Here is a 144,179-nt window from a genome sequence, read left to right as displayed (position 1 = left end):
TCAGAGTAAATAATTCCATACACTGTATCCCTCCCAGCTAGTACCTTGTCAATCAGAGTAAATAATTCCATACACTGTATCCCTCCCAGCTAGTACCTTGTCAATCAGAGTAAATAATTCCATACACTGTGTCCCTCCCAGCTAGTACCTTGTCAATCAGAGTAAATAATTCCATACACTGTATCCCTCCCAGCTAGTACCTTGTCAATCAGAGTAAATAATTCCATACACTGTATCCCTCCCAGCTAGTACCTTGTCAATCAGAGTAAATAATTCCATACACTGTATCCCTCCCAGCTAGTACCTTGTCAATCAGAGTAAATAATTCCATACACTGTATCCCTCCCAGCTAGTACCTTGTCAATCAGAGTAAATAATTCCATACACTGTATCCCTCCCAGCTAGTACCTTGTCAATCAGAGTAAATAATTCCATACACTGTATCCCTCCCAGCTAGTACCTTGTCAATCAGAGTAAATAATTCCATACACTGTATCCCTCCCAGCTAGTACCTTGTCAATCAGAGTAAATAATTCCATACACTGTATCCCTCCCAGCTAGTACCTTGTCAATCAGAGTAAATAATTCCATACACTGTATCCCTCCCAGCTAGTACCTTGTCAATCAGAGTAAATAATTCCATACACTGTATCCCTCCCAGCTAGTACCTTGTCAATCAGAAGTAAATAATTCCATACACTGTATCCCTCCCAGCTAGTACCTTGTCAATCAGAGTAAATAATTCCATACACTGTATCCCTCCCAGCTAGTACCTTGTCAATCAGAGTAAATAATTCCATACACTGTATCCCTCCCAGCTAGTACCTTGTCAATCAGAGTAAATAATTCCATACACTGTATCCCTCCCAGCTAGTACCTTGTCAATCAGAGTAAATAATTCCATACACTGTATCCCTCCCAGCTAGTACCTTGTCAATCAGAGTAAATAATTCCATACACTGTATCCCTCCCAGCTAGTACCTTGTCAATCAGAGTAAATAATTCCATACACTGTATCCCTCCCAGCTAGTACCTTGTCAATCAGAGTAAATAATTCCATACACTGTATCCCTCCCAGCTAGTACCTTGTCAATCAGAAGTAAATAATTCCATACACTGTATCCCTCCCAGCTAGTACCTTGTCAATCAGAAGAAATAAATTCCATACACTGTATCCCTCCCAGCTAGTACCTTGTCAATCAGAGTAAATAATTCCATACACTGTATCCCTCCCAGCTAGTACCTTGTCAATCAGAGTAAATAATTCCATACACTGTATCCCTCCCAGCTAGTACCTTGTCAATCAGAGTAAATAATTCCATACACTGTATCCCTCCCAGCTAGTACCTTGTCAATCAGAGTAAATAATTCCATACACTGTATCCCTCCCAGCTAGTACCTTGTCAATCAGAAGTAAATAATTCCATACACTGTATCCCTCCCAGCTAGTACCTTGTCAATCAGAGTAAATAATTCCATACACTGTATCCCTCCCAGCTAGTACCTTGTCAATCAGAGTAAATAATTCCATACACTGTATCCCTCCCAGCTAGTACCTTGTCAATCAGAGTAAATAATTCCATACACTGTATCCCTCCCAGCTAGTACCTTGTCAATCAGAGTAAATAATTCCATACACTGTATCCCTCCCAGCTAGTACCTTGTCAATCAGAGTAAATAATTCCATACACTGTATCCCTCCCAGCTAGTACCTTGTCAATCAGAGTAAATAATTCCATACACTGTATCCCTCCCAGCTAGTACCTTGTCAATCAGAGTAAATAATTCCATACACTGTATCCCTCCCAGCTAGTACCTTGTCAATCAGAGTAAATAATTCCATACACTGTATCCCTCCCAGCTAGTACCTTGTCAATCAGAGTAAATAATTCCATACACTGTATCCCTCCCAGCTAGTACCTTGTCAATCAGAGTAAATAATTCCATACACTGTATCCCTCCCAGCTAGTACCTTGTCAATCAGAGTAAATAATTCCATACACTGTATCCCTCCCAGCTAGTAACCTTGTCAATCAGAGTAAATAATTCCATACACTGTATCCCTCCCAGCTAGTACCTTGTCAATCAGAGTAAATAATTCCATACACTGTATCCCTCCCAGCTAGTACCTTGTCAATCAGAGTAAATAATTCCATACACTGTATCCCTCCCAGCTAGTACCTTGTCAATCAGAGTAAATAATTCCATACACTGTATCCCTCCCAGCTAGTACCTTGTCAATCAGAGTAAATAATTCCATACACTGTATCCCTCCCAGCTAGTACCTTGTCAATCAGAGTAAATAATTCCATACACTGTATCCCTCCCAGCTAGTACCTTGTCAATCAGAGTAAATAATTCCATACACTGTATCCCTCCCAGCTAGTACCTTGTCAATCAGAGTAAATAATTCCATACACTGTATCCCTCCCAGCTAGTACCTTGTCAATCAGAAGTAAATAATTCCATACACTGTATCCCTCCCAGCTAGTACCTTGTCAATCAGAGTAAATAATTCCATACACTGTATCCCTCCCAGCTAGTACCTTGTCAATCAGAAGTAAATAATTCCATACACTGTATCCCTCCCAGCTAGTACCTTGTCAATCAGAAGTAAATAATTCCATACACTGTATCCCTCCCAGCTAGTACCTTGTCAATCAGAGTAAATAATTCCATACACTGTATCCCTCCCAGCTAGTACCTTGTCAATCAGAGTAAATAATTCCATACACTGTATCCCTCCCAGCTAGTACCTTGTCAATCAGAAGTAAATAATTCCATACACTGTATCCCTCCCAGCTAGTACCTTGTCAATCAGAGTAAATAATTCCATACACTGTATCCCTCCCAGCTAGTACCTTGTCAATCAGAGTAAATAATTCCATACACTGTATCCCTCCCAGCTAGTACCTTGTCAATCAGAGTAAATAATTCCATACACTGTATCCCTCCCAGCTAGTACCTTGTCAATCAGAGTAAATAATTCCATACACTGTATCCCTCCCAGCTAGTACCTTGTGTCAATCAGAGTAAATAATTCCATACACTGTATCCCTCCCAGCTAGTACCTTGTCAATCAGAGTAAATAATTCCATACACTGTATCCCTCCCAGCTAGTACCTTGTCAATCAGAAGTAAATAATTCCATACACTGTATCCCTCCCAGCTAGTACCTTGTCAATCAGAGTAAATAATTCCATACACTGTATCCCTCCCAGCTAGTACCTTGTCAATCAGAGTAAATAATTCCCATACACTGTATCCCTCCCAGCTAGTACCTTGTCAATCAGAAGTAAATAATTCCATACACTGTATCCCTCCCAGCTAGTACCTTGTCAATCAGAAGTAAATAATTCCATACACTGTATCCCTCCCAGCTAGTACCTTGTCAATCAGAGTAAATAATTCCATACACTGTATCCCTCCCAGCTAGTACCTTGTCAATCAGAGTAAATAATTCCATACACTGTATCCCTCCCAGCTAGTACCTTGTCAATCAGAGTAAATAATTCCATACACTGTATCCCTCCCAGCTAGTACCTTGTCAATCAGAGTAAATAATTCCATACACTGTATCCCTCCCAGCTAGTACCTTGTCAATCAGAGTAAATAATTCCATACACTGTATCCCTCCCAGCTAGTACCTTGTCAATCAGAGTAAATAATTCCATACACTGTATCCCCCCAGCTAGTACCTTGTCAATCAGAGTAAATAATTCCATACACTGTATCCCTCCCAGCTAGTACCTTGTCAATCAGAGTAAATAATTCCATACACTGTATCCCTCCCAGCTAGTACCTTGTCAATCAGAGTAAATAATTCCATACACTGTATCCCTCCCAGCTAGTACCTTGTCAATCAGAGTAAATAATTCCATACACTGTATCCCTCCCAGCTAGTACCTTGTCAATCAGAAGTAAATAATTCCATACACTGTATCCCTCCCCTCCCAGCTAGTACCTTGTCAATCAGAGTAAATAATTCCATACACTGTATCCCTCCCAGCTAGTACCTTGTCAATCAGAGTAAATAATTCCATACACTGTATCCCTCCCAGCTAGTACCTTGTCAATCAGAGTAAATAATTCCATACACTGTATCCCTCCCAGCTAGTACCTTGTCAATCAGAGTAAATAATTCCATACACTGTATCCCTCCCAGCTAGTACCTTGTCAATCAGAGTAAATAATTCCATACACTGTATCCCTCCCAGCTAGTACCTTGTCAATCAGAGTAAATAATTCCATACACTGTATCCCTCCCAGCTAGTACCTTGTCAATCAGAGTAAATAATTCCATACACTGTATCCCTCCCAGCTAGTACCTTGTCAATCAGAGTAAATAATTCCATACACTGTATCCCTCCCAGCTAGTACCTTGTCAATCAGAGTAAATAATTCCATACACTGTATCCCTCCCAGCTAGTACCTTGTCAATCAGAGTAAATAATTCCATACACTGTATCCCTCCCAGCTAGTACCTTGTCAATCAGAGTAAATAATTCCATACACTGTATCCCTCCCAGCTAGTACCTTGTCAATCAGAGTAAATAATTCCATACACTGTATCCCTCCCAGCTAGTACCTTGTCAATCAGAGTAAATAATTCCATACACTGTATCCCTCCCAGCTAGTACCTTGTCAATCAGAGTAAATAATTCCATACACTGTATCCCTCCCAGCTAGTACCTTGTCAATCAGAAGTAAATAATTCCATACACTGTATCCCTCCCAGCTAGTACCTTGTCAATCAGAGTAAATAATTCCATACACTGTATCCCTCCCAGCTAGTACCTTGTCAATCAGAGTAAATAATTCCATACACTGTATCCCTCCCAGCTAGTACCTTGTCAATCAGAGTAAATAATTCCATACACTGTATCCCTCCCAGCTAGTACCTTGTCAATCAGAGTAAATAATTCCATACACTGTATCCCTCCCAGCTAGTACCTTGTCAATCAGAGTAAATAATTCCATACACTGTATCCCTCCCAGCTAGTACCTTGTCAATCAGAGTAAATAATTCCATACACTGTATCCCTCCCAGCTAGTACCTTGTCAATCAGAGTAAATAATTCCATACACTGTATCCCTCCCAGCTAGTACCTTGTCAATCAGAGTAAATAATTCCATACACTGTATCCCTCCCAGCTAGTACCTTGTCAATCAGAAGTAAATAATTCCATACACTGTATCCCCCAGCTAGTACCTTGTCAATCAGAAGTAAATAATTCCATACACTGTATCCCTCCCAGCTAGTACCTTGTCAATCAGAGTAAATAATTCCATACACTGTATCCCTCCCAGCTAGTACCTTGTCAATCAGAGTAAATAATTCCATACACTGTATCCCTCCCAGCTAGTACCTTGTCAATCAGAGTAAATAATTCCATACACTGTATCCCTCCCAGCTAGTACCTTGTCAATCAGAGTAAATAATTCCATACACTGTATCCCTCCCAGCTAGTACCTTGTCAATCAGAAGTAAATAATTCCATACACTGTATCCCTCCCAGCTAGTACCTTGTCAATCAGAAGTAAATAATTCCATACACTGTATCCCTCCCAGCTAGTACCTTGTCAATCAGAGTAAATAATTCCATACACTGTATCCCTCCCCTCCCAGCTAGTACCTTGTCAATCAGAGTAAATAATTCCATACACTGTATCCCTCCCAGCTAGTACCTTGTCAATCAGAGTAAATAATTCCATACACTGTATCCCTCCCAGCTAGTACCTTGTCAATCAGAGTAAATAATTCCATACACTGTATCCCTCCCAGCTAGTACCTTGTCAATCAGTAAGTAAATAATTCCATACACTGTATCCCTCCCAGCTAGTACCTTGTCAATCAGAGTAAATAATTCCATACACTGTATCCCTCCCAGCTAGTACCTTGTCAATCAGAGTAAATAATTCCATACACTGTATCCCTCCCAGCTAGTACCTTGTCAATCAGAGTAAATAATTCCATACACTGTATCCCTCCCAGCTAGTACCTTGTCAATCAGAGTAAATAATTCCATACACTGTATCCCTCCCAGCTAGTACCTTGTCAATCAGAGTAAATAATTCCATACACTGTATCCCTCCCAGCTAGTACCTTGTCAATCAGAGTAAATAATTCCATACACTGTATCCCTCCCAGCTAGTACCTTGTCAATCAGAGTAAATAATTCCATACACTGTATCCCTCCCAGCTAGTACCTTGTCAATCAGAGTAAATAATTCCATACACTGTATCCCTCCCAGCTAGTACCTTGTCAATCAGAGTAAATAATTCCATACACTGTATCCCTCCCAGCTAGTACCTTGTCAATCAGAGTAAATAATTCCATACACTGTATCCCTCCCAGCTAGTACCTTGTCAATCAGAGTAAATAATTCCATACACTGTATCCCTCCCAGCTAGTACCTTGTCAATCAGAGTAAATAATTCCATACACTGTATCCCTCCCAGCTAGTACCTTGTCAATCAGAGTAAATAATTCCATACACTGTATCCCTCCCAGCTAGTACCTTGTCAATCAGAGTAAATAATTCCATACACTGTATCCCTCCCAGCTAGTACCTTGTCAATCAGAGTAAATAATTCCATACACTGTATCCCTCCCAGCTAGTACCTTGTCAATCAGAGTAAATAATTCCATACACTGTATCCCTCCCAGCTAGTACCTTGTCAATCAGAGTAAATAATTCCATACACTGTATCCCTCCCAGCTAGTACCTTGTCAATCAGAGTAAATAATTCCATACACTGTATCCCTCCCAGCTAGTACCTTGTCAATCAGAGTAAATAATTCCATACACTGTATCCCTCCCAGCTAGTACCTTGTCAATCAGAAGTAAATAATTCCATACACTGTATCCCTCCCAGCTAGTACCTTGCCAATCAGAAGAAAATAATTCCATACACTGTATCCCTCCCAGCTAGTACCTTGTCAATCAGAGTAAATAATTCCATACACTGTATCCCTCCCAGCTAGTACCTTGTCAATCAGAGTAAATAATTCCATACACTGTATCCCTCCCAGCTAGTACCTTGTCAATCAGAGTAAATAATTCCATACACTGTATCCCTCCCAGCTAGTACCTTGTCAATCAGAGTAAATAATTCCATACACTGTATCCCTCCCAGCTAGTACCTTGTCAATCAGAGTAAATAATTCCATACACTGTATCCCTCCCAGCTAGTACCTTGTCAATCAGAGTAAATAATTCCATACACTGTATCCCTCCCAGCTAGTACCCTTGTCAATCAGAGTAAATAATTCCATACACTGTATCCCTCCCAGCTAGTACCTTGTCAATCAGAGTAAATAATTCCATATACACTGTATCCCTCCCAGCTAGTACCTTGTCAATCAGAGTAAATAATTCCATACACTGTATCCCTCCCAGCTAGTACCTTGTCAATCAGAGTAAATAATTCCATACACTGTATCCCTCCCAGCTAGTACCTTGTCAATCAGAGTAAATAATTCCATACACTGTATCCCTCCCAGCTAGTACCTTGTCAATCAGAGTAAATAATTCCATACACTGTATCCCTCCCAGCTAGTACCTTGTCAATCAGAGTAAATAATTCCATACACTGTATCCCTCCCAGCTAGTACCTTGTCAATCAGAGTAAATAATTCCATACACTGTATCCCTCCCAGCTAGTACCTTGTCAATCAGAAGTAAATAATTCCATACACTGTATCCCTCCCAGCTAGTACCTTGTCAATCAGAGTAAATAATTCCATACACTGTATCCCTCCCAGCTAGTACCTTGTCAATCAGAAGTAAATAATTCCATACACTGTATCCCTCCCAGCTAGTACCTTGTCAATCAGAGTAAATAATTCCATACACTGTATCCCTCCCAGCTAGTACCTTGTCAATCAGAGTAAATAATTCCATACACTGTATCCCTCCCAGCTAGTACCTTGTCAATCAGAGTAAATAATTCCATACACTGTATCCCTCCCAGCTAGTACCTTGTCAATCAGAGTAAATAATTCCATACACTGTATCCCTCCCAGCTAGTACCTTGTCAATCAGAGTAAATAATTCCATACACTGTATCCCTCCCAGCTAGTACCTTGTCAATCAGAGTAAATAATTCCATACACTGTATCCCTCCCAGCTAGTACCTTGTCAATCAGAAGTAAATAATTCCATACACTGTATCCCTCCCAGCTAGTACCTTGTCAATCAGAAGTAAATAATTCCATACACTGTATCCCTCCCAGCTAGTACCTTGTCAATCAGAAGTAAATAATTCCATACACTGTATCCCTCCCAGCTAGTACCTTGTCAATCAGAGTAAATAATTCCATACACTGTATCCCTCCCAGCTAGTACCTTGTCAATCAGAGTAATTAATTCCATACACTGTATCCCTCCCAGCTAGTACCTTGTCAATCAGAGTAAATAATTCCATACACTGTATCCCTCCCAGCTAGTACCTTGTCAATCAGAGTAAATAATTCCATACACTGTATCCCTCCCAGCTAGTACCTTGTCAATCAGAGTAAATAATTCCATACACTGTATCCCATCCCCTCCTAGTACCTTGTCAATCAGAGTAAATAATTCCATACACTGTATCCCTCCCAGCTAGTACCTTGTCAATCAGAGTAAATAATTCCATACACTGTATCCCTCCCAGCTAGTACCTTGTCAATCAGAGTAAATAATTCCATACACTGTATCCCTCCCAGCTAGTACCTTGTCAATCAGAGTAAATAATTCCATACACTGTATCCCTCCCAGCTAGTACCTTGTCAATCAGAGTAAATAATTCCATACACTGTATCCCTCCCAGCTAGTACCTTGTCAATCAGAGTAAATAATTCCATACACTGTATCCCTCCCAGCTAGTACCTTGTCAATCAGAGTAAATAATTCCATACACTGTATCCCTCCCAGCTAGTACCTTGTCAATCAGAGTAAATAATTCCATACACTGTATCCCTCCCAGCTAGTACCTTGTCAATCAGAGTAAATAATTCCATACACTGTATCCCTCCCAGCTAGTACCTTGTCAATCAGAGTAAATAATTCCATACACTGTATCCCTCCCAGCTAGTACCTTGTCAATCAGAGTAAATAATTCCATACACTGTATCCCTCCCAGCTAGTACCTTGTCAATCAGAGTAAATAATTCCATACACTGTATCCCTCCCAGCTAGTACCTTGTCAATCAGAGTAAATAATTCCATACACTGTATCCCTCCCCAGCTAGTACCTTGTCAATCAGAGTAAATAATTCCATACACTGTATCCCTCCCAGCTAGTACCTTGTCAATCAGAGTAAATAATTCCATACACTGTATCCCTCCCAGCTAGTACCTTGTCAATCAGAGTAAATAATTCCATACACTGTATCCCTCCCAGCTAGTACCTTGTCAATCAGAGTAAATAATTCCATACACTGTATCCCTCCCAGCTAGTACCTTGTTTTAATCAGAGTAAATAATTCCATACACTGTATCCCTCCCAGCTAGTACCTTGTCAATCAGAGTAAATAATTCCATACACTGTATCCCTCCCAGCTAGTACCTTGTCAATCAGAGTAAATAATTCCATACACTGTATCCCTCCCAGCTAGTACCTTGTCAATCAGAGTAAATAATTCCAGTAAAGCTAGTACCTTGTCAATCAGAGTTAATTTCCATACACTGTATCCCTCCCAGCTAGTACCTTGTCAATCAGAGTAAATAATTCCATACACTGTATCCCTCCCAGCTATTAGTCAATGTTGCTCTGTCATCAAAAACGTAAAAAAAAACCTTTCCATACACTGTATACTCCCTCCATCATGACAGTTTCCCATTAACATAACAGTAAAAATGTTATCATCTGGTTAATCATGCTAACTAATATGTACCATTTTACCATCAAAGCATTACCATTTTATACTAAACTATATTATTACTAACTAATATTGTACCATTTTACCATCAGTCATCCCATCTTACTAAAAATATTATTACTAACTAATATGTACCATTTTACCATCAGGCACATCCATCTTTACTAAAAATATTATTACTAACTAATATGTACCATTTTACCATCAGGCATCCCATCTTTACTAAAAATATTATTACTAACTAATATGTACCATTTTACCATCAGGCATCCCATCTTTACTAAAAATATTATTACTAACTAATATGTACCATTTTACCATCAGGCATCCCATCTTTACTAAAAATATTATTACTAACTAATATGTACCATTTTACCATCAGGCATCCCATCTTTACTAAAAATATTATTACTAACTAATATGTACCATTTTACCATCAGACATCCCATCTTTACTAAAAATATTATTACTAACTAATATGTACCATTTTACCATCAGGCATTCAATCCCATCTTTACTAAAAATATATTACTAACTAATATGTACCATTTTACCATCAGAGCATCCCATCATTACTAAAAATATTATTACGAAACTAATATATGTAACATTTTACCATTTTTACTAAATCCCACCCAGCCTGGGAGGCGATAAAATCATAGTTAAAAAATGTCCATACACTGTGTCAAGTCCCAGCTAGTACCTGTTGTTCAATAAGATTAAAAAATTCCTATGTAGCCCAGAGTATTAAAACTCCCCGGCTATTGACCTATTATGCTATTGTATCTATCAGAAGTATGCAATTCCATAACCCTGTATCCCTCCCAACTAGTACCGTCCCGGTTGTCAAATACAGAGTAAATAATTCCAAACACTTGTATCACCTCCCAGCAAGTAACCTTGGTAACAGAAGGTTGTCATGATCCGGGAAAATGGGTCTATTTACGTGGTGTTATGAAGGCAATCCTGTACCATTCCACAGGGATTCTAGGGCTAGTTCCGCGGCGCACAGAGTAAATAATTCCATACACTGACTCCCTCCCAGCAATGTCCCAAACAAATCCCCTAGCAGATAAACAATAGAAAAAATTACACTGTAAGGACTGATATGGTTATGCCCTCTTTTATTGTCCAAATCAAAGAGTAAATAATTCAAGTACACTCTAACCTATGCAACTGCATAACCAATTGCCAATAAGAGTAAATAATTCAATAACACTGTTCCCTCCCCAGCAAGCTACCGCAATGTCGCATCAGATTCTACAAATTCCAGACACATGCGTATGCATGTCCCAGCTATACCATTGTCAATCAGAAGAAAATATAATTGGATAAACCATTGTTGGTCTAATCACTTCCGCTAACGACCGAGCAAGTAACCATTTGTCAATTAATAGGAAATAAATCCCCATACATCAGTATTTAACCCAGCTATTAACCGAAACTGGTTCAAGTCAGGATTAAATAATTCCAAACCCAGATTTCTATTCTTTTTGTACCTTGTTTTTCAGAGAAAAAAATTCCATACATTGTATCCCCTCACAGCCAAGAACCTAATGTCAATATCAGAAGTAAAGTCAAAGTGCATCTATCTGTGTATCCTCTCCCCTCAAGCTTATTGTTTTTACATGTAGTGTCAACAATACCATACACTGTATCCCCTACCCGAGGGAATCCTCTTCGGCTGTCGGGGTAAAATAAATTCCAAACACGAATCCTCCCTAGCAAAGAACCAACCTAGTCAATCAGAAGAACATCTATTTCCCTACTACAGGAACAACTCAAAGCAAGACCGCATGACCCACATAAGTAAACATTCCATACACAGTATCCCAACACAAATAGTACCATTACCAATCAGAGTTACATAACTCAAATACACTTGTAATTTCACCCATCTAGGTACCTTGCCCAATCACTAATTACTCCATACCAAGTAAAGCAAACCAAATATATCGATACCCAAGTAAAACAAACACAAAAATTACCATACCAAATAAAACAACACAAAATTATACCATACCAAGTAAAACAACACAAAATATTACCATACAAGTAAAGCAACACACAAAATATACCTTGTCAATCAAAGTAAATAAAAATATACCATACCCAAGTACCTTGTCAATCAGAGTACATAATATCCAATACCCAAGCTAAAGCTACAACCTTGTCAATCCAAGTAAAAATTCCATACAAAATATACCAAGTAGTACCTTGTCAATCAAGTAAATATACCATACACTGTACAAAATATAGCTATACCAAGTAAAGTCAAACAAATAATATAATTCCATACCAACTGTATACCTCCCAATATACCATCAATCAAGTAAATAACAACAACAAAATATACCATACAAGTAAAATCCAACACAAATATACCATACCAAGTCAAAACAACAAATAATTACCATACCAAGTAAAACAACACAAAATATATACCATACCAAGTAAAACAATTCCAAAATGTATCCCTCCCAAGTAGTACCTTGTCAAACAAAAATATACCATACAAGTAAAACAACACAATAATATACCATACCAAGTAAACATCCCACAAAATATACTAGTACCAAGTAAATACAATCAAAATACCATAAATAATTCCAAACATACACTGTATCCCTACCAAGTAAAGCAGTACAAATTATACCATACCAGTAAAAATAAAACCAAAATGTAATACCAAGTACAACACAAAATAGTACCTTGTCCAAATATTAGTAAATAAATTACCATACAAGTAAAACAACCAGCTATACCATACCAATAAAACAAGTAAAATATACCATACCAAGTAAAACAACACAGCTAGTACCATACCAAGTAATCAACAGTAAATAATTCCATACACTGTATCCCCCCCATACCAAGTCAAAACAAAAGTAAATAAATACCATACCAACTGTATCAACACAAAATATACCATACCAAGTAAAACAACACAAATATACAATACCAGTACACTGTATCCCTCCCAAGTACAATCATATACCATACCAAGTAAAACAACACAAAATATACCATACCAAGTATACCATACCCAAGTACAAAATATACCATACCCAAGTAAAACAAACAAAATATACCATCCCCAAGTAAAACATGTACAATCAAGTAAATAATTCCATACCTGTAAATCCCAACACAAAATATACCATACCAAGTAAAACAGAGTAAACAAAATTCCATACCAAGTATCCCACCAGCTAACCATACCCAAGTTTGTCAAAACAAAATAATTACCATACCAAGTAAAACTCCCACAAAAAGTATCCAATCATAACCAAGTTCCATACACAAAATATCCCTCCCAGCTAGTACCTTGTCAACATACAAAATAATCCATACACTGTATCCCTAAAGCTAGTACAACACAAAATATTACCATACCAAGTAAAACAAACAAAATATACCATACCAAGTAAAACAATACAAAATATACCATACCCAAGTAAAACAATACAAAATATACCTTGTCAATACCAAGTAAAGTAGTAAATACAAAATATACCATACCAGCAAGTAAAACAATACAAAATATACCATACCAAGTAAAACAACACAAAATATACCTGTACCAAGTAAAACAATACACAAACTAGATTTACCTTCAAAAATCAGAGTAAAATAATTGTTAGCATACATTGTGAACAACAGCTAGATCTACTCTTGTCAATCAGAGTAAATCAATTCCATACACTTTCCCTCCCTTACTAGTAGTAGTCTGGTCAAGTAAAAAAATACAGATTGTATGGAATCCCAAGATGCTCATAGAGAGGTGAATATAAGATTTTGTCAATCAGAGTAAAATAATTCCATACACTGTATCCCTCCCAGCTATGTACCTTTCAATCAGGTTTAATACCTTTCCGGAAAATACATGTAGATGTAAATTTTGTAAAGAATTTTGATAACTTCATTTACCCTCCCAATAGTAGTGTCAAACGTTAACACGGTCCTCTATATATTTTTGGTTCTGTGATCTCAAAACGTAAAACATTTTCTCAGAGTAAAAATTGCAACACTGTTTAACATCCCAGTCACAGTGACCTTGTCAATCACAGTAAAAGGTTTTTAAATTCAGTCAGTTATTGGGTTGTGCAATTACTTATATACCTTGTTTGTTCAAATGTACGTCCTATTCCATAGCTAGGGTCACGTAGGACGGCCTCCCATAGTATGCCTTGTATACACATGTACGTGTATTTACGCAAACCCTCGTTATACATTGTTCATATATACGTGTACATGTAACTTAAAACATCCCGTTTTCTGAAAGTATTCGACAGTAGTAAAAATTATTCCCTTGAAATACCTTGTAACGATAACATAAAATTCCCTCCCAATTACCTTGCAATCATGAGTTCAAAATTCCATAAAATTTTTCTGACAGGTAATGTACCTTGATACAAGAACATAAATTAGAAATAATTGAATTTAGGTAAATATACCTTTTCAATAATCAGGTAAAACAATTCAGAATTTCAAATTTTTAACCTGTCACGCAAAAATTCTCCATTTACCTTGTAAAGATCTTGGACCACTGCGGAATAACTTTCGTACGGAGTTTAGTATTAGTAGGAATAACTCCCTTAGTTACCAAGTATAACACACACAAAATACACACCTTAACAAGTAAAACAACAACATAAATATAATACCATACCAAGTAAAACAACACAAAATATATACCATACCAAGTACCAATGTAAAGCACACAAAATACACCATACCAAGTAAAAACAACACCAAAATACACACAAATTACCATACCAAGTAAAACAACACAATATTATATACCATAAAAGCAATACAAAATACACCATTACCAAGTAAAAACAACAAACCATAATATAGTAATTTACCATACCAAGTAAAGCAAACAAAATTATACTATACCCAAGTAAAGCAAACAAAAATTATACCATACCCCAAGTAAAACAATACAAAATATACCATACCAAGTAAAACAACACAAAAAATACCATACCAAGTAAAATCAATTTCAAAATATACCATACCAAGTAAAACAATACAAAACTTAGATTTGATGGCGATCAAAACACCGGGATTTCCACCTATGTAATGATATTATGTAGATGTTAAGCGAACAGAACAGCGATTGCTCTGAACGTAACGAACGATATTCAATCCAATGAGAGATAATCAGGAAAGGTTCTCTTACGGAAAGTAGTAGTCGGGGGTCAACCGATAATAAATAAGATTTTAGCGGATATCAAGATTTTAATTAGAGTATCGTGAATTTATGCGGAAAGCTGATATTTTTGATATGTATTCTGGCGTACATCAAGTTCTTGGTTAATTCGTGTGGGGTCGGGCAATCACATGTATGATGTATAAATTGTTATAGCATTTTGAGTATACTTCATTTCTAAAACACTGAATAGTAGCAAAAACGGTTTAACACGCGTCCTGCTATGGGAATTTATCCTGGGTTCCGGTGATGCTCAAAACGCGGACTGGTATTTATCCAAAATAGCAACGGTGTGTGTTTGAACATCACCGGTGGTCACAGGTGACAAGCTCATCTGCAGAAACAATAAACAGGTTTTTAAACCTCTCAAGTTTATTGGGTTTGTGCATTGAATCTTTTGTTGTTTTGTTTCAAGATGTACGTCCTATTAACAGCTAGGGTCACGTAAGGACGGCCACCTTCCATGTATGCGGAATTTGTAGCTACACATGTACGTGTATTTACGCAAACACGTGTACATTGTTCATAATATTACGGTGTACATGTAGAACTTAAAACATCCCGAAAAGTATTCAAAATACTAAATGAAAAAAGACCTTCGAAACGGCCCGTGTGTAATCGAAGTTAGATTGAGCCCAGAGACAGAAATTTTAACCCGGCCGCTGATTGCGCTGGCTATTTCATGTATGAATTTCAAAAATTAAAAATGTTTTCTGAGACAGGTAATTATTCCATGATAACCGTGATTATAAATTTGGAAATTCAGATATTGAGATTTAGGGTTCAAAATATCAGATTTTGATAATGAATAGGTAAACACATTAGAATTTTACAGGTTTTTTTAAAGTGCAAAAATTCTCCATTTCTTATAAAGATCTTGGACCAATGCGGAATAACTCGTACGAGTTTTAGTATTAGAGGATTATCTCCCTTTGGTGACATCATGTAATCTCAACTACTTGTACAAAATCGCTCTGAAAGGGACAATTGATGTTCTATATCCTCCGCCATTGTTGAATCATATGACATTGAAATTGGTCAATATATGTGTCTGAGAGCGTGCCCTTTCACATTTCGATTCAAAACCTTTCTCTTGAAATTTCTTAAATTACGGTAAAATTTACGGTATAAAAAAGTGAACGAAAACGCCATATTCATAGGGCTTATATTTCGGCCATTTTCTAATAATTCGTGATTTTGAAAAATTATAACCCCTGAACAGGCAATATGCCAATGTCTACATTCACTATAAAATCAACACCCTAAATTAAATGATAAAGGCTCTACGATTCCACAAATTACGGAAAAAAATAAGGAAATGGAACAAAATTGACATATTTTGAAGAGTGTATATTTTCCGGCCATTTTTTCTATAAAACCCCTTTAAAATCCATAACTTTTGAAGACAAAAGTTTATTACAACATAGGTATGAAAAATCTCAACATTGTACATGTAGCGGGTGCGAATTTGTTCAATAAATGACAAACCCGCTGGGTTCAGATTCCTTTATGATGTATCGTTTATTCCATTTTAAAAAACATTCTCTGTAAATAATATAATAAAACACAATTAGAATATTCAACTCTCAAATCATATATCATTCATTCTATCAACACCGAATCACGCGAATAACTTTCAAAGACAAAACTTTAAACATTTCAACACAATATCCGAAAACGCATTATTGAAAAATAGATATGATATATTCCAGAAAGTAAACAAACACCACTTACAACACGTATGGTGTATCAATGTAATTGATGTATTCACTACAAAGTATACTAGCTCCGTACGTCATGAGTACGGACCATGCAATCACAACAGATTGAACTACAATATAAAAGAACACACAATTCTTACTTCATTTCAGAAATATATAACTTAGACATTTTACACACTTTACAATTACAATAATCGGATCACATGTATACAATACATGTTTATCCGTATATATTTCATATTTTAAAAAAATTATCTAAATTATAATAATCACATTCAAACCCATTTTCATACTGGGAGAATAGAATAATGTATTAACCAAGAAGATAAAGAACAAAATACTAGAAACAACCGAAAAGCAATGACTTACCAAAATTAATGAATTTCTCGAACCCGGGCAAACGACGAAACGTCCAACCAAGCACAGGGACGAAAAATTCAAATATCCCGAAATACAAAAAGATATATATCAAATACGTTCAAACTGACCACACTGACCAATCAAACAACTTCGTCAATGTCCGTAACAGTCACATGTCCTGTCCGTCATAAAAGTCCAGTCAGTGAACACTACTAACGGTACACAAACGTATACGTACATACACATATAGGACAAACGCAGCGCTCGCGAATATATACGATATATTACTACGCACGCGAGTAAACACGGCAACGGCATAGATACATATACCTATATTATTATTCACTGCAAATTACATATATTTGCAAAAATTGAAACATCTTTCAAATACACTTTTATACCACTTTTATTTACTTACATAAAGTTCACATACAAAATATGACCCTACTACATACATACAGGTTTAAAGGCGCTGAAACGTCTCGCGCAGGGACAAATATAAACTAAAATTTCGAGATTTTGATGTTCCTATATCTCCGCCATTTTGAATCTTATGACCTTGAAATTGGTCTATTTTATGTGTCTGTAGAGCATGAGCCCTTTCACATCTAATTCAAAACAACTTTCTTTGAAAATTTCAAATAAATAACGGTAAAAGAATTTACTTAAAAAATAAAATGAAAAATTATATTCGAGGGCTAACGCCTATTTTCAATTTGTGTGCTTTTGTCTTTGAATTTAAAAACCCGATACAAGAGGAATGTGTTAAAGTACGACATTGTACAAACAATCAATCCCTTATCATTAAATTATGGAGGCGCTACGAGCAACACAAAGTTACGGGACAACAAATAGGGAAATGGACTAACTTGCATATTTTGGAGTGCTATATAGTTCGCCTTTTTTCTATAAACCCCTTTAAAAACTTTTGAAGACAAAAGTTCATACAACAGCGGTATGAAAAATCAAACACCGTACATAACAGGTATTAAGGCGCTGAAAACGTCTCGGGCAGGGGCAAATATAAACTAAAATTTCGATTTTTGATGTCCTATAAATCTCCGCCATTTTGGTATCATATGACCTTGAATTTGGGTCATTTTATGTGCCTGAGAACATGCTCTTTTCATATGCGCCCTTCGAAACATTTCTATGGTAAAGTTCATTTTTGACCTTTGTTTGACCTCATTTGGAACCCCCTAGTGAACTCGTGGTGACCTTGACATACTTTCTGATAACATGTAATGAGAAAAAAACGTGAATTATCGTGATCTACATGGAGAATGAAACGTACATGTTGTGTAGCGTACGGTTATTGAAATTATGAGCGTTTAAAGTTTGTATCGAAAAAAAGCAGTTTTTTACGTCTGTGACCAATGACCTTGAACGTTATCCTCCAAAATCGAGAGTACATTTTCGCAGAACTCATGTTACGTACCATAACGTCTCCAAATTTTCAGCGCTCTACACTCTTATTTATTACGAAGATGTCGTTTGAAAAGATATTAAAGCTTTTTGAATCCTGTGACCTTGAACTGAATGTCAAGGTCAATAAAACAGCATAAGTTCTGTAGACATTACGTCCATGCTATGTCTATACAAAAAAAAAAGTCAAGCATGTGTGTTAAGTATTAAAGGCGCCTGAAACCTTAAAACATTTTTGGCGGGGGAGGCGGGAATACGCCAAAATAGCCTTTTTTCAAAGGCCTATATCTCAGCCATTTTTGGGGATTTCAATGACCTTAAAAATTTGTCATTATATATTTCTGAGGGCATGCCCTTTCATATTCCAACTTTCAAAATCTTTTCTACTGTTGGTGAATTTCGTTTTTGACCTTTGTTTGACCCCGTAGCGAAACTCTTGACCTTGACATAATCTCTGATAACATGGCATGGGGAAAAGCACGCGCAATGTCACGATCTATCTGAAATAACAAAACGTGAACGATGTACACCGTACGGTAATGAAGTTATGAGCGCTTAAACTTCGTTCCAAATAATTGTTTTTTTTACGTCTATGACCTTGACCTTGAACATTTTTGTAAAAAAATCGAACGTACATTTCAGAAGATCTTATGTACATTCATAACGTGTCCGAAGTTGAGCGTCGTAACCTTATTTCGTTCCTGAGAGATATCCTTCGCCTAACAAGATTTTGTGGAAATAAGAATAAAAAAGAAAAATTAAAGTAAATAAATAAAAATAAGATTAAACTAGATTTGATCGCGATCAAAACACGGGATTTCCACCTATGTAATGATATAAGTCAAGTTAGCGAACAGAAACGATTGCTTTAACAAACGGAACAATCTCACTCAATATTAATCAGAAAGCGTTTCCCTTACGAAAAGTTAAGTCTGGTCCAACCGAAAAAACAGATTTATAGGGGGGAATCCCCCTTTTTGGGCACAAGATTTCATAGAGAGGTGAATATATAGGAGCGCCTGCTGAATTGGATATATGTGTGGGTCGGAACAATACATGTAGATGTAAATTTTGTAAAGAATTTTGATAACTTCAATTAACCTGAATAGTAGCAAACGTTAACACGGTCCTCTATGGGAATTTATTTGGTTCTGTGATCTCAAATTAACGGCTCGGATAGTTTCTCAAAATAGCACCGGTTGTGTTTGAACATCGGTGTCACAGGTGACGGCTCTGCCACACACATAAAAGGCTTTTAAACCTGTCAGTTATTGTGTTTTGTGCATTACTTTTTATTGTTTGTTTGTTTCAAATGTACGTCCTATTAACAGCTAGGGTCACGTAAGGACGGCCTCCCATGTATGGCGGTGTAGTTATCACATGTACGTGTATTTTACGCAAAACACAGTGTACATTGTTCATATATATACGTGTATATGTAGTGTGATTGGTGAGAACGGGTTTCTATCATTGTTGCATTTATTTCTACAGTAGTATGTATATTTGTTATTGCACACTTTCTAAGTCTTCCACTTCAGTGATCTGTTTATGTATCTTGGACCCAAATTCAGGGGAACACCGTGAGAACAGGTCTTATCTAGGGTGTGTTTGCTGTTTAGCAGTCACATTCATCAACCTAGTTGTCCTCATGATCACCCCGATGATGGACCGCTGGCCGGAAGTAACACGTGTGGTACACGTGGAGAGGTTTTTTTATCAGTCAGTTGAGAGCCTTGTCTGTTTTAAGCGGAAGATTATATTTAGTGTGTAGGTGGGTTGTTGTAGCAACGGTTTCACCTAAATATGGTGCTCTGTCCGGACATTGACCAATCAGTGGTCACTTTGGGGTACTGGGTTGATGAGTTGTTTTAAAAGGGGGCTGATGGGTCTTTACTTAGAGTGTATCTATAGCTAACGTAGGGTTTGTGTTATAATTAGGGGTTGTCAGGGGGGCTTAGGGCTTAGGCATCCTAAGGTATCCTAGTTTACACCGTTGGTTTTATATACCTCTAGAGTTAAGAACACTTGTAGGTGGTTAGTTGGCTCCGTAGGGTGTTAGGGCTTTGTTTAGGGAACGTGGTAATCACACAGGACTTAGCTAATTAGGCCTAAAGTTTGGGCTATAGTTAATCTTGGATACATTGTAAAACTGCTTCGGCACTTATATATCTCTTATTGTTATCTGTCTTAACGGGCACTATTGTGAATCTTCTATGTAATAATTAATCTACTTGTCTTTTTATATAATAAATAGTTATTTGTACCTGTATTTACCTAGTTGAGTTATTGGATTAGTGTCAGTGCTTCCGCTACATCCTAGAGATCGATAACCTGTTGAGATACAGGCCTGTAACCTGTGGAGGAAACGGGATCCGGAGAGGATTTTGTGTGACGACTGTGGACTCTGTTGTATATACTAAAAAATACTATACGATCACGATTTGGGACTTATACATATAACGGGAGCTACAGTCGGATCGCCCCTCCGGGTCTCTTGTGGAAAACCCTCCCTAATTACAGTAGCACTTAAAACATCCCCCGAAAAGTATTGAAAAACTAAATGTAAAAATACCTTCGAAACGGCCCGTGTGTAACGAAGATTGAGCCCAGGACAGAATTTTAACCCGGCCGCTGATTGGCTGGCTTATTATGAATTTCAAAATTAAAAATGTTTTCTGACAGGTAATTATTCCTTGATAACCGTGATATGAATTTGGAAATTCCGATTGAGATTTAGGTTCAAAATATCAATTTTGATAATGAATAGGTAAACACATTAGAATTTCAGGTTTTTTTAAAAGTGCAAAAATTCTCCATTTCTTATAAAGATCTTGGACCAATGCGGAATAACACGTACGATTAGAGTTTTAGTATTAGATACCGATTATCTCCCTTTGGCCACATGCCACATCATGTAATCACACCTCAAAATCGCTGAAAGTTCTATACCTCCGCCATTTTGAATCATATGACATTGAAATTGGTCATTTTATGTGTCTGAAAGCATGATCTTTCACATCCAATTCAAAACATTTCACCTTTGAATTTTCATGAATTACGCTAAAATTTTACGTTAAAAAATGAACGAAACGCCATATTCGGAGGTCTATATTTCCGCCATTTTCAAATTCATGTCTTTGAAATTAAAAACCTGTACAGACAATAGGCTAAAGCTAACATTTACAAAAATTCAACACTCTACATGAGATGATAAAGGCCCTACGAGCTCACAAATAACGGAAAAAAATAAGAAAATGAAACAAATTGCCATATTTGGAGAGCTATCTTTTCGCCATTTTTCTATATAACCCCTTAAAAATAAATAACTTTTGAAGACAAAAGTTCATACACAACATAGGTATGAAAAATCAACAAATGTAACATACAGGTTTAAAGGCGCTGAAACGTCTCGGGCAAGGACAAATATAAACTAAAATTTCGATTTTCGATGTCCTATATCTCCGCCATTTTGAATCTTATGACCTTGAACTTGGTCATTTTATGTGTCTGAAAGTATGATCTTTCACATCCAATTCAAAACATTTCACCTTTGAATTTTTCATGAATTACGCTAAAATTTACGTTAAAAAATGAACGAAACGCCATATTCGGAGGTCTATATTTCCGCCATTTTCAAATTCATGTCTTTGAAATTAAAAACCTTGTACAGACAATAGGCTAAAGCTTACATTTACAAAAAATTCAACACCCTACATGAGATGATAAAGGCCCTACGAGCTCACAAATAACGGACAAAAATAAGAAAAAATGAAAACAAATTGCCATATTTGGAGAGCTATATTTCCGCCATTTTTCTATATAATCCCTTTAAAAAAAATAACTTTTTGAAGACAAAAAGTTCATACAACAGCGGTATGAAAAAATCAACACCGTACATACAGGTACTAAAGGCGCTGAAACGTCTCGGGCAGTTCTCGGGCAAATAAATAAAACTAAAAATTTCGATTTTGAATGATGTCCTATATCTCCGCCATTTTGGATCATATGACCTTGAATTTGGTCATTTTATGTGCCTGAGAACATGCTCTGCTTTCATATGCGCCCTTCGAAACATTTCTATGGTAAAGTTCATTTTTGACCTTTGTTTGACCTCATTTGACCCCCTAGTGAACTCGTGACCTTGACATAATTTCTGATAACATGTAATGAGAAAAAAACGTGAACTTATCGTGAGTTCTACATGGAGAATGAAACGTACATGTTTGTGTAGCGTACGGTATGAAATTATGAGCGTTTAAAAGTTTCGTTCGAAAAAAGCAGTTTTTTTACGTCTGTGACCTTGACCTTGAACTTATCCTCCAAAATCGAGAGTACATTTTTAAGAACTCATGTACGTACATAACGTCTCCAAATTTCAGCGCTCTACACCTCTTATTTATTACGAAGATGTCGTTTAAAGATTTAAAGCTTTTTGAACCCTGTGACCTTGAATGAATGTCAAGGTCAATAAAACAGCATAAGTTCTGTAGACATTCGTCCATGCTATGTCTGTACAAAAAATCAAGCATGTGTGTTAAGTATTAAAGGCGCTGAAACCTTTAATATTTTTTGGCGGGAAAACGCCAAAATAGCCTTTTTTCAAAGGCCTATATCTCCGCCATTTTGGATTTCATGACCTTAAAACTTGTCATTATATATTTCTGAGGGCATGCCCTTTCATATCCAACTTTCAAAACTTTTCTGTGTTGAATTTCGTTTTTGACCTTTGTTTGACCCCGTAGCGAACTCTTGACCTTGACATAATCTCTGATAACATGGCATGGGAAAAGCACGCGCAATGTCAAGATCTATCTGAATAACAAAACGTGAACGATGTACACCGTACGGTAATGAAGTTATGAGCGCTTAAACTTCGTTCCAGAAAATTGTTTTTTACGTCTATGACCTTGACCTTGAACATTTTTGTAAAAAATCGAACGTACATTTCAAGATCTTATGTACATTCATAACGTGTCCAAAGTTGAGCGTCGTACCTTATTTCGTTCCTGAGATATCCTGCGAACAAGATTTGTGGAAATAAGAATAAAAAAGAAAAATAATAATAATAAGAAGAAGAAAAAACAGAACAATAACAATAGGGATTTCCATCCTAAATGGAAATCCCTAATAAGAAGAAAAAACAGAACAATAACAATAGGGATTTCCATCCTCAATGGAAATCCCTAACTAGATTTACCATACCAAGTAAAACAACACAAAATATACCATACCAAGTAAAGCAACACAAAATATACCATACCAAGTAAAACAACACAAAATATACCATACCAAGTAAAACAACACAAAATATACCATACCAAGTAAAACAACACAAAATATACCATACCAAGTAAAGCAACACAAAATACACCATACCAAGTAAAACAACACAAAATATATACCATACCAAGTAAAACAACACAAAATATACCATACCAAGTAAAACAACACAAAATATACCATACCAAGTAAAGCAACACAAAATATACCATACCAAGTAAAACAACACAAAATATACCATACCAAGTAAAACAACACAAAATATACCATACCAAGTAAAACAACACAAAATATACCATACCAAGTAAAACAACACAAAATATACCATACCAAGTAAAACAACACAAAATATACCATACCAAGTAAAGCAACACAAAATATACTATACCCAAGTAAAGCAACACAAAATATACCATACCCAAGTAAAGCAAACAAAATATACCATACCAAGTAAAACAATACAAAATATACCATACCAAGTAAAACAACACAAAATATACCATACCAAGTAAAACAACACAAAATATACCATACCAAGTAAAACAACACAAAATATACCATACCAAGTAAAACAACAAAAAATATATACCATACCAAGTAAAGCAACAACACAAAATATACCATACCAAGTAAAACAACACAAAATATACCATACCAAGTAAAGCAACACAAAAATATACCATACCAAGTAAAACAACACAAAATATACCATACCAAGTAAAGCAACACAAAATATACCATACCAAGTAAAACAACACAAAATATACCATACCAAGTAAAACAACACAAAATATACCATACCAAGTAAAACAACACAAAATATACCATACCAAGTAAAACAACACAAAATATACCATACCAAGTAAAACAACACAAAATATACCATACCAAGTAAAACAACACAAAATATACCATACCAAGTAAAGCAACACAAAATATACCATACCAAGTAAAACAACACAAAATATACCATACCAAGTTAAAACAATACAAAATATACCATACCAAGTAAAACAACACAAAATATACCATACCAAGCAAAGCACACAAAAAAATACCATACCAAGTAAAGCAACACAAAATATACTATACCAAAGTAAAGCAACACAAAATATACCATACCAGAACAAGTAAAACAACAACAAAAATATACCATACCAAGTAAAGCAACACAAAATATACTATACCCAAGTAAAGCAACACAAAATATACCATACCCAAGTAAAACAACACAAAATATACCATACCAAGTAAAACAATACAAAAATATACCATACCAAGTAAAACAACACAAAATATACCATACCAAGTAAAGCAACACAAAATATACCATACCAAGTAAAAACAACACAAAATATACCATACCAAGTAAAACAACACAAAATATACCATACCAAGTAAAACAACCCAAAATATACCATACCAAGTAAAGCTTCCTCGACAGAAATACTGTGTATTTTAGTGGTTGTAAATTGTCAAGATTTCCGTATTGAAATTATACTAGGCCAGGAATAAGATTCAGCTACAGTTTCTCAGCCAGAAGTTATGTAGTTCTGCTAATTGATCATAATCTTAGAAATCTGATGACGTGTTTGTTGTAAAGTTAAAGTGTTAATTTTTCACTTCATTCTGATGACGTGTTTGTTGTAAAGTTAAAGTGGTTTTTTCTCACTACATTCTGTCCTACCAGATGTACTCACCAGCAGCATGGAGCCCACACATAGTACTAGCTGGCTACCGTCCTTAGACCAGGCTCCACACCGAATCTTACCGCTACAGAAAAACAGCAAACTCATTATTGGAAACAATACAAGAATATACAAGCTACAACACAGAATGAAGAAAAACACCCCCAGGGTCTTCCGAGAGGGGGGGAGGATGAAAGACCCAGCAACGTGGATACAACGGCAACGACTCGGCTTGTACAACGGACATTGACAGGAACAACGGCAGAAACAAAGTGTCATTGTGGGAAAGTGTGTAAGAACCTGAAGGGGTTAAAGATTCACCAAGCAAAAACCAAATGTAGACCTGTGAAGCGGAAAGAGGAACGCACAGTTAACACTGATGAGACGGAGGAGGACTTCAGCCAGGAAGAACACCACAGTGCTGAGGACCTCCTACCCACTGAAGTGGATCAGGAATATGTTGAGGCGGAGACTGGTAGTCAGAACCCAATTCATGCTAACCAGGAAGAAGATGGAAACACCAGGAAGGAGGCAGTACAGTGGCCATCTTCAGAAGATAAACGGTGGGAAGCATTTGATAATGACCTTGATAAGATCTTACAGATGACATTGGTAGGCGACGTACACAGGAAGATAACATCCCTGTCAACATTAGTGTACGCAGTGGGACTTGAGCGCTTTGGAACAAAGCAAGGTGGTAGCAGGAAGGATGAACATGTAACACCCAACAGGCGCCAAAAGGAGATACTAAGCCTTCGAACGGAAATCAGGACTATCACCAAAAAATTTAAGACAGCAAACGAGGAGGAGAAGATTGGGATGAGTGAGTTAAGGGCTATTCTGAGAGAGAAGAGAAACAACCTCCAAAGAGCGGAGAGAATACGGAAAGCCAGGAAGGAGAGGGGAAAAAGAGGGCTAAGTTCATAGCAAACCCGTACAGACTAACCAAATCAACACTGGAAGGGTCTAAGTCAGGGTCGCTGAGGAGTTCTAGAGAGGAGGTAGAGAGACATCTATCAGAGACACATGGAGATGAACAGCAGGGGAGACAACTAGGCCCATGTGAAAGGATAGAGGCAGTACCAGAACCAGGGATACCATTGGACGGCAAGGAACCATCATGGAAGGAGGTCAAAGAAATTGTCAAGAAAGCCAGATCTGGATCAGCACCCGGGCCCAATGGAATCCCGTACAAGGTCTACAAGAACTGTCAGAAGATTTTGAGGCATCTATGGAAGTTACTCAAAGTCATTTGGAGGAAGGGAAAAATACCTTCTTGCTGGCAAAAGGCTGAAGGCTGCTTCGTACCAAAGGAAGACAACTCAGAGGGCATCAATCAGTTCTGTACCATCTCATTACTAAATGTAGAAGGGAAGATATTCTTCTCGGTTCTAGCAAGGAGGCTGACGACATACATGACAGAGAACCAGTATATTGATGCATCGGTACAGAAGGGAGGAATTCCCGGATTCTCAGGGTGCGTAGAACATACCAGCATTATAACGCAACTAATCCGGGAAGCCAAGGTCAACAAGAAAGACCTCACTGTGATATGGTTGGAGCTAGCAAACGCATATGGTACCATCCCTTATATGCTTATACAGGAGGCCTTGGAACACTACCATATCCCAGAGCACTTCAGAAGACTGATTAAAAGCTACTTCTAGATCTGCGCTTTACAACCAAGACATTTACAACATCTTGGCAGGAACTGCAGAAGGGCATTGTAACAGGGTGTACCATCTCGGTTATCCTCTTTGTAATGGGTATGAACATGATCATCCGAGCAGGAGAAAGGGAGACAAGAGGCCCAAAAACATCCAGTAACATCAGGCAGCCGCCAAACAGAGGCTTTATGGATGATCTGACCATCACTACAGATATCCATGTTCAGGCAAGATGGATACTGACAGCCCTAGAGGAAACAGCAACTTGGGCAAGAATGCCCTTCAAGCCAAGGAAGTCAAGATCACTTATTATAAAGAAGGGAAGAGTAACCAGGCAATTCCAACTAAAGATCCAAGGGGAGGAGATACCAACAATAATCGGAAACCCCATCAAATGCCTGGGAAATTGGTTTGATGAATCACTAGCGGACAAAGGCAACATCAGGAGAATAGAACAACAGGTCCAAGAAGGGATGAGACGTATACACAAAACAGGTCTCCCAGGGAAGTTCAAAGCCTGGATGTACCAGCACGGTCTCTTGCCACGCCTAGCCTGGCCCCTTATGCTATATGAGATATCAACTTCAACGGTGGAGAAGATGGAGTGAATCATCAATCGGCACCTAAGGAGGTGGTTGGGAGTCCCTCCAAGCTTTACTGCAGTAGGCTTATACAGCAGAACGGCAAAACTCCAACTTCCTCTCTCTTCATTAGTTGAAGAATTCAAGACAGGCAAGGCAAGACTCATCATGACCTTAAAAGAGTGGAAGGATGACAAGGTGCGGCTACCAGGTGTAGAAGTACGCACTGGCAGAAAATGGTCAGCATCCAAGGCAGTCGATGAAGCGGAGAGCCGGTTGCGGCACAAAGATATTGTGGGAACAACCGCAGTAGGAAGGCAGGGCCTAGGGACATCAAAACACACTTTCTGAAAGAAAGCTGATGTCACAGAGAGGCAATCATTGGTACAGAAGGAGATAAGAAGTCGGGAAGAAGAAAGAAGACAGACCAAAGCAGTGGAACTAGGTGTTCAGGGGGCCTGGACAAGGTGGGACACAGAACCACGGGTTCTATCATGGACAGAAATCTGGAAGTACCCGCAGTTCCAACTGTATTTTCTTCTCCGATCTGTGTATGATGTGCTACCAACACCAGCAAATCTCCATAGATGGGACCTTGTGGAAACACCAGACTGCCCTCTGTGTGGACAGAGAGGAACTCTCCAGCACATACTCACCTCCTGTCATGGGGCCTTATCACATGGGAGATATACGTGGCGCCACAACCAAGTCCTTAGGGAGCTGGCTGATGTTTTGGAGAAAGAACGGAAGAGTGTCAGGTCAAGTCAACCAAGGTCCAAGCATACGCAGATTAGGTTTGTGAGGGAAGGTGAAACAAGGACATCCAGATCTGAGAGGTCATCCGGTATTATCGGCCATGCATACATGGAACTACCCTGTTGAGGTTGGATGTAGAGGCTTCCCCGCACAGTCTGTGTGGAGAATGCTATCTGCATTAGGGTTGTCGGGCAGGACCAGAAGGACAGCAGTGCAGAGGATGGCTAAGGCAGCAGAACGATCTTCATGCTGGGTGTGGATGAAGAAGGACACCAATAGCTGGACTCCCACCACCGACGCGCAGTGACTGATCACCACTGTGGACCCCCCATCCTGAGAGTGTACCGAGTAAGGAGTCGAAACACGCAATGAGGGATGGCCTCGGCTGAGGACGTCGGCGGTGCTGCAGTATACCATCACAGCTGTATTTAGGTAATATAGCACCATCAATTATTAACCAAACTGCTGTTACTTATATTGCCAGATTGAATATAAAGGAAACAAAATCCACAACTTTATGTTTTTGTCCGTACTTTTAAAATCCAAAGGTAGAAAGAAGACAGAGGGTTAGGGTTTTTCTCCATTGTTGTTGAAATTGCATCTGCTGCTAATTTCTCCTGCTTGAAATTCAACTGCGTGTAGTGTAAAGCATACATTAAACAAGTGGTTAGAGAAATAGGAACCTTTTCAACTCATCTGGCCCAAACAACTAATACCTGTCAGTTGCTTATTTATATAATTAATATGTATGAATAACCTACCTCTCTATGGGAGGGAAAGCGTAAGTACCCCTGTTCTGTGTGTGTCTGAAGAAGAAACTGCATTGATGTTTACTGAGAATACAGAGGATATCTCGCCCGGGGTTCCAAAGACAACCTGAAAAAAAAAATCTGATCATTAGACCGACTAATAAATCATCAATATAGCATAGTTATCACATGCATCATAGGCTTTTTACATAAGGACTCTCTTGGCATCAAACTTCCAGAACTCCTAATATAGCTGAGAAATCCTCACTGGTCTGTACTGCTGTGGCTGTCAAATTTTAGTCTGTCACTTAACCCTTCCTATTCCTAATGTTATGGATGAAACCGTGCTTTTTTCTATTTCATAATGTGGAAGTCACACGTGGTGGCAAATTAACAAGACAGCAAAACCCTAAAAAACAAACTTCCGTGGTGATGTTATTTCAAGTTTTTGTGTCTAAAGAGTTTTTCAATTGAATTTGATTTCACATTTAAACTCAATTTGTTCTACTCTACTTCAGTTTGAGATGTTTTCACTGAGATTAGTTCTACTCTACTTCAGTTTGAGATGTTTTCACTGAGATTAGTTCTACTCTACTTCAGTTTGAGATGTTTTCACTGAGATTAGTTCTACTCTACTTCAGTTTGAGATGTTTTCGCTGAGATTTGTTCTACTCTACTTCAGTTTGAGATGTTTTCACTGAGATTAGTTCTACTCTACTTCAGTTTGAGATGTTTTCACTGAGATTAGTTCTACTCTACTTCAGTTTGAGATGTTTTCACTGAGATAAGTTCTACTCTACTTCAGTTTGAGATGTTTCGCTGAGATTTGTTCTACTCTACTTCAGTTTGAAATGTTTTCACTGAGATTAGTTCTACTCAACTTCAGTTTGAAATGTTTTCGCTGAGATTAATTCTACTCTACTTCAGTTTGAGATGTTTTCACTGATATTAGTTCTACTCTACTTCAGTTTGAGATGTTTTCATTGAGATTATTTCTACTCTACTTCAGTTTGAGATGTTTTCATTGAGATTAGTTCTACTCTACATCAGTTTGAGGTGTTTTCACCGAGATTTGTTCTACTCTACTCCAGTTTGAGATGTTTTCACTGAGATAAGTTCTACTCTACTTCAGTTTGAGATGTTTTCACTGAGATTAGTTCTACTCTACTTCAGTTTGAGATGTTTTCACTGAGATAAGTTCTACTCTACTTCAGTTTGAGATGTTTTCACTGAGATTAGTTCTACTCTACTTCAGTTTGAGATGTTTTCACTGAGATTAGTTCTACTCTACTTCAGTTTGAGATGTTTTCACTGAGATTAGTTCTACTCTACTTCAGTTTGAGATGTTTTCACTGAGATTAGTTCTACTCTACTTCAGTTTGAGATGTTTTCACTGAGATTAGTTCTACTCTACTTCAGTTTGAGATGTTTTCACTGAGATTAGTTCTACTCTACTTCAGTTTGAGATGTTTTCACTGAGATAAGTTCTACTCTACTTCAGTTTGAGATGTTTTCACTGAGATTATTTCTACTCTACTTCAGTTTGAGATGTTTTCACTGAGATTAGTTCTACTCTACTTCAGTTTGAGATGTTTTCACTGAGATTAGTTCTACTCTACTTCAGTTTGAGATGTTTTCACTGAGATTAGTTCTACTCTACTTCAGTTTGAGATGTTTTCACTGAGATTAGTTCTACTCTACTTCAGTTTGAGATGTTTTCACTGAGATAAGTTCTACTCTACTTCAGTTTGAGATGTTTTCGCTGAGATTAGTTCTACTCTACTTCAGTTTGAGATGTTTTCGCTGAGATTAGTTCTACTCTACTTCAGTTTGAGATGTTTTCAATGAGATTAGTTCTACTCTACTTCAGTTTGAGATTAGTTCACTGAGATTAGTTCTACTCTACTTCAGTTTGAGATGTTTTCACTGAGATTAGTTCTACTCTACTTCAGTTTGAGATGTTTTCACTGAGATTAGTTCTACTCTACTTCAGTTTGAGATGTTTTCACTGAGATTAGTTCTACTCTACTTCAGTTTGAGATGTTTTCGCTGAGATTAGTTCTACTCTACTTCAATTTGAGATGTTTTCACTGAGATTAGTTCTACTCTACTTCAGTTTGAGATGTTTTCACTGAGATTAGTTCTACTCTACTTCAGTTTGAGATGTTTTCACTGAGATTAGTTCTACTCTACTTCAGTTTGAGATGTTTTCACTGAGATTAGTTCTACTCTACTTCAGTTTGAGATGTTTTCACTGAGATTAGTTCTACTCTACTTCAGTTTGAGATGTTTTCACTGAGATTAGTTCTACTCTACTTCAGTTTGAGATGTTTTCACTGAGATTAGTTCTACTCTACTTTAGTTTGAGATGTTTTCGCTGAGATTAGTTCTACTCTACTTCAGTTTGAGATGTTTTCGCTGAGATTGGTTTTCACGTCTAACTAATAATACCAGAAATGAGTTGGTTTAACAGTATATCTATTGCATGATGACATTTTTGTATCCTGAACTGAAATTGTGTTAGAATATTTTTGTTTTGTAGAAAGAGGAAAAATATCATGAATGTGTTAATGTACCATAATTAGGTTTCTTCTATATAATGCTGATCATCTACAAAGAGATGTCCCGACAGACAGATTGACAGTATCCATTATTCACACTGACATGAGGGCCTTGATAATCTCCCTTATTACACAATAACTTATCACAACTACACAAACCTTTGTCCACTCTGTACCAGATCAATGTTACATGACCTCTGTATCTACCACTCGGTCTATATTACCTTACATATACCATATCTAGTCTAAAATGTGACCAGGGTGTTTGAAAAGTTTAGAAAATAGGAAAAGTGCTTAATTCAGACAAATTTGACAGGACTCATGGTTGTACTTTTAAAGTCGTTAATCAGCATTATGAATTTCACACCACAAAAAAAGCATTGAAAGATAACTGGTGCTTATTGTCATGGGAAATAATTTCATGATTTATATGTGTTGACTCAGTGTCAAATTATAAACTGCAAATACAGTATGCTTCTCAATATATATAATGTATGTATTATTCTAGTGTAATAACAGCTGTCATTCAGCTAGTTGTGATTATACTTCTTTGAAAGCGACATCATATATTTCTTGATAAATGTAAGTTTTGGTCAGATTTCCTGGTTAATTTATACAGACGGTATTTAAGATTTCCTGGTTAATTTATACAGACGGTATTTTAGATTTCCTGGTTAATTTGTACAGACGGTATGGTAGATTTTCTGGTTAATTTATACAGACGGTATTTTAGATTTCCTGGTTAATTTATACAGACGGTATTTTAGATTTCCTGGTTAATTTATACAGACGGTATTTTAGATTTCCTGGTTAATTTGTACAGACGGTATTTTAGATTTTCTGGTTAATTTATACAGATGGTATTTTAGATTTCCTGGTTAATTTATACAGACGGTATTTTAGATTTCCTGGTTAATTCATACAGACGGTATTTTCTAAGTGATTTTAGCATTAAAATGCAGCCTATAAGAATTCCTGAATTTGTTTACATTTATCAAGACTACATAACCTTATACCCTTACACCTGACCAAAACAAGTGTTGTAAGTAGGAATACAGAGAATCCGACAGACCGGCTAGGTTAGGTGAAGGACAAATCCTACTTGATGGGTTTGTAAGCCTCTTTTCTCTGTCCAGTGATTAGGACACAAGTATCCGACAGGGATAACTGCCCCAAAGTGACCACTGACCAGAAATGACTGCCATACACACTGCTAGAGGTGTGATCATAACCGATACACCTGAACTCATCATAATAACACCTGAACAAAATAAATGGCAGTACATATCTCTCTACCTTATAAATGAATCCTTATTATCAGTGGCAAATGGATGGAACGTTCAGACTCCATTCCTGTTTTTAATTTGTAATCTGTTAACTCATCAAATATTTCTACATTCATTCTTATTTCCAGTTGTCATCTGGCAATTGGCAAAACAATAATTCCACATTTGTTTTTTTGTTTGCTGTACTCTGCATACTGAGCCAATATTTGTTTTTATTTCATGTTGTTTTATGGTATTGTCACACACAATATTGTTACAGTCATCTACACTTGCAGGTGGCTTATACATATACTCAGTCAAATATAGGACAGGAAATATCAAGCATGCCTATGTGGTCTATTCCACTTAAGGCCAAAATGAGATCACAAAATCTGTCTAATATCAGCTGATCGATAGAAGAGTTCAGACCAGTTCCTGTACAGTAGGGGCACTAGGCTAACTCACTTTCTCCATACTAAACACTATCAGATTCAGCAATAAAATCTAATTTAGGTATGACACACTACACAGATTGTATATAAGCTTACACAAAATTCAAACAGCTTGTGAAATATTATACCTTCCATTCTAGCTACAGGTGTTCATTCTACTCAGTACATGCTAAAGTGTACCAACTATTGTATGTATGTAATGCTGACAGACTGCAGTACTCAACATTCAATACCTTCTGATGATATTGCTGACAGACTGCTGTACTCAACATTCAATACCTTCTGATGATATTTCTGACAGACTGCTGTACTCAACATTAAATACCTTCTGATGATATTGCTGACAGACTGCTGTACTCAACATTCAATACCTTCTGATGATATTTCTGACAGACTGCTGTACTCAACATTAAATACCTTCTGATGATATTTCTGACAGACTGCTGTACTCAACATTAAATACCTTCTGATGATATTTCTGACAGACTGCTGTACTCAACATTAAATACTTTCTGATGATATTTCTGACGAGACTGCTGTATCAACATTAAACACCTTCTGATGATATTTCTGACAGACTGCTGTACTCAACATTAAATACTTCTGATGATATTTCTGACAGACTGCTGTACTCAACATTAAATACCTTCTGATGATATTTCTGACAGACTGCTGTACTCAACATTAAATACCTTCTGATGATATTTCTGACAGACTGCTGTACTCAACATTAAATACCTTCTGATGATATTTCTGACAGACTGCTGTACTCAACATTAAATACCTTCTGATGATATTGCTGACAGACTGCTGTACTCAACATTAAATACCTTCTGATGATATTTCTGACAGACTGCTGTACTCAACATTAAATACCTTCTGATGATATTTCTGACAGACTGCTGTACTCAACATTAAATACCTTCTGATGATATTTCTGACAGACTGCTGTACTCAACATTATATACCTTCTGATGATATTTCTGACAGACTGCTGTACTCAACATTATATACCTTCTGATGATATTTCTGACAGACTGCTGTACTCAACATTCAATACCTTCTGATGATATTGCTGACAGACTGCTGTACTCAACATTCAATACCTTCTGATGATATTTCTGACAGACTGCTGTACTCAACATTCAATACCTTCTGATGATATTTCTGACAGACTGCTGTACTCAACATTAAATACCTTCTGATGATATTTCTGATAGACTGCTGTACTCAACATTAAATACCTTCTGATGATATTTCTGACAGACTGCTGTACTCAACATTAAATACCTTCTGATGATATTTCTGACAGACTGCTGTACTCAACATTAAATACCTTCTGATGATATTTCTGACAGACTGCTGTACTCAACATTAAATACCTTCTGATGATATTTCTGACAGACTGCTGTACTCAACATTAAATACCTTCTGATGATATTTCTGACAGACTGCTGTACTCAACATTTAAATACCTTCTGATGATATTTCTGACAGACTGCTGTACTCAACATTAAATACCTTCTGATGATATTTCTGACAGACTGCTGTACTCAACATTAAATACCTTCTGATGATATTTCTGACAGACTGCTGTACTCAACATTATATACCTTCTGATGATATTTCTGACAGACTGCTGTACTCAACATTAAATACCTTCTGATGATATTTCTGACAGACTGCTGTACTCAACATTTAAATACCTTCTGATGATATTTCTGACAGACTAATCTGTACTCAACATTAAATACCTTCTGATGATATTTCTGACAGACTGCTGTACTCAACATTAAATACCTTCTGATGATATTTCTGACAGACTGCTGTACTCAACATTAAATACCTTCTGATGATATTTCTGACAGACTGCTGTACTCAACATTAAATACCTTCTGATGATATTGCTGACAGACTGCTGTACTCAACATTAAAATACCTTCTGATGATATTTCTGACAGACTGCTGTACTCAACATTAAATACCTTCTGATGATATTTCTGACAGACTGCTGTACTCAACATTAAATACCTTCTGATGATATTTCTGACAGACTGCTGTACTCAACATTAAATACATTCTGATGATATTTCTGACAGACTGCTGTACTCAACATTAAATACCTTCTGATGATATTTCTGACAGACTGCTGTACTCAACATTAAATACCTTCTGATGATATTTCTGACAGACTGCTGTACTCAACATTAAATACCTTCTGATGATATTTCTGACAGACTGCTGTACTCAACATTAAATACCTTCTGATGATATTTCTGACAGACTGCTGTACTCAACATTAAATACCTTCTGATGATATTTCTGACAGACTGCTGTACTCAACATTAAATACCTTCTGATGATATTTGACAGACTATCTGTACTCAACATTTAAATACCTTCTGATGATATTTCTGACAGACTGCTGTACTCAACATTAAATACCTTCTGATGATATTGCTGACAGACTGCTGTACTCAACATTAATACCTTCTGATGATATTTCTGACAGACTGCTGTACTCAACATTTAAATACCTTCTGATGATATTTCTGACAGACTGCTGTACTCAACATTAAATACCTTCTGATGATATTTCTGACAGACTGCTGTACTCAACATTAAATACCTTCTGATGATATTTCTGACAGACTGCTGTACTCAACATTAAATACATTCTGATGATATTTCTGACAGACTGCTGTACTCAACATTAAATACCTTCTGATGATATTTCTGACAGACTGCTGTACTCAACATTAAATACCTTCTGATGATATTTCTGACAGACTGCTGTACTCAACATTAAATACTTCTGATGATATTCTGACAGACTGCTGTACTCAACATTAAAATACCTTCTGATGATATTTCTGACAGACTGCTGTACTCAACATTTAAATACCTTCTGATGATATTTCTGACAGACTGCTGTACTCAACATTAAATACCTTCTGATGATATTTCTGACAGACTGCTGTACTCAACATTAAATACCTTCTGATGATATTTCTGACAGACTGCTGTACTCAACATTAAATACCTTCTGATGATATTTCTGACAGACTAATCTGTACTCAACATTTAAATACCTTCTGATGATATTTCTGACAGACTGCTGTACTCAACATTAAATACCTTCTGATGATATTTCTGACAGACTGCTGTACTCAACATTAAATACCTTCTGATGATATTTCTGACAGACTGCTGTACTCAACATTAAATACCTTCTGATGATATTTCTGACAGACTGCTGTACTCAACATTAAATACCTTCTGATGATATTTCTGACAGACTGCTGTACTCAACATTAAATACTTTCTGATGATATTGCTGACAGACTGCTGTACTCAACATTCAATACCTTCTGATGATATTTCTGACAGACTGCTGTACTCAACATTAAATACCTTCTGATGATATTTCTGACAGACTGCTGTACTCAACATTAAATACCTTCTGATGATATTTCTGACAGACTGCTGTACTCAACATTAAATACCTTCTGATGATATTTCTGACAGACTGCTGTACTCAACATTAAATACCTTCTGATGATATTTCTGACAGACTGCTGTACTCAACATTAAATACCTTCTGATGATATTTCTGACAGACTGCTGTACTCAACATTAAATACCTTCTGATGATATTTCTGACAGACTGCTGTACTCAACATTAAATACCTTCTGATGATATTTCTGACAGACTTCTGTACTCAACATTAAATACCTTCTGATGATATTTCTGACAGACTGCTGTACTCAACATTAAATACTTTCTGATGATATTGCTGACAGACTGCTGTACTCAACATTCAATACCTTCTGATGATATTTCTGACAGACTGCTGTACTCAACATTAAATACCTTCTGATGATATTTCTGACAGACTGCTGTACTCAACATTTAATTACCTTCTGATGATATTTCTGACAGACTGCTGTACTCAACATTAAATACCTTCTGATGATATTTCTGACAGACTGCTGTACTCAACATTAAATACCTTCTGATGATATTTCTGACAGACTGCTGTACTCAACATTAAATACCTTCTGATGATATTTCTGACAGACTGCTGTACTCAACATTAAATACCTTCTGATGATATTTCTGACAGACTGCTGTACTCAACATTAAATACCTTCTGATGATATTTCTGACAGACTGCTGTACTCAACATTAAATACCTTCTGATGATATTTCTGACAGACTGCTGTACTCAACATTAAATACCTTCTGATGATATTTCTGACAGACTGCTGTACTCAACATTAAATACTTTCTGATGATATTTCTGACAGACTGCTGTACTCAACATTAAATACTTTCTGATGATATTTCTGACAGACTGCTGTACTCAACATTAAATACCTTCTGATGATATTTCTGACAGACTGCTGTACTCAACATTAAATACCTTCTGATGATATTTCTGACAGACTGCTGTACTCAACATTAATACCTTCTGATGATATTGCTGACAGACTGCTGTACTCAACATTAAATACCTTCTGATGATATTTCTGACAGACTGCTGTACTCAACATTAAATACCTTCTGATGATATTTCTGACAGGACTGCTGTACTCAACATTAAATACCTTCTGATGATATTTCTGACAGACTGCTGTACTCAACATTAAATACCTTCTGATGATATTTCTGACAGACTGCTGTACTCAACATTAAATACCTTCTGATGATATTTCTGACAGACTAATCTGTACTCAACATTAAATACCTTCTGATGATATTTCTGACAGACTGCTGTACTCAACATTTAAACACCTTCTGATGATATTTCTGACAGACTGCTGTACTCAACATTTAAATACCTTCTGATGATATTTCTAAGATGACTGTGTACTCAACATTAAATACCTTCTGATGATATTTCTGACAGACTGCTGTACTCAACATTAAATACCTTCTGATGATATTGCTGACAGACTGCTGTACTCAACATTAAATACCTTCTGATGATATTTCTGACAGACTGCTGTACTCAACATTAAATACCTTCTGATGATATTTCTGACAGACTGCTGTACTCAACATTAAATACCTTCTGATGATATTTCTGACAGACTGCTGTACTCAACATTAAATACCTTCTGATGATATTTCTGACAGACTGCTGTACTCAACATTAAATACCTTCTGATGAATATTTCTGACAGACTGCTGTACTCAACATTAAATACCTTCTGATGATATTTCTGACAGACTGCTGTACTCAACATTAAATACCTTCTGATGATATTTCTGACAGACTGCTGTACTCAACATTAAATACCTTCTGATGATATTTCTGACAGACTGCTGTACTCAACATTAAATACCTTCTGATGATATTTCTGACAGACTGCTGTACTCAACATTAAATACCTTCTGATGATATTTCTGACAGACTGCTGTACTCAACATTAAATACCTTCTGATGATATTTCTGACAGACTGCTGTACTCAACATTAAAAACCTTCTGATGATATTTCTGACAGACTGCTGTACTCAACATTAAACCTTCTGATGATATTTCTGACAGACTGCTGTACTCAACATTAAATACCTTCTGATGATATTTCTGACAGACTGCTGTACTCAACATTAAATACATTCTGATGATATTTCTGACAGACTGCTGTACTCAACATTAAATACATTCTGATGATATTTCTGACAGACTGCTGTACTCAACATTAAATACCTTCTGATGATATTTCTGACAGACTGCTGTACTCAACATTAAATACCTTCTGATGATATTTCTGACAGACTGCTGTACTCAACATTAAACACCTTCTGATGATATTTCTGACAGACTGCTGTACTCAACATTAAATACCTTCTGATGATATTTCTGACAGACTGCTGTACTCAACATTAAATACCTTCTGATGATATTTCTGACAGACTGCTGTACTCAACATTAAATACCTTCTGATGATATTGCTGACAGACTGCTGTACTCAACATTAAATACCTTCTGATGATATTTCTGACAGACTGCTGTACTCAACATTAAATACCTTCTGATGATATTTCTGACAGACTGCTGTACTCAACATTAAATACCTTCTGATGATATTTCTGACAGACTGCTGTACTCAACATTCAATACCTTCTGATGATATTTCTGACAGACTGCTGTACTCAACATTTAAATACCTTCTGATGATATTGCTGACAGACTGCTGTACTCAACATTAAATACCTTCTGATGATATTTCTGACAGACTGCTGTACTCAACATTAAATACCTTCTGATGATATTTCTGACAGACTGCTGTACTCAATATTAAATACCTTCTGATGATATTTCTGACAGACTGCTGTACTCAACATTAAATACCTTCTGATGATATTTCTGACAGACTGCTGTACTCAACATTTAAACACCTTCTGATGATATTTCTGACAGACTGCTGTACTCAACATTTAAACACACCTTCTGATGATATTTCTGACAGACTGCTGTACTCAACATTAAATACCTTCTGATGATATTTCTGACAGACTGCTGTACTCAACATTTAAACACCTTCTGATGATATTTCTGATAGACTGCTGTACTCAACATTATATACCTTCTGATGATATTTCTGACAGACTGCTGTACTCAACATTTAAATACCTTCTGATGATATTTCTGACAGACTGCTGTACTCAACATTAAATACCTTCTGATGATATTTCTGACAGACTGCTGTACTCAACATTCAATACCTTCTGATGATATTTCTGACAGACTGCTGTACTCAACATTTAAATACCTTCTGATGATATTTCTGATAGACTGCTGTACACATCAACATTATATATTCGCTTCTGATGATATTTCTGATAGACTGCTGTACTCAACATTATATACCTTCTGATGATATTATCTGACAGACTGCTGTACTCAACATTATATACCTTCTGATGATATTTCTGACAGACTGCTGTACTCAACATTAAATACCTTCTGATGATATTTCTGATAGACTGCTGTACTCAACATTATATACCTTCTGATGATATTTCTGACAGACTGCTGTACTCAACATTAAATACATTCTGATGATATTTCTGACAGACTGCTGTACTCAACATTAAATACCTTCTGATGATATTTCTGACAGACTGCTGTACTCAACATTTAAATACCTTCTGATGATATTTCTGATAGACTGCTGTACTCAACATTATATACACTTCTGATGATATTTCTGACAGACTGCTGTACTCAACATTAAATACATTCTGATGATATTGCTGACAGACTGCTGTACTCAACATTAAATACCTTCTGATGATATTTCTGACAGACTGCTGTACTCAACATTAAATACCTTCTGATGATATTTCTGACAGACTGCTGTACTCAACATTCAATACCTTCTGATGATATTTCTGACAGACTGCTGTACTCAACATTAAATACCTTCTGATGATATTTTCTGATAGACTGCTGTACTCAACATTATATACCTTCTGATGATATTTCTGACAGACTGCTGTACTCAACATTCAATACCTTCTGATGATATTTCTGACAGACTGCTGTACTCAACATTCAATACCTTCTGATGATATTGCTGACAGACTGCTGTACTCAACATTAAATACCTTTTATTTTGTGGGGAAGATCAGAAATTGTGAAAATTACTGGTAATAACTGCATAAATGTTATACACACACGTACATCAGAAACATTCGTTTTAATCACAAAATTTAACAGACATAAAATGTGAAATGAAGTCCCTGCAAAAATAAGGGTGAAAAACTGTTTAACAGAATTGTCAAAATATTTGGTAGAGTAATGACACGTTCTACTGAAAATCTCCTTATCATCTTGTTTTCTCATGAATTAAATTAGGACATGATGCAATGTTTCAGTATTAATTGCTTTTAAGTAGCTTGATGTATCTCCCTAATTAATAGCATTGAATGCCATCCTGGTATAATTATGGTTCAGATTACAGTCAAACTTGTCTATTAAGACAACTCAAAGGAGCAAGAAAAAATAGTCTTTGTTGCCAATTGACCATTTGGGAGCATGAGTGTTATTGTGTATATAGCAGGTGATCTTTATACAGACATTGCCGCTAAGGAAGAACTGACTGCAATCTACAAAAGGATAATGTGAATACAGACCAGTCCATTTCTAGCCAATGGAAATGATACAGATGTTAAAATATTTTGTTGATAATTGTACTATACCGGATTTGTTTGGAGATGGCTAATATAGGCTTTGCCTGTTGCCAAATCCATTTGCATATTTTTTTGCAATAAAATTTGTTGAAATGAAAATGATACAGACCTTGAATATTTAGTATGTAGACAGCGTTATTGAAGGTCATGTAATTATATATAACTGCTTTATACATGACGAATGTATACTCTCACACATCATTGTTCTTAATGATAGATAAGCCATATATTTTGAGCAGGTTATAATTAAATCATGGTGATGATAGTATTGACACTTTTATGTCCCTAAATGTGACAGCCTGAACATCAAGTAGAAATAAACCACTGTTAATGACACCTGGAACATCACCTGTAATTAACACATGTCAACACCTGAGATTTATCTTTGATGACTTAAACATACATTTTCTACATATTTCATCCGCCATTCTCTCTACACACATGTCTATATGATATTATCTCACCTGAACACATCTTTTTAAATGTAAACACAAAATCGTCTTATAAAACTTGTCAAGCATTAACTCAAGCCTCCCTACACCAATGTTAAGTCTCAAAATAAACACATGGTATCTGACCAAATTATGCCTCAAATCCATGTGCTTTAACCCAATATTAACTGTCTCTGGGCCACTATCTGACTGAATTTTGCCTCAAATCCATGTGCTTTAACCCAATATTAACTGTCTCTGGGCCACTATCTGACTGAATTATGCCTCAAATCCTTGTGCTTTAACCCAATATTAACTGTCTCTGGGCCACTATCTGACTGAATTATGCCTCAAATCCTTGTGCTTTAACCCAATATTAACTGTCTCTGGGCCACTATCTGACTGAATTATGCCTCAAATCCATGTGCTTTAACCCAATATTAACTGTCTCTGGGCCACTATCTGACTGAATTATGCCTCAAATCCATGTGCTTTAACCCAATATTAACTGTCTCTGGGCCACTATCTGACTGAATTATGCCTCAAATCCATGTGCTTTAACCCAATATTAACTGTCTCTGGGCCACTATCTGACTGAATTATGCCTCAAATCCTTGTGCTTTAACCCAATATTAACTGTCTCTGGGCCACTATCTGACTGAATTATGCCTCAAATCCTTGTGCTTTAACCCAATATTAACTGTCTCTGGGCCACTATCTGACTGAATTATGCCTCAAATCCTTGTGCTTTAACCCAATATTAACTGTCTCTGGGCCCCTTAGTTACATATTTAATCGAGGAGTGATCTTGAATGATATTTGGTTGATTGGCCTATTAACAGCAAGGTCATGATAACCTCTCCTGTCTGTAATGAGTTGTATATGTGTGTGAGTGTCTATGCTTTGGGATGCTGCGGTATACGTGTGTGAGTGTCTATGCTTTGGGATGCTGCGGTATACGTGTGTGAGTGTCTATGCTTTGGGATGCTGCGGTATACGTGTGTGAGTGTCTATGCTTTGGGATGCTGCGGTATATGTGTGTGAGTGTCTATGCTTTGGGATGCTGCGGTATACGTGTGTGTGTGTCTATGCTCCGGGATGCTGCAGTATATTCGCATGAAGGTCAAGGCAATTGGTTTGTTTAAACATTTCACATCAAAATTTCAAATCAATAGACCTCTTGGAGGTTTTTTTAAAAGAAATTTTCAAAGGGAAAAAAAAATTAAGGGCCAATTGAATATGTTTTTTACCGCGTCCAAATAGAAAATGTACACCGCATTATAGATAAAACATGGCATAAACATACATTTCATACTTTGATTCTTTTTTTATTACATAATACATAACTTTATCACTACAAAAAAATATGTGAAGAATTGCTGATTAATGTTGAGTTATATATGATTTGTAGCATGAAATTTAGTTTGTTATTGAAATAATATACAGAGGATTCCGCTCATTTAAATAGGATATTTTCCAGAAGAAAATATTTGAATAACCACATTATTTGAATAGGCTGAGATGGCATTTTGCACCTCCGTTTGATCCTGCTACAATATGTGAACAGGCAAATAGATATCGTTTCCTTCACTTAATAATTCATAAACTATCTACACTTAAAATGTACAAGCTATTATTTTCCAAGTTATACATCAATTTTAATCGTTTAATAACCAAAAAATGTGAATAACCAAAAAATGTGAGATTCTTGTTTATGTTAGATTGACACGTGAATCTGTTTGAGAAAAAGCTCGACAATCGAAACCAAATGCAATATCTAAACATGACTGTGTCTGCAAATATTTACATATCAATTCTGAACCTATAATGAACAAATTTACGTACATTGCTCTGGCAAAATGAGCAAATAATTGTGATTAAACTTCAAAGAGCCAATCATTAGATTCAATATCAAGACTTACCTTGCTGAATTGGTTGAACATTAAGTTTCCGGACTTGCTTGAAACTGAGTTTCGGTACATGACCTTCGACTTTCCAGACAGACACATTTTGAGGATGAACTACACAAAGATAACATAAACTGGGGCCAACATCACTGCTCCAGTGGATACTCTTCACAGCTTGGCTGAAAAAAGAAATAAAATAACAGTAACAAAATGAACAAATCATCACACAGAAAGGTTGATTAGTCCTAGTTCCTCATTTTCACAGTAAAACTTCATGGTAAACCTCAACACACTCATCAGTCATCACCAAAGCAATCATGGTTATCTTTAGCATGAACATAATTCTTGCAACCGTGGTAACCCTCTGCTATAGATGATGAAAGCACAGCAGCAGTACATAAGATATCAATATATTTTGTAGACATACTTATTATTAAGTTAATTGGACTAGTTATAAGTTCAGAAGTAACAAACTGAAATCTTGTATTAAATAATTTTACTAAATAGTCTGTACAACGAAAACAAATGACGGGTTATAATAACAAGAGGCCTAGTCATCTGACTGTTAATGCAATAAAAAGTAGAATTAAAATACACAGCAATATAAGTTGTTTGAAGATTGTAGCATGTTTGATTCCTGTAACCTTGAATGAAGGTCAACAAACTTGGTAGCTCTTCAGCCAAACATGCTACCTACCCAATATCAGTACCCTAGGACTCTTCTTTATTCACATGAAGTCATTAAAAGATTTTAGCCTTTTTCACACCTGTGACTTTGAATGAAGGTCAAGGTCATTCATTTGAACAAATTTGGTAGCCCTTCATGCCAGCATGCTGCAGCCTAATATGAGTACCCTGGGCCTTTCAGATATTGAGGAAAATTTGTTTAAAACATTTTAGCCTTTTTTACTCGTGACCTTGAATGAAGGTCAAGGTCATTCATTTGTACAAACTTGGTAGCCCTTTATCCCAGCATGCTGTAGGCCCAATATGAGTAACCTGGGCCTTTTGGTTATAGAGAAGATGTTGTTTGAATGAAAAGTTTACACATGGTGATGGACGGTGCATGATAACAATAGGTCATCCTGACCCTTTGGGTTAGATAGCCTAAAAAACAAGTTTGAACTGTTAGGCTTTGAATACTAACTTTGGGAGATGTAGTACATTGTATAACCAACTATATATGGCTGTGGAAAACCAGCATATTTTACAAAGCTTGTAGTTATATCTATAATCATTACAAACGATGGAGTAAACATGGAAATGATGGAAGCCATTACAGATCATTCTCTGGTAAATTGTATTTTTAACAAATCAATAGCTGGAAGGTTTGTAAGAAGATAATTATCCTAAACTGAAATAATCAACAACATGGTTTTACATACATACTTCATTGTTATTACTTGAATTAATTTAGGGAGAAAGAGAGATGAGTTACAGGAAGTTAATGAGTGTGGAGAGCATAGAAGGACAGATGGGTACAGGATGTCATAAAATTATCATACAGGACCAGCTGGTACTCATGTCAGTCTAACTGGTCAATTCCTTCCTGATATGTAACTAATTCATATCCTACATAGGCAGACACCACTGAAGTGTTGTTTGGCTATGAACATATCCAAAGCAAGACAGTTGTTTGATAAATTGATATATTTTTCACTCATGACCATCCTTTCTCTGCCTTTTAATTTGTTGAAGCAATTTCTTAGGTCAAAATAAGAATATTTTGGAAGATAAAAGAAGAATATCAACATATCAATTGAAATACTGTTTTGCAAAAACGAATAATAAAAATCAAATAGAAATTCAAAGCACAAGACCAAGAGCTCCAAGCCAAGGGAGTCCAATCTGCTAGATCAACATAATTCGGCATGCAAATATAGGTCAGCATGCAAATCTTAGTCAAATATAGGTTGACATGCAAATCAAGGTCACCTGATGAAAACTTTTATCAAATATAGGTCATACTCTATAAATAGATCAGCTACAGAAGAAAGCTAAATTATGATATCGTAGGAGATACTGATCAAGCTATGCATATGATTTCTTCCAAATAGATTCTGCTTAATTAAGATACATATTCAATATTGATAATTCATTAACGAAAGTTAGAGTAGGAAGTATTTGTCCCAAATTTTAGGCATTCTAATGTTGCTTACTCATCCTCATCAATGTCAGGTTCATACTCTATAAATTCATCCTCGTCACTGGAATGGGTGGAAATGAAACACAAATTTATAACACTTCCAACAAAACCTAGAATGGTTTATAGAATGTTGTCAATTCTATCACATTGATATTATATCTGCATGTTCCCTGGTGAATTTATCATGGAAAACAAATTGTAATTACAGTATACACTTGATCCCCCCCCCCTTCCAACCCCTACCACCTTATTTTTACATACCACTGATACGGTATATTCTTATACATGTTTCGCTATTATTCTTTATCTATTAGTTCTCTATGACTGAAAATCCACTCTGAGGTGTGTGAACCTGTGATTGATTGTCACCTAGAGAACCTGTCAGCCATTGACTGAATCGTAGGACATGTTTATCACAGCATGTTCTTATCCTCACAAGTCCTCTCTTATAGTTAGGTGTAATGTTAAGTCATCACCCTACAGCCAATACAATCTGTCTGTAGGGTTCTTACCTTGACCATCATTATCATCCTACAGCCAATACACACTGTCTGTAGGGTTCTTACCTTGACCATCATTATCACCCTACAGCCAATACAGTCTGTCTCTAGGGTTCTTACCTTGACCATCATTATCACCCTACAGCCAATACAGTCTGTCTCTAGGGTTCTTACCTTGACCATCATTATCACCCTACAGCCAATACACACTGTCTGTAGGGTTCTTACCTTGACCATCATTATCACCCTACAGCCAATACAGTCTGTCTCTAGGGTTCTTACCTTGACCATCATTATCACCCTACAGCCAATACACACTGTCTGTAGGGTTCTTACCTTGACCATCATTATCACCTACAGCCATACAGTCTGTCTGTAGGGTTCTTACCTTGACCATCATTATCACCCTACAGCCAATACACACTGTCTGTAGGGTTCTTACCTTGACCATCATTATCATCCAACAGCCAATACAGTCTGTCTCTAGGGTTCTTACCTTGACCATCATTATCACCCTACAGCCAATACACACTGTCTGTAGGGTTCTTACCTTGACCATCATTATCATCCTACAGCCAATACAGTCTGTCTGTAGGGTTCTTACCTTGACCATCATTATCACCCTACAGCCAATACACACTGTCTGTAGGGTTCTTACCTTGACCATCATTATCATCCAACAGCCAATACAGTCTGTCTGTAGGGTTCTTACCTTGACCATCATTATCACCCTACAGCCAATACACACTGTCTGTAGGGTTCTTACCTTGACCATCATTATCATCCTACAGCCAATACAGTCTGTCTGTAGGGTTCTTACCTTGACCATCATTATCACCCTACAGCCAATACACACTGTCTGTAGGGTTCTTACCTTGACCATCATTATCATCCTACAGCCAATACACACTGTCTGTAGGGTTCTTACCTTGACCATCATTATCACCCTACAGCCAATACAGTCTGTCTCTAGGGTTCTTACCTTGACCATCATTATCACCCTACAGCCAATACACACTGTCTGTAGGGTTCTTACCTTGACCATCATTATCTACCCTACAGCCAATACATCTGTCTGTAGGGTTCTTACCTTGTCATTCATTCTACAGCCAATACACACTGTCTGTAGGGTTCTTACCTTGACCATCATTATCATCCTACAGCCAATACACACTGGCTGTAGGGTTCTTACCTTGACCATCATTATCATCCAACAGCCAATACAGTCTGTCTGTAGGGTTCTTACCTTGACCATCATTATCACCCTACAGCCAATACAGTCTGTCTGTAGGGTTCTTACCTTGACCATCATTATCACCCTACAGCCAATACAGTCTGTCTGTAGGGTTCTTACCTTGACCATCATTATCACCCTACAGCCAATACAGTCTGTCTGTAGGGTTCTTACCTTGACCATCATTATCACCCTACAGCCAATACACACTGTCTGTCTGTAGGGTTCTTACCTTGACCATCATTATCACCCTACAGTCAATACACAACTGTCTGTAGGGTTCTTACCTTGACCATCATTATCACCCTACAGCCAATACACACTGTCTGTAGGGTTCTTACCTTGACCATCATTATCATCCTACAGCCAATACACACTGTCTGTAGGGTTCTTACCTTGACCATCATTATCATCCTACAGCCAATACACACTGTCTGTAGGGTTCTTACCTTGACCATCATTATCACCCTACAGCCAATACAGTCTGTCTGTAGGGTTCTTACCTTGACCATCATTATCATCCTACAGCCAATACAGTCTGTCTGTAGGGTTCTTACCTTGACCATCATTATCACCCTACAGCCAATACAGTCTGTCTGTAGGGTTCTTACCTTGACCATCATTATCCACCCTACAGCCAATACACACTGTCTGTAGGGTTCTTACCTTGACCATCATTATCACCCTACAGCCAATACACACTGTCTGTAGGGTTCTTACCTTGACCATCATTATCATCCTACAGCCAATACACACTGTCTGTAGGGTTCTTACCTTGACCATCATTATCATCCTACAGCCAATACACACTGTCTGTAGGGTTTCTTACCTTGACCATCATTATCATCCTACAGCCAATACACACTGTCTGTAGGGTTCTTACCTTGACCATCATTATCATCCTACAGCCAATACAGTCTGTCTGTAGGGTTCTTACCTTGACCATCATTATCATCCTACAGCCAATACAGTCTGTCTGTAGGGTTCTTACCTTGACCATCATTATCATCCTACAGCCAATACAGTCTGTCTCTAGGGTTTCTTACCTTGACCATCATTATCATCCTACAGCCAATACACACTGTCTGTAGGGTTCTTACCTTGACCATCATTATCATCCTACAGCCAATACAGTCTGTCTGTAGGGTTCTTACCTTGACCATCATTATCATCCTACAGCCAATACACACTGTCTGTAGGGTTCTTACCTTGAACCATCATTATCACCTACAGCCAATACAGTCTGTCTGTAGGGTTCTTACCTTGACCATCATTATCACCCTACAGCCAATACACACTGTCTGTAGGGTTCTTACCTTGACCATCATTATCATCCTACAGCCAATACAGTCTGTCTGTAGGGTTCTTACCTTGACCATCATTATCACCCTACAGCCAATACAGTCTGTCTGTAGGGTTCTTACCTTGACCATCATTATCATCCTACAGCCAATACAGTCTGTCTGTAGGGTTCTTACCTTGACCATCATTATCATCCTACAGCCAATACACACTGTCTGTAGGGTTCTTACCTTGACCATCATTATCACCCTACAGCCAATACAGTCTGTCTGTAGGGTTCTTACCTTGACCATCATTATCATCCTACAGCCAATACACACTGTCTGTAGGGTTCTTACCTTGACCATCATTATCATCCTACAGCCAATACACACTGTCTGTAGGGTTCTTACCTTGACCATCATTATCACCCTACAGCCAATACAGTCTGTCTGTAGGGTTCTTACCTTGACCATCATTATCACCCTACAGCCAATACACACTGTCTGTAGGGTTCTTACCTTGACCATCATTATCATCCTACAGCCAATACAGTCTGTCTCTAGGGTTCTTACCTTGACCATCATTATCACCCTACAGCCAATACACACTGTCTGTAGGGTTCTTACCTTGACCATCATTATCACCTACAGCCAATACACACTGTCTGTAGGGTTCTTACCTTGACCATCATTATCACCCTACAGCCAATACACACTGTCTGTAGGGTTCTTACCTTGACCATCATTATCACCCTACAGCCAATACAGTCTGTCTCTAGGGTTCTTACCTTGACCATCATTATCACCCTACAGCCAATACAGTCTGTCTCTAGGGTTCTTACCTTGACCATCATTATCACCCTACAGCCAATACAGTCCTTAGGGTTCTTCCTTGACCATCATTATCACCCTACAGCCAATACACACTGTCTGTAGGGTTCTTACCTTGACCATCATTATCATCCTACAGCCAATACAGTCTGTCTGTAGGGTTCTTACCTTGACCATCATTATCACCCTACAGCCAATACAGTCTGTCTCTAGGGTTCTTACCTTGACCATCATTATCACCCTACAGCCAATACAGCCAAGGGTTCTTACACCACTTATCACCTTACAGCCAATACAATCTGTAGGGTTCTTACCTTGACCATCATTATCACCCTACAGCCAATACACACTGTCTGTAGGGTTCTACCTTGTAGGGTAGGGTTCTTACCTTGACCATCATTATCATCCTACAGCCAATACACACTGTCTGTAGGGTTCTTACCTTGTAGGGTTCTTACCTTGAACTTAGACATCATTACATGTTACGCTGATTTGAAGGACTGATAAAGGTCAAAATGTAAGTCACAGTAACTTGGTTTAGTCCTTTTTCATCATGCCATCCAGAGATTTCTGGTATGCTTTTTAATAATAGTTCATAATTTCATTTAAAATGAAAAGGACCAAACTTTTTTTTTTTTTTCTTATGTATATATACATATGTACGTAAGTTCATTCTATACAGATGGATCTCAATTGAATTGAGGACAATATGTCATTTCAGGAAAACCCAGTGCAAAAGGTGGTGCAAAAATGAATATAATAATAATACATATCTTGATATGAAATAATGTTAAGACTGAAAACATGAAACAGAACCTGTACCTACCCAAACTCTCCAAGCTTGAGTGATTCACATGACTCCACTTGTCCATTTAGGATCTTTACTGGGGCCAGAAAAATGGCCTTCCCATCAGTCCATACTAAACCATGTGACCTGTGTATCGCTGGAACAGATGGAGGTTACCGTATACCATTTTATCATTGTATCATGTATAATATGGAATGATATGAGACAATTTAATCAATGGTATTATTATTATATCACGTATAATATAGAATGATACAAGACAATTCAATCAATTTTATTATTATATCACGTATAATATAGAATGATACAAGACAATTCAATCAATTTTATTATTATATCATGTATAATATAGAATGATACGAGACAATTCAATCAATGTTATTATTGTATCAGGTATAAAATAGAATGATATAAGACAATTCAACCAATCAATGTTATTATTGTATCATGTATAATATAGAATGATATAAGACAATTCAATTTATGTTATTATTTTATTATGGGACTACAACAAAATTGCATCATTCTGTTGAAGGGTGAAAAACAATATTACGTAAAATTCTGTGATAATAATGAAATTGGATATGTTAGGTTTTTTACTTCAGAGTAATCTGCAATAATATTACATGCAAATGCATTTTCTCGATGGACCACAAACCAAGTATGAAGTTCCGAGATCTTATAGAATAGGAGACAGAGCTCAGAGAAGATTTTACTTTACTTGAGGTCAAAGTCACAGTGACCTAGTTTTGGTACATTACACACCCGTCCCACCTAAATGGACCAGCATACCTTTACCAAATATATGTATAAATATAGTTACAAAGCCTTTTTATATAAAGTTCAGGAGATAGAGTCCGGACAAGCTTTTTCTTTGACTAAGGTCAAAGGTCAAAGTCTAAGTATAGGTCACAGTAACCTGGTTTAGGGACATGCCACATCATCTCACTTAGGTAGACGTACATACCAAGTATCAGTTCCAAAGCCTCATATTATAGGAGATGTCTGGACAAGGACGGACGAATGAACTGATGCAAACATGGCCCATGGAAGACTAAAAAATATCTGTTCCAACAATAAGCAACATGAACAGCTATATGCTAGTTCTCTAAAAAAATTGTTTTTAGAAGTCTGTTGTCCCCTTGTGAGATACATTTGATAAAGCAGCAGGGATAGACAACATACCGGTGGAAGCGTTAAAAAATGATGCATGTGTCACATTACTTCATTCCATTTTTGAAAAATGCTTTGAAAATGGAGTGGTGCCTGGAAAATGGAAGGAAGGAATAACTAATCCACTAATTAAGCCAAATTCTACGGACCTCGGAACCCCTTAACATATCGCGGGATAACACTTTTATCGGTACCATGTAAAGTTTTCTGCGATATTATAAATACTAGACTTACGAAGGGATTAGAACGGGAAAATAAACTGGCCGACGCTCAAAATGGATTCCGTAAGTCAAGAGGATGTCAGGAACATATTTATACATTATATAACATTATAAACAATAGAAAATTGAAAGGTCAATCTACATATTCAAGTTTTATAGACCTACAGAAAGCGCTCGACACAGTAGATAGGGATTGTCTGTGGTTTAAATTACAATCAGCTGGTATAAAGGGAAAACTCTATAGAGCCATATTTTCGTTATATGAGGATGTAAAATGTTATGTACGGATAAATGGAACATTAACCGACAGCTTCAATGTACGGCGGGGCCTAAAACAGGGATGTTTGTTGTCACCGGCAGCCTTTTCTTTGTATATAAATGACTTGATTGAAATCCTTAATCAGTCAGGATGTGGTGTCAACATAGACACAATGAATTTAAGTGCTCTTTTTTACGCGGACAACATGTTGCTCATCTCGGAGACAGAAAGTGATCTACAAAAGTTATTGAATATTGTAGCGGAATGGTGCTTCAAGTGGAGAATCACAATTAATACGACAAAGTCCAAAATTATTCACTTTCGCCCCAATTCTATATCACGTACGAAGTCTGCGTTCACATGTGGTACAAATGAGTTGGAGATATGTAATGCCTATAAATATTTAGGGCTTTGGTTCGATGAATACCTTGATTTAAAAATGGCAGTAAAGGAACTTGCAAAATCGGCCAGCCGAGCTTTGGGGATGTTATCATCAAAATTTATTGCTGCCGGAGGAATGAGTTACTCTGTTTACACAAAGCTCTTTAATGGTTTAGTAAAACCAGTTCTATTCTATTGTTCAGCGATATGGGGCAAGACTGAGCACCGCGTCATCAATAACGTGCAGAACAGAGCTATTAGATTGTTCCTGGGAGTCTCGAAAAATACTTCTTACTGTGGAAAAAGAGGGGACATGGGTTGGATGTCATGTTTAGCTACGCAACATATTGAAGTGTTTCGTCTACGCTGTAAACTAAAAACATTGTCCACGGATAGACTGATTTATATATAAAGTGTGTAAATGGTCCAAAGGGTATGGCAGATCATGGGACTCGAAGGCAAACAAACTGGCTTCTAAATATAATGTTACTAATATTATAAACTGTGCTACATCTATACATACTGCTATGAAGTCTATTAAGCAGTGTGTTTTTAGGTATCATGAGCAGACCTGGTTCACGGAAATATGGAATGATAATAGAAATGTAAACGGAAATAAGCTTAGGACATATAGAACTTTTAAGAAAGATTTAAAAACTGAAAGTTATGTTTCCTGCATTATGCCTAGAGGTCACCGCAGCGTTCTTGCTAAGTTGCGTTGTGGCAGTTTGCCATTGAATATAGAGACAGGGCGTTATTGTAAGCCTCCAATGCCTTTAAACGAAAGATCTTGTCCATTTTGTCAAGATATCATTGAGTCAGAAGTTCATTTTATTTTTGACTGTAAAGCGTATTGTGATTTAAGGAAAACTTACATATTTGATAGAGTAACTGTTTTATGTGAACATTTTGAAAGTATGTCTTCTGATAATCAACTTATCTTTTCAATGAATTGTGATGTTTTATAAGTTAGTCTTGCTAAAATATATCTTTTTAGCAATGAGGAGAAGGCGATCTCTATTATAGTAATCTTAACTTATTATAATTTTAACTCAAAATGTTATTTTTTTATTCACATATATTGTCCATAATTTTAGTACATTTGTGTCTCGTAAGCCAATTAATGGCTGGGCATTTTTACTAATGATGAATTATTTTTTAATTGTAAATGTTGTGTAAAAATGTGTGACACGTTAATAAAATATATTATTATTATTATTATTACAAGCTAACCGATACTTACATTATATATATCTTTGGCTTCTTAGGTAAAATATGTGTTTTCGTTTAAATATCACATACAGTGTATATAACAGTAATGACAATAAAAAAAACTAACCGAATTTTATTACATATATATGTATAATTCCTTTTTCACAAAAATAATACTGGCAGCCACTTGAAACGTCATGATATACACGTGCATATCAAAAGGTCTCCAATACTTTTAAATGACATAACGTATCAAATTACTAGTAAACGTTTCTGTCATAATTTGCATGCCCCTGTGTTTTGGCTGAGGCAACCAAGATTGCATTCTACGGTCTCGGAATAGCAGTTGAAACTGCTTGTTTTACACATGTTCATCGAAATTTAACTGTCGAAAACAGATATATCTAGATTTAATATCCCATGAAAAGTTACATAATATTAAGACCACGATCGAGAGCATCGTGGGTAGCGATAGGCCAAGGACGTCTCCATGAAGGCGGGCGGTGTATGGGATTTGCAAATTATTTAGTCTAGATGAAATAAATGATTATTCTAATTACTGATTTATGTAAATAATGAATGTACGTGCAATATTTCCAATGTTGGACTTCTTTCATTTTGCTATAATTAATATCGATGCTGCTATCGTTTGTGCGATGAGATGAGATTAGGAGGTTTTGCCGAAAGCAAATTGTTATTTACACGATTTCGCTCAAAGCGAAACGCTTCTTTGATGATCAAGAAAAGATGCATTCACTAAACCGAATGAGTGTATACTCCTTTTTACTACCGTGGGAAATATGTAAGCGACGTCATTCCGATGATTGTGACGTCACTGTTAAGCAGGACTGACTGCCGTTTCATTCACTCCTACTAAAAAATGACGTCACTGGAATGTTTGGGATGAAGTCATCAAATTTAGAAATTGAAACAAACGAAAGAAATTAAACATTTATTTACTCACACCGTAATATTTTCCTATCGTAACTATTACAGGAAATTCTTATCATCCGGTATCGAGTTTTGTGCCCGACTAATGTCGATATTAGAGCTGAAAATGCATTGTTTCTTGATATTGTTCCGCTTCTTTTGTTGACTTTAAATTCGTAAAATAAACTTAACCCACGAAGGGCGTCAGAATGCTTGTTTTCAACGGGAATAAACACCATAGTGATAAAGACCTTCCAAGTATGGCAACAGTGAATATTTGCATCAGAGAAATAGGGACACAAAAAGACGATTCTCTAAAAGTTAGTAAGTTACACTACATTAATTTTGCTAGAACACTTAAAAACATTTTCTGATTTCTGAACAATTGGAATTATGAAGATATCTCTTACAGTATTTTTAGTATTTTCAGTATTATTATTACAGTCGAAACTCGTTATCTCGAAATTCAACGGACCAATGAAAATAATTCGGCTCATCCGGAATTCGACTCTAACGTAATGCCATTAGGTTTGGTCAGAACATGGTTTTCAACGGTCCTTATGACAGCCGGGTACATGTACATGCCTATTACCGTGATCAGCATATTATGATGTTTTGGGGGTTTTTTTAAATACGTTTGTAAATAAAAAAAATTGACTTATTGACTTAAAAAACTTATACGGAATATAGTACCTGAACAAATAAAAACAAACATTTTTCTTATTTCAGAATTTAATGGTTTTTCAAAATAGTAAAATAAATAATAGTTTTCACCTTCCGTGAGCAGACTACATGTGTACACTCTCCGTTTTTATTGGTTAATATAATTTACGGTAAATAAAACGAAAGTAGATTTCTATACCAACGAAGAAATATATTGTATAAATAAGATACTAGTACATCTGCAACGACTAGTTAAACATTTAACATTGTGGGTTTGTTAAATTATTTTGCACTATCAACATTCCATGCAAACCTTAGAAAACACTTTCGTTTCTAATGATTCCTGAACAAGCACGCTTCCGGTCATGATCAGCCACGCTGATCGAGCCATACTGAGAGTGATTGTGTAAACACGCGTCGTGTTTATGTACAGGTAAGTCACAATTGTAAAGTGACTCTAATTAGGAAGCCAGATTTGAGAGGATTATTAAACAATTATTAATTAGCAGTCATTGTTGTAGTATGTTCCCATAGGCTTGAATCTGCATATGCCGATCGTGATATGTGCAGGTAAGCCAATCACGTGTTACGACAAACCACAGGTGAATTTCAATTGTTTGTATCCATGTTGTATTTACGTAATTGTTGGGGTTTTTTTAATTTAAAATTTTGACTAAAATTAAATTCGAGATAGCGACTATTTTTTTCGCTGAATATCCGTTCTAGGGACCAAGAATTGACTTTGACACAACCGGAGTTTCGAGTCATCGAAATTCGAGTCATCCGATCTTAAAATACATACACAAAGAAGGACAAAAAACGGGACTTGAAAATTAATTCGACTCAACCGGAATTTCGACTCAAGCGATTTTGAGATAACGAGTTTCGACTGTATATATAATGTAAGTTAATTATGGTAAACTGTTGTATATAGCCCCTGGCAATACAGACTTTGTCAAATCATAATCTACACACCATCATGATCAAGACTCTCTAAGGGCAGACTTTGTCAGATAACAAGGTAATCACTTTGTATACTCTTATACTCTCCAAGGTATAGAAAGTCAACTTAGAAGCCTCTAATCAAAAGAATGGAATACATATAGATAGTAATGTTTTAAAACCAGTCAACACTAAGTCGGCTTTTCATAGATAAATTTAGTCCTCAAAGCCAGATTTGAGAAACATAATGAATGAAGAGAAATATTAATCAAAAGAGAAGAATCAACAGTTTCTCTCTTTGCATATGAGACCTCTAGGTATAGTCCTCCATGTTAAATAGGATATATTGGTACAGAAAATCAACACATTATGGGGTAATGACCACTGTAACATCTAAACAAACAAATCATAATCATTGATTGGATCAAATATGATGGGAATGACCGATACATGTTATCTGGAGAACAAATCTCAGGGCCTAATGGGATTCACGTCATTTCCGTGTAAAATGTCCACAAGCTTGACCAACCAGTCATTTAGCATGACAGAACTTGAAACTATATATATTTGTAAATTCAATTCATGTCTCACTAAAATCAAAGTAATTTCTATTACGATCCCTGTGGTTTTCATGGTAGTACCTTTTACATTTAAATTTACATGTACCTGGTATCTTGGATATTCCTAAATTCATCGGTGACCATGATAAACAAGGAAAAGGAAAATTATGCGAAATGACTTTTTTAACACCACAAAGCTGAATAGTGTTTTCTAAGGACGTCTAATAATGACAATCATTGGACTGGTGATATTTCTTGTGCAATCTGTCCTTGCCTTGAATAACTCAAAAAATCATGTGTCAAAAAGTAAGTTAAAGTCAATTAGGCTATGCTATCAAACAGATTTGGTACTGGCACCTTTTGTCTCCCTTTAATATTTAAAATCACAGTATATATTCATATTCAATACTGTAAAAAGTTTGCGACTAAGAAATTTGATGCTTATTTTTTAATTTGGTTACAAATAACAAAACTCTGTAGAAGATGAAGAAGAAATGTTATAAACACTTAAATGAATACAGTATACAATATTTGATAAACATGCGTTTGTTTACACTTTTCTTCAATTCCAAACTTACAGTATTCGCCATAAGGGCGCAGAAATAATTGTAACTAAAGGGGGGCACTTGTTAATGAATAAGCTGTGGACGTAAAAAGTCAGTCATATTTCAAATATCTTTCTATATACTCATAGTACATTAATCTGTTACAGTAAACATGCATTTCTGCCTTTTATCCATTGAGATGCATTATTATATCATGATTCACATGTAAAAGACTCACAAGTTCATGTAATATGGGATACAATACTGATATTAGAGGTATCATTTGTTGTAAAATCTTCAATTCTTCTCCTTATAGAGGGATGAGTGCTAATTACGGTGAATATGGTATTAACTTGAACCCTGTGAAGACTTTGTTTAATATGGTATCAACTTGAACTTCCTCAGTGTTGTTATTTTCGAGTTCAAAATTATTTCATATAATAATATGTACAAAATATTGTGCGGGAGACAATTTTCGCGATCAAGCAACCTTTGCATAATTAGTGGAAACTCCTTCATATAAATTTCAATGTTTACAGTAAGTTAAAAAGTTTAACCATGCTTGGTCCCCCAGACATGGAATTAACAAAGTTTGCCTGCACTTAAAACAGCAGATAATTTAACAAAATATTTCATATTATATTCAAACAGTTTAAAATAAAATTTCAACAGCTTGAGTTTTGAAATATCTGATGAATTCAATAGAATTCTGGAGTTGTGTCAAACTTTGCACAAAAAAAAAAAAAAAACTTGCAAGTCTAGATCCTGTTACCCAAATAGTAAACAAACCACTGACAGCACCAACAAATTACACCATTATTGTTTGTTGTCAGAAGATCAGTGTGTCTTAGTGACAAGGAGATCACCTTCCATCGCCAGATACATACAGAGATAAACTCCCCCAGAACAAACATTACACATAATTCCATACTTAATGACATTCCCCAAATACCTCCACAGAAGATTAGGTCAGTGAAAGCCGTCATTTTTGCCCACCATGCTGTCCACTGTAGCTACCTGTATCACTGCTACCTGTATTAATCTCAGGTGAGAATGTTACCTCCAGTTTACACAGCCATAGAGTAGGTAACATCTCACATGACCATTCGTTACAGATCTGTACCGAGTAGCTGGTGCATCTAAATAAAGGGTGAGAAACCCAGTCATGTGCTGTCTTTAGTATGAACAATTCAATGACAGAAGGTTGCAGATAACTGTTTACTTAAAGGCCCTTTAATGGAAAAGGTTTAAAATCAGAATATGTGACAGTAAATCTTATAAGCAAAGGAAAAAATGTGCAAGTCATATCATATTAGTATCTAGGTCTATACACTGTATATCAAAATTATTACCTTACCATAATACGATACGAGGTTCCCATGAAATTGACACAATTACAAACAGCATTATTTTTACCAAAGTCAAAAAACAAATATCAACCATAAAAATATTTTCCAGAAAGTCGGAATGGGAGATGGAGGTACGATAGGGGCATTTTTATTTGCATGTAGCAGCCTGGGCTGGGGCGATCATCAGTGAACTAGATAAATCAGTAGAGCATCCGGCAGATGTTCATGGGTCCGGATTCAAACCCCTGATCTTGCCGCTATATTTTCTCCTCTCCTGTTACAAAACTACCCATGGTGGTGGCAATAAGGTCTTGTGTGTGATTGAGGGCAAACACTTTAAAAGTTTGAGGGAAGGATTTAATGGAACTGGGCTGGGTCGATCAACAGCGACCAGGTTACTCAATCCGTAGAACATCTAGCTAATGTTTGGAGGTCTCTGGTTCCACTCAGGGTCTGACTGCTACATTTACTCCTCTTTTGTTGTATGTAAGAGTACAATTATATTAGCATTTACGGTACAGTAATGAAAATAAACATATTAAACTGTTACAAAATATCCTGCATTCCAACCTCGCATTCTTCTGCATTTCAGTGTATGTTTATGATTTATCATACTACATAAAAGAACAGTTTTTATAAAACTGCTAGTCACATGGCTCCTGTATAAAAACTATAAACTGAAAGTATTCACAGGTAAGAATTCCAAATCAGTGGCCCTTGTCAGTCACCTTAGGCAGGTGTAACAACAGCTGGTATTGTGTTTCTAGAACTTTACGTATACCTGTCACATATAGTCAATTTCTTACCTCGAACAAACTCGTTTTATATCTCATCTCTATCTTGTGTTAAGCTATTACTTATGCATTGTAATTCTGTAACTGTATAGACAGTTCAGACTTATAAGTTATTATAATCATTACAAGTTCTACATCTGGAATATGGACCCAAGATGCCCCTTCAGTCTGTTTAATAATCAATCATTTGATAATCCTAATATGTTTTGGCTTTTAAAAAGTTGGAGAATGTGTCAAAATATTTTTTATGAACATTTTATTCAACTTCAAGCTAATTATAAATTAGTTAATTCCTATTGTTCACATGATTTTCCTGATAATCTTAGATAGAAACAAGTTCAGGAGAAGGCAAGTCGGAGAAGTCAGCAGTAATATATAATACTATAGTCTTGTAGTTAGATTCTTCCTATTCTTATGTCAAATTAAACCATGGCCAGATCAATGTCATTTAAAAAGATGAATGATTTTGAAACTATTTCCATAAAGTATTTCATATCTTTATAATGTAGATGTTTTAATTTAAAGGGTGAACGCCTCTTTTCAAAGCTACCATTTTCCACACCTTGTTCAATCAAACAAAACAAAACTTTAATGTTCACTGTTTAATACTAAAATACTAAATACTAAATCTCGATCAAAATGGAATTGTAATTAACCAAATGTATAAGATTCCATGCTAGGATAATTCCAGACAATCCAGGAGGATTGACATGTATGTCTGTTGACAGGTACATGTATGATGATTTATTTGCAATCTTTTGTCCACACTGTTAGAATTACTTCTTTGCCCTATATGATGATTTATGTATATATATATATGCATTTCTTGATTTTCATCCATTAAAAAGAAATTGGATTCTGTTCAATTTCATATGAATTACTCAGTTAAGTTGTCAACTAATTGATATTTCATTGCTTTCTCAGATATAATGAATAGATGCATTTATTCAAATGAGATGACTATGAAGTGCTGCATCATAGTTTGAATTTATAATGTATCAATGACATAGCTATCTAGATGTACTATTTGTCAATGACATAGCTATCTAGATGTACTATTTGTCAATGACATAACTATCTAGATGTACTATTTGTCAATGACATAACTATCTAGATGTACTATTTGTCAATGACATAGCTATCCAGATGTACTATTTGTCAATGACATAGCTATCTAGATGTACTATTTGTCAATGACATAACTATCTAGATGTACTATTTGTCAATGACATAACTATCTAGATGCACTACTTGTCAATGATATAGCTGTCTAGATGTACTACTTGTCAATGACATAGCTATCTAGATGTACTACTTGTCAATGACATAACTATCTAGATGTACTACTTGTCAATGATATAACGATCTAGATGTACTATTTGTCAATGACATAGCTATCTAGATGTACTACTTGTCAATGACATAGCTATCTAGATGTACTACTTGTCAATGACATATATCTAGATGCACATGATATAGACATGACTATTTGCAATATCAAGCTATCAGATGTACTATTTGTCAATGACATAGCTATCTAGATGTACTACTTGTCAATGACATAGCTATCTAGATGTACTACTTGTCAATGACATAACTATCTAGATGTACTACTTGTCAATGACATAGCTATCTAGATGTACTATTTGTCAATGACATAGCTATCTAGATGTACTATTTGTCAATGACATAACTATCTAGATGTACTACTTGTCAATGACATAGCTATCTAGATGTACTATTTGTCAATGACATAGCTATCTAGATGTACTACTTGTCAATGACATAACTATCCAGATGTACTACTTGTCAATGACATAACTATCTAGATGCACTACTTGTCAATGATATAGCTGTCTAGATGTACTACTTGTCAATGACATAACTATCTAGATGTACTATTTGTCAATGATATAGCTGTCTAGATGTACTACTTGTCAATGACATAGCTATCTAGATGTACTACTTGTCAATGACATAGCTATCTAGATGTACTATTTGTCAATGATATAGCTGTCTAGATGTACTATTTGTCAATGACATAGCTATCTAGATGTACTACTTGTCAATGATATAGCTGTCTAGATGTACTACTTGTCAATGACATAGCTATCTAGATGTACTACTTGTCAATGACATATAGCTGTGTACTAGTCATGTACTAACTTTAGATACACTCATGACATAACTATCCAGATGTACTACTTGTCAATGACATAACTATCTAGATGTACTACTTGTCAATGACATAGCTATCTAGATGTACTATTTATCAATGACATAGCTATCTAGATGTACTATTTGTCAATGACATAACTATCTAGATGTACTACTTGTCAATGACATAACTATCTAGATGTACTACTTGTCAATGACATAACTATCTAGATGTACTACTTGTCAATGATATAGCTGTCTAGATGTACTACTTGTCAATGACATAGCTATCTAGATGTACTATTTGTCAATGATATAGCTGTCTAGATGTACTACTTGTCAATGACATAGCTATCTAGATGTACTACTTGTCAATGATATAGCTGTCTAGATGTACTACTTGTCAATGATATAGCTGTCTAGATGTACTACTTGTCAATGACATAACTATCTAGATGTACTACTTGTCAATGATATAGCTGTCTAGATGTACTACTCAATGACATAACTATCCAGATGTACTACTTGTCAATGACATAACTATCTAGATGTACTACTTGTCAATGACATAGCTATCTAGATGTACTATTTGTCAATGACATAACTATCTAGATGTACTACTTGTCAATGACATAACTATCTAGATGTACTACTTGTCAATGACATAACTATCTAGATGTACTACTTGTCAATGATATAGCTATCTAGATGTACTATTTGTCAATGACATAGCTATCTAGATGTACTATTTGTCAATGACATAGCTATCTAGATGTACTATTTGTCAATGAAATAACTATCTAGATGCACTACTTGTCAATGATATAGCTATCTAGATGTACTATTTGTCAATGACATAGCTATCTAGATGCACTATTTGTCAATGACATAGCTATCTAGATGTACTATTTGTCAATGAAATAGCTATCTAGATACACTACTTGTCAATGACATAACTATCTAGATGTACTATTTGTCAATGACATAGCTATCTAGATGTACTATTTGTCAATGACATAGCTATCTAGATGTACTATTTGGCCGTAGGCCGAGGGCAACAGTTTGTTTGAGGGTCCAACAAATCATCTGTTGCCCGAAAACCCAGTCGATAACTGTTTTGTTATACCCCATTGTGACGTCACTCCGGTCCAACAGCACATTTTAACAGTCAATTTTAACAGTTCTTTGGACCGCTCGACGGAACAGTTAATTTGTTGGCATTTTTGTTAATAGAGTTTATATAGGAACTATTTTATAGGGGTATAACAAAACTATCTAGATGTACTATTTGTCAATGACATAGCAATCCAGATGTACTATTTGTCAATGGCATAGCTATCTAGATGTACTACTTGTCAATGGCAATAGCTATCTAGATGTACTATTTGTCAATGACATAAACTATCTAGATGTACTATTTGTCAATGTGACCATAATAGCTATCTAGATGTACTACTATTGTCAATGACATAACATAAGCTATTCAGCAATGTACTATTTGTCAATGACATAGCTATCTAGATGTACTATTTGTCAATGACATAACTATCTAGATGTACTATTTGTCAATGACATAACTATCTAGATGTACTATTTGTCAATGACATAGCTATCTAGATGTACTATTTGTCAATGACATAGCTATCTAGATGTACTATTTGTCAATGACATAACTATCTAGATGTACTACTTGTCAATGACATAACTATCTAGATGTACTATTTGTCAATGACATAGCTATCCAGATGTACTATCTGTCAATGGCATAGCTATCTAGATGCACTATTTGTCAATGACATAACTATCTAGATGTACTATTTGTCAATGACATAACTATCTAGATGTACTATTTGTCAATGACATAACTATCTAGATGTACTATTTGTCAATGACATCACTATCCAGATGTACTATCTGTCAATGATGGCATAGATGCCCTATTTCGGTCTGAATGTCATAGCTATCTAGATGCACTATTTGACAATGACATAACGTATCTAGATGTACTATTTGCATCAATGACATAAACTATCTAGATGTACTATTTGTCAATTCAATGACATAGCTATCTAGATGTACTATTTGTCAATGACATAGCTATCTAGATGTACTATTTGTCAATGAAATAACTATCTAGATGCACTACTTGTCAATGATATAGCTGTCTAGATGTACTACTTGTCAATGACATAGCTATCTAGATGCACTACTTGTCAATGACATAACTATCTAGATGTACTATTTGTCAATGGCATCACTATCTAGATGCATTTCTTGTCAATGGCATAACTATCTAGATGCATTTCTTGTCAATGGCATAAATAGCTAGATGCACTACTTGTCAATGGCTTGTCAATGGCATAAATAGCTAGATGCACTACTTGTCAATGGCATAACTATCTAGATGTACTATTTGTCAACGGCATAGCTATCCAGGTGTACTATTTGTCAATGGCATAGCTATCCAGATGTACTATTTGTCAATGGCATAACTATCTAGATGCACTACTTGTCAATGGCATAACTATCTAGATGCACTTCTTGTCAATGAGAGCTGTCTAGATGCACTACTTGTCAATGACATAACGCTATCTAGATGCATTGCCTATAACTATGATAGCTTTTATCATAATAAAAGTATTAAGTCTTGTTTGTTGTAGTACTTAAACCATATGTTATAACAACAAATGTAATTACATGATAGAAATGTCAACATTTTAACTCATAATACACATGTAATCTGTAAATCTGGACAGATGGTAATACACCTAGATACCGACACTGAGTACACCTCTTGACCATTTAAATATACCTGGATACGGAGATTGAGAACGGTACATCTCTTGACCATTTAAACATATCTGGATGCAGAGATTGAGTACATCTCTTGACCATTTAAACATACCTAGATACGGAGATTGGGTACATCTCTTGACCATTTAAACATATCTGGATACAGTGATTGAGTAGATCTCTCGACCATTTAAACATATCTGGATACAGTGACTGATTGAGTAGATCTCTCGACCATTTAAACATACCTGGATACAGTGATTGAGTACATCTCTTGACTTGTCATTTAAACATATCTGGATACAGTGATTGAGTAGATCTCTCGACCATTTAAACATATCTGGATACAGTGGATTGAGTAGATCTCTCGACCATTTTAAACATATGGAAATGGAATATGGAAATTTAGTGCATATCTCTTGACCATTTAAACATACCTGGATACCGGAGGATTTGAGAACGGTACATCTCTTGACCATTTAAACATATCTGGATGCAGAGATTGAGTACATCTCTTGACCATTTAAACATACCTAGATACGGAGATTTGGGTACAGTGATTGAGTAGATTCTCTTGACCATTTAAAACATATCTGGATACAGTGATTGAGTAGATCTCTCGACCATTTTAAACATATCTGGATACAGACATGAGTGATTGGTAGCATCTCTTTCGACCCATTTAAACATACCTGGATACAGTGATTGAGTACGATCTCTCGACCATTTCAAACATATCTGGATACAGTGACTGATTGAGTAGATCTCTCGACCATTTAAAACATAATCTGATACAGTGATTGAGTACATCTCTTGGACCATTTAAACATATCTGGATACAGTGATTGAGTATCATCTCTCCTGACCATTTAAACATACCTGGATACAGGAGATTTGAGTAGGATCTCTCGACCATTTAAACATATCTGGTGGATACAGTGATTGAGTGATTCTCTTCGACCATTTAAAACATTCTACTGGATAACCAGTAGAATTGAGAAGGTATTTCTTGACCATTTAAAACATACCTGGATACTGAGATTGAGAACGTACATCTCTTGACCATTTAAACATTTAAGATTGAGAAAGTACATCTTTGACCATTTTAACCATGGATACAGTGATTGAGTACATCTAAAATATATCTGGATTACGTGATGATTGAGTAGATCATTATTTTTAAAACTACGGGATACAGTGATTGAGTCGTTTTTTATCTCTTGCCCATTGGATTGAAATCTCTTACCATTTAAACATATCTGGATACAGTGATTGAGTAGATCTCTCTTTAAACATATCTGGACCATCTCTTGACCATTTAAACCATACATATCTGGATCTCTTGAACATTTAACACATATCTGGATACAGTGATTGAGTACATCTCTTGACCATTTAAACATACCTGGATACAGTGATTGAGTACATCTCTTGACCATTTAAACATATCTGGATACAGTGATTGAGTAGATCTCTCGACCATTTAAACATATCTGGATACAGTGATTGAGTAGATCTCTCGACCATTTAAACATACCTGGATATGGAAATTTAGTGCATCTCTTGACCATTTAAACATACCTGGATACGGAGATTGAGAACGAGTACATCTCTTGACCATTTAAACATATCTGGATGCAGAGATTGAGTACATCTCTTGACCATTTAAACATACCTAGATACGGAGATTGGGTACATCTCTTGACCATTTAAACATATCTGGATACAGTGATTGAGTAGATCTCTCGACCATTTAAACATATCTGGATACAGTGACTGATTGAGTAGATCTCTCGACCATTTAAACATACCTGGATACAGTGATTGAGTACATCTCTTGACCATTTCAACATATCTGGATACAGTGATTGAGTAGATCTCTCGACCATTTAAACATATCTGGATACAGTGATTGAGTAGATCTCTCGACCATTTAAACATATCTGGATACAGTGATTGAGTACATCTCTTGACCATTTAAACATACCTGGATATGGAAATTTAGTGCATCTCTTGACCATTTAAACATATCTGTTACAGTGATTGAGTAGATCTCTCGACCATTTAAACATTCTACTGGATATGGCAATTTAGTGCATCTCTTGACAATTTAAACATATCTGGATACAGTGATTGAGTACATCTCTTGACCATTTAAACATATCTGGATACAGTGATTGAGTACATCTCTTGACCATTTAAACATACCTGGATACAGTGATTGAGTAGATCTCTTGACCATTTAAACATATCTGGATACAGTGATTGAGTAGATCTCTTGACCATTTAAACATATCTGGATACAGTGATTGAGTACATCTCTTGACCATTTAAACATATCTGGATACAGTGATTGAGTACATCTCTTGACCATTTAAACATATCTGGATACAGTGATTGAGTACATCTCTTGACCATTTAAACATACCTGGATATGGAAATTTAGTGCATCTCTTGACCATTTAAACATACCTGGATACGGAGATTGAGAACGGTACATCTCTTGACCATTTAAACATATCTGGATGCAGAGATTGAGTACATCTCTTGACCATTTAAACATACCTAGATACGGAGATTGGGTACATCTCTTGACCATTTAAACATATCTGGATACAGTGATTGAGTAGATCTCTCGACCATTTAAACATATCTGGATACAGTGACTGATTGCGTAGATCTCTCGACCATTTAAACATACCTGGATACAGTGATTGAGTACATCTCTTGACCATTTAAACATATCTGGATACAGTGATTGAGTAGATCTCTCGACCATTTAAACATATCTGGATACAGTGATTGAGTAGATCTCTCGACCATTTAAACATATCTGGATACAGTGATTGAGTACATCTCTTGACCATTTAAACATACCTGGATATGGAAATTTAGTGCATCTCTTGACCATTTAAACATATCTGTTACAGTGATTGAGTAGATCTCTCGACCTTTTAAACATATCTGGATATGGAAATTTAGTGCATCTCTTGACCATTTAAACATATCTGGATACAGTGATTGAGTACATCTCTTGACCATTTAAACATATCTGGATACAGTGATTGAGTACATCTCTTGACCATTTAAACATACCTGGATACAGTGATTGAGTAGATCTCTTGACCATTTAAACATATCTGGATACAGTGATTGAGTAGATCTCTTGACCATTTAAACATATCTGGATACAGTGATTGAGTACATCTCTTGACCATTTAAACATATCTGGATACAGTGATTTAGTACATCTCTTGACCATTTAAACATACCTGGATACAGTGATTGAGTAGATCTCTTGACCATTTAAACATATCTGGATACAGTGATTGAGTACATCTCTTGACCATTTAAACATACCTAGATACGGAGATCGGGTACCATCTCTTGACCATTTAAACCTATCTGGATACAGTGATCGAGTACATCTCTTGACCATTTAAACATACCTGGATACAGTGATTGAGTAGATCTCTTGACCATTTAAAACATATCTGGATACAGTGATTGAGTACATCTCTTGATCATTTAAACATATCTGGATACAGTGATTGAGTACATCTCTTGACCATTTAAAGATACCTAGATACAGAGATTGGGTACCATCTCTTGACCATTTAAACATACCTGGATACAGTGATTGAGTAGATCTCTCGACCATTTAAACATACCTGGATACAGTGATTGAGTAGATCTCTCGACCATTTAAACATACCTGGATATAGTGATTGAGTACATCTCTTGACCATTTAAACATATCTGGATACAGTGATTGAGTACATTTCTTGACCATTTAAACATATCTGGATACAGTGATTGAGTACATCTCTAGACCATTTAAACATATCTGGATACAGTGATTGAGTAGATCTCTCGACCATTTAAACATATCTGGATACAGTGATTGAGTAAATCTCTTGACCATTTAAACATATCTGGATACAGTGATTTAGTACATCTCTTGACCATTTAAACATACCTGGATACAGTGATTGAGTACATCTCTTGACCATTTAAACATATCTGGATACAGTGATTGAGTACATCTCTTGGCCATTTAAACATATCTGGATATGGAAATTTAGTGCATCTCTTGAAGTTGACCATTTAAAAGGCAGCAGTTGAAAAATAGTACTTCATTGAGCCACCATCAACTTAAACTAAAAGTATAGCTATCGTATGCTACTAGTACTAATGTAACTGTTCTGGATTGAGTTGATCTAGCCGGCCACCAGGCAGTTGGTAGAGCACCTGCCAATTAAGTGTTTAGAGGGTCAGTCTGGCTGAGCATTTCCCCCCTCGTGATCATACTACTCTTTATTTCATTGCCACATGTAGGCCTTTACCCAGGTGAACATATTAACTCGTAACTTCTTAGATATACCATATCAATGAATTCATTACAAATTTATAAACGCACTTGCATAATCATAAAAAATATAATACATATACACATAGTGTCACATACACCTGCGTAACTATGCATTTTATTGCATCAATGATCACCTAATTAAGTAACAAAATTACATCATACCTATCCAATAAAGACTGTAACATATGCATGTCTTACTCGATACACCTAACACTTTACACACAGTGGTGAATCATAGAATGAGTTCTGCAGACGAGAAATAATAAATCATTATTTAAGTCCATGATAAAATTTACTGGTTTGAGCTAAAACTTGAAAGTCCTGTTCCAGATTTTTAACTAGGACCTCCTTTTCATACACAGTACAGGGAGGCTTTTGTGCCTATTCTTGAAAGTAACAAAAACATTAGACCTTCTCACATTATCCTGTGAATCAAAGTACTGAAAATGATGTAAATTGGGGGTGGCATAGAGGCACTAAAGACTGGGAATACAATAAAATCACTAATGTCACTAAAATAAACATCCAATCTTACATTACATTTTATAGAGTACAATTATAGTAGTAATCACATTGATTTAATAACTCATATAAGTATATCGTCAAATGCATTTCCCCTTCCATATATATATATTGTATATATATATATATATAAACCCAAAACTTTTAAAGTGAGTATTGGAGGATTTTTACTTTTAAACATATCAATAATACACCATAAAGATGATTTGAACTTAACATGATTGGCTAAATTGACCCATAGGTCGTAAAGGCTAGTGGATGTGAAACTGGTTTAAGGTAAAGGTTATAGCTAATAGCCTAGAATTAATACTATGATCCATTATAAATCTTCTGTCAAGTTCTGGTAAGCCTGTTAGTTTCAAATATTCGAACGATGAATTATATATGTTATACACAGAATCTCTTTATTTCCACAAAAAATGACCGTCACAAAAACAACCTTGTAGATCACATTATCATTGAACGTACATTTGTTAGGAGGCCTGTTTACAAAATGACCTAAGGTTTTCTACAGTACAGCAGTAGACTCGCAGTGAGTCAGTCGAGTATGTATTCTAACCGGTTATGGAAATCTAAGACCAGCATACATATTACGCAATGTCGACCTACCTTCGTGAAGAACATTGGTATTCTGTCCCCTTCCATTTAGTTTTCCGAGATCCATTCTAGGTTAGCGTGATTTCAAAGTTATACTGACCACATCATATTCCACACACTCTGTCATTTTTCGCTCCAAAACACGACTGGATTTATCACTGAAGTTTCTTATCTTCTAGCCTGAAGAGTTCCAATATTAAATACCGCGGGAAATTTTGACTGCCACGCAGAGGGATCTGAAAATTAGTTAGTAATTAGTCAGATTACATAATCATGGACCCACCAGAGTGTCCTAAGACCATTTTTGGACGTTTTAGAGGTTTAGATCATAAAACAATAAAAATCATTTATACTCTACATAGTACTCGCGTGAGGGCGTTATCCCTGCCGATTAGTATCACATTTCCTTTTGCGTCCCAAGAAGAGAGCTTTTTTTATAGCCATCCAATGAGATTGCAGCGGGAGCCTCGCTCATGCATATTATATCGGCAAAAGACACCATGAATTTTAATTAGACGACTTTCAAAAATCTAGAGTTATGTTTGTCAGGGGCGTAGGAAGCGGGGGGGCAGGGGGGTCAACTGCCCCCCCCCCCCCCCCGTTCCCCAGGACGGGGGGGCAAACATGTCTTTTTGCCCCCCCATTTTCGCCGACTGAAATGTTCTAAAAATGCATATTTGAAAGAAAAAAGAGTCCTCCTGCACAATTTTCGTACTTCATTCTAAAAAAATTTCCGCTGCGCGGCGCATTTCCTAAAACGTTCAAGCACATAATGTTCAAACCTTTAATAGTAGTAATTCAATACACATGAACTACACTAAAAATGTCCATTAAGGGATTCTACGTACTGCATTTGTATTTCAAAAATGTCTCTTAAAAGATTACTTTGTTTATATGTTTTAGCAAGACAATTAATTCATTATTATTTTGAGTTACAAAACAATGTGCCGATGGTGTGAAGCCGGTATGTTCAGATCGAGCAGGGCTGCACAATGATATGACGACACAATTATCACAATTATCATTTTTAAATGCAGGTTACTTTAAATCGAAAAATTACCATGGTAAGAACGCTTTAATATCATTAAAATACATCGTTAAACATTCTAAAATCGTAATTTTTTTCTCGGGGGAGACCCCCGGACCCCCCAAACTCCAAAATCTCGCGCCTTCGGACGCTCGCAAATTCATCAAAATGCATTGTAAAATTCATCTTAGCCATTCTAAATCGTAATATTTTTTCCCGGGAAAGTCCCCCGAACCCCCATAACACCAAAATCTCGCGCTTTCGGGCGCTCGCAAAATCATCAAAATACACTGTAAAATTCATCTCAGCCATTCTAAATCGTATATTTTTCCCGGGGTCGACCCCCAGACCCCAAAATCTCGCGCCTTCGGCGCTCACACGCTAATTTGGCCAGTTTTCGTTAATTTCCTTTTAGCGACCCCACTGTCTATAAATGTGTACAAGGATTATATTTAATGATATATGAAAAAAGTATATAAAGTATATATGGTTGTGTGTTGAATTAATTTCCTCCTGTAGGTGCGGCGGGGGGGGGGGGGTACAAAATATTGAGGACCTTTGCCCCCCCCCCCCCCCCCCCCATTACGTTTCATCTTCCTACGCCACTGTTTGTGCAAATGGGGCTGGCAATCCACAGGGATCTGAGAATTACAAAGTGTAGTTACATATTATATAGGCCTAATCATGGACCCACCAGAGTGCCTAAGACCATTTTTAGACGTTTTGGTCAAAATCAAGATAAAAAAAAACGTTAAACAACATATTCTACATGGTACTATATCGTAGAGTACCAGGAAGAATATGTTTTTTTATCGTTTTTTAACTAGACCTTTAAAACGTCTAAAATGGTCTTAGTAATTAGTCAGATTACACAATCTCTGGTGGGTCCATGATTGTATAATCTGACACTCAGACACCTGTGCTTCGGTCGTCTTAGTGACGGCACTTTGTATAGATGTGTAGGATGATTTTGAAAAAAAATATCGTTATTTCCAACGGTAGTAACCGTTTTTTATAAAGATGTGCTAGAAATGTGTTTTTATAATCGCTAAAGCTAGGCGGGTTAGAAATTTTGAGTCTAAGAGCTTTCCACCCTTCTCGTATATAGTACTATGTAGAGTATAAGTTTTACCGTTTTATTATCTAGACCTCTAAAACGTCTAAAAATGGTCTCAGGACACTCTGTTGGGTCCATGATTATATAATCTGTAACTAATTCTCAGATCCCTATGAGTAATCCTAGTGTTTATAAAACCATTTTAAACGTTTTATGAGCCTAGATGAAAAATCGATAACATGTTACAGTATTCGATATCATTCTACCACAGGGATCTGAGAATTAGTTACAGTTTTTATAATTATGGACCCAACAGAGTGTCCTAAGACCATTTTTAGACGTTTTAGAGGTCTAGATAGCAAATGGGTAAACGTAGTACTATGTAGAGATGGGTTTTATCGATTTTTTACTGTAAGTAATTAATTCTCAGATTTTACAGTAGATAGAATATGATTTTTATATAGAACACTAAAGTCTATGGACGCTGAAATAGACATGTGTACATTTTGTAGTAATGTAATATATAGGAACAGATCTGCCATCTTTTGTATGTTTACATTAGCATAATCCTACTGATTGGAAATTTATCTATTGTGAGATAATTTACCACACATATTTTCTTTTTTTACAGTGTACATGCTTTGTTCAGCTCTAAATATTTTTCGAATGTCACATTTGTTTTCTTGACCGTCTGTCTGTCTTTGTATGACGTACTGTCTGTCTTTGAGTTCTTTGTATGACACACTGTCTGTCTTTGTATGACGCAATGTCTGTCTTTGTATGACGCAATGTCTGTCTTTGTATGACACACTGTCTGTCTTTGTGTGACGTACTGTCTGTCTTTGAGTGACACACTGTCTGTCTTTGTATGACGCAATGTCTGTCTTTGTATGACACACTGTGTGTCTTTGTATGATGTACTGTCTGTCTTTGTATGACGTACTGTCTGTCTTTGTATGGCGTATTGTCTGTCTTTGTATGACGTACTGTCTGTCTTTGAGTGACACACTGTCTGTCTTTGTATGACGCAATGTCTGTCTTTGTATGACGTACTGTCTGTCTTTGTATGACGCACTGTCTGTCTTTGAGTGACGCACTGTCTGTCTATGAGTGACGCACTGTCTGTCTTTGTATGACGTACTGTCTGTCTTTGTATGACGCACTGTCTGTCTTTGTATGACGTACTGTCTGTCTTTGAGTTCGTTGTATGACACACTGTCTGTCTTTGAGTGACACACTGTCTGTCTTTGTATGACGCAATGTTTGTCTTTGTATGACGTACTGTCTGTCTTTGTATGACGCACTGTCTGTCTTGGTATGAAACACTGTCTGTCTTTGTATGACGAACTGTCTGTCTTTGAGTTCTTTGTATGACACACTGTCTGTCTTTGTGTGACGTACTGTCTGTCTTTGTATAACGCAATGTCTGTCTTTGTATGACACACTGTGTGTCTTTGTATGACGTACTGTCTGTCTTTGCATGACGTACTGTCTGTCTTTGTATGACGTACTGTCTGTCTTTGTATGACGCAATGTCTGTCTTTGTATGATGTACTGTCTGTCTTTGTATGACGTACTGTCTGTCTTTGAGTGACACACTGTCTGTCTTTGTATGACGCAATGTCTGTCTTTTTATGACGTACTGTCTGTCTTTGTATGACGTACTGTCTGTCTTTGTATGACTTACTGTCTGTCTTTGAGTGACACACTATATGTCTTTGTATGACGCACTGTCTGCCTTTGTATGACACAATCTCTGTCTTTGTATGACGCAACGTCTGTTTTTGTATGACGCACTGTCTGTCATTGTATGACGTACTGTCTGTCTTTGTATGACGTAGTCTCTCTTTGTATGACGCAATGTCTGTCTTTGAGTGACACACTATCTATCTTTGTATGACGCACTGTCTGTCTTTGTATGACGCAATGTCTGTCTTTGTTTGCCGCAACGTCTGTTTTTGTATGACGCACTGTCTGTCTTTGTATGACGTACTGTCGTCTGTTTTTGTATGACGCACTGTCTGTCATTGTATGACGTACTGTCTGTCTTTGTATGACGTAGTCTCTCTTTGTATGACGCAATGTCTGTCTTTGAGTGACACACTATCTATCTTTGTATGACGCACTGTCTGTCTTTGTATGACGCAATGTCTGTCTTTGTTTGCCGCAACGTCTGTTTTTGTTACTGTCTGTCTTTGTATGACGTACTGTCTGTCTTTGTATGACGTACTGTCTGTCTTTGAGTGACACACTATCTGTCTTTGTATGACGCACTTTCTGTCTTTATATGACGCAATGTCTGTCCTTGAGTGAGGCACTGTATGTCTTTGCATGACGCACTATCTGCTTTGAGTGACGCACTGTCTGTCTTTGTGTGACGATTTCTCTGTCTGCGTTTGACACACGATTAGTTTGCACAACATCTTTGCGCAAGGCATGGTCCCCTTTGGAGGCCTGCAATAATATGACACAATTATATCAAGCAGTAAGTATACATGCAACCGTTTGTGAAGACATAGCAATAACTGATTTCTGTATTTAACTTGTAATGATATTTTCTTCCAATACAAACTCCTACTGGGACAGTAAACAAATACGAATCTCACGTTTGTCGATTTGTCTGGAATGGTGCGAAATGGAAGTTTATCAAATTCCCTTGTTGATTGACTTCTCCATTTACCAATTTCTTGATTTGTTAGATATTTACCCAGCATTTTACCTATAATAGACGCTAAGGCATTGATTTGGAAACATTGCTACAATGGTGTCAGGATGGACTCCAGATACATATTAACCATCCTCAGCTGCCTTCTTTGTTTTGGTATGGCATTGTACTTTTTCAAATTAATTTTTTCTTTGTTCTTAAATATGTTCTTTTTTATTTTATAATTTTCACAAGCGTTCATAGACTTCATTCTGTCTGCAAAAAGATTTAACAAAAATCGTTTTAACATAAACTCATTTTCTATTTCGTTTGAAGGAACCACACAGTCTGCTATACCAGAGCCTGAACTGTACAAGTATGGTTGCTATGGCATCCAAGATGGAAATGTCTACATGGACGCCCAGTGTCCATCCGATGGCCGGATCATTGTCCGAGACATATACGCAGGCGCTAAAACCAACGTGACCGGCTGTGCGAGGTTTACGTCCACTATCGAGGAGGAGGAGAAGTGTTGTACGCCGGCAGACTCGGACTGTACTTTTGATTATTCAGTAACGGGAGGATTTGATGCCAATTACAAATACCAGATCAACTGTACGGGGAAGAGTGCATGTGACAAAATTCGTGTGGATACTATGGAAACGCCTGACTCGTGCTCATCTGGGTACTTGGATACCAGTACCTACCTGTATATGTACTACTACTGCATACCAGGTAAGTTCTAAATCAAAGTGAAGGTTATCATAGTTACGAAAATGTTTGGTAATAATCGGGATGTCACTTGGGTTCTCTTGTGAACGGCCGTTGTCCGAAACGTAAGTGATTGCTCTACATCTTTTGCAGTGAAACAGTAGTGTTTTCCTTCGAGTACATGTGCTTCAAATGCAAACGACATAATTTGAGGCGTAAAATTTGATTTAAGAAAATTGAAACATTGCAATAGCCACGGGTCACTGTTCACTGCAATATTGTCCAAAAAAATGCCAAAGACAAGTTCCATACCCCTGCAGTTACTATGATTGTCATCTCCAAAAGCACGTAGAGCTATGTTTAAAGATGCTCCACCGCCGACAGAGCATACATGATCTTCATCATTTGAACAATATTTGGTGTTTAATCGTATATGTGTGTCTAATTAACAAAAAAAACCCAATATGAAATAATCTATTAAGCCGTTGGTGCACGCGCAATCAGTACTCATTCCGTATAGGATATACTGCCACGGATTTTTTTCGGGATGCAATTGATTATTTTTTGTATTTCTAACTTGAAGTAAAATAAGAATTTCAAATATTTCAATGCTGGTAATGGTGTAAAGTAAGTAACTTTTGTAACTGAAGAAAAATGTTAAATCGTCTGCTCCTGTTTTTGATAATGAAAAAACACCATTTGTTAGCGGTGGAGCACCTTTAAAGGAAAGGAAAATGTCCCAAAAAGGCACTGCGTGTCATTCCTTTATTTCAGAGTTAATTTCATTTAAGATATTTCGTTTCATTTGTATGAAAATGTTGCTTTTCCAGTTTCATCTATCGGTAGTACCGACTCCGCTTCTCTCCAAGGCACAACCGATCCTTCCTACCTGTACTTATGGAGTCCAAATTTCCCTAACCCTATTAACCCTTCCGTGACCTCCAGCACGTGTTCCATAGAAACTGCGTGCGACTCCACTATAACGGTTTCAGCACTAAACATTCGTCTACAGAGTGATTCCACAGGAACATGTCGACAGAGCATCACTATACAGGACAACTCGTCGGTCGTAACGTTGGACTGTTCCAATAATAACTTCTTCGTTATCCAGGACATCTTTGTTAGTCAGTCCAACTTCTTGGAGATGATTTTCTCAAATGATCTTACGGAAACGAATGGTTACTTTTGGATTGGGTTCTCGTGTAAGTACATGTTCGTCATAAAATTGCAAATGAGCTTAAGATTTTAGATATCTTGTTATCGCCATACATATTTTAGAAATACATGTATGATATGAAATAATCAATGATAAAACCATGTTTTATATTATGAAAAGAATTTGTTTTGTCATTATTCTCAGCTGACACTTGTGGATCCCTAAAGATTTCGTGTCCAGCAGTTTCCCCAGATTATGACTGTGGGGCAGATGCCACGGAAGGATCTTCTTGTGTTACTACCACTCTTACCACTACAACTAACGAACTTACTACTACAACCGCCGAGACAACTACTACACTTACCACTACGACTGACGAACCTATCACTACAACCACCGACACAACCACTACACTTACCACTACCACTGGCGAATCTACCACTACAACCGCCGACACAACCACTTCACTTACCACTACCACTGACGAACCTACCACTTCAACCACCAACACAACCACTACACTTACCACTACCACTGATGAACCTACCACTACAACAACCATTACACTTACCACTACCACTGACGAATCTACCACTACAACCACCGACATAACCACTACACTTACCCCTACAACTAACGAACCTACAACTACAACCACTACACTTACCACTACCACTGACGAACCTACCACTACACTTACCACTACCACTGACGAACCTACCACTATAATCACTACATTTACCACTACCACTGACGAACCTACCTCTACAACCACTACACTTACCACTACCACTGACGAACCTACCACTACACTTACCACTACCACTGACGAACCTACCACTATAATCACTACACTTACCACTACCACTGACGAACCTACCACTACAATCACTGACACAACTACTACACTTACTACTACCACTGACGAACCTACCACTACAACCACTACACTTACTACTACCACTGACGAACCTACCACTACAATCACCGACACAACCACTACTACTGATGTGCCTACTACCACGGTCAATGCGACAACAAACGATGACATAGCCACAACCACTGAGGTGCCTACGGTTACTCCTACGGACTCCATTGCCTCTACAACTCTAGCTGACACTAACTGGACATCCACTACTGACGAATCTACAGCATCACTAAATACCACCATTTCTACACCGACTGAAGAACCAGTTACTGCCATCACCGACAAAACTTTCTCCGCCAGCAGTTCTCTTGGTGATGTACCGTCCACTACCATCACCACGACTACCGCCACTACATTGACAATCGCACCCATCACAACAGCTAAACCAACCACGACTACCGCCACTACATTGACAACCGCACCGATCACAACAGCTAAACCAACAACGACTACCGCCTCTACCAACGTGGGGATTACTACCACTGAAACTAACACAATCCCTACCGCTACCACCGCCACGCTCGAATCATCTCAGCCATCGTCACGGGAGAGTGACCTAGCATCGGCATCATGTAAGTAAATGACAAAAAAACACACATGTATCCTACCAAACAAGTCTATAGTTTTTTGATGATACAGTAGTACAGCCAGACCAGGATTCGAATCCAAGACACACACCCCCCCCCCCAAACACTAGCTGGGGTGCTCTAACAATAAAACCACCTGCGATCCAGAACCATTACAATGATAGTTCTAATTGTTTACTATCTTCAAACTTGTATTGTATCGTAATGATTTTTCTTAAGTTCTGGATTGTCTACTTTTAGTGTCGTCGAATGGTTAATTTGTCATCATAGTCAATATTGTTATTCTGTAGATATTTGTTGTGATCTGATTACTTTCTTCCTTCTAGTTCCTTGGTGGTATATCATCATCGCCGTCCTCATTGTAGCTGCCGGGTGTATCATTATTTTCGCACGCTGGAAGAAAAAGCAACAGGTAATTTACAAAAGCTGTATGTAAGATTGACCAAACTTCATATTGTTTTATTTTCTACATTTACACATTTTATAAAACCACACAACGATGTGTGATATATAAAACCGTTTTCTCAATCTTGCAATTTATTTACTTCCTTCGGAGTCTAAAGCAAAATTTAGCCAACATACAAGTGAGGATTTCACGGGACTACATTTTATCTCATCTTTTAATTATAGGAACATAAAGTAATAAAAGTGATTTTTCCATTAAGGTAAAATCAAAAGACGGTGAAAAGAGTGGTCTATCTTCTAACGATGAAAGTGAAAGGCGTTCCGAGGAAGACCCAGAAAACTACGACCATGGAACCAACAAACACCCATTCGGTCAGAACAGAATCGGTGCCATCGAGTCTGATGTCCATGGTGGCAATCTTCTGCTGCTCAAACCACGTGCGGCTGTCAGAGAGGCATTCCTTCCTAATATGGTGCCGGTACCAATGCAAGTGTCTGTTGACTCGAACAAAGCGCCAGCTAAACTACCGCCATTGGTAGCGACTACAACGACGATGTTTGATGGCGCATCAAACACAGCAGAGAAACGGAAGAAGAGAAAACGGAAGAAACGCAAAGAAAACTTAGAAAACGTTGACGAAAATTTAGAAACAGCACAAGTAAATGGTCTGGGAGAACATTCTTGTACGGTCGATACTTTTACCAAGGATAGCAACATGACTGCAAACAGTAGCACTGAAAATGGTAATGGGTACACCTCTGGCCAACGTCCGTCTTCACCTGCTGGTGGTCGCATAGAAGACAATGACCATGATTGTGGTGAAAATAACAAACTCATATCAGAAGGTCATAATTGCGGAGAACTTGCAAACACAGGTGATCCTACTCCAAATCAGTTTTCGAATGAACATGCTCCTGCAGTATCTAAATTCACCGCTTCGAGGGACCGCACAGAATATGCAGAACTAAGTAAAAACGTTTCAAGTCATGGAATTGCAACAGCTTTTGTAAACAACGCCACATCGAACGAAAATGATCATAGAAATCCCACATCTAATATTTCAAATCGTCACACAGCCGCTGGTGAGAAGAAACGCGGGGTTCAGTCGTCTGAAAGGAAAGAATGTGATGACATTGATTCTGGCAATGCTAGTGACAGTCGTGAACCTCGCGCGCCAGGTAAGGAGAGATCTGTCATTGGGATACCAAGATTACCTGATGGCTGGTCCCATAAGGATATCAAATCTACCATCCCAGAGTTCCAGAGACGAGGCCGGCGAAAATCCAGCGTGGATCAACACATGCTGTCTTTTCTTACATCTACAAGACTTAGAAAGTCTAGTGTCAGTGGACCATCTCATATCTCTGGTGAACGTCGTAAATCGTTGGTGCATGAAGACAAGAACAATACAGTGGGACATTGGTCAGAGCGTCGTTCGTCTGTAACTCGAATCAAAGGAGCCGAGAATGCAAGTGGTGCTCGCCGCGGTTCACTTAGTCATACAGGGATCGGGGGCTCATTTGATGTGGAGGCTGGAAAATCCGGAAAGGATAGAAGAAGTTCCTTATCCATGGGTGATTCCGGTCTTTTCACGGGAATAGTATCCAAGTCAAAGGAAGTGGGCCATTTGAGATATACGAAACCTGAGATTAACCTATGAATGAAGGATTCGAACCTTTTTGAAATTTCTTTATTATTTATTTATCTATCTTATTTATCTATTTACTTAAACATTATGTGTACGACATATCAATCCAAATAACTTCCAGTGATATGAGCTTCATTTTACAAAGTCTTTTAAAGTGTAACAATTAATTCATTGTTTGTGATTATGTAAGCAATATACAAAGTTGAATAAAGACCGCCACAATGCCAGATCTGTTCGGCTAGTAAGAGAATAGTAAGTTTTGTGTCCAGTCTACGTAGAAAAGGCTGTCCTTGATCACTTCAAGTGATTTCCAGCTGGAAGTTTGAGATGTATGAGAGTTTGAGCACCCGTACAATGTAATCTTTTTCATAAAAAGAATATCGGTGATTTCTCGGAATCCCCTAAACGTCATTGGATAGTAATACGTGAAGAATGTATTCGTTTCCATATGCTGTATTGTTTCTTTTCTCATTCGGCTGAATATATATACATTTGATGTATTTTGGTATCTGATTGGCATAACAGCCATGGCTGCCAACTTCGCTAGCCAAGGGTAGTCAGTACTCTCCCTGAGGTACTGTTAGCGATAGCTACATGACGATTTACCTTTTTTATAATTGTTTATTGTACACCAACATAAATAAAAGTTCCAATTGATATATTTCGCTTTTGTTTGTGTTCGAATAGTTATTTGTGAAATTGAAGAAATGTTTAACGAAAGCATCGTCTTTATTGTTACAAAACCGGGTCTGGCGTCACAGTACTGTTTGTGGTGGCATACTGTATCATGTAAAACTGGAGAAGTTCTGCTGAAAAATAAACATTCCTAAGGCTCAAATTCCTGTATGTTGAATTACCTTTATTGGTATTTTGCTTATTTTCTACTGTTGTGAGCCAAGGCATTTAATCAGTTCTCCGTGACGCAGCTACCTGAAATTCGTATTCTTGTTTCTGTAAACGAGTTTCAACATCTGTGTGAAATTGTATTCCCCTCGAACTAAACCCTTGTAGTTCCTGTCCGAGTAACAAATACAAATGATATTGCTTAACTTCCTGTATTACTTAATATTAGCTAAGATCTTAACAATAAAAAGCAAAATACCAATAACAAAGGATTTAGCATGCAGTCTAGGATTTGAGCCTCCATTCAGCATTATACTACCTACCAACGGGCAAACCAGTCGTCCCACTCCCTCAAATCTGAATGTTAAGTAGGATCAGATACTATACTATGTCGGCCAGGCATCGTCGATACTCCAGGGGTTACTGTCACTGTCGTTATATCCACCTCTACTCCGCTAAACCTGCCTATATTATTAGGTTATTTTTATTGTATATTTATTTTTTGCCTAATATATATATTAGGCAAAAACATATTTTTAAAAAACCTAATAATATAGGCAGGTTTAGCGGACTAATCCCCCCTGGACTATGTCGTAGTAAAACTGAAGGCATTTCAGGAAAAACATCCTTACCTACATTTTTAGCTCACCTGGCCTGAAGGGCCGGTGAGCTTATGTCATGGCGCGGCGTCCGTCGTCCGTCCGTCCGTCCGTCGTCCGTCCGTCCGTCTGTCCGTCAACATTTCCTTTAAATCGCTACTAGTCATAGAGTTCTGCATGGATTGTAACCAAATTTGGCCACAAACATCCTTGGGGGAGGGGGAACAGAACTTGTATAAATTATGGCTCTGACCCCCCCCCCCCCCCCCCCCCCCCCCCCGGGGGCAGGAGGGGCAGGGCCCAATAGGGGAAATAGAGGTCAATCCTTTAAATCGCTACTTGTCCTAGAGTGTTGCATGGATTGTAACCAAAATTAGCAACAAACATGCTTGGGGGAAGGGGAACAGAACTTGTATAAATTTTGGCTCTGATCGCCCAGGGACAGGAGGGGCGGGGCCCAATAGGGGAAATAGAGGTAAATCCTTTAAATCGCTACTAGTCATAGAGTTCTGAATGGAATGTAACCAAATTTGGCCACAAACATCCTTGGGGGGAAGGGGAACAGAACTTGTATACATTTTGGCTCTGGTCCCCCGGGGGCAGGAGGGGCGGGGCCCAATAGGGGAAATAGAGGTAAATTCTTTAAATCGCTACTAGTCATAGAGTTCTACATGAATTGTAATCAAATTTTGCCACAAACATCCTTGGGGAAGGGGAACAGAACTTGTATAAATTTTGGCTCTGGCCCCCGTGGGCAGGACGGGTGGGGCCCAATAGGGGAAATAGAGGTAACTCCTATAAATCGCTACTTGTCCTAGAGTTTTGCTTGGAATGTGACCAAATTTGGCCATAAACATTCTTGGGGGAAGGGGAACAGAACTTGTATAAATTTTGGCTCTGACCCCCTGGGGGCAGGAGGTGTGGGGCCCAATAGGGGATTTAGAGGTTAATATTAAAATTACTTTACAAAAGAAACAATGAACCTGTATTCAGAACATTACTTGGCATTTCAAACCAGGTGAGCGATACAGGTCCTCTGGGCCTCTTGTTTGTATCAGGCTTATACAGTCAGCCTATGCCGATAAGTGGGGAACGACGCCCAACTTCAAAGCCATTCGATTCTTTTGATGTACGTCACAGGACCAAAAGACCTGTTCCATTTGTTGTCGTACACAAAGCTTTCATATTTGCTATGGCAAAGTCCAGGGGTGCATATGATGACAGTGATAGTAACCCCTGCAGTATCGAGGATGTGGCCAGGGGACAAAATCCAGTCTTTGGACCAGTGGCGAACAGTCAGCTCAAAGCCAAAAGTATGATGGCTGATTTCTGCCATTTCGCCTTTTCGCGCTGTTTCTTACATTCGCAACAACCCGTCGTTCGGCGATGGCTTTTCACCTTGTAAATTTATGCGACAACCCGCCGTTCGGTGGGTTTCAGAGGCGGGTTTTCGCCTTGTAAAATTATGCGACAACTCACCGTTCGATAAGAAATTGCAAAATACTTCCATATTTCAGCTTATAAACGTGTTGTTTTATTTCTGCACAGTATGGAACTTCACCAATCATTGAAAGTGTAGCCTTGACTTTCGTTTTATATACGCATGTCATTCCGGAAGGCGAAAAGGCGCCGTTCGGTGGGTTGTCGTCTAATTCATTTCGCGTAAGTTTACAAGGCGAAAACCTGCCGTTCGGCGGGTTGTTACGTAATTTTAGTAAATTACAACACGAAAAGGCGAAAAAAGTTACACGAAAAGTCGAAATTTTTAATGTCTAAAACGGCGCCTTTTCGAGTTAATTTTCTCGCCTTTTCGGGTTTTCGCGTAGAAAATTGAAGGCGACAATCCACCGAACGTCGGGTTGCACAAGAAACAACGCGAAACGGCGAAAAGGCGAAATGGCAGAAATCAGCCACCATACTATACGGCAGAAATCAGCCACCATAGAAAATCCTCCGCTCGGCGGATTGTCGCGTAATTTTTAACACGAAAAGGCGAAAAAAAAATCGCGAAAATGCGAGATTAACAAAAAAAGAAAGTCTTAAACGGCGCCTTTTCTGTTGATTTTCTCGCCTTTTCGGGTTTCGCGTAGAAAACCCGCCGATCAGCCACCATTGACCTCACATTAAAAATGCTCCACCGCTGACCAATGGTATTTTTTCACTATCAAAAACAGCAGCAGACGATTTAGTATTTTTCTTCAGTTACAAAAGTTACTTACTTTACACCATTACCGCCGTTGAAAAGTTTGAGCTTCTAATTTTACTTCAAGTTGAAAATTAAAAAAAATAATTAACTGCATTCCGAAAAAATTCCGTGGCGCTATATCCTATATGGAATGAAGTACTAATTGCGCATGGCCCAAAGGCAAAATAAATTATTTTATATTATTTTTTGTGTGTATACACGATTAAACACTAATTATTGTTCAAATGATGAATATCATTTATGCTCTGTCGCCGGCGGAGCATCTTTAAGTCGAGTTTACGCTCTATCTGAATGATTAAGCATGGTTAAAAAGGCTCCAATGTGATATAGGATCAATTTCGGTAAAATCTGGTCTTTTATTAAGCATTTCCAGTTTTCGCCTATACAGTAGGCTGCGTAAAAACTTTCTTCAGAGGCAAAGTGCACTAGTGACTTAACATTTTATGAACATCAAGCTACTACTCTAACAGAAGTGTACTGGTAGTGAAACATGGCTAACTACTTTAAAGTGCATTAGTTTAAACATGTTATTTTTTAATTAATGGTAATTTATATTATGGTCTTGATATGCCCAGCTTCTTTTCTGTATCCTTACTTTCCTTTATGTTGTTATTTATGTATTCATTGAACGTGAACCAAGTGATGCGGGCTTTATCGCCATGAATTGAACGAATCGTTACATGAGATCTATTGATTTAAAATTGATGTACATCAAGCCTCTAATTATAGGTCCGTGGATCTAATTACAACGCGATTCCGATAACATTTTTTTCAAACTGTAATTTAGAACTTGACTCTTCAGAAAGTGAATGCATGAAGGGAGACAACTCCGATTAGCTTATATGTATTGTTGAAAAATATTTTAAAACAAAGTTAATTGTTTAGGTGTGTGTGTGTGTGTTTTTTTTTTTTTTTTTTTTTTTTGTATTTTTTCACTTAGTTAGGAAAAGGTAGCTATAAGCTAAAAAGCTAAACATAAAAATAGATTAAATTTATGCATTTTGAAGAATAGCTTTGACAAAACCTAGAAATACAAATAGAAAATAGGCATTGCGTACATTTAATATATCCTATAGCTAGCTAGGCCACAGGCGCACGCATTTTTATTTTGATAAAGATTTTATTATAGATGTCCTGGTAATATTCTCTGGAGTAATATGTAATACTAAAACATGCTGTCAGATTATTTTTTTAGTCTGCAAATACCCATCATTTGACCGATTGAACAGGAAATTATAACACAAACTTATGCAATTTGATTTTAATAAAATCAACTAGGCCTACAATATGAACAAAAAATGAAATCGCATGTATATATACAGGTATACTGCTGAACAGCATTGTAATACACACTGTTATATAAAAACAGAGATTTAATAGCTTATCTAAATGATCTGCTATGTCTTTAAGATGAAATGTGCTAAAAAGAAAAGTGACTGAAATTGTATTATAAAGTTCGTTGTATGTATAAACTTCTTCTTTTTCGAGTTTTGAACGAGTAGGAAACCATTGTATTTTTTTAATTTGTCATTTTTTAATAATTGAAATATGCTTTTATATCATTTATATAATTTATAGTATTTTTCATTTATATTTGCGTATGAAATCATATGATTGATTAGATAAGATATTTAGATATACGTACATGTAGTACGTACAATCTTATAAACTACGCGTTTAAATGTAAATCTCTGGTAAGATATATAGCAACTTGTGTCAAGACGTTTTATTTGGTCTTCTTCAATTATAAAATAATAAAGAAACCGATAATTTTGTGTTGTTTTTCATATGAACAGAAATATACATACTAACACCAGAGATTTAGATAGTAATTAAATTATCTATGTCTCTGCTAATACTTGTTTCTGATACGAACCATGAAAATCTGCAGATCCGTCTGGATATGGCCACCTGTTGCATGACTCCCCACAGGGAGCCCCACGATAAGACATCTTATCAGCGCCCTCTACTGGGAGGCAGATTAAAGGTCGAGGTCATCGATATGGCGGAAGTCGGGCAGGAGAACTTTAAAATTCTATCCTCGTTTAAATATTACGACATAGAATTACGAATTAGAACACGGTTAGATGAAGCTGGTAAGTAGATGAGTATTTACATGCGGCCACCGATGTTTGTGAGGGAAATTCAAATATATCACACGTAAAATTAGTGTCAATGTTGCGTTAGATATCGTTTTCTTGGTCCACTTCGTTTTATGAAAGTCGGCTTTCAAGACAATATATAATACAATGCCACAATGTTTACCTGGCACGATTCATGACACATGTTTTAAAACTAAAGATGCTAAAATGTAATAGTTGTCGTTAGTTTGGTTTCAATTTTACATAGATAGAAACATAGATTTTTTTCTGACGAAGTAGGAATCTGTATTCCTTTGACAGTCAGCACTGTGTAATATACCATGCTACGTTTTTATGGAATCAGAAACATATATCTAATTTATGTGTTTCTGCTGAAATGAAATAAAATTGTAACATTCACAGTCTGATTTTTCTTAAAGCAGTATTTTTGTTGTTGGTTATTCCAGTGTTCATCTAATTCATATTCGAATTCCTTGACACTTGACACTATATGGGACGGAAGAGTGTTCCATACATTGACAGTTCTTCTTATTGTTAGATCAGGCTGTCAATGTTGGTGAATTGTGGTCTATGGGGGTTGGCGCAGTGACGTGTGAAGTGTTATGTACAGTGACTGAAAGTGAAGATGAAGGATTTTTTTTCTTAATTTTTGTAGAGCTTTAAGATAAAAATAGGATAAAAAGGCGTAAAGTTTAGTTAGTTGTGCAGGCTTCAAGGACTGTATATGGGATGTTTGCCTTGAAGTCTTCGAGTGTTGTGCTTTGAACTGCTGCTACCGGTTAAAGGTTTTATTGTGTGATTGTGTGTGGGAATAAGCAGTATTTGTATGTGTCATTGCCATGATTGGTAGCTAATATATAACAATATGTGTGTGGGTGTGTGTGTGTCTAATTCTGAAATCTGTTTTGATGAGGAATGGTGTGCTGACAATCAGATTATGACTTGTTTGTGTATGATTTTGAAGAAAAGTGTTAGTCTTGGCTGTAATCTGCGTGTGTTGTGAGAGTAGTTTGAGTTAATGTATCATGTCTGTAACTGAGCTTGTTTCATGTTATCTAATTCTATTTTTAGTGACCTATAGTCGTCATGTTTCGTCCGTCGTCCGCGTTAACTCTTCACATATTGAACTTCTTCTCAAGTTCTACTAGTGAAATTTTGGCTGAAACTTGAAGTTGCATGAAATGATCTTGAACTTCTTCTCAAGTTCTACAATTGCGATTTGACTGAAACTTGCATGAAATGATCCTGACATGGTCCTGACAAAGTATAAAGTATTGTTATTTTTTGGGTTGATCTGAAATACAAGATGGCCGCCACAGCCGCCATCTTGAAAACACATTTTGAACTTCTTCTCAAGTTCTAACAGTGCGATTTGGCTGAAACTTGCATAAAATGATCCTGACATATTGGTCTCGACAAAGTGTTGTTATTTTTTGGGTTGATCCCAAATCCAAGATGGCCGCCATCTTGAAAACACATTTTGAACTTCTTATCAAGTTCTAACGCTGTGATTTGGCTGAAACTTGCATGAAATGATCCTGACAAGGTCCCGACAAAGTGTTGTTATTTTTCGGGTTGATTTGAAATCCAAGATGGCCACCACAGCCACCATCTTGATAACACATTTTGAGGGACTTCTTCTCAAGATCTACTGGTGTGATTTGGCTGAAACTTGCATGAAATGATCCTGACATGGTCCTGACAAAGTGCTGTTACATCTCTGGTTGATCCCAAATCGATGATGGCTACCATGACACGATATCTAATTAATTTCCTATATGATTATTGCCAAGGTAGTCAGATGACCGTTAAGGCCCTTGGGCCTCTTGTGGATATACATATATCGTGCTGCTCTGCGCTGTATTTTTTCGATTTGTGTGATCTGATTGGCATGATAGCGGTCCCATACATTACGGAAAACATGTATTCCAGTTTTGGTCGTTGACCGTCGTTCTCTGAGTAAATGAGTATTTTCGTTTAATTTTGAGTGTTTTGTAAACCTTGAGGCCATGTCCAATTATGATTCTGTAATGATGTTGGCACATACAGTGTATCAGTAGCTGGTTTATTTGTTTTAATATAACGTAATGTGAAAAAAGTTATGGTTAGCAAAGTTCTTATGTAGCAGTAACGCCTTACATAATGGTACAGCAGTCTGTTGACAACAGGTAAATTGATAAGTAATGTGTGATGGGCAAGATGACCCTCAAATATAAGTTTTCAGCCTATCGTTATATTGTGGGCTGTATTCAAATCGCCTTTCATTCGTGGTCCGTTATCCATCCGTCCTCCCATCTGTCTGTCCTTTGTCCGTCTGTCAATCCGTTAACAATTCTTGTTACCGCTATTTCTCAGAAAGTACTACAAGGATCTTTTTTTCAAATTTGATATGTAGGTTCCCACAGGGCCCTAGTTAATGTTGTCCATATTGTATTTTAGGACCGATCGGTCAACGAGATGGTCGCCAGGCAGCCATCTTGGATTTTGAAAGTTTGTTACCGCTATTTCTCAGAAAGTACTAAAGAACATTAATGTGAAGTTTTGAAGTAAACATAGCTTCCTGCAATTAGTATCCAGGCAGCTGTTTTCATGATTATCTTATGCAGTTTACGTTTTTGCCAGGTTCGGCACCTGCGTAATACTTCAGAGACGCCATTTCTACCGACTTCCAGTACTTAATAATTGTCGAACGATCAGTCCGGACCGCATTTTAAAATAGGCGGTCCAAGTAAAATTTTGCTGGACATGTCCGTCAGACCATCAAATTTCGCGATGTCTGCAAATTCCATATATGTAGGTTCCCCTAGGCCCCTAGTTGTGCATATCACATTTGGGGACTGATTGGTCTACAAGATAGCCGACAAGCCGCCATCTTGGATTTTGATAGTTAAAGTTTGTTATCGTTATTTTTCAGAAAGTACTGAAGGGATCTGTCTCAAATTTCATCTGTAGATTCCACTAGGGCTCTCGTGCATATTGCATTTTAGGACAGAACGGTCAACAAGATGGCCGACAGGCCGCCGTCTTGGATTTTGATAGTTGCATGAGGTTTGTTACAGCTATGTATTAAAAATACTGAAGTTATTTTTCTTAAATTTCATCTATAGGTTCCACAAGGGCCGTAGTTGTGCATATTGCATTTTAGGACAGATCGGGCAACAAGATGGCCGACAGACCGCCATCTTGGATTTCAGTAGTTTTTACCGCTATTTCTCAGAAAGTACTGAAGGGATCTGTATCAAATTTTATATGTAGGTTCCTCTAGTGCCCTAGTTGTGTATACATGTATTGCATTTTAGGACAGAACGGTCAACAAGATGGCCGACCGGCCGCCATCTTGGATTGTGATAGTTAAAGTTTGTTATCGCTATTTCTCAGAAAATACTGAAGGGATCTGTCTCATAATTCCATATGTAGGTTCCCTTAGGACCCTCGTTGTGCATATTGCATTTTGGGACTGATCAGTCAACAAGATGGCCGACCTGCCGCTGTCTTTGATTTTGGTAATTGAAGTTTGTTACCGCAATTTCTCAGAAAATGCTTAAGGGATCTGTCTCAAATATCATCTGTAGGTTACTCTAGGGCCCTAGATGTACATATTGGATTTTTGGGCCGATAGATTAACAAGATGGCTGATAGGCCGCCACCTTGGATTCCCTCTGGGATCTCTTGTTTTATTTCCAATATCATAAAATCCTATTTAATACTGTTATTGAATTATTTAATAGGCACATTATAGATAGGGATGAGGGGGCCCATAGAAGCTTTCACACATCTACGATCAGGTATTAAAGTGTAGCCGTGTAGACAATTCATTCGGCATGCTCTAATGAGTGGTCGAGTTGACTTCTGTAGAAGGGCATGCCGAGTGCTGGTACGGTATATTACTACAAACAGGCACTGGCCATGGCCTGTCGACAGTTTTTACCATCTTGTACACGCTTACGCACTGAGGTTTCCAGCTTGTACCAACATACAGGTTGGGCACATGTTTATTTATTGCTATTATAGCAATATATATAGTAGAGGTGTGATTCATTGATGTATTGCATCGCATGGTGGTGCATTGATGCACCGTGTTCAATTTATTTTAGTATTGTGATACCTAAAAATAAAAATTGAACATTGGATTATCTCCCTTTGTCAGCGTCATCCGAACGATTGGCGAAATCCCACAGGGAGCAAAACACTAAACTTGTGTCCGCACCTGTGGCCTATAAAGCCGCTTGCTGGTCTTATTTTAAGTTTCTGTCTACTAAATCTAGTAATGAAACATGGGAAATGGATAAAACTCTCTTCGCTTGTAATGAGTGTAAGCAAAAGCTAAAATATTCCGGAAATACAACCAACCTAACAACACACATTTACAACGACACCACAACAGTGATAAACCAAGTGTGAGTAGGCCTTCCGAACATGCACAAACAACATAACCTTCCATATTTGATAAAAACTTAAAATTTGATAGTAATTTCAGTCAGACAATGAGATTAAAGTGATTACCTTATACTGTCAAACCTTCAATAGCGGACACCTCTATATAGGGGACACCTGTCCATAATGGACAGTGCTAGGAATCCCCAACGAAAATCACTATATAAATGTAATGTATATAGCGGAACGTTGGTAATATTCCTACATAGCGGACATAGACGATTGTCTGCAACTTTCACACGAATAAAAACAAGCTTTCAGTAGAAATTAGACTAACATACTAGTGTATGGAAAGATTGCTTAGGTTGAACCGCTCTGGGGACATAACTCGCCGAAACACTGACCTCTATATAAAGGACACCTGTCTATAAAGGACACTTTAGCCTTGTCCCCTGGGTGTCCTTTATACATAGGTTTGACTGTATATACAACCCAAAAGATATATCCAAACTTTATTGCCAATATGTAACATCTCACATATACATGTATTTAAATAATCATGCCTTATATATTGTTTTATTTTGTTAAAAACATACTCTACATATGTACCACATGGCCTCGCCGCATTGCAAAGTCTCTAAATATGCGAAACGTTTCTCTGACAAATAATTACTTCAGTTCAGTATAATGTACTTTAACATTTTATTTTTTGGATCTTTTCCAATTCATTGAGAACATACATGGTATGTCACCTATATGTAAAGCGATATTTGTATTGCTGAGAGAATTCTTTACTTGTAGCCTAAACAGGTAAACATTTAATATTTCATAGTTTGATTTATTGATAATTAATTGAAAGTGAAATTTTAAGTATCTGAATGATCTAGTGGTAATTAATTACCAAGGAAATAATCACCTGACATTTGTACATGCACCACACAGCGTCTTATCCTAGCTATATAAAATATAAGGTTTACTGGTACCTATTATGTCTGTATGCATTTACCTATCTTTGTACACTAATTTGCTAGTTTAATCATTAGTTTATGTAATTAGATCTTAACATGTACTAATTAAAAGTAATGGATATAACCATAGAACCATAAATGATACAACATAATATTGAATTTTATATTAACAATTGTAGGAACTGCAATGCGGTATAAATATCAGGGTTGGGGTAATTAAAAATGTAATTGTAATTAATTGCAATTAATTACATTTTTTCAAGTAATTGAAAGTAATTTGTAATTAAGAAATATTTCAATTACATGTAATTGTAATTGTAATTCATTACATTCTAAAAATGTGTAATTAACAATTACATTTCAATTACTTTTCAATTACATAATACATATTTACTAATGTCTAATACCAAGATTAATTAATGACATATATTTGGCTATATAGAAATTTAAACAGGTAACATATGTGAGGCAGTGACCATAGTATACACTACACTTGTACCTCTTTTTACCTGTAGTTTACCCCTCAGGCACTATACAGGTGTGAGGTGTGAACACATATAGCCTGTGATTACAACTCACAAAGGTCTTGCTTATATAACATCTGTTGATCACTAATTAGCATATCTAATGAAGGCAAAAGTATAGATGATAGCTCATATTAGTCTTCACCGCCCCCTGCCAAGAAAATTAAAACAGAAGTCTTTTTCAGTTTTCTTCCCATTACACCCCCACGAAAGAGACACAACTCAGGTCTTAAATTCAATGCTTTAATGAGAGATGTTGTGACCCATTAAAGTTCTGGAAAGATAATCCTTGCTGATATCCAAATTCGTCTATTTTAGCTAGCAAGCATTTATAGCTATACCAGCCACTTCTGCTCCAGTAGAGAGATTGTTTAGTGCTGCTGCCAAAGTATTCCAATCACACATAATCAGACTGTCTGATGATAATTTTCAAGCTGATGATGATAAAATGCAATTCAAAAACATGAATACCTGGTACCTAAAGTTGACACATTTGCCAATGTTACTGCTAGGTCCAATAAAAATGTACATGTAAAACTAATACACCCTACCAGTACTCAATTGTAACTTGCGGTTTATGTGAAGTGAACATGTGTTCTGTCAGAATTTACTGATATTGACTTATATATCTGTATCAATGCTAAATTGTATGACGTTATCAAAAATAAACATATTAGGAAAATGTAATGTGTAATTGTAATTAATTACTTTTTGAATGTAATTGTAATTGTAATTAATTTGAATGAGTAATTGTAATTGTAATTAATTACATTTACAAAACTGAGTAATTGTAATTGTAATTGTAATTGACTTTAGACCAAGTAATTGTAATTGTAATTAATTACATTGCAATGTAATTGACCCCAACCCTGATAAATATACATATCAAAGAAACACAATTTAACACAGAATGACAATTAATTGATTTTTGACTTGTGCCTTATATGGCACCCAATCGCCTTGCCAAACATACCTGCGCCTTCTGCCACCGCGCCACATCCACATCCCCAAAAAAGGATGTTTCAATGACGAAGTGATAGTTGGTTGGTAACTTGGTATATATGCTGACATGATCACTGGAAATTGTCAATTTGATTATCTGAATTCCTGGATGGCCTTGTATATGCATACAGGAATAAATATACAGACATATTTGTATAGTATAACTTATAACTTTGTTGTCTCTTTTGAATTTTCTACATGCATGTACAACGGTATATATCATATGTAGGCCTACATGTATACCAAGGTATTTACTGTATATATGTGCAGTGAGTCACATACACTTTTAATTTTTAAGTAGTAACAGTATAATTATATATAAGGGGCAAATTAATGTTCATGTTAATATTTCGCAAAAACTTTAATTATAATAGACATGTATTCTCTTTACTCTATATGTTATTAATTATATTTGCAGGTAAAACCTTCAATTAACAGATACATGTATCACCATGGGATGTATGTATTCTACTGCCGATCGGTCTGATCGAAATTCTAGGACATTCCGTGTGTACAATGTGGATGAAAATGGAGACGAATTGAATTCTGGAAAAATTGAAGTGACAGATGTAGATTTGATTTTACACCAGAAAGGAAAAGATCCCATTCATTGGCCATTACGCTGTTTAAGAAGATATGGATGTGATCAAGAGTTGTTTTCGTTTGAAAGTGGTAGACGCTGCCCAACAGGTCCAGGTATATATGCATTTAAATGCCGCAGGGCCGAGTCCCTGTTTGCTGCAGTCCAGGAGTGTATACAAAGGGCTGGACAGCAGGACGAGCTCGGGGCAAACCAAGCATTTGACCACAGCATTCACAACAGTCGCCCATCCTCTGTTAACATAGAAATGCAGCAAGTGAATGGATTTGTGGTACAGCCAGGAACTGTGCAAACAAATGCTTTGACAAGAGACATCAACTACATTAATGTTGACACAAATGTTGATGCTGATCACCAGTATGTCAACGTTAACACTAACGGTGCCAATGGCTCTCGGCATCGCAGTTTGCAAAATGGTGGTATGGATAGTGTGAATGCTGAATCAGTACTCATTGACTTCTTACACAATCCTAAGCTCCAGCAGGATAGTGACTATAACAGAAATTCAGCAGGTTTACAGTATATTCGTCTCGATTTACCCGAGAGTGCAGAAGACGAATGTGAGGAAGTCATGTCTAGTCAAAATGGTAATCGCCCAAGGATTCAGTCAGAGCCTGATGTGGACGGAGGTGACGATCATGGTCTGCCAAACATTGAATTAGATGAGACAATAAATGGTGATGTGTTTGATGACCCTCCTTATGATGGCGGTAATCAACCTGATTACATGAACGTCACTGTGCCAGAAGGAGCTGCTGCCAGAGTTAGTAATGGAAATCCTGTCCCACTTCGTCCGCCAAAAAATGTAGATCATAATTATCTGAATATTTCACATCCAATTTCAACATCTAGTGGTAGCAGTGCACCGTCTTGTGCCCCACCTCCTGTCCAGGGTCCTGGCCGTCTGAACTACATAGAGGTGGTCAACCTAACCAATGGTACAGGGTCGACCACGCCTACATCCCCTGTATCCTATAACCCGTATCCTGCAGAATCGCCCAGCAAAAGAACAGACAGTTACACAGTCATTGACTTTGCCAAAACTCAGGCACTGTCCAACTCGTCACGTGTGATGAGCGACGCTGCAGGGGAGGGAATTCGTAAGACACGCCACAACAGTACGATTACCAGCTAATGGGTTAAGTCAAAATCACAAAGTATTTATGGATTTGTATCATATATAGATATGTTTGTGAAACTTACATATGACTGTATACAGATTGTGTAATATATATATATGTTGCATTCATGTTGTCATTGCTATATAAGTATTATAAATACATGGAGGTATATATATATGTTAAGGGAGGATAATTAAGGCCCAATATAATTTTTGTCAAAAACATTGAATATATTTGTATGTACAGGTATTAACAATGTCAGCAATATTTTAAAGTATATACCACAAGAGTGTTGGTACCATGTAATTGAAACATGTTTATAAACATCCATCCATTATATGACCACAATTAAATTTCCATTTGTTGTCGAATAGAAGAGGGCATATGTCCACCAGGTCCTTGATCCAATATGTACCTACAGCGATGATCTGAAGCAGTGTCACATGGCTTTAATTAGTTACGTGGTTTCTGTGAACAATCAAAACTTTGCAATTAGTTAATCGTTTCAGTTGGATCTATATCATCTGTTCAATTCTGCTTGTTTTTCCTCAAAATCTTCTGTCCAGAGCTAAAAGTTTTTTAAATTTAATATTCAATGTAACTTTGTTTTATTCTTGTTTCTGAACTAATTATGTATTATATGAAATAAACATTTTGCTATACGTTTTAAATTATGCACAACAGAAATATTGAAATGAAATGATATATATGGTATTTTTTAGATATTTTAGTTTTGTAGTCATTTTATAAGATGAATTCGAACAATTCCTGTTTTTAATATTCACATGCATATGGCTTTATCTAATACCACTGTAATTAGCATTTTACTCTAAATGATTATTTACTCGGCTGGCTATTTAAAAACAGGAACTGGTTATAAACTTCATTGATGGATATTATTTTAGTATACATGTAATATTATTTTTTTGGAAAAAATAAAACTGAAAATAAATAGATAGCAAAAAAGTTTGAAGTTAGAATGGAATATAGAGCAATTTGCTGAAGGTACAGACCATAGACAGCTGGCCTTTCTCTGGTAATTCATGATCAACTTTCTTTCACATCCTGTATATATAAACCTGTTGTGTCCTTATAAATTTTACTATCCAGCTGACTGTTAAAGGACATAAACAAACAAATGTACAACAGATATAAATTTGTGTCATTCTGTTATTTAAGTACATTTGCATATAACTTGTCTATCATGTATGTAATTCACAGCTGAAACAATCTCTCCAACTTAAATCAGGAAATTGTTTATAGTCAGTACTGGATGAGATCAAAGTTGCCAGATACATTTGTTATACATAATAATGTTGACATTTTATAGCAGGTACAATTTTGAAATGGCTAGTAATCAGACTATAAAGAACCAGCTCGACATTTATTATTCTCTGACAGAAATATTTTGACATTTTGACATTGTCTGTTTTACATTCTTTCCATATATATCCATATTATCAGCGACTGCTGTTTAATGTTTATGGTAGCTGTATAAAATAAAAATGTGTGCCAGCACATTAAATCAGCTAGCTATATTTAAGCTTTTTATGGACTATCAGCCACAGTTATGTAATAACAGTATACCTGCTGTTAGAGATGATGTGAGGATCTCTCATGTACAACTGATTTGCTGCTTACAACTAATATGACAAAAGTAGTTTTCAAAAGGTTCAGAAAACACACTATTGAAAAATCTTCATATTAGGAATCAGTCAATAAGTATACTTGTTCAGTGATTTTTTTCAGATTGTTTTTTAGGTCATCAGCTTGCTATTGTAATCTAATAAAAGAGTTGAGTATAAAGTAACATCTTTTCTTTGTCATGGTTTTCAAATTATTTTGCTCAAATAATACATTGTACTAAGTTGTTATTTTCATTTATTTAATTTGGTCCTTTCTATGGTAAATGCAAATTGTTCTGTCTTTATTTGGGTTTTTTTCCAAATTGATTAGGTTACATATATACCGGTACAAACGTATGTCAGTATACTGATAGGCCACAGTCATCAAATGATAGATGCATGTTCTTCTGTAGGTTATTGTTTCCAATATAATTAATTTCAATAGGTCAAATATAAACGATGAGGTTAAAGATATTTTGGGCTGTTGTTTCTAAATTTATTGGGTCAAATAAGGTATATGTTTAATGTTGTCTATATTGTTTACATATATTTGTTTTTTAGCCCACCATCATCAGATGGTGGGCTATTCAAATCGCCTTTCGTCCGTGGTCCGTCGTCCGTCCGTCCTTCCGTCCGGTCCGTCCGTCCGTCCGTTAACAATTCTTGTTACCGCTATTTCTCTAAAAGTACTGAAGGGATCTTTCTCAAATTTCATATGTAGGTTCCCCTAGGACCCTAGATGTGCATATTGTATTTTGGGACTGATCGGTCAACAAGATGGCCGCCAGGTAGCCATCTTGGATTTTGATAGTTAAAGTTTGTTACCGCTATTTCTCAGAAAGTACTGAAGGGATCTTTCTCAAATTTCATATGTAGGTTCCCCTAGGACCCTCGTTGTGCATATTGCATTTTGGGACTGATCGGGTCAACAAGATGGCCGACCAGCCGCCATCTTGGATTTTGATAGTTAAAGTTTGTTACGGCTAATTCTCAGAAAGTACTGAAGGGATCTTTCTCAAATTTCATATGTAGGTTCCCCTAGGACCCTAGTAGTGCATATTGCATTTTGGGACTGATCGGTCAACAAGATGGCCGCCAGGTAGCCATCTTGGATTTTGATAGTTAAAGTTTGTTACAGCTATTTCTCAGAAAGCACTGAAGGGATCTTTCTCAAATTTCATATGTAGGTTCCCCTAGGACCCTAGTTGTGCATATTGTATTTTGGGACTGATCTGTCAACAAGATGGCCGCCAGGCAGCCATCTTGGATTTTGATAGTTAAAGTTTGTTACCGCTATTTCTCAAAAAGTATTGAAGGGATCTTTCTCAAATTTCATATGTAGGTTCCCATAGGACCCTAGTTGTGCATATTGCATTTTGGGACTGATCGGTCAACAAGATGGCCGACCAGCCGCCATCTTGGATTTTGATAGTTAAAGTTTGTTACTGCTAATTCTCAGAAAGTACTGAAGGGATCTTTCTCAAATTTCATATGTAGGTTCCCCTAGGACCCCAGTTGTGCATATTGCATTTTGGGACTGATCAGTCAACAAGATGGCCGCCAGGTAGCCATCTTGGATTTTGATAGTTAAAGTTTGTTACCGCTATTTCTCAGAAAGCACTGAAGGGATCTTTCTCAAATTTCATATGTAGGTTCCCCTAGGACCCCAGTTGTGCATATTGCATTTTGGGACTGATCGGTCAACAAAATGGCCGACCGGTAGCCATCTTGGATTTTGATAGTTAAAGTTTGTTACCGCTATTTCTCAGAAAGTATTGAAGGGATTGTTCTCAAATATCATATGTAGGTTCCTCTAGGACCCTAGTTCTGCCTATTGCATTTTGCGACCACCATCTTGGATTTTGATAGTTTAAAGTTTGAAAAGCAGAAAAAAGAAGTGTAAGTTTGAAAAGCAGAGAAAAGATCCCTCTTTCATTTGTCAGACATAGATCAATCTTTGGTGGGCGCCAAGATCCCTCTGGGATCTCTTGTTTTTTAAACACAGTGTTTGTATATATAGCTATAAAAATTGTGTAAGAAATATATATATATGTATATTTGATTTTCTTCTGGAAAAAAATGTGTTGATACATTTTGTGCAATTTTTTAAGTTTTCTTCCACTCATAAATATATTTGTATATAAGCATAAGAAAACTTTGAAAGACTATGAGAATTAAGTAAAGTTTTACCGATATTGACAAATAATAAAAATGGTATATTGTGTATGTCTTAAAACATTAATATGTCTGGTACAAAACAATGAAATCCTAACAGGTGCCCTATTACAATTTCAGTATTGTCTATGTGTCCTTGATCTTCTTTACTCATTTGTACTTTTTTATTCCCCAATGAAGCAGTGTACTTCTTATAATCCAGGGTTAGAAACATGTCCATACTATAAGATGTTTCTAATCTCAGTGAGGTAAAATCTGGGACATTCAGTGAAAGCTTTAATTTGTTGTGGATGCCACATATTTTGTAATGTCTTTATTTCTTAGAAGAGATGAAATATGATAATGTTGACATACAAATGAAGACTGATATTTTAGCCAGGTATAGACACTGGTCTGTGGTTTGGAATGTTTACTAATGAATGTATTTAACAAAAAAAGAATAGACCAAACATTAACTTGGAGTTTCTTCAATGATAACGCCATTTACTGTGTATGTATTAAAACATGCATCGATTATGCAAGTAAAGTATCTTGATACATTGGAAAACTGTATGTAGAGGAGGTTTTATTTTAAAACTTTACAGGTTAATGTATATAAAATATTCCAGAAATGTAGACAAAACATATGCAAAAATTATGTAAATGGAATTCAAGTCTGTCGTAATATGGTAATATTTAAAACCTAGACAGACTGGTTATCCTTAAAATAGTAAAACAATCATGAACCTGCTGCATTTTGATGGGTTTATTTTTAGCTCACCTGGCCCGAAGGGCCGGTGAGCTTATGTCATGGCGCGGCGTCCGTCGTCCGTCCGTCGTCCGTCGTCCGTCTGTCCGTCAACATTTCCTTTAAATCGCTACTAGTCATAGAGTTCTGCATGGATTGTAACCAAATTTGGCCACAAACATCCTTGGGGGAAGGGGAACAGAACTTGTATAAAGTTTGGCTCTGATCCCCCGGGGGCAGGAGGGGCGGGGCCCAATAGGGGAAATAGAGGTAAATCCTATAAATTGCTACTTGTCCTAGAGTTCTGCATGGATTTTAACCAAATTTAGCTACAAACATCCTTGGGGGAAGGGGAACAGAACTTGTATAAAGTTTGGCTCTGACCCCCCGGGGGCAGGAGGGGCGGGGCCCAATAGGGGAAATAGAGGTAAATCCTATAAATCGCTACTTGTCCTAGAGTTCTGCATGGATTGTAACCAAATTTAGCCACAAACATCCTTGGGGGAAGGGGAACAGAACTTGTATAAAGTTTGGCTCTGACCCCCCCCGGGGCAGGAGGGGCGGGGCCCAATAGGGGAAATAGAGGTAAATCCTATAAATCGCTACTTGTCCTAGAGTTCTGCATGGATTGTAACCAAATTTGGCCACAAACATCCTTGGGGGAAGGGGAACAGAACTTGTATAAAGTTTGGCTCTGACCCCCCGGGGGCAGGAGGGGTGGGGCCCAATAGGGGAAATAGAGGTAAATCCTATAAATTGCTACTTGTCCTAGAGTTCTGCATGGATTGTAACCAAATTTGGCCACAAACATCCTTGGGGGAAGGGGAAGAGAACTTGTATAAAGTTTGGCTCTGACCCCCCGGGGGCAGGAGGGGCGGGGCCCAATAGGGGAAATAGAGGTAAATCCTATAAATCGCTACTTGTCCTAGAGTTCTGCATGGATTGTAACCAAATTTGGCCACAATCATCCTTGGGGGAAGGGGAACAGAACTTGTACAAAGTTTGGCTTTGACCCCTCGGGGGCAGGAGGGGCGGGGCCCAATAGGGGAAATAGAGGTAAATCCTATAAATCGCTACTTGTCCTAGAGTTCTGCATGGATTGTAACCAAATTTGGCCACAATCATCCTTGGGGGAAGGGGAACAGAACTTGTACAAAGTTTGGCTTTGACCCCTCGGGGGCAGGAGGGGCGGGGCCCAATAGGGGAAATAGAGGTAAATCCTATAAATCGCTACTTGTTCTAGAGTTCTGCATGGATTGTAACCAAATTTGGCCACAAACATCCTTGGGGGAAGGGGAACAGAACTTGTATAAAGTTTGGCTCTGACCCCCCGGGAGCAGGAGGGGCGGGGCCCAATAGGGAAAATAGAGGTAAATCCTATAAATTGCTACTTGTCCTAGAGTTCTTCATGAATTGTAACCAAATTTGGCCACAAACATCCTTGGGGGAAGGGGAACAGAACTTGTACAAAGTTTGGCTTTGACCCCCCGGGGGCAGGAGGGGCGGGGCCCAATAGGGGAAATAGAGGTAAATCTTATAAATTGCTACTTGTCCTAGCGTTCTGCATAGATTGTGGCCAAATTTGGCCACAAACATCCATGGGGAAAGGGGAACAGAACTTGTATAAATGTTGGCTCTGACCCCCCGGGGGCAGGATGGGTAGGGCCCAGTAGGGGAATTTGAGGTAAATATTCGAATTCCTTCAGAAAAGAAGCAATGAACCTGTATTTAGAACATTACTTGTTATTACAAACCAGGTGAGCGATACAGGCCCTCTGGGCCTCTTGTTTGTTTTTGTTTTTCAAAATGATGAAAATTTGAAAGATTTCAGTATTGGTTAATTATGCGATTCTTTTAGAGATATGTATACATGATTTTTCTTTATATTCAATCATGTACCTTTATATTTGATGAAGAACATGAAAGAAATTCTAGTTTAGAATAAGATACATTTTGCAAGCTATTTGTATAAACAAGAATGAAAGCAGAATATGGTGTTGGAGCAATTTGAAAAAATGTATCTAGAAAATGTACTTAATGGTAAATATATCCACAGACGTGATTGATGCCAGTTAATGTGGCAAAGAGTCGAGCTAATCTGACTTGTGGTTTATGTTTATAGGTATATTGTATTGGTTCTGTAGGATCTTATCCAATCAGTTCTAATATCCTCTAATAACTGTTTTTTAGATTTCCTTAAATCCATCAAATTACTTCTACTCAGTATCATGTTTACTTAGTATTTTGTAACTCTATGTCGGAGCACAAGAGGACAATGTTGCTTACTTTATTGTATTTTTAGCTCACCTGGCCCGAAGGGCCGGTGAGCTTATGTCATGGCGCGGCGTCCGGTGTCTGTCTGTCCATCAACATTTCCTTTAAATCGCTACTTGTCATAGAGTTCTGCATGGATTGTAACCAAATTTGGCCACAAACATCCTTGGGGGAAGGGGAACAGAACTTGTATAAATTTTGGCTCTGACCCCCCCGGGGGCAGGAGGGGTGGGGCCCAATAGGGGAATTTGAGGTAAATCCTATAAATCGCTTCTTGTCTTAGAGTTCTGCATGGATTGTAACTAAATTTGGCCACAAACATCCTTGGGGGAAGGGGAACAGAACTTGTATAAATTTTGGCTCTGACCCGTAGGGGGCAGGAGGGGCGGGGCCCAATAGGGAAAATAGAGGTAAATCCTATAAATCGCTACTTGTCTTAGAGTTCTGCATGGATTGTAACCAAATTTGGCCACAAATACCCTTGGGGGAAGGGGAACAGAACTTGTATAAATTTTGGCTCTGACCCCCCGGGGGCAGGAGTGGCGGGGCCTAATAGGGAAATAAGAGGTAAATATTCAAATTCCTTCAGAAAAGAAACAATGAACCTGTCTTCAGAACATGACTTGACATTACAAACCAGGTGAGCGATACAGGCCCTCTGGGCCTCTTGTTATAACTCTAGAACAATATACGTTTTTGCAGACTTCAAACTTAGTATAACCAAGGTCTATGCCCACTGTCTCAATGTAAAATCTTAACAGTTGTGTTTTAAATTTTATGACTGTTACATGGATATTCAACAAAAATGAAAAAACTAATATAACAATATGTCCATAAGACTCTTAGTCAGTTTCCTGATGGCTTTGAATTAGCTTTGATCAAAGTGGGGTTAGAACAGAGAAACTAACATGTGACATTCCATAGAAATATTATGTTTTAAAGTTTGCATGCAGAAATGGTTTTGAAGTGAGGCCTTTGTCTAACAGCCTCAGTTTTAAAAACAAATCTATGATTCAAGATATTTCTTTATATTTCTTTTTAACAAATGGACTGTGACATGTTACTACAAGCCCTCCGCCTCTTGGTTTAGAGTTTGAATCCCAAGCAGGACAGTTGCCAGCTAAGGCACTGACTTTTTATCGGAGGTTTTTCTCCGAGTACTCTGGCTTTCCTCTACCTCCTAATAGCTCTTAATGGAACTGACTGATAATTGGGACATCAAACAAAACAAACCAAAGATAATTGATGGTCCCTTGAAAATTGTCAAAATCTTGAAATTATGTATGCCTATAGCTACTAACCCATGCATTTTTTATGGTTTTGTGTGTGAAAAGCGGAGATAATTAGATTATCTCCAGTAGAATTGCATACTCTATTGTGTAAAAGTTTTTTTTTTTTCATTTTCTGAGAAACAAAATGTTTTTAACAGATTTTTTCCCTGTCAAAGGTAGAAAAAATACTAGTAAAAGTCTATACATATATCTTTCTTTTTTTTAAATCTATATATATATGTAAAACTTAATATTCATAACGACCTAGTTATTAAACATGTCAATACTATAAAGAAAGGCTTTATTTAGAACTAGATAAAAATGAATAAAATCTTGATATTGCTTCATATTATATATATACATGTATCAATACTATGAGCCTATAGTGCTTGTTCACAGGACATATTGAAAATGGCGTATGATTACCTGAGCAATGTCAATGCAATTTGTCATATATTATGAGACAATAATATACTTATGCATGTATTATTGCTTTCTAAAGATTTATTTTTCTGCCCATTATATTTTTTTTTAAGATTTATGGAGAAATTGGTTATTACATTAAATTTGTGTTGGGTTTGATGAAAATGACTTCACTCCATGAGAAACTGGACCTGAAAAATGTGACAGGCCATTTCATTTTATATAATAGCTTCTTTATTTGATGCTCATTAGACAGATTTAGATCAGTAATAAAAATATACTCATTTTATGCAGCCTGCCAATATGTTAAGTTTATAATGCATTTACCTGTAAAATGCTCCCAAGTATTGTTCCAAATGGACCAGTGGAGGTAATCGCTGGATACTGTGAGGATTATGGTAAATATATACATTAATGTTATTCACATAATCATCAATGATTTGTAGGGGTAAGTGGTCAACCTGTTTATAGATAAAAATGATCAAAGTAAAATTTTGAGGTTAATGTGTTCAGCTAATTAGAAATACATGTTGTAGATATGTTGATAGCAGGAATTGAATAGCAATATGTATAAAAAGTTGATATGATGATAAGACAATACAGTCACTGTATGTGTAGCCACAGTGCCTGAACTCCATAAATACATCATAAACTTGAAAATATACGACTGGGATAATTATATATGACTGGATAATATATGGGAGTTATTTGAACCCTCTACAACAATTTTATACCTTGAATCCATGATTTGATCCTGCTCCCTCCACCAATATCCCGACTTGAATTGTGATGATTGCAATGGTTGTTATGTTACGTGATAGAAATGGTGAGTTGTGATAGACACTGCTGTATACAATGTGCCGTATTTGGTACGAAAACGGTTGTAACATTTCTCATGTTATTTTTTTTTTAGCTCACCTGGCCCGAAGGGCCGGTGAGCTTATGTCATGGCGCGGCGTCCGTCGTCCGTCGTCCGTCGTCCGTCGTCCGTCCGTCCGTCCGTCCGTCCGTCAACATTTCCTATAAATCGCTACTTGTCCTAGAGTTCTGCATGGATTGTAACCAAATTTGGCCACAAACATCCTTTGGGGAGGGGGAACAGAACTTGTATAAATTTTGGCTCTGACCCCCCGGGGGCATGAGGGGCGGGGCCCAATAGGGGAAATAGAGGTAAATCCTTTAAATCGCTACTTGTCCTAGAGTTTGGCATGGATTGTAACCAAAATCAGCCACAAACATCCTTGGGTGAAGGGGAACAGAACTTGTATAAATTTTGGCTCTGATCCCCCAGGGGCAGGAGGGGCGGGGCCCAATAGGGGAAATAGAGGTAAATCCTTTAAATCGCTACTAGTCATAGAGTTCTGCATGGATTGGAACCAAATTTGGCTACAAACATCCTTGGGGGAAGGGAAACAGATCTTGTATAAATTTTGGCTCTGGCCCCCTGGGGGCAGGAGGGGCGGGGCCCAATAGGGGAAATAGAGGTAAATCCTTTAAATCGCTACTAGTCATAGAGTTCTGCATGAAATGTAACCAAATTTGGCCACAAACATCCTTGGGGGAAGGGAAACAGAACTTGTATAAATTTTGGCTCTGACCCCCCGGGGGCAGGAGGGGCGGGGCCCAATAGGGGAAATAGAGGTAAATCCTTTAAATCGCTACTAGTCATAGAGTTCTGCATGGATTGGAACCAAATTTTGCCACAAACATCCTTGGGGGAAGGGGAACAGAACTTGTATAAATTGTGGCTCTGACCCCCCCGGGGGCAGGAGGGGCGGGGCCCAATAGGGGAAATAGAGGTAAATCCTTTAAATCGCTACTTGTCACAGAGTTCCGCATGGAATGTAACCAAATTTGGCCAGAAATATCCTTGGGAGAATAAGAACTGAGTTTGTATAAATTTTGGCTCTGGTCTAGGGGGGCAGGAGGGGCGGGGCCCAATAGGGGAAATAGAGGTAAATCCTATAAATTGCTACTAGTCATAGAGTTCTGTATGGATTGTAACCAAATTTGGCCACAAACATCCTTGGGGGAAGGGGAACAGAACTTGTATAAGTTTTGGCTCTGGCCCCCCAGGGGCAGGACGGGTGGGGCCCAATAGGGGAAATAGAGGTAAATCCTATAAATCGCTACTTGTCCTAGAGTTTTGTTTGGATTGTGACCAAATTTGGCCACAAACATCCATGGGGGAAGGGGAACAGAACTTGTATAAATTTTGGCTCTGACCCCCTGGGGGCAGGAGGGGTGGGGCCTAATAGGGGATTTAGAGGTTAATATTAAAATTCCTTCAGAAAAGAAACAATGAACCTGTATTCAGATCATTACTTGGCATTACAAACCAGGTGAGCGATACAGGCCCTCTGGGCCTCTTGTTCTGTATGTAATGTGATTTTTTTTATTCATAAATATTTTTTAAGAATGATTTTGTGTCTGTTTTCCCTGTATTTTTATTTGTATGTGTTCATGTATTTCCATATTATATATTTTTAAAATAGTAACAAACTAGCTGCTATGACTATTGTGACCTTAGGTTGTAATGGTTGGTGATTCAGCAGTTAGGTAATAAGGTAAACAACTGTATGCTGAATGCTTGCTTTCTAAGAGTAAGCAGACAACAGATCTAGAGCTTGCCACTGTTATTTTATGTAGACTAATCTATATTTGTAATGGACCTGGAACAACCTCGAAACTAAATCCTAGGATACATTCAATTGCCAAAGAGTCAAGGTTTTAACCATGACATTTTTAGGACACCTGAGACGAAGTCTCAAGTGACCTATTCTAATCGCCTTTAAAAGTCTCAAGTGACCTATTCTAATCGCATTTTGTTTGTGGTCGTCCGTCGTGCGGCCATAATTTTGCACAAAACTTCTAAGGCATAAGGCCAACCAATTTTTGTGAATAATATGGTCCCCATCCCCAAGGGGGCTGTGGAAGGGGCCAAATTCGGTAAAATTGACTAAAATTTCAAAAATCTTCTTCTCCACTTACAGATGTAGTAGAATCAAACACTCTTCGTAGATAGTAAGGTCGCAAGGTCCCCCTGGGGAGGGGGTTAAGTTTACTGTACAATGTAGTTTATATAGGGGAAACATATATTTGGGGTCTTAGGGGCAGGGCCAAAAGGGTAAAAAATCTTCTTCTGAAATTCTGGAAATGGTAGTATCAAATATCTTGATAGGTGAAAAGATGTTAAGGTCAAAAGACAAATTTGTAAAATCACTGGCTAACTTCAAGGGCCTAATGAGCCTATAGATAGTGTTTATATGTCTTGGTTTCATTCTGTATCCGAACTCAGGTGACCGTTAAGGCCCATCAGGGCCTTTTGTTCTCTATTATTAGCAAGAGCCTGTTTGTAAGGGAACTCAGCATTACAGGAATATGCTAATAATAGGGAGAGTTATTCCCCCTATTTGATTGCCGTCGTAATATGGCAGAGTTATTCCCCCTATTTGATTGCCACCGTAATATGGCAGAGTTATTCCCCCTATTTGATTGCTGTGGTAATATGGCATGCTGGTGATCATAGAAATATTTGAACAACAAAAGAGAGACTATAAAACTGGTTATTCAATACTTGTATAGCTGATTGAAGTCAATCTTTTTGTGATATCGAGCTTGAATACATCAACAGGTTACCCTTTAAGAAAACCTTTTCCTTGGGAAATCTTTATTTGTAAATATTAATTTTATATTGTCTGCTTTCTGCATTCAGATTTACTACCACAAAATTCTATTTATTAATAATTCATGCCTACAAATAATATTTTTTTGTAAAGAATAAATCAAGTTCAAATAAAAAATTCTGTTAGTATGCCAGAATGTCAAACTTTAAACACTACCTAATAAGCTTGCAGCTCTCTACAGCTTGTATATATGATAAATCTACATGTATATAGGTTATGTTGTACTACTGATCCATTGTAATGTGCATCAAAACACTCATTTTAGCAATGTATGTGTTAACTTGATAGCCTGCTCCTGTGCTATTTTGTATAGCACCATCATCTATAAGAGAGAACATTATATTTCTAGTTGTAAAATAACATTTTTGAAAGGTTTGTCACAAGGCTAAAAGATAAAAAAAAATATCTTGACTGGTTCAGTCATGAGATGTTTTAACCAAATATTGGATTTTAAAATTAAGGTGTGTTTAAAATCATATTAAAATAAAAAAACCAAAAACATAATGGTTTTATAATCCTTTTCTCCTGGGGTAAAATGTGTGAATTAATACTAAAACTCCAGTGTGTTTGTTAACATCCTGTGTTGTGAATTGTATTGTTTATTCTCATACTGATAAATAAACCATCTCACAAATTAACTTTTTGAGTTTGTTCTTGTTTTTAGCTCACCTGGTGAGCTTATGCCATATGCACGGCGTACGTCATCCGTCCGTCTGTCCATCAACATTTCCTTTAAATCGCTACTTGTCATAGAGTTCTCCAAATTTGGCCAGAAACATCCTTTGGGGAAGGGAAATAGAGTTTGTATAAATTTTGGCTCTGACCCTCGGGGGCAGGCCCAATAGGGGAAATAGAGTTAAATCCTTTAAATCAGAACTAGTCATCAAGTTCTGCATAAATTATAACCAAAGTTGGCCAGAAACATCCTTGGGGGAAGGGGAACAGAGCTTGTATAAATATTGGCTCTGACCCCCCCAGGGGTACGAGGGTCGGGGCCCAATAGGGGAAATAGAGGTAAATCCTTTAAATCCCTACTATTCATTAAGTTCTACATGGATTGTAACCAAACTTGGCCAGAAACATCCTTGGTGAAAGTGGAGTTTGTATAAATTTTGGCTCTGACCCCCTGGGGCAGGAGGGATCGGGCCTGATTGGGGAAATAGAGGTAAATATTTAAATTCCTTTCGAAGGGAAACGAACCTGTATTCAGAACATTACTTGGCATTACAAACCAGGTGAGCGATACAGGCCCTCTTGGCCTCTTGTTTCTCCTATACATATTACTTTAAAGCCCATGCTCAATGTGATTGTAAGTTATCTTCTAAACAATACAACAAGAGGCTCAATGGCTCATGTGACTACTTTGCAATATGTACAAGAAATGATATTGACTCTATAAAGACTTTTGGGAAGAGCAATTAGTCTGAATTATACTAAACACTGAGCTGAAGCTTTATTCTGAAAATGAAGGAGATAATAATAAAATGTTTTTCAAGATAGCAGACAACCACCGAGCAGAGCAGGGGATTCATGGATGATCTAACAATCAGGACAACAACGCATGTCCAAGCAAGGTGGATCCTAACAGCATTGGAGGATACAGTATCCTGGACCAGGATGGAATTTAAGCCAGCCAAATCTATATGTCTGATCCTGAAGAAAGGCTGAGTGACTAGACAATTTCGTCTTTTTATTCAGGGAGAGGAAATTCCATACATAGTGGGTAATCCTATCAAGTGTTATGGGAAATGGTACCATGACAGTTTGAAAGACTCCAACAACAACAGCAAGGTAGAGCAGCAAATTTGTGAAGGACTGTGGAATATCGACAAGACAGGTCTACCAGGAAATTTCAAGGCATGGATATCCGAACAAGGCCTACTGCCACGACTATCCTGTCCATTGATGTTATACGAGATCTCTGTATCAACAGTCGAGGGACATGAGAGGAATAAGTAAACATCTCCAGAGATGGTTAGAGGTTCCTCAGTGCTTCTCATCAACAGGACTATACAGCCGGACATCAAAACTACAGCCTATTAACATCATTAGTGGAGAAGTTTAAGACAGGGCAAGCAAGACTTGTCATGACACAAAGCTGTATCTGAGGCATAGAGCAGACTTCGCCAAAAGGATATTGTTGGGACAGTCTGCATAGGAAGACAGGGGTTGGGAAGAGGTCAGACAACTAGATTGAAAGAAGCCAATGTAACCGAGAGAAGACAGCAAGTACAGAGAGAGATCAGGCAACAATTGCAAGAAGAAGAGAGGCAAGGAGAGTGAAAGCAGTAGAAATGGATAGTCAGGGGGCATGGACCTGGTCGGAAACAGAAGAGAAGAAATTGTCCTGGGCAGAGATATGAAAATACACGCCATGGCAGCTCCAGTTCATCTCAAGAGCAGTATACCGTGTACTTCCACCACCTACCAATCTTCAGCAGTGTGACAGGACTGGAAGCCTAGAGCACATCATCTCTTCGTGTGAAGTGGCATTGGCTCAAGGGCGATACACATGGAGGCACAACCAGGTGCTAAGAAAGCTTGCAGACACCTTGGAAAGAGAGAGAAGAAGGCAAAGGGAATACAGAAAGGACTAACATTCATCCAGTTTTAAAAGGAGGGGCAAACATCAACGAAATCAACTAGCAAGGCAAACCTAGCCTAGAATGTGCAGGAGACAGGGAGATGCGTGTGGACCCTGTGGAGGTAGGCTTCCCCAGCCAGTCATGCTGGAGGATGTTAGGTGCCTTCAGCGTCACGGGGAAGTTGAGGAAGACTGCCATTTAAGAGATGGGGAAGAGGCAGAGAGAGCGTCCCAATGGCTGTGGATACGCAGAGGCGAGAGTAACTGACCCATCATCCGGAGAGAGTTCCAGGTTGAAACCCTCGAAGATGGATGGACCTGGCTGATGACAATGACGGTTAAGCAGCAACACATACAGCTGTATTTAGGTAATATTGTTGTACCAGTCATCTTGGATCTTTGATCTCAATCATCTTTGGACACTCCTAGGCATCAGTCTAAATCTTAGTCTAAAGATTTTCTTACAGATGTCTTAGTAGTAATATACAAAGTCACGGCTGGCAACTCAGTCACGTGCCCTACGGAATCCCACTTCACTTTAAGCGATTAACAAGAGGCCCATGGGCCTTAACGGTCATCTGACTATTAGTACAATACGACATTTAATCATTTAAAGATTTTAGCCTATTTGACCCCTGTGACCTTGATTGAAGGTCAAGGTAATTAATTTGAACAAACTTAGAAGCCCTTCATCCCAGCATGCTACATGGCCAATATCAGTACCCTTTCAGGGCCTTCTGGTTCTTGAGAAGAAGTCATTTAAAGATTTTAGCCTATTTGCCGCCCGTGACCTTAAATGAAGATCAAGGTCATCCATTTGAATAAACTTGGTAGACCTTCATCTAAGCATGCTACATGCCCAATACCAGTAACCTTGGCCTTCTGGTTCTTGAAAAGAAGTCATTTAAAGATTTTAGCCTATTTGATTCCCGTGATCTTGAATGAAGATCAAGGTCATTCATTTGAACAAACTTGGTAGCCCTTCATCCCAGCATGCCACAGGCCTAATATCAGGTCTCTAAACCTCTTCATTATTCACAAGATGTTGTTTAAATCATTATAGCCTATTTGACCCCTGTGACCTTGAATGAAGGTCAAGGTCATTTATTTGAACAAACTTGGTAGCCTTTCATCCCAGCATCCTACGGGCCCAATATCAATACCTTGGGCCGTCTGGTTCTTGAGAAGAAGTCCTTTAAAGATTTTTGCCTTTTTGACCCCTGTGACCTTGAATGAAGGTTAAGGTCATTCATTTAAACAAACTTGGCAGCCCTTCATCCCAGCATGCTACAGGCCTAATATCAGGTCTCTAAACCTCTTCATTATTCACAAGATGTTGTTTAAATGATTATAGCCTATTTGACCCCTGTGACCTTGAATAAAGGTCAAGGTCATTTATTTGAACAAGCGGGGTAGCCTTTCATCCCAGCATCCTACGGGCCAAATATCAATACCTTGGGCCGTCTGGTTCTTGAGAAGAAGTCCTTTAAAGATTTTTGCCTTTTTGACCCCTGTGACCTTGAATGAAGGTTAAGGTCATTCATTTAAACAAACTTGGCAGCCCTTCATCCCAGCATGCTACAGGCCTAATATCAGGTCTCTAAACCTCTTCATTATTCACAAGATGTTGTTTAAATGATTATAGCCTATTTGACCCCTGTGACCTTGAATAAAGGTCAAGGTCATTTATTTGAACAAGCGTGGTAGCCTTTCATCCCAGCATCCTACGGGCCAAATATCAGTACCCTAGGCCGTCTGGTTCTTGAGAAGAAGTCGTTTAAATTGTTTAAGCCTTTTTGACCCCTGTGACCTTGAATGAAGGTTAAGGTCATTCATTTGAACAATCTTTGTAGCCCTTCATCCCAGCATGTCACAGGCCCAATATCAATACCCTGGGCCTTCTGGTTCTTGAGAAGAAGTCGTTTAAAGATTTTAGCCTATTTGACCCCCGTGACCTTGAATGAAGATCAAGGTCATTTATTTGAACAAACTTGGTAGCCCTTCATCCCAGCATGCCACAGGCCTAATATCAGGTCTCTAGGCCTCTTAGTTATTCACAAGACGTTGTTTAATTGATTTTAGCCTATTTGACCCCGGTGACCTTGAATGACTGTCAAGGTCATTTATTTGAACAAACTTGGTAGCCCTTCATCCCAGCATCCTACAGCCAAATATCAGTACTCTGGGCCTTCTGGTTCTTGAGAAGAAGTCGTTTGAAGATTTTAGCCTATATAGCCCGACCGGTAGTCATTATCATATAAAGTTGTTTAGGAGCAGTAACAACGTTCATACATATAGTCATTATCATATAAAGTTGTTTAGGAGCAGTAACAACGTTCATACATATAGTCATTATCATATAAAGTTGTTTAGGAGCAGTAACAACGTTCATACATATAGTCATTATCATATAAAGTTGTTTAGGAGCAGTAACAACGTTCATACATATAGTCATTATCATATAAAGTTGTTTAGGAGCAGTAACAACGTTCATACATATAGTCATTATCATATAAAGTTGTTTAGGAGCAGTAACAACGTTCATACATATAGTCATTATCATATAAAGTTGTTTAGGAGCAGTAACAACGTTCATACATATAGTCATTATCATATAAAGTTGTTTAGGAGCAGTAACAACGTTCATATATATAGTCATTATCATATAAAGTTGTTTAGGAGCAGTAACAACGTTCATACATATAGTCATTATCATATAAAGTTGTTTAGGAGCAGTAACAACATTCATACATATAGTCATTATCATATAAAAGTTGTTTAGGAGCAGTAACAACATTCATACATATAGTCATTATCATATAAAGTTGTTTAGGAGCAGTAACAACGTTCATACATATAGTCATTATCATATAAAGTTGTTTAGGAGCAGTAACAACATTCATACATATAGTCATTATCATATAAAGTTGTTTAGGAGCAGTAACAACGTTCATACATATAGTCATTATCATATAAAGTTGTTTAGGAGCAGTAACAACATTCATACATATAGTCATTATCATATAAAGTTGTTTAGGAGCAGTCATTATATCATTATAGTGGCCCCAGTCAAGCAGACAATACATTGTACACTGTACGTAGTATTAGGCCACAGGGATTTCCAACCAACGTTCAATTTATAATAGAGTTGGTGTATATATATGTGTGTGTGTATTGTAGTATCGAAGATGATACTATAATGTGTCAAGTACCTGTCTTTGGCCTAGTCCAAATGTATAAACATCTAATATATGTTTCTGATCATGTACTAGTATATGGGATGTTTGAAAATTATGAAAGTTCATATCAATATTTATAATATCTTCAAGGTACATGTACATGTAATTCATCAGTCGAGTATGTGTTCTGTGCTACTTTCTTAATTACACATTTAAAGTCGTATATAATTTATCTACAGCTAGAAGTACAGTAGAGGTACTGTACATATATAATACTTTTCAAATTCTAATGCGTTGTAAATCCCATTAGGTCTAATTACTATATGACTTTAAGGAGGAAGACATTGAAGAAAGCATTGCTTGTGATTTTTGGGAATACACATATGGTGGAGTAATACAAAAATCATAGAGTCCCAACTGAACACTTAAAACACACCGTCCATGGTGCATATGTATGTACCAATTCATTGTTTATATTTTTTAATATTGAGGTTTGATTTATTCATACCATCAAGTAATATGTGCCATGAACAAAACAAAATTTACTTTTCATCAGAGAGTGGTTTTATGTTTCGATGTGCTCCGGCTCGCCGAGCGTACCTAGGAATGTTGTTTCACAACATCAATAACAACATTGGTTAGAGCAACATTCTTTATTTTCTTAATCAACAGGTAAAGTGGTACCAGTCGTTTGATTCAAAATAGTACAAAGTACCTAGTTCAAAATACATGTAAACTGTTGTTTATAAAAAAATAACAGCTCTCAACATAACTCAGTAACAGGAGTTAGGTTACAGCCAGCAATCTCAGAAGTTTATTACAACACAGAAATAACAATTAGTATAATATACAACTCCTTCATACAGGGTAGGGCATATCATTGATCATAGTTGGTAATAAGTATTGTGTAAAAAATTATGTGTATGTGCAGACAATATCATGAATAACTTTATATGAAATATGACTTGAATAAATCATTTATAAATATCTCGAAATTAACAAGAGGCCCATGGGCCTTAGCGGTCACCAGAGTTCGGATACAGAATGAAACAAAGACATATAAACACTATTTATTGGCCCATCAGGCCCTTGAAATCAGTCAGTGAGGGAAAACATGAGACCCCAGGGTCATATAATGCACAATTTTTGTAAAGGACCTTAAGACCTTGTAATCTATGAAGAGTATTTGATTCTACCATTTCTGGAATTTCAGAAGATTTTTGAAGTTTTAGCCTATTTGACCCCTTTTGGACCCACCCCTCAGGCCCCTGGGGACTGGAACCATATAATTCACAATTTCGGTTGACCTTTGGCTATGGAAGGTTTCTGCATAATTTCAACAAATTTGGTATAGTAGTTTCGGAGAAGAAGTCAATAAAGTAAATTGTTTATCGCCATACGACGGATGACGGATGACGACGGACAAAAGGCGATTAGAATAGGTCACCTGAAACTTCTTCTCAGGTAACCTAATAACTTACAACGTTAACAATTAGGAAATATGGCTCTTTTGTTTGGACAATGTTTTAGAATTGCTAACTCGGGAAGCATTGGTGGGCAAACTCACCAATTTTGCAACAGGAGAGGATAAAATGTAATGGTCCAACCTCGCCAATGTTTCGTCAACATTTCATAACAATAAGAATTCATTAACTGACATTAAAAGCATAAGAGTTGTTAAAGAAAGTTTATTAACTTTTTAATATGTTTTAACATCTTAACCTCTTATGTTTTCCTATGAAGAATTTTAAGTTAATGAATGTTGATGAAATCGCGCCCAGTGTTCCAACCCTAACCTCCTAACACTACTTACCGAGGACCTACCAGCTGGTATAATTATCTAACCCATATACAAGTTATTTGGTTCTCTAGACAATAGAGCCTGCAAAAGATAATGTATGGCAGGACAAACGGACGGACACAACACTAAAAAGACAACATATTTCATAAAACAAATATAATATGGCAATTCTGTCTTGTATGAACACATTATTTACACATGATGAATACATCATAATCATAACAATTCACAAACTACAGAATAATTTAAACATATAAAATATCAGCAATTATAATATACTTAGTATATAAACTTGATAATTACAAATTTCTTTACATAATTTATTTTTACCAGTCAAATTTTTAATGTTATCAATTTTAAACAGTGAATATGAATTATTTCATGGTAAACAATGTGTAATTACATAGCCTTATCTGTATGCAAGCAAATGACGTGTGTGAATGTTCTAGGTGCCATAACTCTCAAGTGTAATCTATACATATGTGAACCTTTCTCATGAACAATCTAACTTAAAAGGTTACTTGTAAGTAATGTCAGCCAGAGAAATATTAATTGTAACCCTAAATGTTTGAGTTACCAAAGGACACAGCCAAATTTTGAAAGAAATTATGAAATAAGTTGCAATTAAAACACTAATTTTGTATGGTGTGTAGTTGATGCTAGAACATGTAAATAGGTCATCATACATGTTCTGAACACAAGATTCACTAGCTTATAGTAGAGCAACTAAATAATGAACATACATTATAAGGTAATGAATTTGAAATGAGGATGCTTTCCACTACGTGATTGAAACTAGAATGTATCAAAAGAAAACCTTTTATCACATATTATTTGAAAAACATCCATGTTGTAATTTACTTCTCTGTAATCATCAGATAATAGGCATGTTGTGTTAACATTGATGGTTTTAAATAAACCACCAACAGCTGAACATGTAAACAGCATTTTACAGTTAGTGCTAGTTACCACCATCAACACCACTGATGCTGAATATACGGAATCACTTTCAAGTGACAAAAACACATTCAGATGAATGACATTATCCTGTAGTTTTATGCTAACCACCATTTTAAAATTGTCTTAATTTGTAGCTGCATCTTTTGGTGCCTAGTCCAGAGTTACGGCCCTTTTGAAAAGAAGTGCATTTGCAGCATTTCCATCTGTCCGTCATACACACAGTTACCTCCCCTTTTTATATCGTACGTTTTTTGTGAAAAAAATACTTTGTATTCTCACAAATTACTGAACGTATTATGAAATCTTGTCTGTAATTTGCATTGATTAAACCAGCTCAAAAAGTTTACAGATTTTTATACTGACGTGAACCACAAGGTGTAACACCAGTGACAACAATGTCTGGGACTCAAATACACAGGAGTAAGATGCCTGGGACTTCGCATGCACTGGAGTAATGATGCCAGGAACTATGATGCACTGGAGTACACCGCAAACGTCGTGCCAATTCCCTGGTCATTATTGTCATTCTGATCTGCAGCGTTACAACAGACCAGGACTCGGGTCGGGTGATTTCCAGAGTGGGCACCTATCAGACAAAAGCAAGAACATAATAGCAACAGCAGTACAGACATTCCTGACGAAGATAAAACCATGTTTTTTACTGGTATAATTCTTATAATAATAGGTGAAAATGACTATTAGTTTAAAGAAAACTAGAAGCAAAACAAGAGGCCCATGGGCCCTTTCGGTCAGCCTGATATCAGCATACAGAATGAATGAGAACAAGAAGACGTGAAGCATATAATACACTATTTATCTGGCCCACTCATCCCCATTGAATATTCATTGACGTTATTTTATAAATTTGTGACTTTTAAAATCTATAAAGATTATTTGATAGTTACATCAAGATCTGTTGAATTCTGAAGTAAGAGATATTTGAAATGATATCCATTTTGACCCATTTTTGGCTCCTCCCCACTGGCCCTGGGGGGTTTTTCTAGCCGATGACCAAATTTGGTTATGATGTTACAATGCAAACGTCAGGGCTAATTATTACTATACCCAGAGTTGACCTAATTTCCTAATGAAAACTAAGCAAAATAATCAGTTCCTAATGAGTGAGTTTTTTTGCAATATAAACTATAGTAATAACTTGACCCCCTCCCCAGAAGGGAAAGATGAGACCCCAGGGTAATATTATTCACAATTTTTGTAAAGGACTTTAAGACCTTTCCATCTATGCAGAGTATTTGATTCTACCAGTTCCAGAATTTCAGAAGAAGATTTTTGAAGTTTTAGCCTATTTGACCCGTTTTGGCCCCGCCCCCTAAGGCCCCTGGGGATCAGTCATGGAAAATTTGGTAATAAGATTCAATGGCCATCACATAGGGATAATTCTGACAACAATTGACTATAAATTTCCTATTATAATGACTAAGTAATGCTCAAAAATGTGTTTTCCCCTACATAAACTACAGTAAACTTAACCCCCCCCCAGGGGAAACCTGAGACCCAAGGGTGATGTAATATTCACAATTTTCATAAAACACCTTAAGACCTGTCCATCTATGAAGAGTATTTGATTCTACCATTTCCAGTATTTAAGAAGAAGATCTTTAAAGTTTTAGCCTATTTGCCCCTTTTGGCCCCACACTTCTGCCCCGAGGGGGTTGACCAGGACCAACATAGATATAATATTAAAATGTTATCTCAGGCTAATAATTCTAAACAAGTTTGACTCATTTCCTATGAAAATTGAGCAAAAAATGCTCATAAATGTGTTTTCTCTATATAAGCTATAGTAAACTTGACCCCCTCCCCAGGGGGAAACGTTGAGACCCCAGGGTCATATAATTCACAATTTTCATAAAACACCTTAAGACCTTTCCATCTATTGAAGAGGTACGTGATTCTATCAGGGAGATTGCCAGAATAGAATTTCAGAAGAAGAGGATTTTTGCAATCCTTATAGCCTATTTTGGACCCTTTTGACCCCGCCCCCTAAGGCCCCCTGGGGATTCAGAGACATGGAAAAATTATCAGTTTAATCTAGGATTCAATGGCCATCTCATACTGTATAATTCTGACAATATTTTGACGCATTTTTTTTATCTATACAATATGATCAAAATAATTCTCAAAAAATAGTGTTTTCCCCCTATATAAACTATAGTAAAACTATTAACCCCTCCGTTTTTTCCCAGGTGGGAGGAAACTCTGAGACCCCAGGTTTTGTATAATTCACTAATTTTTGCTAAAGGACCTTAGGACCTTTTCTATACTCATGAAGAAGTATTTTAAGTTCGCCTCACGCATACTAGGAGGAGTGGTAGGGAGAAATATTTTTGTAAATTTTAGTCAAATTTTACCCCTCTTGTCGGCCCCACTCCCCCAAATAGAACTCCCTGGGGGGTGAGAGGACCATATAGTTCAACCCATTTATTTGATTGTGCCTTAGTGGCCTTAGATGGTTTTGTGCATGAATTTCAATGGAAGTGTTGCATTCAGCGGTTTATTTGTAGAAGAGAAGTCGTAAATGTAAACTTGGTGTTATCGGACATACGCACGCCTCGCACTGACTGACGGGACGTGCGGTACGACGAGCGAGAGGACAAAAGGGTCGATTTATAATAGGTCACTTTGAGACTTCGTCTCAGGTTGACGCTGTAATAATGATGCCTCTTGCTCATCTCCCAGCAATCTCAAAGCGTTACAAGCATAGACACTGTATGAGATTTTTTCATATATATGTCCCCTCAGAATTTCATGTAACAGACTGCAAGAAAGAGAAGCCAAGCATACATAGAAAAGAACCCTGTGACAGTGGTTTCTTACAGTATATTCTGTATCTCACCCCATCAAATGGTTGTAATACTCCTTAATGTGCATTATAAACCTTATCTGTTTTCAGATTGATGACAGTGAAATATTAAGTACAGAATGATTTTGATAATGACACTCCACTCTTATATTTACCTGTAAGTATAATTATAATATTTACCTGTAAGTGCCATTATTATATTTACCTGTAAGTGTCATTATTGCATTTATCTGTAAGTATCATTATTATATTGACCTGTAAGTGTAATTATTATTTTTTATCTGTAAATATCATTTAATATAATATTTATCATTTAATATAATATTTAGCTGTAAGTGCCATTGTTATATTTACCTGTAAGTGTCATTATTTCATTTACCTGTAAGTGTCACTGTTATATTTATCTGTGTCATTATTGCATTTACCTGTAAGTATCATTATTATATTTACCTGTAAGTGTAATTATTATATTTATCTGTAAGTGTCATTGTTATATTTACCTGTAAGTGTCATTATTTCATTAACCTGTAAGTGTCATTGTTATTTTTACCTGTAAGTGTCATTGTAATATTTACCTGCAAGTGTCATTATCATATTTACCTGTAAGTGTCATTATTAAATTTACCTGTAAGTGTCATTGTTATATTTACCTGTAAGTGTCATTATTATATTTATCTGTAAGTGTCATTGTTATATTTACCTGTAAGTGTCATTATTTCATTAACCTGTAAGTGTCATTGTTATTTTTACCTGTAAGTGTCATTGTTATATTTACCTGCAAGTGTCATTATTACATTTACCTGTAAGTGCCATAGTTATATTTACCTGTAAGTGCCATTGTTATATTTGCCTGTAAGTGTCATTGTTATATTTACCTGTAAGTACCATTATTATATTTACCTGCAAGTATCATTATTATATTTACCTGTAAGTGTCATTGTTATATTTACCTGTAAGTATCATTATTATATTTACCTGTAAGTGTCATTGTTATATTTACCTGTAAGTATCATTATTATATTTACCTGCAAGTATCATTATTATATGTACCTGTAAGTGCCATTGTTATATTTACCTGTAAGTATCATTATTATATTTACCTGTAAGTGTCATTGTTATATTTACCTGTAAGTATCATTATTATATTTACCTGTAAGTGTCATTGTTATATTTACCTGTAAGTACCATTATTATATTTACCTGCAAGTATCATTATTATATTTACCTGTAAGTGCCATTGTTATATTTACCTGTAAGTATCTTTATTATATTTACCTGTAAGTGTCATTGTTATATTTACCTGTAAGTATCATTATTATATTTACCTGCAAGTATCATTATTATATTTACCTGTAAGTGCCATTGTTATATTTACCTGTAAGTATCATTATTATATTTACCTGTAAGTGTCATTGTTATATTTACCTGTAAGTATCATTATTATATTTACCTGCAAGTATCATTATTATATTTACCTGTAAGTGCCATTGTTATATTTACCTGTAAGTATCATTATTATATTTACCTGCAAGTATCATTATTATATTTACCTGTAAGTGCCATTGTTATATTTACCTGTAAGTATCTTTATTATATTTACCTGTAAGTGTCATTGTTATATTTACCTGTAAGTATCATTATTATATTTACCTGCAAGTATCATTATTATATTTACCTGTAAGTGCCATTGTTATATTTACCTGTAAGTATCATTATTATATTTACCTGTAAGTGTCATTGTTATATTTACCTGTAAGTATCATTATTATATTTTACCTGCAAGTATCATTATTATATTTACCTGTAAGTGCCATTGTTATATTTACCTATAAGTGTCATTATTATATTTACCTGTAAGTGTCATTGTTATATTTATCTGGAAGTTTCATTTATATATTTACCTGTAAGTGCCATAGTGGTCTTGTTTGTCAGGTCCTCTGTGTGCTTTGGTATAGAAGACACTAAAAAACACCAGAATATACATTATAACATATTTAAGTACATGTACAATATTTACTCTAATATAACTTAATTATTTACTCTCTTTATTAACCAATAGTATTTTCATTACACGTATCTTTGGTTTAAATGAATTAAATTTTGATAATGACTTTGTAACAAGTGGAATTTTTTCATCCTTTTAATGCACAGTCACTTGATATTTGTCGCTATTGAAATATTAACTGATATCTCCTAAAGCTTCATACCTGCAGATGCTCGCTGAGCTAAGAGTTGGTAGACTTGCTTCATTCTCTCCATGTTAACCTTGCTGACATCACTATGACGGATGATGGGCACTGGATAATCCTTCCCAATGACACACTTGGCTGCCTTCTGGACCGACTGTGGCGCATTCCATGGCTCAAAGATGTACTTTGATGGATAGTTCTTTAGTTCAGGTATGTACGATCTGAAGTATCAAAAAACAAGATTCTGAATACAAGTTCATTGTTTATTTTCTGAAGGAATTTGAATATTAACCCTCTAATTCCCTATTGGGCCCAACTTTTTCTGCTCAAGGGGGTCAAAGCCAAAATTTATACGATAAAATTTCAAAATAATGTAATTGATAAAAATTATACAAGTTCTGGTCCCCTTTCATCACTAATTTTGTCTAGGAATCAACGATTTATAGGATTTACCTCTATTTCCCCTATTGGGCCCCGCCCCTCCTGCCCCCGGGGGGTCAGAGCCAAAATTTATACAAGTTCTGTTCCCCTTCCCCCAAGGATGTTTCTGGCCAAATTTGGTTACAATCCATGCAGAACTCTAGGACAAGTAGCGATTTATAGAATTTACCTCTATTTCCCCTATTGGGCCCCGCCCCTCCTGCCTCCGGGGGGTCAGAGCCAAAATTTATACAAGTTCTGTTCCCCTTCCCCCAAGGATGTTTCTGGCCAAATTTGGTTACAATCCATGCAGAACTCTAGGACAAGTAGCGATTTATAGGAATTACCTCTATATCCCCTATTGGGCCCCGCCCCTCCTGCCCCCCGAGGGTCAGAGCCAAAATTTATACAAGTCTGGTCCCCTTCCCCCAAGGATGTTTCTGGCCAAATTTGGTTACAATCCATGCAGAACTCTAGGACAAGTAGCGATTTATAGGATTTACCTCTATTTCCCCTATTGGGCCCCGCCCCTCCTGCCCCCTTGGGGTCAGAGCCAAAATTTATACAAGTTCTGTTCCCCTTCCCCCCAAGGATGTTTCTGGCTAAAATTTGGTTACAATCCATGCAGAACTCTAGGACAAGTAGCGATTTATAGGATTTACCTCTATTTCCCCTATTGGGCCCCGCCCCTCCTGCCCCCGGGGGGTCAGAGCCAAAATTTATACAAGTTCTGTTCCCCTTCCCCAAAGGTTGTTTCTGGCCAAATTTGGTTACAATCCATGCAGAACTCTAGGACAAGTAGTGATTTATAGGATTTACCTCTTATTTCCCTATTGGGCCCCGCCCCTCCTGCCCCCGGGGGGTCAGAGCCAAAATTTATACAAGTTCTGTTCCCCTTCCCCCAAGGATGTCGCCTGGCCAAATTTGGTTACAATCCATGCAGAACTCTAGGACAAGTAGCGATTTATAGGATTTACCTCCATTTCCCCTATTGGGCCCCGCCCCTCCTGCCCCCGAGGGGTCAGAGCCAAAATTTATACAAGTTCTGTTCCCCTTCCCCCAAGGATGTTTCTGGCCAAATTTGGTTACAATCCATGCAGAACTCTAGGACAAGTAGCGATTTATAGGATTTACCTCTATTTCCCCTATTGGGCCCCGCCCCTCCTGCCCCCGAGGGGTCAGAGCCAAAATTTATACAAGTTCTGTTCCCCTTCCCCCAAGGATGTTTCTGGCCAAATTTGGTTACAATCCATGCAGAACTCTAGGACAAGTAGCGATTTATAGGATTTACCTCTATTTCCCCTATTGGGCCCCGCCCCTCCTGCCCCCCGAGGGTCAGAGCCAAAATTTATACAAGTCTGGTCCCCTTCCCCCAAGGATGTTTCTGGCCAAATTTGGTTACAATCCATGCAGAACTCTAGGACAAGTAGCGATTTATAGGATTTACCTCTATTTCCCCTATTGGGCCCCGCCCCTCCTGCCCCCTTGGGGTCAGAGCCAAAATTTATACAAGTTCTGTTCCCCTTCCCCCAAGGATGTTTCTGGCCAAATTTGGTTACAATCCATGCAGAACTCTAGGACAAGTAGCGATTTATAGAATTTACCTCTATTTCCCTACTGGGCCCCGCCCCTCCTGCCTCCGGGGGGTCAGAGCCAAAATTTTATACAAGTTCTGTTCCCCTTCCCCCAAGGATGTGCCTGGCCAAATTTGGTTACAATCCATGCAGAACTCTAGGACAAGTAGCGATTTATAGAATTTACCTCTATTTCCCCTATTGGGCCCCGCCCCTCCTGCCCCCGGGGGGTCAGAGCCAAAATTTATACAAGTTCTGTTCTCCTTCCCCCAAGGATGTTTGTGGCCAAATTTGGTTACAATCCATCCAGAACTCTATGACTAGTAGCAATTTAAAGGAAATGTTGACGGACGGACGGACGGACGGACGGACGACGGACGGACGACGGACGACGGACGCCGCGCCATGACAAAGCTCACCGGCCCTTCGGGCCAGGTGAGCAAGATATAATTTTCAAAATAATGTAATTGATAAAAATGATTTCATCACTAATTTTGTCATAATCAACTGAAATAAAACTGGACTTTGCTTTATGCATAATGCCAAGCCTACATCCTGGAATTATTCGCCTGTTTATTACAATTTTCCTATCCTGCTGCTATTGAATCACCAAACAGATAAAAACATTTCTTTAGTATAACAAAACCAGAATCCCCAACTCGATACTCTACAGTTTCATCTCCTGATTAACCAAGGTTAATCTGCTTTTTCACAGATGATTATCAACACCTATAAATACAAGTTTCTCAAAGAGATTTGTCAAATCCTGAAGACAGATATCTAAGATTTTAAACAAGAGATCCCAGAGGGATCTTGGCGCCCACCAAAGAATGATCTATGTCTGACAATGGAAAGAGGGATCTTTTCCCTGCTTTTCAAACTTTTTCAAACACGACTACATATAAAATTTGAGACAGATCGCTATTGTACTTTCTAAGAAATAGTGGTAACAAACTTCAACAATGAAATCCAAGCTGGCGGCCGTGCAGCCACCTTGTTGACCTATCAGTTACAAAATGCAATATGCACCACTAAGGTCCTAAGGGAACCTACATATAAAATTTGAGAGAGATCCCTTTAGTACTTTTTAAGAAATAGCAATAACAAACTTTAACTATCAAAATCCAAGATGGCTGCCAGGCGGCCATCTTGTTGACCGATTGGTCCCAAAACGCATTATGCATAACTAGGGCCCTAGAGGAACCTGTGTATGGAATTTGCTTGAGTTCCCTTCAATACTTTCTGAGAAATAGTGGTAACAAACTTCCACTACCAAAATCCAAGATGGCCACCTGGTAGCCATCTTGTTGACCGATCGGTCCCAAAATGCAATATGCACAACTAGGGCCCTAGGGGAACCTATATATGAAATTTGAAAAAGATCCCTTTAGTACTTTTTGAGAAATAGCAGTAACAAACTTTAACTATCAAAATCCAAGATGGTCGCCTGGCAACCATCTTGTTGACCGATTGGTCCCAAAATGCTATATGCACAACTAGGGTCCAAGGGGAACCTGCATATGAAATTTGAGTAAGATCCCTTCAGTTCTTTCTGAGAAATAGCGGTAACAAACTTTTAACTATCAAAATCAAAGATGGCCGCCTGTCGGCCATCCTGTTAACCGATCGGTCCGAAATTGCATTATGCACAACTAGGGTTCTAGGGGAACCTGCATATGAAATTTGAGAAAGATCCCTTTAGTACTTTCCGAAAAATAGCGGTAACAAACTTTAACTATCAAAATCCAAGATGGCCGCCTGTCGACCATCTTGTTGACCGATCGGTCCCAAATTGCATTATGCACAACTAGGGTCCTAGGGGAACCTGCATATGAAATTTAAGAAAGATCCGTTCAGTACGTTTTGAGAAATAGCGGTAACAAACTTTAACTATCAAAATCCAAGATGGCCGCCTGTCGGCCATCTTGTTGACTGATCGGTCCCAAAATGCAATATGCACAACTACGGTCCTAGGGGAACCTGCATATGAAATTTAAGAAAGACCCCTTCAGTACTTTCTGAGAAATAGCGGTAACAAGAATTGTTAACGGACGGACGGACGGAACGGACCACGGACCACGGACCACGGACGAAAGGCGATTTGAATAGCCCACCATCTGATGATGGTGGGCTAAAAATGCTCAGATAAACAGAAGTTCCATTCACTGGTAGATATCAATCTTAGCAAAAGACATACAATATAATGATAATGGTTAGTTACCTGATAAAATCACCAGTAGGATCAGCCCTCTTCCCGAATCCCACTGGACAGTAGCAGTGGAAAAACTGCTGGAAAAATGAACTACAGGAAAGCCACATCCACATGCCAGCATTCACACTCCAGTCAGCATCCAGTAATAGTTCATCAAACACCTGGAAATATTGGTAACACAGGTAAAATTATACAATATCATCAAACACCTGGAAATACAGGTAACACACGTAAAATTATAATACTATTTCATCAAATACCTGGGAATACAGGTAACACAGATGAAATTATACTAGTTCATCAAAACACCTGAAAATACAGGTAATACATTAAAATTATACAATATCATCAAATACCTGGGAATACGGGTAACACAGATGAAATAATACAGGTAACACACGTAAAATTATACAATATCATCAAATACCTGGAACTACAGGTAGCACGAAGAAATATTACAGACATTCATCAAGTACAGGTACAATAATACACAATCAAAAATGACATGTTGACCATGGTGAATGTAAGAATTAATCATTGTTCAAGTTCTAAACTGATTTGGCACAGAATTTGAAGCCTCAAGGAATCTTTCATAGAACATTATTTCAACGTATTTCAATTTTGAAATTTCCTTGAGGCATATCGACATGGCATGGCTAGTTAGTATATTTACCTTCATGCCCTCCTCCCATGAGATCCACAAGTCACCTCGAGTGAGGAAACAAGCTACGGAATGCCTGGCTAAGTGATGTATCCAGCCTGTCTGTTTTAACTGACGCATGATAGCATCAATCCATGGATAACCTGTCATACCCTGTAACGGAGACAATAGTATATATACACTAACAAGAGGCCCATGGGCCTTAACGGTCATCTGACTATTAGTACAATACAACATAGTCGTTTAAAGATTTTAGCCTATTTGACCCGTGACCTTGATTGAAGGTCAAGGTAATTCATTTGAACAAACTTGGTAGCCCTTCATCCCAGCATGCTACATGCCCAATATCAGTACCCTGGGCCTTCTGGTTCTTGAGAAGAAGTCATTTAAAGACTTTAGCCTATTTGACCCCGGTACCTTGAATGAAGATCAAGGTCATTCATTTGAACAAACTTGGTAGCCATTCATCCCAGCATGTCACAGGCCCAATATCAGTACCCTGGGCCTTCTGGTTCTTGAAAAGAAGTCGTTTAAAGATTTTAGCCTATTTGACCCCCGTGACCTTGAATGAAGGTCAAGGTCATTTATTTGAACAAACTTGGTAGCCCTTCATCCCAGCATGCCACAGGCCTAATATCAGGTCTCCAGGCCTCTTAGTTATTCACAAGAAGATTTTTAAAGGATTTTAGCCTATTTGACCCCTGTGACCTTGAATGAAGGTCAAGGTCATTTATTTGAACAAACTTGGTAGCCCTTCATCCCAGCATGCTACAGGCCCAATATGAGTACCCTGGGCCTTCTGGTTCTTGAAAAGAAGTCGTTTAAAGATTTTAGCCTATTTGACCCTCGTGACCTTGAATGAAGGTCAAGGTCATCTATTTGAACAAACTTGGTAGCCCTTCATCCCAGCATGCCACAGGCCTAATATCAGGTCTCCAGGCCTCTTAGTTATTCACAAGAAGTTTTTTAAAGGATTTTAGCCTATTCGACCCCTGTGACCTTGAATGAAGGTCAAGGTCATTTATTTGAACAAACTTGGTAGCCATTCATCCCAGCATGTCACAGGCCTAATATCAGTACCCTGGGCCTTCTGGTTCTTGAGAAGAAGTTGTTTAAAGATTTTAGCCTATTTGACCCTCGTGACCTTGAATGAAGGTCAAGGTCATCTATTTGAACAAACTTGGTAGCCCTTCATCCCAGCATGCCACAGGCCTAATATCAGGTCTCCAGGCCTCTTAGTTATTCACAAGAAGTTTTTTAAAGGATTTTAGCCTATTTGACCCCTGTGACCTTGAATGAAGGTCAAGGTCATTTATTTGAACAAACTTGGTAGCCCTTCATCCCAGCATGTCACAGGCCCAATATCAGTACCCTGGGCCTTCTGGTTCTTGAGAAGAAGTCGTTTAAAGATTTTAGCCTTTTTGACCCCTGTGACCTTGAATGAAGGTCAAGGTCATTTATTTGAACAAACTTGGTAGCCCTCCATCCCAGCAACCTACAGGCCAAATATGAGTACCCTGGGCCTTCCGGTTATTGAGAAGAAGTCGTTTGAATGAAAAGTTTACGGACGGCGGACGGCGGACGGCGCACGACGACGGACGGTGCATGATGACAATAGGTCATCCTGACCCTTTGGGTCAGATGACCTAAAAATGCAAATCTGAAACCACTTTTGATAATGATGTTGAAAGTCAAGATGATATATTACCAGAAAGGAAACTAGAAATACATAATGTAATGGAAAGCGTACTTTGTGTGGTCAATTACAGCTTACACTCACCTCTGCCCACTTAGCTAGAGCCTCAGGGTTGTGATCCCACGGTACTTTCACACAGATAGGGTTATCTTTCATCTGATCAAAGTTGGGATTATTGGTAGCAGCTGTATAGAAAAATTCCCTCCATAACAGTTGACCATGGAGAGATAGCGGGGGATCTGATTGCTTTTTCACCTGTGGGATAAAACCATTTCATTTTAGCATGAATCTCATTAAAATCTTTTACATGAATGAAGTTTCAATATAAACATACGTATATAAACATGACATGTAACTCTATTTGCTCCACATTTCATGGCAGGACACAAAGTTCAATGTATGTAATTATGTAATTTTGAAACTAAAGTCACTTTCTTTCGGAATGTTTTGTAGTGAAATTCGATGTGAGCATGGTTACCTTTCTGTACAGTTCTGCTAGTTTCCAATAGAACAGACGTGGTGCCAAACAACCGAACCTCAGGTAGGGACTAAGAGCAGTTTGGCTGGGGAATAATGATTGTGCGGTCATCTTTGGTTTCTCAAAGCTGGCTACCCAGGCCTACAATAAATAACACACAAATATATCCTAATCTAGCTCAAAGTACCACAATGCTTCTATGCCTGAAACAAAAACAATAAAAGTGGTGTACAATTTTATTTATCAAATATAAATAACAATATAAACTTAATACAACAGTGCATAAATAGTGATCATGTTATTGAAATTAAAAAAAAAAAACTTGTTTCATTGATAAAGTAAAATTACAAAATTTCTATGAAACAAGTAATTATTAAGTTTATCAAAGATTGAGTAAACAACTATAAGAGAACATTATTTCATCCAATGGCAGGTCATAATGCAAGGAAGATCATAGCATCTCTTTGACCTTCCTTGTATTATGAAGTGAAGGACACAAAATTTAAGCGTTGAATCCATGACAACAGCATGATTCCACTTTAGACACAGATTACCATAGCACTCCAGTCAGCAGTATGTCAGTACATGCTTGGAAGTTAACAAGTGAGAGATCAGCATCCCAGCAACAGTCACTGTTATAAATATTAACTGGAGCTGTATCATTATTATCATAAAACCAAAGGCAGCTTTAGCCTGAAAAATCACTAGTTTTATATTAAAATGCAACTTCAAAACTGAATACAAATGTTTCAAATATAGACCATGAAAATTAAGCAATAACAAGAATTCCACGGAAGTGGATGTGTCGCTTGCACAGCAGTTTAAAACATCACAAAAAATAGTTCAAATTTACAGTTGAAAATATTGTTAATAATTAGGTGAAGTTATCAAGTCACGTAACTCTTGCAAATTTTGACGGATATTCACCAGTATCAAATCAATCTTAGATCTCATTGATATAAAGCGATATATATAATTTGGTTGAAATTGGATAATAAATACAAAAGACATTGAGCTGAAACTAAGAAATTCTTTGTTTTGACGATTTTAAAGTCCTGTAACTCTTGCAAGTATTAACATATTTTGGCAAGTATCAAACTAATCCGAGATATCATTAATATAAAGCAATAAACCGGTTGAAATCAGACAATAAATACTAAAGTCATCGAGCGGAAACCATGGATTTATCTATTTTGAAGATTTTAAAGTCCCATAACTCTCGAAAATATTGACGAATTTTGACCAGTATTAAACCCATTGGAGATCTCATTGATATAAAGCAATAAACCAAATTTGGTTGAAATCGGGCAATAAATACTAAAGTTATCGAGCAGACCATGGATTTATCTGTTTTGACGATTTTAAAGTCCCGTAACTCTTGGAAATATTGACAGATTTTGAACAGTATCGAAATCATCCAAGCAATATACCAAATTTGGTTGAAATTGGACTATAAATATTTAAGTTATCGTGCATGGAAACCTTTTCCCAGGCGTACTGGTATTTGCATTACAGGCGACACAAAAACCATCTCTTGAACATGATAAGTATGACTTGATCATGAAAATACCTGTTAATAGAATTCAATTTCTAATTTTTAAACAAAATTCTTCAGAAAAGAAGGCACCTACAATTATTTCATATGATAAGTACAAGACAGGACAGGAACATGCATTCTAATGACCGAAGTATCCTTCATAAGAACTAGCAGGACAGGAGCAAGCATTCTAATAACCTAAGTATCCTTTTCACATTTGTTACAAGGTGTTAAATTGGCCAGTTTCATGTGTATCTTGTAAAACATTTACTATTACTACCCAGTAATGATCTAATTGATGTGAACATGAAGCTGAATGAAGACTGTCTGTAGCAATGCACTAGGTACTTAAAGCTTTTAAGACAAAGTATCACTTTTACAGTGAAAACTCCTATCAAAGTCCACACATGATACACACCAATCACTGTACAAGTCCACAAACTTAAAATCATATATTTTCAAAAGGATCAAAGCTTATTAGGATTAACTATGCTATAAAACTAAAACACAAAAATAAGGATTTTTATTTTCTTGTCATAAACAAAGCTTATTTCAAGAATATTCCCATTTTAAATGTTACACCTCCATAACATACAAAATATATGTTAATCCTTCTTGAAGAATTTCACCAATACAACAATCAAACTCAAGCATAAAAGATCAGAAAAGCAAAACGAAAAATCAGAGTATGTGGTACCTTTCTCTCTAAGTGACGTTCAAGACGTGACAGTGCCTCCATCTCTCCTCCACGAAATTCCGCAGGTTTGAGACCTTCTGTTTCGAATCCCAGCTCCTCCAGCGTGGGGACTCCATAGTGTTCATCATGGTCTTCACTCAGCGGTGTGCGACATTTTCCTAGATAAGTAGCGGTGATGGTGTCCACTGGCTGTTTAGGTGGGTCCATCTTAGAGATGAACATCTGGAACCGCTTGTACGTAAGAGGTGATACTCCATAGTTTAGGTTTATGATTCTGGGGAAAACAACCGGAGTCCGTCATCAGATTTATACAGATTTGTTTTTGTAAATGAAAATTTGAGAAGTCTCCCTTTGGTAAAGGACCAATGATATCATCCTAGTGTAACTTTTGAATGAACTTTAGTTGGAGGCTAAGGATGTAATAACCATACATCAGACAATCAGTATATTGGGATTGTTTGCCTCTCAACTCAATCAATTGATGGCAAGTGAGCTAACAAGAGGCCCATGGGCCTTAACGGTCACCTGACTACAGATATAGAATAAAAGAAAGACACATAAACACTATATACTGGCATTTGATGTTGGTCAGTGATTTTACAAACTTGACTTTTTAATCTATGAAGAGAATTTGTTTCCATCAATCCTGTGAACTCAGAAATGTTTTAGTAATTTTGACCCTGTTTTGTCCCGCCCCTCTGGTCACCCAGGGAGTCAGCGAGGACTGATATGGATATGAAACTTCTATATCTCAGGCAAATAATTAACTCTAACCAAGTTTGACTCATTTCCTATGAAAATTGAGCAAAAAATGTTCATAAATGTGTTCTTCCTAAATAAACTATAAAAAACTTGACCCCTCCTCACTGAGGGGGAAAAATGAGACCCAGAGTGATATAATTCACAATTTTATAAAACACCTTTAGACCTTTCCATCTACAAAGAGTATTTGATTCAACCAATTTCAAAGTTTTAGAAGACGATTTTGGAAGTTTTAGCCTATTTGACCCCTTTTGACCCCTGACAACATCTGAATTATTTCCTATTACAAATGACCAAAAAATGCTCAAAAATGTGTTTTCCCTATATAAACTATAGTAAACTTAACCCCCTCCCTACGAGGAAACGCGAAACTTAACCCCCTCCCCACGGGGAAACACAAGACCCAAGGGTCATATAATTCACAATTTTCGTTAAAGTGAACAGTCGGGCAAGGATGGCTAAAGTCGGTAAAAATGGTGTGAATGTATCCAGTATAATTTCTTATGAAATAGAAAAATAAAATCTCTCGCCAAAATCTGTCTGCGTAAGAAGAAATTAATTTAAAGCATAGGAATCCTAAAACGTCCTCCCGGCTGACTATGTCCGTGGTTACACGCAGCCTCGCTTTCAATGCTTTCAACTTTCCTTTACTTTAATGGTCAGAACTGGGAAACGTAAACAGAACTTGGCCGTCGTATTAATATGCGAGAACTTTTGGAAGGCCAATGAACGCATTTAGACTGGTTTTCTTTGCCCGACTATTCACTTTAAGGACCTTAAGACCTTTCCATCTATGAAAAGTATTTGATTCTACCATTTCTAGAATTTCAGAAGGCGATTTTTTAAGTTTTAGCCTATTTGACCCCACCCATATATATAAGGCCCCTGGAGGTCAGTCATGGAAAATTTGTTAATAGGATTCAATGGCCATCTCATACTGATAATTCTGACAACATTTGAATTATTTCCTATCACAAATGACCGAATAATGCTCAAAAATATGTTTTCCCTATATAACTATGGTAAACTTAACCCCCTCCCCATGGGGAAACGAATGACCCCAGGGTCACATAATTCACAATTTTTGTAAAGGACCTTAAAGCTTTCTATCTATGAAGAGTATTTGATTCTACCACATCTGTGAGTAGAGAAGAACATTTTTGAAATTTTAGTTAATTTTACCCCTTTTGGCCTCTCCCCTCTGAGAGGTGGGGACCATATAATTCACAATTTTGATTGGTCTTATGCCTTTGAAGGTTTGTACAAAATTTCATTGAAATTGCTTCTGCAGTTTTGGAGAAGAAGTCGAAAATGAAGTTTTATCGTCGCACACGTACGACGGATGACGACGGACAAAATGAGATTGGAATAGGTCACTATGAGACTTCGTCTCAGGTAACCTAATAAAAAACATTTTCAATGATATAAAATATGATGTAGGTATATGAAAAGAAAAGAACAATGCTTTAAGTAAAGGTTATGTGTATTTTGAGACGATGTCACCAATATCGTGCACTACCATTTATCAAACGTACATGATTTAAATAATACAAATAACTTGTGTATTGATATTTCATAATTTTTGACTTTTTTTTTCTTGATAATTGTCATTGTAAACAGCTACAGTGTACGCTTCAGTTGGCAAAATTTCCGTGAATTAAAGCATTTTGCGATTGATCATACTTCTGGTACGTAATTATATCCATCTTTATCATATTTCCAGTTGATATTATTTCTTTTAGACACTTTTACATAGATTATTCTAATGTATAACTTTGATACATCGACGAGTAAAACATTCAATTTTGACATGTACAATGTAAATCACGATGTAATTATGCGTCCCAATGGAGCATTTTACTATTAACCATGCATCTGGTACGTAATTATTTTCATTATTGACCCTGTCTTAAGTGACCACCTTTCTTATGCGACCTTATTTTGAACATCCATTGGAAGGTCACTTTAAACAGGTTTGACTGTACCTTATGTTCATATATATATGTAAGATATATCTTAATAATGGAAACACTATTTACACTAGCATAATTCGTTTACACCATTTGAATAGCCTGATATATATGTAATGTAGACCATCAATTCCTCACCATACCAACACATTATCACTAACACTGGAGCTGCACAGGATATTTGAATGAGTCAAGCACATGTTGCAATTGTAATAAGTATGCGTAACTTACTTTTGTAAATCGTAAAGGGTATGTGAGATGCGGACAATGGTCTCAACACCAGCTTCTGAGGCCAAGGCCTTGATAGCAGCATCCCTCTCCTTCCCGAATGGTTCAGAGTCTTCCTCAAACGACAATGTTGTGATATTCCATTCCTAAACACAAATGATAACAAAGGGTGAAATTTTTCTGATATGGGGTTCCTCCGATACAAATCTCTGAACCTAAACTATATGGACTCTTAAGATTAAACAATGTGGGTCTCAAAGACATCATATGAATTTTAAAATTCAAGATTACATGCAAATAAAATGATATAAAATAACTACATGTATTAACAATAAGCATTTTGATACGAAAACTACCCTATACACAGTGTATAGCTACTTCAAAATGAAATAAATTTATATAAACCATTGCAACAGATATAAATTTTACCATTTGTATCTTTATAATGATCATTGTAATTAGATTTCTGTACAGTACCATGGTTACAGGTATATATATATGGGACCCTTAATACTAAAGGAACATTATGATTAGAGTAAAAGACAAGAGGCCCAGAGGGCCTGTATCGCTCACCTGGTTATTGTAATGCCAAGTAACCTTCTGAATACAGGATCATTGTTTCTTTTCTGAAGAAATTTAAAGATTTACCTCTTAACCTACCACTCCTGCCCCCAGGGGGCCAGAGCCAAAATTTATACACACTCTGTTCCCTTTCCCAAAGGATGTTTCTGGCCAAATTTGGTTACATTCCATGCAGAACTCTATGACTAGTAGCGATTTAAAGGATTTACCTCTTTTCCCCCTATTGGGCCCGCCCCTCCTGCCCCCGTGGGTTAAAGCCAAAATTAATACATACTCTATTCCCGTTCCCCAAGGATATACCATATTTTTACATGCTTTTAAGTTTTCAAGCACACAGAACCTGTGTAAAAGGTATTTGGCATTCTAATTTTCTAATTAATGTTGTACCTTAAATAAGTGTGGAAAGACATTTGTTGGTTGGCCACGAACAACAAACAGCCGAGAATTTAGCTTTCTCAGTGAACAATCCAAATCTTCTAAACACTGAAGCAAGAATCTGAAATAAAGAAAAAAACATAATTTAGCAAATCTAAGGTACAAACACTAAGGCTCTATAGGTGAATCTTTCATCAATACCCTGGATATGTTGTAAAATAACTTGACAAGTCCTACTGTAACTGGAAAATGTAATGTTTACAACTTTTCAGTTATCTATTATGACATATCCCTCCAAAATTATGTTTTTTTTTTCTTATTTGACGACAATTGGACTTAAAAATCCAAGACATATTTGTTGTAATAACTGCTTATAAGGCATACAACTTTAGAACAATTTTTAAGGAGCAATATCAAAATGGATCTGCAGCCACACAGATTGTGACCTGCTTCGATTATTTTATACAAATATCATGATCAAAGATCTAGCAAGAGATTGATTTGCATGATAATGTATGGTCAATCTAAATAAATTTACTCACTATAGGAGAGGAGAAAATGTAGTAGTCAGACCATGATTTGAACCTAGGACCTCCGAATACAGACCAGATGCTCTATCGATTGACCTATCTGGTCACCAATGATGGAGCTAGTCCAATCCAGCTACAATCCTCCTTCCCTTTTCAAAGTCTTTGCCCTCAAAGACATGAGAGACTCTTAATTATACCACCAAAGTGGGTATTATTTTAGTTAGGTGCCAAGTTTGTAACAGGAAAGGGGGCAATGAAGCTACCAGATAGGGATTCAAATCCAGGACCTCATCAGATATATAGCTGAATGCTATATCAAATGTCATCTGGTCACCGTTGAACAACCCATGTTTACACATTCCCTGTTGTAAGCATATTCCCAATGCTTGAAACAAGGGTTGGCAAATTAAAGTATTAAACTGACCAATTTTGTAACAAGAGAGGAGAAAATGTAGCCGATCACAGATGATCGACTCAGTCCAATATGCAGAGCTCTACATAGTTTGTTTGTTTGTTTGTTTGATTTATTAACGTCCTATTAACAGCTATGGTCATGTAAGGACGGCCTCCCATGTATGCGTAGTGTTGCGTGTATGTTGTGCGAGGTGCGTGTTTTGGGAGACTGCGGTACGTTCGTGTTGTGTCTTCATGTATAGTGGAACTGTTGCCCTTTTTATAGTGCTATATCACTGAAGCATGCCGCCGAAGACACCAAGCAACACACCCCACCCGGTCACATTATACTGACAACGGGCGAACCAGTCGTCCCACTCCCTGTATGCTGAACGCTAAGCAGGAGCAGAAACTACCACTTTTATAGACTTTGGTGTGTCTCGGCCAGGGGACAGAACCCAGAGCCTTCCTCACAGGGGCGAACGCTCAACTCAAGGCCAAAAGTGAGGCGGTGCCAAGAGTGGCATTAGGAAAGAGAAAGTCAGTTAGGAAGAAGAGAAAAGATAAGATCCTAAATTTAGTCGCCTTTTACGATCATGCAATAGGGGCAGCAGGTACAATTCTAACTCCCTACATAGTAACACCTGTAAGCCAATGGCTAATAGTTAGCCAATAGTAGTTTAGGAGGGGATCTAATTATATAAGGACAATTTTTTCATACAAAACCCTAAGTATATAGTGACCTGGTTACCATGGTAACCAAAACTTTCATAGTATATTAGGAGTTGTCTCCCCTTCAAATAAATTGTATACATGATGCATGGATCAACAGATTTTTTAATTAAACATTTGATATTTGACATCAATTTAGATGGCATATGACTGCATCACCAAATAAAATATCATTTTCAAAAATAATAAATAATGTAATGCATGTTTTCAGCATATTATACAATTTATGTCCCTGATGGCATGGTGAGGGTTTTAATATTACCCTCACATGTAATATATTTGAGGACTTTTTTTCCAGCATGATTTGGGGTAAAGTCACAATGACACATCCTTGATACTCCAGGGGTTCCTATCACTGACATAATATCCACCCCTAGACTATCTCATAGTAAAACTGGATGCAGTTCAGGAGAAAAGGAGAAAAGGAGAAAAAAAACTGGCAAATCACAGTATTCTAACCCGGGACCGCCGAACACTTGCTGATCGAATGCTCTACAGCTGAGTTAACTGGTCAACGATGATCGACCCAGTAGGGTACATATAAGTAGGCCTACAGTGTACCACAGGTTTACGACGCGCGCAAAACAAAAAAAATACTGATTTTTAGTTGTTTTTTTTGCGCGCGAGTCGTAAACCTGTGAGTATACATGAGTATTTTATTCTTAACCAATGGTGGAACGGCAACTTCAAAATTTATTACTCTGAAAAATGTGATTGACAAAAAAAAACTTTTTTATTCCTAAATTTATAAAGAGACCATGACTGATGGCACGAACCGTACAGTGTATAACTAGTTAGTTTACGTTCTGTCAAATCCCCAAAACAATACTCCCCGCGCACCTGTCTCCTACTCATTTTTATGGTTACGTAAATATCAACGGGCAACCCGCAGGTGAGAAAGTAATCTAGTGATTAACGTGAGGTGAGGCTAAAAAAGTCAGTGCCAAGAGTGGCATTAGGAAAGAGAAAGTTTTGTTGACGAAGTCAGTTAGGAAGAAGAGAAAAGATAAGATCCTAAATTTAGTCGCCTTTTACGATCATGCAATAGGGGCAGCAGGTACAATTCTAACTCCCTACATAGTAACACCTGTAAGCCAATGGCTAATAGTTAGCCAATAGTAGTTTAGGAGGGGATCTAATTATATAAGGACAATTTTTTCATACAAAACCCTAAGTATATAGTGACCTGGTTACCATGGTAACCAAAACTTTCATAGTATATTAGGAGTTGTCTCCCCTTCAAATAAATTGTATACATGATGCATGGATCAACAGATTTTTTAATTAAACATTTGATATTTGACATCAATTTAGATGGCATATGACTGCATCACCAAATAAAATATCATTTTCAAAAATAATAAATAATGTAATGCATGTTTTCAGCATATTATACAATTTATGTCCCTGATGGCATGGTGAGGGTTTTAATATTACCCTCACATGTAATATATTTGAGGACTTTTTTTCCAGCATGATTTGGGGTAAAGTCACAATGACACATCCTTGATACTCCAGGGGTTCCTATCACTGACATAATATCCACCCCTAGACTATCTCATAGTAAAACTGGATGCAGTTCAGGAGAAAAGGAGAAAAGGAGAAAAAAAACTGGCAAATCACAGTATTCTAACCCGGGACCGCCGAACACTTGCTGATCGAATGCTCTACAGCTGAGTTAACTGGTCAACGATGATCGACCCAGTAGGGTACATATAAGTAGGCCTACAGTGTACCACAGGTTTACGACGCGCGCAAAACAAAAAAAATACTGATTTTTAGTTGTTTTTTTTGCGCGCGAGTCGTAAACCTGTGAGTATACATGAGTATTTATTCTTAACCAATGGTGGAACGGCAACTTCAAAATTTATTACTCTGAAAAATGTGATTGACAAAAAAAAACTTTTTTATTCCTAAATTTATAAAGAGACCATGACTGATGGCACGAACCGTACAGTGTATAACTAGTTAGTTTACGTTCTGTCAAATCCCCAAAACAATACTCCCCGCGCACCTGTCTCCTACTCATTTTTATGGTTACGTAAATATCAACGGGCAACCCGCAGGTGAGAAAGTAATCTAGTGATTAACGAGTAAGGAGATTTGTATCCATGACTCTTTCTAAAACGTGTTACCTCCATTTATTGATGCCGACTTGCGAGGAACCGGCAAACCAGGGATCCAGAATATAAACACAGCGGTAAGTTGAGCTTCCTTTCAGCGCATCCCTCAAAGCAGGGTTGTCGTGTAAGCGTAACCCTTTACGAAACCAGTGCAATATTTGTTTCCGTTGACTCCTGGGCTTATTAGACATTACAACAAAATGTTGATATTTCACATTATCCACCAAAATGCCACATTTCCGTTCGGCCAATTGATCGCAATGACAATATACGTATGTATATATGTTTTGTTGACGAAGACTACACAACCATGCTTTGGGAAACGTGACTGTATGCAAATGAGTTAACCGAATGTAACGTTGTTGTTTCCGTGATTCTGATTGGTCGACAGGTCACGTTTCTGATCTTGATCTTGACATACTTTTGATACTTTTCGGAACACCTTTATCTACATTAATATTACCATCGGAAGCCGTATGCACTTGATAATATTTTCCGACATGCAGATGACTCTAATTTTAGCATTTGTGTACTGTTTCTTGGTTAAATAAATGCGATTTGTGAAAATATTTGGGAAACGTTCATTTTAAAGTATTTTTATCTATTTTTAGTAACAAATCCATCTCAAGTTAGTGGTTTTCCCCAACCTGATAATATCTATTTGTACAAATGTAGGTTTATATTAGTCCGCCTAAACAGATACAGACTTAAGATCTCTACACCCCTGGACTATCTCATAGTGAAATTGAAGGCAGCTCAGCGGAAAACATTTGACCAATCACAGGGCAGCAAAGATTTCCTTTGAAGACAACAGAGAGAGCGACGCCTAATACAAAGCAACACAGTCAACCACAGTGTACCGTTATACGGCTCTTTTGATGTACACCAAACGACTGAATTCCTGTTCTGTTCTGTTGCCTCAAGTTTTACCATTATGTAGTCCAGGGGTGTAGAGATCGTAAGTGGTTGGAACCCCTGGAATATCGAGGATGACCTTTAGCGGCTATAAAAAAACGGTTACTACCGTTGGAAAGAGCATAATTTTCCTTTCAAAATCATCCTATACATCTATACAATGTGCCGTCATTAAGACGATTTACAAGCCCCATTATGACAAACATCTTGAAGCCATCTAAATGTAAGGCGTCATAAATGTTTGTCCAATTAAGTGGCTTCCACGGCTTATCTAATTCATCAAACCTGAGGGTTTTCAATAGTAATCTAAGGAAAAATTAACTTGTTCCAGTTTCCGCCCAGTTACAACGAAAAAAGTATACTATTAGGTAGACCACAGGCTACAAAATAGATTTGTTCCCAATCCTATATACTTCTTGCTATATAGTATTTCCAATATTTCAATGCTACTTTAGCAGCAGTCTCCAATCACACTGCTTTGATACAACACCCCATAATTTGCTGTACTTTCCCCGATTTAGACCATGTTTTTAGGAACGTGACGATATGCTAATGAGATCGCTTCTAGCTATAGTGATGATTTTTTACTCTCTCTGATTGGTCGTCGCGTTTTCGTGGCCGCGATCTTTGAACTTGATCTTGACATACACACTGCATTTTACCAGACAAATAAAGACAATATTGGCATCAAAGACCACCAAATCCACCCCACCCCAATGTATGGCCGAGACAACATAGACATCCTACATCTAGCGCTCCAAATCCACCTCACCAATGTATGCCTGAAACAACATAGACATCCTAGCCCGCCATATCTACTCCACCAATGTATGGCTGAGACATTTACATCCTAGCCCGCCAAATCTACTCCACCAATGTATGGCTGAGACATTTACATCCTAGCCCGCCAAATCTACTCCACCACTGTATGGCTGAGACATTTACATCCTAGCCCGCCAAATCTACTCCACCAATGTATGGCTGAGACATTTACATCCTAGCCCGCCAAATCTACTCCACCAATGTATGGCTGAGACATTTACATCCTAGCCCGCCAAATCTACTCCACCATTGTATGGCTGAGACATTTACATCCTAGCCCGCCAAATCTACTCCACCAATGTATGGCTGAGGCATTTACATCCTAGCCCGCCAAATCTACTCCACCAATGTATGACTGAGGCATTTACATCCTAGCCCGCCAAATCTTCTCCACCAATGTATGGCTGAGACATTTACATCCTAGCCCGCCAAATCTACTCCACCAATGTATGGCTGAGACATTTACATCCTAGCCCGCCAAATCTACTCCACCACTGTATGGCTGAGACATTTACATCCTAGCCCGCCAAATCTACTCCACCACTGTATGGCTGAGACATTTACATCCTAGCCCGCCAAATCTACTCCACCAATGTATGGCTGAGACATTTACATCCTAGCCCGCCAAATCTTCTCCACCAATGTATGGCTGAGACATTTACATCCTAGCCCGCCAAATCTACTCCACCAATGTATGGCTGAGACATTTACATCCTAGACCGCCAAATCTACTCCACCAATGTATGGCTGAGACATTTACATCCTAGCCCGCCAAATCTACTCCACCAATGTATGGCTGAGACATTTACATCCTAGCCCGCCAAATCTACTCCACCAATGTATGGCTGAGACATTTACATCCTAGCCCGCCAAATCTACTCCACCAATGTATGGCTGAGACATTTACATCCTAGCCCGCCAAATCTACTCCACCATTGTATGGCTGAGACATTTACATCCTAGCCCGCCAAATCTACTCCACCAATGTATGGCTGAGACATTTACATCCTAGCCCGCCAAATCTACTCCACCATTGTATGTAAGACAACATAGACATTCTAGCCCACATATTGGAGAAATATGAAAATATCCCCTTTACTTTCAAGGGCTATAACCAAGAGATCCCAAAGGGATCTTGGCGCCCACCAAAAAAAGATCTGTCTGATATCCGAAAGATTTATCTTTTCTCTGCATTTCAAAATTTACTATAAAATCAAAGATGGTGGTCAGTCAGCCATATTGAAGACCGATGTCTCCCTACAGACAGATTCATTCTGTAATTTCTCAGAAATTTGAGACAGATCCCTTCTGTACTTTCTGAGAAATGGCGGTAACAAACTTCATATAGCAAATGCAATATGCACAACATGGGCCTAAGTAGAACCTGCATAAGAACTTTGAGACAGATCCCTTTTGTACTTTCTGAGAATAGAGGTAACAAACTTCAAATAGTAAATTCCAAGATGGCGGCCTGTCGGCCATCATCTTGTGCACAATTGGTCCCAAAATGCAATATGCACTATAAGGGTACTAGGGGAACCTACATATGAAATTTCAGACAAATGCATTCAGTAATTCTCAGAAATAGCGGGAACAAACTCTAAAACAAATACTAAAATCCAAGATGGCGGCGGGTCGGTCATATTGTTGACCAATCAGTCCCAAAATGCAATATGCACAACTAGGGCCCAAGGGGAACCTGCACTACATTGAATTTGAGACAGATCCCTTCAGTACACTATGAACAATAGTGGTAATAAACTTCAAACATCGAAAATCCAAGATAGCGGTCATTCGGCCTAGGGGAACCTACATATTAAATTTGAGACCGATCCCTTCAGTGCTTTCTGAGAAATAGCGGTAACAAACATCAACTGCCAAAATCCTAGATGGCTGCCTGGTGGCCAAATTGTTTTTCCGATCAGTCTGAAAATCAAGGGAACCATGCATGTAAAATTTGAGACATATCTGTGGAGTACTTCTCAAGAAATAGCGGTAACAAGCATTATTTACCGACAGACGACGGACAAGCTAAAAAAAAGTGCCACGAAAGTGTTGATTATAATAATAATCATAGCGGAGTCCACTTAATCATGTAACCATGTGGATTCAAACAAAACGTTTGTGCCAAGCCTTTTTTGACATTTACTTTGTTAGAAGGAAATTGGTTACAGACAAAACAATGAATGAATAAAAAACAGAATCTTGTACTGCCATAATTTTTATTTTGTTCAGATGCCTTGAGATAGACACAAGTCATTTTAACAAGATGTCAATGAATTAGCTCCAGATAAAGAGGCGTACAATAGTTCTAACAGCATTCTACAAGCCTCGCAAAGTAAATCGGTAACCTTCAGATCAAAAAGGTATTAGCATACAAATGTTTTCTGTATAATAGGGGCATGGCAGGAGTTCTCACTTAAATTTAACGTAAAGCATTGAATTTCTACAAAATGGCCTTCAACTGCGTTGTGGGTATGATAGTGTATAGCTAGCCAATAACACATTCAGTATACCAAGATACACATACACAAATAACAGCATAATTTTTAGTAAGTGATAAAGTTGTTTTCGGTTTTATTACCAGAAATAAATGCAAATGGTGAATTTTTAAAATATCCTATAGTTCCAAGATAAAAGTGCCACATCCATTCACATATACAAGGATGAAAGTGATGCAGCAATTAACAGGCCAACTTGGCATCTGAACATTCACTAATATGTACACATGTAAAATACTCAGCTTGACATTGCAGGATTGTAGAAAGCTAACATCATGTTGACAACCAATGTGCATTTTCTTATAATCACATGACATAACAGGAGCTAATCAAACTCAGTATTATAAATAATGATAGGTTAAAAAAGATCCTTATAACAGTAAACCCATCATCACATGATTGTCTTAAACAATGAGTACACCTTCATTGACAACACATACAGATTATAACAAATGTTCCCAGACACCAACTCCACATTAGGGATACCAAAATGCATATCATAATGCTTATCATGTTTTGAGCAGGTTTAGTAATTCAACATGTCCTAAAAACGTTCATTATATGTTTGACAATTTTAGTTGTGGTTGCTATGAAAGCACACACGTAAACATCATGAACTTTTTGTTTTATAGATTATGTAAAGCATCACAAATACCGGGTATTTCTACCCACGATATAAATTGAGAAACTTTTGAAGGAAGTTAATATGGACACTTCATGTTAAAGAACAAAATAGCGTTTTCTGTGACACCATAGAAAGCACAAAATACTGTATTCTGTGACCACCATTTGCACTTTAAAGCATTCTATGCTAAATCTTGTCTACTTCTTGCTATCATTTTACATTTCAAACACATTCAACAGCTGAAATATCTTCAAATTTTTTTCTTCCTTACATTGCCCAAATATTTGAGCACACCACACAATACAATTATAAATGAACATTGTATATGATTTTTATAGGTAAACCATAGTGAAAAGCCGCCACTGTCTCTGTTTTTATTTTCATGAATATTGAGAGAAGATAATAAAAGACAAACAAAAATACTTTCAGATTCAAAAGCTATAAAATAAGTTGCTCCTTGATATTCAATGACGAGCTAAAGCAAGAAATATACAGCAATATGAATAATTGTGAAATGAAACGATGAGATGTGGCACCACTTGTGAGGTTTCACAACAATGAACAGATACCATGGTAGGATGATAACAGATGGATCAATGAATAATATAGGTGATCATCTCGTACGCTTCTGTTGTCGACTTCTGTAAATATCATGGATAGGTGGGGCTGCAGTTTCGTTGGTTTCTTCATCACTTTCTTCACCTTCGGTGATCTTGCGTTTTCTGCCCATAGCCAAGTCTATGGAGAACTGTGTACCGGTGTCTGGTTTGGCATCAACACCGTTCTCTTGTGGAAGAGGTACTGCAGAATAAAAGGTTCAGGTACAGTTGTCACCATGAAGATACAACCATCAGAAATCAAGAGCATTAATTTTATGGTGGAAAACAGAAAGAACAGACAAACAAATCTTACATGTTAAACAGATAGGGATATCTCTACCCATGTGAGATTTTTGGCTAGTCAACATGAGACTTGTCTAGTGCTGACCTACCAAAATCTTTCATTTATTTTTTTACTTTATAGTAACAATGACCTGGACTTTTGATCGTCTGGCATAAAAAATAAATCCCAAACAAGGAGCTGACAAAGGATGATCTGTAGGAAATCTGAGATCAATAGACTAAAGGAAATTTGAAATATTGCACTTATTGAATTCTTTATTCAATGACTTAACCTTTGACCAAGAAAACCAATCTCAAGCCAGCAATTTTGGTAAAGAAGGTTTGTAAAGTGTGAAGTGGATTGTACAATCTCCAGTTAGAGCAACAGAAATGTCTGCGTGGATGCTGCCAACAGACACATTTGCACCATTTCGTGAGATTTTATGAGAAAGTTGTTTTCACTTACCATCGGGTAATACCAATTTCTTCATATGCTCTATAAAAGCATCCATAACGATAAATGGTCCCTGAAAACAAGGAAAAGTTTTAAGGTTATAAAGGGACATAACTCTGATCTGACTATAACATGAATCAATTAAAAGTTTTTAATTCATCTTTGTATTACTGGGTTTTTTTTGTTTGTTTTTGTTTTTGTTTTTTTGTACAATAATGTTGTGTATCATTTTACAGTACTGTTGCATCAGTGGCCACTTTTAATTATTTTTGTACAATTCCATTATTCTTATAGTGAATGAATCTCATTCAGTCATATCATTTTATAGTAACTTTTAACTTAGCTACCTCCCCGTGACCATAACTGTTACTTGGTATCAG

At 37.1% G+C, this 144,179-nt stretch overlaps 5 protein-coding genes across 10 annotated transcripts in view; 2 read left to right on the top strand and 3 right to left on the bottom strand.

Annotated features, from left to right (window-relative positions):
* Positions 1–25,345: 25,345 nt before the first annotated feature.
* LOC138306299 (WD repeat and coiled-coil-containing protein-like) lies at positions 25,346–70,577 on the bottom strand. 4 transcript variants are annotated; one of them, XM_069246733.1, is made up of 6 exons: positions 58,778–58,936; positions 50,958–51,075; positions 46,297–46,344; positions 44,153–44,316; positions 29,327–29,441; positions 25,346–25,646 (listed from the first exon to the last, which is right to left on the bottom strand). In XM_069246733.1, exons 1-6 carry the CDS (start codon positions 58,809–58,811, stop codon positions 25,526–25,528), a joined length of 600 nt encoding a protein of 199 aa, XP_069102834.1. In that variant the 5' UTR covers positions 58,812–58,936; the 3' UTR covers positions 25,346–25,525. The 4 variants fall into 4 exon arrangements, with proteins under 4 accessions (XP_069102834.1, XP_069102850.1, XP_069102824.1 ...); XM_069246723.1 differs by lacking the exon at positions 58,778–58,936 and adding an exon at positions 70,422–70,577 and having other exon boundaries at positions 25,351–25,646; XM_069246749.1 differs by lacking the exon at positions 46,297–46,344 and having other exon boundaries at positions 25,347–25,646; positions 58,778–58,935.
* A 4,464-nt stretch (positions 70,578–75,041) lies between these two features.
* LOC138310255 (serine-rich adhesin for platelets-like) lies at positions 75,042–81,216 on the top strand. The gene is made up of 6 exons (XM_069251420.1): positions 75,042–75,099; positions 75,474–75,872; positions 76,679–77,050; positions 77,209–78,504; positions 78,846–78,931; positions 79,185–81,216. Exons 1-6 carry the CDS (start codon positions 75,042–75,044, stop codon positions 80,583–80,585), a joined length of 3,612 nt encoding a protein of 1,203 aa, XP_069107521.1. The 3' UTR covers positions 80,586–81,216.
* A 4,972-nt stretch (positions 81,217–86,188) lies between these two features.
* On the top strand, positions 86,189–96,723 carry LOC138306285 (fibroblast growth factor receptor substrate 2-like). Of its 2 annotated transcripts, none has more exons than XM_069246704.1 (2): positions 86,189–86,317; positions 93,610–96,723. In XM_069246704.1, the coding sequence occupies exon 2, from the start codon at positions 93,644–93,646 to the stop codon at positions 94,925–94,927; it is 1,284 nt and encodes a 427-aa protein (XP_069102805.1). In that variant the 5' UTR covers positions 86,189–86,317; positions 93,610–93,643; the 3' UTR covers positions 94,928–96,723. The 2 variants fall into 2 exon arrangements, with proteins under 2 accessions (XP_069102805.1, XP_069102814.1); XM_069246713.1 differs by lacking the exon at positions 86,189–86,317 and adding an exon at positions 88,767–89,371.
* An 18,868-nt stretch (positions 96,724–115,591) lies between these two features.
* LOC138306252 (cryptochrome-1-like) lies at positions 115,592–137,952 on the bottom strand. The gene is made up of 11 exons (XM_069246652.1): positions 137,614–137,952; positions 133,836–133,944; positions 132,870–133,012; positions 129,907–130,180; positions 127,673–127,813; positions 127,279–127,449; positions 125,511–125,651; positions 124,847–124,998; positions 120,650–120,852; positions 120,344–120,403; positions 115,592–116,204 (listed from the first exon to the last, which is right to left on the bottom strand). Exons 1-11 carry the CDS (start codon positions 137,790–137,792, stop codon positions 116,086–116,088), a joined length of 1,692 nt encoding a protein of 563 aa, XP_069102753.1. The 5' UTR covers positions 137,793–137,952; the 3' UTR covers positions 115,592–116,085.
* Positions 137,953–141,543: 3,591 nt separating this feature from the next.
* LOC138306257 (cleavage stimulation factor subunit 3-like) overlaps positions 141,544–144,179 on the bottom strand; it is a 5,619-nt gene continuing 2,983 nt past the window's right edge. For both annotated transcript variants that reach the window (XM_069246675.1, XM_069246667.1), the window contains exons 7-8: positions 143,812–143,872; positions 141,544–143,265 (exon numbers count right to left, since the gene is read on the bottom strand). In XM_069246675.1, coding sequence (XP_069102776.1) covers positions 143,078–143,265; positions 143,812–143,872 — 249 coding nt within the window. In that variant the 3' untranslated portion in view covers positions 141,544–143,077. The remainder of the gene's footprint in view (positions 143,266–143,811; positions 143,873–144,179) is intronic.

Source organism: Argopecten irradians, chromosome 1, assembly GCF_041381155.1.
Source record: "Argopecten irradians isolate NY chromosome 1, Ai_NY, whole genome shotgun sequence".
Lineage (NCBI taxonomy): Eukaryota > Metazoa > Mollusca > Bivalvia > Pectinida > Pectinidae > Argopecten > Argopecten irradians.
This window is presented reverse-complemented; position numbering and strand designations above follow the sequence as displayed.

Excerpts from the sequence above, each read along its gene's own strand:
- LOC138306299 (XM_069246723.1), bottom strand. The coding sequence starts at position 70,476 with ATGGATCTCGGAAAACTAAATGGAAGGGGACAGAATACCAATGTTCTT. Across the intron at positions 51,076-70,421 it reads TACCAATGTTCTTCACGAAG|CGATACACAGGTCACATGGT; the intron begins GTAGGTCGACAT and ends CATCTGTTCCAG. Across the intron at positions 46,345-50,957 it reads CTCAAGCTTGGAGAGTTTGG|TGACGAGGATGAATTTATAG; the intron begins GTAGGTACAGGT and ends CACCCATTCCAG.
- LOC138310255 (XM_069251420.1), top strand. The coding sequence starts at position 75,042 with ATGATATTTTCTTCCAATACAAACTCCTACTGGGACAGTAAACAAATA. Across the intron at positions 75,100-75,473 it reads TAAACAAATACGAATCTCAC|GAACCACACAGTCTGCTATA; the intron begins GTTTGTCGATTT and ends TTTCGTTTGAAG. Across the intron at positions 78,505-78,845 it reads TGACCTAGCATCGGCATCAT|TTCCTTGGTGGTATATCATC; the intron begins GTAAGTAAATGA and ends TCTTCCTTCTAG.
- LOC138306285 (XM_069246704.1), top strand. The coding sequence starts at position 93,644 with ATGGGATGTATGTATTCTACTGCCGATCGGTCTGATCGAAATTCTAGG.
- LOC138306252 (XM_069246652.1), bottom strand. The coding sequence starts at position 137,792 with ATGTCTAATAAGCCCAGGAGTCAACGGAAACAAATATTGCACTGGTTT. Across the intron at positions 120,404-120,649 it reads AGCTCAGCGAGCATCTGCAG|TGTCTTCTATACCAAAGCAC; the intron begins GTATGAAGCTTT and ends GGTGTTTTTTAG. Across the intron at positions 116,205-120,343 it reads GACCACTATGGCACTTACAG|GTGCCCACTCTGGAAATCAC; the intron begins GTAAATATATAA and ends TTTGTCTGATAG.